The sequence below is a fragment of the Mesocricetus auratus genome, unplaced genomic scaffold (assembly GCF_017639785.1).
Source record: "Mesocricetus auratus isolate SY011 unplaced genomic scaffold, BCM_Maur_2.0 Super-Scaffold_100022, whole genome shotgun sequence".
Classification (NCBI taxonomy): Eukaryota; Metazoa; Chordata; class Mammalia; order Rodentia; family Cricetidae; genus Mesocricetus; species Mesocricetus auratus.
The window spans coordinates 22,027,510-22,171,688 of record NW_024429203.1 but is presented as its reverse complement, the minus strand read 5'-3'; the positions used below and the strand labels follow the sequence as shown (position 1 = coordinate 22,171,688).

The 144,179-nt window shown below is 47.4% G+C and overlaps 5 long non-coding RNA genes across 13 annotated transcripts; 2 read left to right on the top strand and 3 right to left on the bottom strand.

Annotated features, from left to right (window-relative positions):
- Positions 1-71,007: 71,007 nt before the first annotated feature.
- On the bottom strand, positions 71,008-74,851 carry LOC110339727. The gene is made up of 4 exons (XR_002381738.2): positions 74,536-74,851; positions 73,921-74,012; positions 72,594-72,664; positions 71,008-71,590 (listed from the first exon to the last, which is right to left on the bottom strand). It is a non-coding gene; the product is annotated as an uncharacterized LOC110339727 (long non-coding RNA).
- A 9,178-nt stretch (positions 74,852-84,029) lies between these two features.
- On the top strand, positions 84,030-85,415 carry LOC121133552. Its single transcript, XR_005870428.1, has 3 exons — positions 84,030-84,134; positions 84,523-84,740; positions 85,095-85,415. It is a non-coding gene; the product is annotated as an uncharacterized LOC121133552 (long non-coding RNA).
- A 6,163-nt stretch (positions 85,416-91,578) lies between these two features.
- On the bottom strand, positions 91,579-100,740 carry LOC110340756. Its single transcript, XR_002382561.2, has 3 exons — positions 100,374-100,740; positions 92,160-92,266; positions 91,579-91,815 (listed from the first exon to the last, which is right to left on the bottom strand). It is a non-coding gene; the product is annotated as an uncharacterized LOC110340756 (long non-coding RNA).
- An 8,989-nt stretch (positions 100,741-109,729) lies between these two features.
- Positions 109,730-120,028, bottom strand: LOC121133525. Of its 9 annotated transcripts, none has more exons than XR_005870392.1 (6): positions 119,552-120,028; positions 117,608-117,738; positions 116,911-116,962; positions 113,225-114,909; positions 112,011-112,612; positions 109,730-110,438 (listed from the first exon to the last, which is right to left on the bottom strand). It is a non-coding gene; the product is annotated as an uncharacterized LOC121133525 (long non-coding RNA). The 9 variants fall into 9 exon arrangements; XR_005870391.1 differs by having other exon boundaries at positions 109,732-112,190; positions 112,293-112,612; XR_005870390.1 differs by having other exon boundaries at positions 109,733-112,373; positions 112,522-112,612; positions 119,552-120,027.
- Positions 112,647-121,125, top strand: LOC121133526. The gene is made up of 3 exons (XR_005870395.1): positions 112,647-112,881; positions 114,822-114,978; positions 121,037-121,125. It is a non-coding gene; the product is annotated as an uncharacterized LOC121133526 (long non-coding RNA).
- The last annotated feature ends 23,054 nt before the right edge of the window (positions 121,126-144,179 follow it).

The window sequence follows — 144,179 nt, the reverse complement described above, 5'->3', positions numbered from 1 at the left end:
AGGGCACCAACCCTCAAGCCTAAGCCTGACAGACCTGCTGACGGTTTCCAGTGACTCCACAGTCCACAGTGAGCTGGGAATTGTGGGGGTAATGAAGAGGGCACACTCAAGACGATGCAAACAAGGGGGGAGGTGACCCCATCGTCGAGGGTGAGCATGGGGAACCCCATCGTCGAGGGTGAGCGTGGCAAGGGTGAGAAAGGCTCAAGGAAATCAAGAGTCTCCTTTGTTTGCTTCCTGGCAATGAAAACACTCTCAAGTCTGCAGGAAGCGGAAGAAGACAGGGCTAAAACCTAGAGCCCATTTAAGACAAGACTGGGGTGGTGCACACGGCTGTACTTGGGCATTTTCATTCCCCAGCCAAAGCCTCTTTCATCTCCAAGCTCCACACAAGGACACAGTGGGCATGCTGTTACTCACAGCAATGACATTCTTCTTAGGAGTGTCCATCTGCCTGCATCAAGATCCCCCAGAAATGTTTGGCAAGAGCACAGATTCCTGCCCACAGCCTCCCTAACTCCCCACCCATCTGATAATGTAAGGCTCTGAGACTGGGGGTGAAATAGAACATATTTAGCAAACACGTTGACACTGTCTCCTTTCATCTCCATGACAATCTTCTGTGTTGAACATCCCTGATCTGGAATTTTTGGGACCAGAGTACTTCCAGTTTGGGTTTTGAAGATTTGGAACTGTCTGTGAGTGCATTAGGGCACCTCTAATCTGAAATCCCTAAATTGGAAGAGTAACGTTCACGAGACTTCAGAGTCTGGAGCATCTCAGCTCTTCGGGAACTGGTGATGTTGAAGCGGTACTGTGATGTAAAAGACAAGAAAGCTGATGCCCGGAGTGCTTAGCTGAGGGAAACCCATACAACTGGGACGTGAATATGAACGTCTCATCTAGTTAGGCCCCGTGCCTGTCAACTAGGCTCCAGTGACACTTGTCCATCATGAACAAGTCCCACAGGCTTAGCCCTGCATGCTTACATTTGCAAACAGCCGTTCTCAAGAATTCTGGTAGTGGGTAGGGTGGGTGCTGTTGCTAGCTTCAAAACTGGAGAAATAAAATAAGACCCTAGATTCTGTAATCCTTGAGTTAGCCACACAACAGGTAAATGGCTACGGTCACTGGACTGACTGGTTTTGTGTCAACTTGATACAAGCTAGAGTCATCAGAGAGGAAGGAGCCTCAGCTGAGGAAATGCCTCCATGAGATCCAGCTGTAAGGCATTTTCTCATTTAGTAATCAATGGAGGAGGGCCCAGCCCATGGTGGCTGGTGCCATCCTGGGAAGGTGGTCCTAGATTCTGTAAGAAGGCAGGCTGAACAAGCTGTGGGAAGCAAACCAGTAAACAGCTCTCCTCCATGGTCTCTGCATCAGCTCTTGCCTCTAGGTTCCAGCCCTGCTTAAGTTCCTGTCCTGACTTCCTCCAATGATAGACTATGATCTGGAAGTGTAAGCCAAATAAGCCCTTCCATCCCCAACTTGCTTTTTGGTCATGGTGTTTCATCACAGCAATAGAATCCCTAGCTAAGACAGTCCCTAAGAGAAACGATGAGTTACAGGAGGCAGCATGACTTCACTGGGCATGCATCAAGTCTTACTGAGAGCAAGGTTGGACCAGTGCATTTCCCTACATCCACTTCACTTACTGCACCCTAATGACTGGCTCAGTTTGGGGGACAGGCTGAGTGAACTGAACCAATGAAATAGGGAGACGCATTCCATCTCCTCAAATAGGAACAAAGAAGTGTATTGTCACAATTGGTAAATGCCTGATGACCCAGAGGGACTCAGACTTAAGATTATGCCACTGTTAAAGATGGTAGAAAAGAGTTGTGTAGAGCCGAGTCTTTGATGACATTGTTGAACTACTGTGTGGACCAACTTTGAAGCTGCATCCTTCTCTGGGAGTCTTGTTATGTGAGACCCTCAGCTTCCTTGTTATTTCAACAAATTGACTTAGGACTTTTCTGACCTACAGAAAGTGTCTCATCCACTTCCAGGATGCAGAGACCATGGAGGAGAGCTGCTTACTGCCTTAGACACACAATGCACTCCAACTTTGAAAAGCTGGCTACAAACGTAAAGATATTCTTATGAACAAATGAAGAACCTGGGATTGAATAATGTCACTAGACATGATCACAGTAGGAGGTCCCAAGGTGACCAGAAGCCAGGATACTCAGACAGCAGGTACCCAATCCAAAAGGTTGCGTGCTTATACTTTTAACAAGAATCTCATAGTAGTCTCCTGGAATTGACACCTTATATGTCTGTGTTTCCCTTAGCCTCAGCCCACACTTGGCACGTGCCCCCTTTGACTGCTGATGGTGCGGACCCACTGCCAACACAACTGCACTTTTGCCTGGTCAGTGGGCCAAAGGTTCTCAACTCTGGCATCTCTCCTATCACGTTCCCCTTTCCTGCTGGGTGAGAAATGAGTTTCACCCTCTAATGCTTCAGAACGGACCCCTGCCACGACTTTGGGCTCAGTCCAATTGCACAGTTGTGGCTGGCATTTGGGGTCAATGTCACTAGATAGGTGGTGTCTCTAGTCGATGGGACAGAGTTGGTCCCTGAAGCTTGGCCTGACTTTGATCACTAGTTGGCAGAGAAAGGCTGCTCAGCCAATTTGCAAATGTCTCAAAGCTGTCAGGCTGGCTAGTGTACTGGCTGACAGGTTAGAGCTTCACACGCTCTTCTGAGAAGCTGGAGTAATAAGCCAAGCACATACTTTTTTCATCCCAACTACAGAAGTAGCTGATAGCAGTTTATATTGGGAAAAAATGGACTAACTAAAGTCAAATGAAAATCCCCAGCTTCCTTAAAACAGTAAAAGAGGTCCAAAAAGCCAATGGCATCTTAGGAAACAAATTCAAAGTTTAGCGCCCAAGTAATGGTGGGGGGTGGACAGAGTCCCTTGGGAATTCTTTTGGGCATCCATATTTGGAAGGGGCTTCCAAGGCATCATAGGAGAGGGTGGGGAGGGAAAACACCTCTTCAAAGCTCCAGAACTCCAACCTGGGGTCAGCCAGTGAGACTGCCGTGCAGAGCATGGACTTATCCAAAGTCCTATGCAAAATGACCATCCATGACTCCCCCAGCCTCAACCCCAGCTCTGGCCCGTGCTGAAGTGTACCACAGAGGAGCGTCAGTACCAGAGCCTCGGTTTGAGTTTTGATTAAATGGAGAGAAGAATACTCAGCTTGTTATTGGAAATAGTCTGTCTCAGGGGCTTAGCACAGTGCCGGGCACATGGTTGGGGTTGGCACCACTGGCCTATGGTGATTAGCAGTAACCAGAGTGACCAAGTGCCTTCCCAGTAGGGGAGTGGGCTCCCCATGTGGGGGGTGTTAAAGCAGAGGCTTCAGATCAACACATAGGAATGTTTGAGAGCTCTAGGCTGGAGGTTGAAATAACTGATTCCTGGCCAGCTTGGGGACAGTAATCTATTATGGGAACCGAAATTCCCTGCTGACTGGAGGGCCCAGAAGTCTCACTGTTTGAATTACTGTTTGTGTTTGCTCAATGTGTACCCACAGGCCTCTCCCTCCCTCCCTCCCTCCTCTCTCTCTCTCTCTCTCTCTCTCTCTCTCTCTCTCTCTCTCTCTCTCTCTCTCTCTCTCTCTCTCTCTCTCTCTCTGTGTGTGTGTGTGTGAGAGAGAGAGAGACAGAGAGACAGAGACAGAGAGACAGAGAATGACACAGAGAGAGACTAAGACAGAGACAAGGAGAGGCAGAGAGAGGCAGAGACAGGAGGACACAACAAAGAACTCTAGCTGTGTGTGAGCGATGTAGAAAACTCTAGTTGTATATGTGCATATGTCTGAGGGGGAGAGAGAGACATAGACAGACACAGAGAGAGAGAGAGAGAGAGAGAGAGAGAGAGAAAGAGAGAGAGAGAGCTGTGTGTGTATGAAAGAGAGAAAACAGCTCTATCTATGTCTCTGTATGTGTGTGTGTTTCCCTGTATGCACAGGGAACTGTACCCCACTCTGTGAGACATCAGATACTATGCGTGGAAACACTCCATTTAACAGCAATGATTCTAGGTGACCAGGTTCATCTTCACTTCAGCTCCCTTGCCAGGTCTTCCAGCCGCATCTCCCTTGACTGAACGAGCACTGTCAGCTTTGGACTAGAGAGAGAGCTTACCAGTAAGGTCCTTAGGCCTGTTGATTCTTCTCAACAGTGGAGGGTCAGGCTTGGGGGCTGGGTTTGATAGCATGTGCCCAGCAGCCTGCCCAGGGCGCTCCTTCCAAAACAATTCTCCATCTACAATTTGGCCTCAGCCCCACTAGGCTCCCTTTCTGGGATTTTTTGAGTCTCTTTTCTTTCAAAAACAAAAAACAAAAAACAAAAAACTAGACGTGTTTGTTTTGTTTTGTTTTTTAATCTCTAAGGGTGTGTGTCTAGGGTGTATGTCTATATGACTCTGTCACGTGTTTGAGGGTGTCTGAGGAGACCAGAAGAGGGAGTCAGACCCCTAGAGCCATAGTTGTGAGCAGCCTGGGAACTGAACTCAGATCCTCTACAAGAGCAGCCAGTGCTCTTAACTGCTGGGCCATCTCTCTGGACCATTTTGTGCCTTTTAAATGGCCTTTTTCTTACCCCATCAGAAGTCTCTTTCTGTTTCTTTTGCCAAATTGTCTCAGCAGTCCCTCTCTCTGGGAGAAAAAGCACCATACCACCAGATCAGATCTCAGTAGCAAGTTCCTGGTAGGGCTGTGTCCATGATGTGCCTGTTGCCAACCAGCAGGGCTTATAACACTGCAGGAAAACCAGAGGCAAAACACCTCAGAGTAGGAGAAGCACAGCAGTGCCCATGCCAAGCAAGGATGGGAAGTAAGAGATCAGTTTCATCTCTCTGAGGGTGTGGTCTCCAGACTTAGTCCCGCCCTACTAAAGATTAGTGAAGGGAATCTGATTCTACGGTCACTGGAAGATGGTAAAGCTATTTTGGGATACTTCCCATCAGCCGTGCGGGGGCTATCTGGTAAGACCCATAACACCGGGATGTAGAGATGGCTTAGCGGTTGAGAGCACTTCCTCCTCTTCCAGAGGACCTGAGTTTGGATCCCAGCACCCAAACCTGTGGTTCCCAGTCACCCATGACTCCAGCTCTAGGAGATCCAGGAGATTCTTCTGGATTCTGAGAACACCTACACTCAGGTGTGCACAGACTCTCACAGAGACATATACACATAATTTAAGACTAAAGATAGAGCTGGAGAGAGGCTCAGCAGTAAAAGCACTGGCTGCTTTGGCTGAGCACGTGTGGTGGTGGCTCACAACTCTCTGCAACTCCAGTTCCAGGAGATCTGGTGCCCTCTTCTGCCCTCTCTGGGCGCCAGGCCCACATAGGATACACATACATGCAGTCAAAGCACTGATGTACATAAAATAAAATAAACAAAATCCTTTTTAAATACCTTGGAAAACTTCACAGGAAGCTTCCAGGTCCTCTTACAGCTGCTGTCCCCCCCACAGAGACTGAATAGAGGTCTAGCCTTGACTCCAACTGCCAATAAGAAGCCCAAAGCCCTGGGAGGTTATGACGCATCACCAGTGGGCATGTGCCAGGAGCCAATGCTTCAAATAAGGACTTCACATTTCAGACCTGTGCCTTCCCTGCACATCTGCTCTTTATCAGAAGCAGCAGAGATGTGTGCTGGCACAGCTGGTCCACCCTTCCAAGGCTGAGTTCTTCTCTAACCTTCTCTCTGGCTGCACTAGCATCTAGACATCTTCTCAATGGTGTGTCACTGGGCTACCTCTTCTGGAGCAGCACTGTGCACAATCCCTGGGGACTTCTTGGCTTGCCCTATTCCCTCATTTCCAGTCCCACCTCCTGCACAGCTGGGTCCCCTCCCCATTTGCAATAGTCAGGGCCTCTAGGCTGTCTGGCCAGAGAGCTGGGTGGCTTGGCCAACTCAGCATGGTGACTGGGTTGCCGCGGGCCGGCAGGAAGTCTCTTTCTATTTCCTAGCTATCTTAGTCCTGCTGCCACGGGGCCCTTTATAAACTCCCTCCTGAGTTATACACTACTTATTGTTGTTATTGCTATTGATCCATCCTCTGAACAGCAGAGGTCCCAGGGCTCAATTTAAAGCATCAGTTACATCGATAATTCCTTTATTTGTAAGGTTGTTACTTCTGACACTCTTTGGATGCCTCTCAAGACCCAAAAGAAATGTCAAAACTATTCTCATAGGAAAACTGAGGCACATAGAGCTGTGGAGGTCGGCCAAAGGCCCCAGAGTGCAACTGGTGTCAGGCTCCTGATACATCACTGGGTTATTCAACTCCTGGCCTGCTGACTCCCCTCCACTAAGCCAAAGGATGCTCGGAGTTCTGCTGAGATCCTCAGGCTGGTCATGGGCTTACCACACCCCCAAAGCAGGGTTCCCTCTGCAAGGCCTTCTATTTGCCTCCCCCAGGCGCAGGCGGTCCGGTCCTCAGTCCTGCCTTCCGCCCTGTGTGCCCCAGCCTCAAAGCTGGGAAGACAGTGAGGAGCTTTCCCTTTCTCCTCCATTCCCCACCCCCAGGTGCAGGGATCTGTTTTGCAAGAACCGAAAGACTCTTTTCTGTAAGTGGAGGGGTGGGGGCTGGGGGTGGATGTAACATCACAGATGCTCGCCTTTTCCATTCTGAGGATATTGGCAGGAGAAGGAGAGTTAAGGTGGTACGTGGGTACCCGAGTTTCCTTATACGCACAGAACAACATGTCTTCCGGTGGGGGCACTGTAACCTCTTGTGGAAACCAGTGGGAAACAGGCTCTCTTTTCCCCCCAGGCCCACAGGCCGGCAGCAGTGGTACCATCCGGGCCCTTCTGTTGCGGTGTAAAGCGGATGGCAAATGTGGGCAGTGTTCGTGCTGTTGTTCAGCTCCAAAAGTGTTTATAGTAGCGAGATTCAGGATGCCCTCCACAGGGGATGACAGTCGCCGAGTACATACCTTTTCCTCAGAATTCTACTCCCTTCTTCCTGGACCATGTGTGTTTGGGGCTCTGATACCCCTTTCTGTGCCTCACCTTTGAACGTCACGGTAGGACTCACCTGTGGTAGAAGTGGGCATGAATCAAGCCATCTTTGTAATCCTCCAGCCTCATAAACTTGCCACCTTTGCAAGAGTGGGGGTGGGGTGGGCCCTGTTTCATCTTGAGGGCTGAGGGGTGGGACGGGAACGGAGACAGCTGATGGATGGGAAGTTTAGAAAACGAAGTCTTGCAGATCGATACAGGAATATACAAGTGATGTATCATGTGAGCACCTCATGTCTGTGCCACAGTAAATCAAAAGTTACGAATGGTAGGTTTTTACAGCACAGGACCCAGGCTGCTCCCGGAGGCCAAGGGCTGGCCTTATGATCCCGTTTTCACAGTCCGAGCACTTATTTTCTACTTCAGTAGACCTAAAAATAAACCTGGATACTGAACTTTTTTTAAAAAAATATCTCTGCCAACTCTTTCCCTCTTTAATTTCCATCCTGTGGGCACTTGGCGTCCATGCGTCCCTTGTAAGGAGCCACGTATTGCAAGATAAGCTGCCTCGGTGGCTCAGCCTCTGCAAGGCCCCTCCCGTGGGCTGTGTTACTGTGATATTAACAAGTTCAGATCTGCTGCCGTGTGAACACCTCAGCGCCTCTGAAATGATTATCTCTGAGCTTCCCTCTGCCTAAGCCAAAACGCTGCTCAGGGAAGTGGCTAGAACGTGGGGCTTGATGGAATTGGCCTCATGGCTGGACCTCTGTTCAGCAGCCTCTGTGTCACCCCGCCACCACACAGCACCCCCTAACTCTAACTGGAATTCCTCTGTCCTGCTCCTCCGCAGCCCTCTTACATGGAGGCTGCGTTCTCTCCATGGTCCCTGTGCCTGGAGGTGGAGTAGGAGTCCTCCTGGCTCCCGTTGCTCAGCTTCTTGCCCACGTCCACTCCTCCTCTTGAAAACCACCCCAAACTGAAACGCTCTAGTTTCAAGCTCCTGGCTGCAGTTATCTGTCTACCCCAGGCTCCTCTCCTCTTCCCTTGAGCATGTTGGCCCTGGATCGTGGGGACTCTATCTAATTTGATCCTGGATTGCTAGCAAGGAGTTCCCAAACCCTTGGCCACCTTGCAATTTTAGTTCCTTGCCTGTGATGGGCTGGTCTCCATTTCTCCTCTAACCGCTAGTCTACGGTCTTGCCCCAGACCTTGCCATCACTAGCAATTTCTATCATTCTATAACCCTGTCTCAAGACTCCATACCCCATCTCAAGGTGCCACGCCCTGCCCTTAAGACACCCCCTCCCCTTCTCAAGACCCCACATCCCATTTCAAAACCTCACATCCTATCTCAAGACCCTATACCCTATCTTAAGACTCTCCACTTTGTCTCAAGCCTCCATACCTCATCTAAAGACCCTATAACCTGTCTCAAGACCATACATCCCATTTCAAGAACTCACACCCTGTCTCAAGAACCCCCACCTTGTCTCAAGATACCACATCCCTAGTCTCAAAACTATGCACTGTGTCTCAAGACTCCACACCTCATCTACAAGCCCCAAACCCCACCCTAGGACCCATTTTGAGAACCTACATCTTACACACCACACCTCATCTCAAGTCTTCATATCCTGCCTCAATATGCCATATTCTGTCTCAAAGCTCCATGTCCCTTCTCAAGATCCCATTCCATCTCAGGACCCTACACCTTATCTTGAAACTCCACATCCTATCTCAGATCCCATACGTTACCTTGAGGACCTTCATTCTATCTCAAGGCTCCACACTCCATCTCAAGACTTCATACTCTGTCTCAAGACCCCACAATCACATCTATAGACTCCCACATCATATCTCATGGCCTGCCTCAAGACCCCCAAATCTATTTTAAGATTTCATTCCCCATCTCAAGACACCACATCTAGGGGCTTTAGTTTGCTACCTCAAGTATCACCTCCCAGGCACACTGAAACTGTAATTTGCCAACAGGACCACCCTTCGCTATCCCTTACCCTTCCTCAACCCAGCCCTCCTCATAACCCAGTTACTGTTCCCTGATGAGTTATTGCAATCTACTCAGAAAACACTTCCAACTCCTGTGCCTCTGTCACCTCAGCCAAACCTCCAACAGTTAAATCCACCCTTGCCCCTCTGTGGTGGCTGTACCTTGGCCAGCATAACACAGCTGCGCGAGACTTCTCAGAGTGTACTGGTCATCTCACTTTGAATTTATGATCCCTGAACTCAGGTGGGTGTTGCTGGCTGCTGCATCATCCATCATTTGTGTGGTCCAGTCACTCTCCCCTCTCATAGATGAGGGATCACACCTTCCCCTCTCTCCTCCAGCCTCCACATCCTCCCTCCTCTGTCCTTGTATTCCCTGATAACCTTGCTTTCTAGTCGGTGAACAAATGGGGACAAAGATAACTTCCACAAACCCCCACTGCTGCCCTCCTGCCTGTGTCTATTTCTAACTCTTCCATCTCCCTGGTTCTGTGGACAAACTGTATCTGCTTCTATCCAAGATCAGCCCCCTTGTGTGAGCCCCCACCGAGTCCCGCACCAGTACCACCTCTTCCCCCACTCAAGGACATTGATGGTACCCTCCTGGTTATGCCTGTATCGTCCTGGTTTATGCCTTCCTGGTTCGCACTTATCAGCATCTAAGCCTACTGTTGCTCCTATCTTTAAAGAGAGGACTAGGAACTTCTAGGCCCATTTCTCCCTCCTGCTATTTATAACAATCCTCTTTGTAAGAGTTGCCTCCTATTCTTGTACTCTTCTTCTCTTCTGGGTCACTTAGATTCCCATCTCACTCTCTGGTCTAGGACACCACTGTTCTCTATTGTGCTAGCTCAATAGTGACTTCAGTGACCATCTTAGTTGACCTAGCATTAGCACACGGCACTATTGATCATTCCTTTCCTTCACAAAAGTCCAAGATCCTCTGGCTCCTAGGCATCCTTCTTCCTCCTTGGTATTGCATGCCTTCTGAATTGCTTCCCCTCCATCTTACCAGCACCTTGACCTTGCAGGCATCAGAGCTCAGGCTGTGAGTTTGTGATGCCATATCCTCTGAATGGAAACATTCTCTCCTAAGGAGGCTCCTTAAGACTCCACAGTTACATAAATCTTATAAGGCTCAGGAAGAAAACAAACCTCACAAGTCTCAAAAAATACTCCTGAAATTTACAAGACTCATACCCCTCACCCCAAGTTATATAAGCAGTAGCAATTAATTGTTGAGGAGAGGAGCCCCTGACCAGCTGAGATGCCTGCAGAGTAGGCCGGGGATGCTAATGATACAGCTTTGTTGAGCTGTTGCTAGCGCTAGGCTTAGCTTTCCCACGATGCAGTTGACTTTTGAGTCGCCCTTCTGTAAGTAACCCCCCACCAAAAAAGATGCTCGCTAGAGTGGAATCAGCCCTTTAATCTGTCACTGGTGCCCTGTCTAGGGTGAGATGCTTGCTTACATTTCCTCAGTAAAAGTCTGTGTGGTTCCCTCTCCACACAGAGCCCCTTGGTCATCTCATCCAGATACATAACTACACTGGCTCTCTACACAGTGTGTGTGGTGACAACTCCAAGTGCGTAACTACTGTGACCTCTAAACCCTTGTCTCACAACTCTCATGCCGAAGTGCTTCAGTGACGTCCTCTGCCTGAGGGGTAAAGTCCCAAGTCTTCAGTGGACATAAAAGCTCCTTGATATTCAGCGCCATCTCATTACGGTTCATAAGTGACACTGACTCTCATACTACCTGTCTCCTCAGGACCCTCTGCTGTTCACCTCAGCCCTCTGCACAGTGCTTCCCGCCCCCCCCCATTCTGTTCCTCCTCAGCTGTCGAGGCCTTCTTTGGGAGACTGTGCCAGTCAAGCTTCCTTGCGGGGAAGAGGGCCATGCAGCCAGTCCTGGCCAATGCACTGCAGGCTGGTAGTCCTGGGGCAGCTTTCTCTTCCAAGTTGACCACTGCTGCTTCCATTTTCCATCCCCTGCTGCGGGGCCATAGGAGAAACAGCAATTTTTAACCCTGAAGAGTAAGCTATGTGTTAAATGACAAGAGTGGGGACATCAATGACATCATGAAGTCTATAGCCCCAGCGTCTGGGTTTTGGTGATGTGAAACCAAACAGAGACAGCCCTTCCTCAGTGTTCCTGTGATCCACCACTGGCTACTGTCCCAATGGAAATGCCCATGGTGAAGGCCACTAGAGACAGCTCAGTGTGCTGAACAACGGGGCAGACTGTGTTTTCCTGGCCCTGCCTGGACCACTCACTTCTGCCCATCTTCACCTGCTGATGGGAAGTTTCTCTTTCACACCCCACTGTGAATGATGCCACTTAAGCTGCCCTGGCTCCTTCCATCCTGCATGTGCCTGGGTTTACGAATGCTTGTTTACTTCTTGAGCCTGGTGTGACAGCTGGACTGTGGGTCAGTGAGTTGACTCACCTCCTCCCTACATACTCCATAGCCATACACCCAGAGCCTGGCACATCCCAAGGAATCATAAATCTCTGGTTATCATACTTTGGTTGAAACCTGATCCTGTCCAATAGCCCACTTTTCTCTGGTAAATTTCTCCTGACCATGTCTCCCTACATTTTGGTCTACTCTTGGTAACAGAACATCTTGCCTCCTCCTTGGTTTTGCTGCCTATAAATACAATGAAAGTTCAGGTTAGACACAGTTCCCATCTAGGTCTGTTTCTGCTCTTTCTTCCCCATTCCTAAGATACCAGGGGAAAGCATATGTGCTGGTCAAATGCCTGACATGGGCCATGTTGCTGGTAGCTGCCACTGCTGGGGTACACTCCCTCCCTTTGAAGGAGTTCAGTGGCCACCCTGCCTGCCTCTCTGAAAGCTGTCCAAACACAGCATTGCTTTCCCAACCTGGATCCCAGACCCCATGGAGAGACTCCAGAAATGCTCCGGAGGCCTGGCTCTTCTCCCTCGATGCAGATTTCTCAGAACTCGTCCAAGTTCTTGGAGGCAGAAGCTCTGCAAAGCTACAGACACTCCCCCCAACTCCTCTCCATAGCTCTTCAATTTCATCTGCTCTCTTCTTCTTCTTTTTTTCAGAACACCTATAGCTACAGACAAGCTTTGCCTTTGGGAGACAAACCAATTCTAGGAGTCCCTATAGAGGCCTCCCTAAAAATGGAACTCAAGACCAACTGAAATCCTAGGGCTTCATCCTGCAGAAAACAAGGCAAGAGATGGTCTCCAGCAAACAGAAGCATTTGACCAATGAACTTGGCGGGAGGGGGTAGGGAGGAAAATCTTCACCCTTGATTCATAGAAACAAAAGCCTGTGGATTGAGCAGAGGTGCTCAGTTCTTTCCAGTGTCTAATCTCAGATGACACAAAGACTAGGAAGCTCTGTGGTGATAAGTAGATGACAAGAGATATTCACCTTGAAGGCTGAGAACTGTCTTCACCATGATTCTTCAGAACGCAGAGTCTCTGCTGTGTCAGGGATGCTAGAGTTATGGGTACAGGCTGAGGCAGGAAGGACGAGAGACAAGACTGTCTTCGTCACTCTAGCCACCTGTGTGGACAACCCCTCACCCAAGAAGTGGTAAAACCTCTTTGGGGGGGGGGAGGCAGACAGACTCCAATACCCTCCTTCTGGACTGTACACTTGAAAGCCAATATATGTCCCTTGGCACTCCTTGCCATATAGCCACGTTGCAGGAGGAGAGAAACATGTGTCAGGCCACACAGATGTGTGCCTGGCCTCCTGGCAGAGCTGCTCCCTCTGGCTAAACAGGAGGTAGGCAGGATCGGTGCCCTTTGGAAGCACTTAAGAGATGTCCACACCTGACACCATTGCCACCCTCCGACTTCCCATCAGGGCTAGCACTCCGATGGGTTTCTTGATGGGAAACAATGTTGGGGGATACTATACTAGGAAATCAAGTATTTTATACACTCAGTTACTGGCACTGCTTGGCCTTCATGGGCAGCCTTCATGTAGACAGACCTACATCCACATTAGCATCCACCCTGGTGAGGAGGAATTGCTGCCCTGGCAGGGCTCTGGGGTCAGATGCAAGCATTGTGCTAGCAGGTGCCAGCGCACCTCCCTAAGGATCCATGCTGCATTAAGAGATCAGCATCACTCTCTGCTGATGACACATTCAGCTAGGGCAGTTGAAAGGCCCATCTAGGATAGGAGAGCCACACGGTCGGCTCATGTATTGCCTCTATCCTGCCATCATCATCACTATGTACCTGCACAGTGGTGACCGATGGAGATGCTGGGAGGTGTCATCCTTCTCATCTGACTTGTTAGCTCCTTATCTGCTATAGATGCTTTCGGTGGCTTTAATAGGAGACAAGAGCTCTGTGTGCTTTGTGTCCACTCCACAGACAAGGCTTTCTGTCCGTGACTTTCCAGTGGCTTCCATGGGTATTTTTATCTACCACACAGGGTCCTGGTGATATACTGGGATGCACACCTTTAGTGCAGCTAATCCCCCTACAGAACTCTCTGTCATTTGGATCCTACTGAAAACAGGTAGCTTGGGCTGACAAGGTGGCTCATTAGCATAGGGTACCTGCCTCCTGAGATCTCCAGATGGTAGGAGAACTGGCTCCAGCAAGATGTTCTTTCACCTCTACATGTATGCCATAGTGTGTGCATGCTTGAGTGAGCACACACACTCACGCATGCATGCACACACACACACACACACACGTTAAACAAAGATGAAAAGGGTAGCTAACTTTTCCAGTCACCACACAGTAGTCTTTCTCGCCTGAACTGTATTAGACACTACCTCAAAAGGTCATTGCCCTGAAAAACACTGTACCTCTTCCTAGACACAAAAAGTAAGTAATATGACAATTTGTATTTTACCTTAGAGGGTATGTCCTAGAACTCCAGACCACAAGATCTTTCTTAAGCACCCCAATATGGCCAGCCCTTGGCTCTCCTTGTGGCCGCTTGGGCTACACTATGATGGAGAGCAAGAAGATATCTCTATTCCTAAAGTGGGACAGCAAATACGATCCTTCCATATGATGGTGAGGAATAATATATTTGCGTAAGCTATAGCCCCACCCAGGTGCCAGAGGCAGTTCGACCTGCTCCAGTAAAATGCCGACCTCTGGCATGGAAACTGCAATCGGTGTTGCCACCCAGGTCAATGGATGCTCATCCAAGGTCATTCTTAAGATTACTTTCATGTTAGCATGGGGCAGGGTCACTCTCCATCCTGTAAGTTGTTAATGTGACACTAATCTTTGCAGTTTTGTCTAGAATGTGCCAATAATTCCTCCAATTTATTATCCTGTCCGAGCTGGAGGGTAGTTGCTGGGTCTCCCACTTGGCCCATGCAACCATAATGGGCTTTAATTCACCGTTTGTGAGACCACATGGAAGGGCTCTCGGGCATTGTGTTGTTTCTATCCCAGTTACATACTCGAGGACCAGCGAGATAACTCCGGGCAGCAATGGACCCCATAGGACCCTCCCTGGTCCATTGCTGGTGCCAGGCCAGACCCTGTATCGAAGAGTCTAGGTCCCTGTGGAAGGATGGGGAGTATGTATCACGCACCTATGCTGGCATTGTGAGGCCCTTTCTCCAGGGACCCTCTTCCCTTCCCCAGTGGCCATTGACTCTGGAAAATGACACATCTGGAAGTCAGGGAAAGTGTGATGCTTCCCTTTACTTACTTTCTCTTGAGATTTTTAACTGGTATTTTATTGCTTTATTTTTATTAATAAAATATATACTTTATAGTAAACTTAATATTCTACCCTCCTAAGTTTGTCAAGTTAGGAGTGAGAAGCCATCTGTCAGTCATAGTCAACTTTCTGGATGTCTCATAATAGAAGAACCAAGGTCAGACTATTGAATCTGCTCATCTTTCCTCCTCCTCTCTGCAGCCAGGTCACCAATAGGTCGTAAGATGCCATTTTGTGCACTGACAAAAATGAGTTCGCACCTTTTGGGATTTTTAAATGGCATGTTCAGCAACATCCCTGGCAGCTGAAATCCTGGATAACTGGTCAAGGCCTTAGGTGCTACCCCAGCCTTGCTGTCCACTCTGCCTCTGAGGTAGGAGTGCGACCCTTGACTAATAGTCTTCCTGAATCCTCTTATACCCAGGGCCGCCATCATCCCCAGTTAACTGAGAGAAGCTACTATGAAATTTCTCTCCAACTTGTTCTTCCCTAACCAATGGCTGGAATCTCGCTTGGTTGGGTCTCCCAAATCTCTATTTCCACAGAAGTCAATTTACAAATACCAGGTGTTAGATTTTAGTGCATCCTTGGGGAGGGGGTCACCAATGTAACCCACAGCCACACACTCTCCTCTAGATTGCTGCCTACCTGAGCCTCAGAGCCCTCTCTGGAACTGTGCTGAGGAAGCTGATTTGCACTGTCATGACCAAGGTCTGTTTGGACCAGTTACACGCAAGAGCCTATGTGGAGAATAAGTGTCCCTGTATCAACACACTTGATCCCATGGAGACCTCTCAACACTCCCCTCTTCTATCCATCTGTGGCACAACCCAGGTGCCGAATTCACCGTAGATCCCAGTGCCTCATCTTCAACCAGCATCTCTTGCCCATGTGCTACAGGTGAGTGCTTTGACCATTGTGATGCCATTGCCTGTCCAAGTTATTACCACTCAACTAATCACCAACAGAGGTTCTAATTGCTAGAACCCCAGGGCCATATCCAGCTGGCAGGTCCACTCCTAAGGGCTGATTTCTAGGGTGGCTCCCTAATAAAGCACTACCTTCTCCTCTGTTCCCCCAAAGCAGAGCCTGAGGCAATGGCAGTGCTGACGTCCTCTTCCTGTCTGAGGAAGCATGGCTTGGGTCAGGAGGGGGTAGGGAACCACTCCAAGGATGCATTATGGAGCTGGCTGCTGCTGAGTACGACTGATTGCTCAATCTTGCAAGACCATTTCAAAAAGCTGTATGCCTCGTGAACATCTGCTGGGAGGGAGCAAGAGGGAAGGATTTTCCACTAGCTCCCATTTTCCATTGATCAAAGTTTTGCCTCGCTGGCCATTAACTCCCTGGCACTTTCGGGTTGTGCACAGTGGGTACTGAGCGGAGCTCTGCAGCTTCTGCTTCTCAGAAGGGAACCCAGAGCTTTGAGGCACAGGGCCTGAGGCACCTGGGGTGGGCAGCAGGCAAGAAATGTCTATTTTTACCTGCATGCAGTCAGTGGGGCCACAAGGAGACGGGAGGTGCTGATGTTATCAAAGCTGGAGGCAGAAGATGCTGCGAGGGACAGGAACAGGAGGCCAAAAGGGCTTGCTGGAGAGATGAGGGGATGGGGGGCTTGACGGCCTGTGTGTTTTGTTGGTGCATTCTGTTTTGTTTCTTTCAAGGCAACTAATTTTCCAAGTTTCCTTTTCAAGTTCACACCATGCACATTCAAAGAATGCAGGTCCACATATTGTCCCTGGATGTCCACTGACTCGTGACATCTGTGAAACTGCTCCAGGAGGAGAGAAGGGCCAAGAACTAAGAGCCTGGTACCCAGTTTCCTGCACCTCAGGCCAGTGCTCTTTCCCTTACTTCTAGAAGCCGAGTCTTAACATTCATGACTTCTACTGAGCTCAGTGTTCTGTCCAGAGATCAAAGATTGTCCCACCCAGGGCCCTAGCTGGCTCTGAGCCTCACTTTGGGGGTTCTGTCCTTTGGTCCCACTGATTCTCAGCCTCGCTGGCCTGGATATACCCACTTGGCAGATCCCCGCCATAGCACCAGCCTGAGACCCATCAATCCTGCTTCCCCATTGCAGAGGACACCTCCTGTGAGGGATGAAAGGCCCCAGCCACGAATCATCTCCCTTACCTTTCTCCATCTCTCAGCCAGCTTCTCAGAGCCAGAAGATGAATGTCTGCAGACTCTCATCCGCTTTTCCTGAATAATTCCCCTTTAAAAGAGACCACTTATCAGTAATTCATTACTTACCTTTGTTAGCACAAAAACGACCTGTGAAGTGGGATGGGGAGGTGGGGCTTCCTGCTCCTCCCAGCATCCCTTAGGCCAGGGTGGGTCCCCAGCCTCAGCTGGCCTTCCTGCTGTGGAGCAAGGCAAACTGGGACTCAGTGGGGCTGCTCCAGCTGATGGTACCCACCCCAGCAGATGGCATGCAGCTGTTTCCGGTGACATCTGGATGAGCACAATCAGATCCAGTTGACAGTTTCCTTTAATCTTGAATTAAATGTCACATGTTGACTCTTTCTTTTATGGCCTCCCTACACGTCTGTCTGAGTTGTCTGTAACTACAGAGTAACACATTCCTGACTAGGGACCATTTCTTGGAGAGCCAGTCTTGCCCCCATTCCTTGTCTGGTTGTTGGAGCATAAAATTATCCCTATAGTGGGCACGAGGGACCTGGAACGGCTCAACATCAGAATGACAAGGCAAGGATCATTGATCTGAGCCCATCCTGCTCCATTCTGCTACCACACAGCCTTAGATGGCTGGGGGAATGTGGAACCAGCCTGGGTAACAGGTGGTGATGGTTTCAGCTGTGTGTGGTTTCCAAGAAGGTGACCCTTGGGGGGCGGTGAGAACTAGCTCCACCCTGCACAGAGAAAGGAAGCTTAGAGGACAGTGAGTTCTAGCTTAAACTGAGACTTAAGGCTATAAACCGAGGCTTGGTTTTGTATGTCACTAATAGGGGACCAGGAAGAAGAGGTTCTTCTCTGTGCCTCATCCCACAGGGACCATAGCAGCATGGCACACGGCATTCAGGGACAGTTTATCTGGCTCTTTTCTCTCAGATCCATTCTTCATCTTTTAGAGGGGAATCTTTGAAAATCATAAAACCGATCAGTTCCTGCCTTGGATTCAAATGACTTGACTGTCTTCTGATGGAGTCAGTGTCAGGTCCCAGGTCTTGAACGTGACCTGTGTATGCACCCTGGCTTCCTACCGCTCCTGACTCATCATGCTCCACCCCCATCATGCACGTGACCATTCATTCCAACAGGGAGCTATGTGCCTTTTTCTACCGCAGAGTCTTTGCACACATCCGTCTTTCTTTGGGGAATAGTCTCTCTACCACACCTCCAACCCCAGCCTCCCATTTAGTTAGCCCCTGCTCATTTGCAGATCTCCAAATTAGAATCTGGTCCTCATGAAAGTTCTCCTGCTGTATCAGACCAAACCAGGCACATCGTGTTCCCCCCACCCTACCCTTGGTAATTCAGTGAGCTTCAAATCCTTCTTCCCACCAGACTTCACATCTGTGAGATGGGGTCTGAGTCTATTTGCTACTGCTGGTCCTGCACTGAGTGCGGGGCCTGCCCAGAGGGACCTCTGTGGAATGAACACATAAGGCCCAACCATGACCTTCACAGTAGGCACCATTGCAGGTTCCTTGTTCCCAGCCTCTGGCTTTTTCTCTACCATTAAAGACCTTTGTCTTTGAAGACTCCACAGCCTTGGTCATCTCTCCTAGTCTTTTCTGGTGTCTGGTAATGCACAGTCCCTTCTGGGACCTCACACTCACCTCTGTTTTGCTTCAGAGTGAATTGAGTTGTATTAGGACTCAGGACTCCAGCTCCACAGACTCCTTCTGCCAGGGAAGGTTTATGACAGTCCTGAGCTTCATGTCTTCCACCCTTGGCGGCTTCAGGTCTCCCCAGCCACAGCTCCCACCCATCCCCAGGCAAAATCCCAGAGCTCATCAGCAGCTCCCCAGACCCCAGCCCAGGGTCACAATCTCATCCAGACAACACAGCATCGATCAGTACAGATTCTGCATTTGCAATTCAGTTTCTGCTCTTCCTCCTGTCACCAGCAGACCTGAAGGGGACCAGAATCCAGCATGACTTTAAGGAGGTCTGTTTATTTGGCTGTTTGCCACAGGATGGTGGTGTGGTGACTGGAATCCTAGCTGCAGGAGGCCAGATGTCCAGTGACATCCATTAATATTCTTTTCTGGGAAGCCCGAATGAGGTTGTGCCATCATTTGCATAGATTAGCATATCCTGTGCTGCCATCTATCCCAGGGTCTGCAACCTCTGTCCAGGAAACACACTGGTAGCGGGCTGGTTTTCTTTGGCAGATAGCCATGCCCTCCCCTCAGCTCTTGGCTAGGGTGAATACAGTGGCTGTGTCACCACCCTTTAAATCCCCCAAGAATGGCTCCTCAGCTTCCAAGTTTTAAGTAATGATAGCACAAATGTATCTTACAGTCCCGCATCCCTGAGACAGGGTTAGGGAGCCTTCTAGCCCTCTCTATGCCAAATGGAGAAGGTGTTTGAGCATTCATTCAGTAGTAATTTATTGAGCACTTACTGTCAGGTGCTGCTCTGAGGAGTGGGAGGAAAACAAAGTAGACAGATCGCCCTGGCACCAGCTCAGTCACTGCCTGTCAGACCCGTATCCTAGACCTAGCGTCTCCCATGTCAGCCCTCAGTAGACTTGGCCACCTTGTGGCTCCATCTTCAACTTCACCTCTATCCACCAGGAGTCCTTGGGCTACCTGATGTCAGTGGCATCTGGACAGCAGTAAGGTAAAAGCCCTTTGGCACAGATGTGGACCACACCCAAAGACCACTTGGAGTCTGGAAAATGTTTAGTTGAGGCCTGACAGTTATTTTCCTTTCTTAAGCTTCTTCTCCAAAGACATTTGTAGGCAGGGAAGCACAGAGTCAAGAACGACAGTGGGGCCAGGAAGGGGGCGCACAGGTTAACTGTAGGAAGCACACTTTCAACTCCCCCTCCTTGGGGGCAGCAAACAGTCTCTGCCCTTGTGTCTTGGCCTCTCTCATCTGCATTGTCTTGGTCAGTTTCCAAGAGGTTATGGGGAGCGCCCTTTTCCAGTTCTGCGCAAATGGAGGCTGCATGGCATAAGCCTCTGGCAGCCTCTGTTCCCAATTTCTTTTGGCCTTGTGTCATCTCATTGCTCTGGGATAGAAGCCACACTCTTTTGGGGTGCTACTCTCCTGGAGTAACCCCTAGTGCAGTGTGCTCTCACACACTCCTGCTGTGTCTTTGCAGCTGTCTGTCTACTCCACCCTCCATGGCTGCTGATGTTGGCACACACATCCCTCCCCCTGGCCGTTGCCCACCGTGTTACTGCAGTCTCTCAGTTTTGATCCAACTTCCAAGAGAGCAAGCCCACTTCTCGCTCTGCACCGTCTCTTCCATCAACACTTGAATGGTGCCGCTGACAGTGACCACAGCCACAGGTGGCATCTCCCCATTCCTCACCAGGCGCCCAACTCTGACTTAAGCAATTGTTCTATCTCATTTAAGTCACTATGCACTCCTAGAAGAAAACCACTGCTTTTGAATTTTACAACGACGGCACAACATGATAAAGAATCCCGCCCAAAGCCAAACAGATAGCAAATAGCAAAGTTGGCATTTGAAACCATGGAGTGAGAGCTCAGAGCTCACACTTTCGGGAGCCATGCAGAAATACACTCCTAGAGGCATAATTAGTATCTGTCATGTAAATCAGTACATGTTCCCCCCTAAAAAGAAGCCAAAGGAATGGATAAAAGAGTAAAGTTACTCCACAATCCAGGTCACCAGGTGAAGGCACTAGTGTCTTCTGGAATGGTTATCCAGCCTTCTAAATAGAGGAAGGACAGCATAATAGTTAGATGTAGGCTACAAGGTCATAGATCTGGGTTTGAATCCTGCTGTCACTATTGGCATGGAACTCTGGAAAAAAGTATTTAAGCCCCGTGGCGTTTGCTTCTACTTCTGAAAATGCAGCTAAAACTCACCATGACTGTAGGTAAAATGAAGCTAAGTACATATGGTATTTGGGAATGGCTCAAGCCAAAGCCACAATCATTTCAGTAGGAGGTTTGAGTATATAAGAAGGCAGTTGTTCTCTGTCAGCTAAGACAAGGGTAGAAAAAGAGGAAAGGAGTGCATTCTGGGTAGATAGAGGGACCCTGGAAAGGAGGTGACCCAAGATCCAGGACAGGGTCCCCACATGGTTGTGGAGACAGCTGAAAGGGAACCCCCTTGCCTTCTGCAGTCCTCTCATGAGTCTTTGCCAAGGCAGCCTTACTTCCCTCCCCTGTTCGCTGACATGAAACACAGCACATGGTGAGAATTGATGAAGTCATTTTTTAAGCCATAAAACACTGCAAACACATTTGTATTATTTTTCCTCCATGCCCATGATAGGTTGCCTCCCCCCCCCACACACACCCACATCCTGATTCTCAGATGTTTAGCAAACACAGGCTATCTTCTCCAAAATGCAATTTTGTGGATGGATACATTTTAAAACATTATGCTCTGGTCAAACCTTCAAACGACTATTTTTCTTTACTGACTTCTCGATTCAGTGGGTCAAGGCTGAGAAAACCTACCTGGAAGCCAGGACCGTCTGCAACAACACGTGTATGACTCACACTCCAGCTGTCTGCTCTCTGGGGGTGAGGACCAGGCCTGCCTTCACCTTTAGCTTAGGAGCGCCTGGCCCTGTCCACAGGCATGCTAGACACTTGGTCCCTGCAGAGTAGGTTCAGGTGCCTCTGAGTGTGGCTATATGAACTGGGGGAGGCCTTTGAGATGGGGCTATGTCATCTGTAAAGTGGGAATATCCTATGGGATGACATTATTATGAAAATTTTTTCCCTTTCTTCTTCTCCCAACTTTGCATATTTGGTTGACAATATGACGTGGAGGTGGGGCTCAGTCTAACGTCAGGACAAGCTGAGGGCGTGCCTTGCGTCACTGCCAGTGCATTGTCTCCAGAGACGTCCAGAAGAGATGACTCTGCTGGGGATGGCTCTGTGTCAAGAGGAGCAGGAAGTGAGCACCTCCCCTCTGCTCAATGGTGCCCTTAGGAGCAGAGTGACCACAGCTGTAGGTGGTTAGTCGGGGTGAGGCAGTGTCTGGCTGTGTAGCCCAGGGCAGGTTTGAATTCACAATCTTCCCGCCTCTGCCTTCCCTCTCCAGTGCCGGGGTTATAGCCTCAGCCACCATGCCTCTCTAGATTATCCCTGTTTTTAGGATAGGCAGGGAGAGGGCCACAAGGGAGGGCCATGAATGAGAATAAAGTATCACATACACACACTATGAAGACGCTATGGAGAGATCCAGTGCTTTTTATATTTATCTAAAACATTAAAGAAAAGAAAAGATGGATACACCAAGACTTGAAGTGTTCAGGGTCACATAGATAGTAAACACCAGACTGAACCACCCAGAAGTCCACAAAGCCACAAAGGTGACCGAAGAGCAGAGGGAGGTCGGTGGCTTTCAAGGTTACCATGGGGGAAGTGAGGTAAGAGCAGGCGCGGAGCAAAGCATTAGTTTGGAGACCCAAACACATGGTCTATTGACGTAATGAGGCAAAGGTGCCCTCCTTCTCCTCCTCCCTCCTCCTCTCCCTCCCTCCTCCTTCTCTCCCTCCCTCCTCCTTCTCTCCCTCCCTCCTCCTCCTCTCCCTCCCTCCCTCTCTCCCTTCCTTCCTTCCTTCCTTCCTTCCTTTTTATTACAATCTTTATGTTTACCCCAAGCTTGCTTCAAACTCCCCATGCTCCTAACTCTGCCTTTGGAATACTGTGATGACTGTTATATGCCATGTGAATATCATGTCTATGTATTTCTTCGTGTGTATGTGAGGTGGTGTGAATGGGTGTGTGGTTACTCAAACATGGTTGTGCAAGTGTGTGTACATGTGTGTGCACCTGCGGGGGGGCAGAGCAGGACATCCTCGATGTCATCACTGTTAAGATGTGGTCTTAAGATGGACCAGAGAGTCTGTTGAATTTGATGCTTGTGGACCAGCTGGTCAGGAAACTCTCTGGATCTACACATCTCTGCCCACTCACCACCAAAGCTGAGCTTACAGGCATTCAAGCCATGCCTGCCCTTTTTTACACATGTGCTGGGGACTCAAAAGCAGGTCCTCAAGCCTTCAAAGTAAGTGCTCTCACTCACTGGTCCATTTCCTCAGCCCTTCTGTGTATTTTTCAGGAGTCTCCAGCCATGCTTCCCCTACTCTGTCCTTGTACAGAACCCTTCTTGTGAACTGAGCCAACTCCATCGCTTGAGTTTGGCCAGTGGGTTGCGCTAGATGTGACATGGTGTGACATCTCAAGAAGCTAAGCCATGTTTTCTTGGAGCCTCACTATGTCAGAAGATGGCCATCATGTAAGCATTCTATCAGAGCCTGACCCTAAGATAATGTTCTTAAGAAAGTGGGGCCAGCTTCATACAGACAATGCATGGAGCAAGGGAGGAGACTGACTGGGCCTCTCAGCCACCTAACCAAGGCATTCACTGTGAGGGAATAAAACATTTCAGATGACACCAGGCCTCCATCAGACTGTCACTGTACGAGTTACTCCAAACAAACAAACAAACAAAACACCCAATAGCCAGATACCATGGCACATACCTGTCACCCCAGCACTTAGAAGGTACAGCCAGAAGCATTGTGAGTTCAAGGCTAACCTAGACTACATAAAAAGACATTGTCTCAAGGAGATTTAATCCCAGCACTCAGGAGGCCAAAGCAGGAGGATCATTGTACATTTGAGACCAGTCTGGTATCCATTGTGAGTTATAGACCAGGCAGGGTTGCAGAGCAAGAAGACCCTGTCTCTAGAAAAGAAAGAAAAGTAATTGGCCAAAACCATCTCTCTGAGCCCAGTGAATACACAGAGCTGTGTGGACAATAATAGTTTCGAGTCTCTGAATTGACTCAGGAAAGCATTATGCAATGGCTGAAAACCCAGAATAGTCACCAGGGCTATTGGCAAAGGGATCTTGTTTGTTTTCACACACTGGGTATCTTTATAGCCCCGGAGAAACTAAAAAATCCCCAATCTCTGGCCAGTATTCCTGGCTGTCATCCGTCCTTCAGCCAGAAGCGATGTTTAGTACCTTGAGAGCTGCCCTGACCGGAGAGACCCTTGTTTGTTTCCTGGTCCTTCCATCCCTAGCTGTGTGAACTCACCCAATCAATGCTCTCTGCACCTATTACCTACCTACAAAGGTAGGTAGTGGGGGTCAAGAGGGTTTCTGTTTCTGTGACTGACAAGATTCACTCTGTTGCTTGGAAAACCAGGACGCTATAAGGAGCTTGCCACACCACAGGGCCCTTTTTTGCCTTGCTCTTGAGAATGGACAAAAGGCACAAGGAAAAACTGGTCCTGCTGGACTCTTGGGTCTCTAGTTGACCAGTGAGACCCAGGGAGGACCAAACAGGCAAGCAAGTACCAGGGTTCGTACCAGTACCTCAGCCTCCCTAGAGGTTTTCAGTGCTGAAGAGGATATACCTATTCCCAGACCTAGGCGTCTCTGGAATCCTACCCACCTGAAAAGAGGATGCTCCCTTCTGGCTAGGAATGGGGCGGGGGCTCCTGGAGGAGCAGCTTCTAGGGAGTCTGGTGACAATACTTGTCTCTAAAAATACAGCAGCTGAGAACTAGCAAATCACAGCCTCTGGAGTCACTCATTACTTGGCATTTCTCGTCATGCTTACTTTTCTCCCCATGTCCCTCAGCCACAGAGAAGGCCATCCTCAGGTGGACACCCAGAAAGGCAAGTGGGAGGCTCCGCCTACAGACCATGGATCATTCTTCCATGCTACCCTGGTCTGAGGCTGGTGCAAAAGCTGGATTCCGCAATTCACAAGTCCTCCCTGTCTCACCCATGCACACACAGGCCCTGGCCACTGGCCCATCAGGGTCCACGCAGATCTGTGGGTCTCCCCATAGCAGTCCCAGGTACAACCTCGCAATGTGTGTTAATTCACAGCAAATGCTCAGAGTCCAGACACCATGGGGAGGACCTATGACTGACTGCTGCCTGCGCCCTCACGGTCATGTTCTGGGCTCACTTTTCTCTCCAGGACTTCTCAGAGGATCTGAGTCTCCTCCATAAGGAGAAAAGTCTTGGACTCAAGGACATGGAGAGGGGTTGGCTATCTGAGGATACAAATCCTGGTTTCTGCTATTCTTTGGTCTCTGTCTAACAGTGGTGAGGTCATTGTAAAAGTCAGGAAAGGGACCCTGTGTGGGAGCATGTGCTTTACCACTGGCTCAGCAGGGGAGCATTTTGAGAATAGAAAGTTTAGTTACCGTTTATCTACTATTTTTCACCAGGCAGATATCTAGTTACCACACTCCTAGTGCTGTGTGGTCCCCAAACCACTGGACGGGACAGATGTTATTTTACTATTGTACACACTTGATAGATAATTAAACTGAGATTTGGAAATACTGAGCTGTCTCTCAAAGTTATCCAAGTCACCACTAGCTTCAAGCGTAAGACTTCTGTCCATGGACCCCGCTGAGTCTCGGGTACAGCCCCCGTTCCCTAGCCCATATTTGAAGCTCCACCATCAGCCCCATGGGATCCTCAGCCGCAGAAGATTCATACTTGTGATTTCCCCCACCCAACTCTGAATCCAACCCAAGTCCAACCTTCTTGTGCCTCTCTGGCTTCTGACACGGCTGTGGATCCCATGAATTGGAGAATCCTTTGGCCTATGATCTGCAGGAAATGAGACAGAGAGTAAGAGAAAGCACACATTTGAAGAACACAGGAGAGAAGGAAACAGTGTGTTTTGGGGGCAGGGTTCCATCTGCTCGGGTCAGCACTCCAGCAGGCAGATGGGGTTCTGAGGGGTCAGGAAAGAGCAACCCTGACCCCTGGTTGGAAAAGGCCAAGCCTATGGACGATCTGTCCAGACATCATCAGCCCTGCACTGGGATAGCATCTGTGCAGGTATTGGCTGTCCCCACTCCCTTCTCCCTAATCACTGTGGGGCAGATAGAACTGATGTCTTTATACTCTAGAAAATTCATCTCAGCGGTGACTCCAGGCTCTGCATGAGGAATGAGGCTGGCTTTGAATTCCGGAGTCACAGAAATTAAAGATGAAAAAGGGACGCTGAGGTCAGAGGCAGCTGTCCCCAGGGGCCATGAGCAGTTTCTTACTCCTAATAAACTTCTGCCCCTCATCCGTCCACATCACTGCCTGCCTTCCTGAAGACTGCTCTCCAGTGCTTCTCAGAGTCCACGCTGTAGGTAGAAAGGAGAGGCCCTCACCGATCCCTGCGTGATTTGCTTTGAAATGTATTAATCATCAGAAAGAGGGTGAGGAAGGCAATACTGAGGCAGTGAACCCATCTCATAGCCAGTGTGTGAGAACACTCATTTTTCCAGCTTCCTGACCTGACAGCAGGGGCTGGGGGCAGCCTGATCAACTACTTTGTATGTAACCCCTGGGAACATTTTAACTTCCCTTAGCCTCAGTTTCCTCATCTGTCAATGGAAGCCGGTGATACTTAGGATGTCACTGGGCAATTAAGAGAGTAGAGACTGACAGCTCTTCACGCTGTATCTGCTCTGTGAGAATCACTGACCAGTCACTATGATCATGGCCACTAGTCCATACGTGGTGTCTGCCTTAGATGGGGTTTCTGTTGCTGTGAAGAGACACTATGACCATGGCAACTCTTATAAAGGAAAATATTTAATTGGGGTGGGTTACAGTTCAGAGGTTCAGTCCAGTTATCATCATGGTGGGACATGCAATATTCTGATAGACATGGTGCTGGTTACATCTTGATCAGAAGGCAACAGGAAGTGGACTGAGACACTAGGCATGGCTTGAGCATGTATGATACCTCAAAGCCCACCTCTACAGTGACACTCTTCCTTCAAAAGGCCACACCCACTCCAACAAAGCCACACCTCCTAATAGTGCCATTCCCTCTGAGCTTATGGTGGCCAATCACATTCAAACTACCACAGTATCTACAAAGGGAAACCTCGTTATCTTTAAAATATAGTCATGTATCAGTCTTCTCTCTCTAGGTCCATCCTCCCATCTGTGAAAGAAGGCTGAGTCCTAGGCTTTCACACACCACATTCTGTCTGCACAGGCAGAGTTACTGCCATGTGTTCTCAATCTTTGAGACACAGAGGTCACCTAAGACCATCTGCACATCAAATATTTACATTACTATTCATAATAGTAGCAAAATCATGGTTATAAAGCAACAGCAGACATAGTTTTGTGATGGGGGTCATCAGAACATGAGGAACTGTATTAAAGGTTGAGAACCACTGCTCTAGACCCACCAAACTCACCATCCCTGTTAGTGACTCTCCTCCTTGATGAAACAATATACCGGGCAAAGTGACTTAAGGAAGGACTTCTTCTGGTTCATAGTCTGAGGTGAGCAAGTCATGGAGAAATGAGCATGGGGCAGCTGGTCAGTGTGACGCAGATCACACCCACAGTCAAGAAAGAGAGATGGATGCGGTACTTGGTTTGCTTTCTTCTTCTTACTCAGTCTAGGACCTCAGTCCACGGGCTAGTGTTGTCTGTATTTAGAGTGGATTTGCCTGCCTCGGTTAACCCAATCTAGAAACTCCATTACCGATATGCTCACAGGTTTGTCTCCTGGGTGGTTGTAGATCCCATTGAGTTGACAATATTAACCATTACACCATCTTTATAAGTTTCCAGCCAGTCACTAAATGCCAACAGGGATATCTATTATCTATTGCAATAGTCTTCCCACACAGGTGTGACCCTCTGACTCACTGGGGATTGTCACAGAAACAAAGATAAGCTTGCAAAGATGATGAGGAGTGTGGTTGTCTTGGTTCCCAGCATCAACTCCTACAGTGGTGTGGCTTCAACACCGTCTTCTCTCACAAGGAGTCTCCTTCCTTCTGCTCTGCCACCTGGAAGGTGATTTTACACACACACACCCTTCAGATAGTACCTAGATCACACATAAGTGACTAGGGTTGTGCAACAGTATGTCTTACCCATGATGCAGCTGGGCTCCGTTGTGCCCAAATTAGGGCATGGCATGGGAGATATCATTCAAACTATTTATGTTTCCTCAAGTTCTAAATAGTGGCTGTCAGAGGAAAAAGGCACTGAATTCTGCTCTTCTTTTTTATTTTTCTGTTTCTTTCTTTTTTTAGTGTAGTGTATGAATGTTTACACATGTGTGGACACACAGGTATGTAAGCAAATGTACATGCATATGTAGGCCCAATGCTGATGTGAAGAGTCACCAACCTGCACAGTTACACCTTATTCATTTAGGCAGGGTTCTTTCAAACCCAGAGCCCACAGCATGGTTCATCTTGCTAGCCAACTTGTTTCTAGGAATCCCCCAGAGTCGGGAGTTACAGGTGGACCACCTCACCCACCCATCATCTTATGTGGGTTTTGGGCAAGCACCTTAACCACTGAGCCATCTCCCCAGTATGTTTTGCTTGTTTGTTTGTTTGTTGGGATGGGTGTGTTTCACTTAATGGTCCAAGTTGGACTCAAAACAATGATCTTCCTGCTTCTGCCTCTGGAGGGCTGGGGTTACATATGAGGACCACAGTGACTAGTTTCATGGTCTTTTTGACAGTACCAAATAGCCTCAGTTTCCCTCTTTGGGAACTGAGGGTAATAATGCCTCTTAACCAGGCTATGGTGGAAGTGGAAAGATTCTGGGAAGACTTCACAAAGCCACCAGGTGACAGCTGATCCTGTGACCGTAAGGCAGGGATTCCCCAGGGAGGAGTTGGTGATCAAAACCCTGTCCTTGGGGACCAGCTTGAAGAGCATACAGAACCCGCTAAATGGCCACCCCAGCTGACCCCCAGATCCTTCACTTCCTCCCTGCTCTCCTCCACCAATGGTAGGACCACTTTCTCTAAATACTGTGCTTCTAATTCTTTCTACATAATAAATATTTGTCATCTGCAGCCTCAATCAATGACAGTGAGAGCCTTATCTGTGAACTGTATAGCCAGAGTCCTTTGAAGATCCCTGAAGGGAAGTTGGAGAGAAAGTACTGGCCTAAGGCCAAAGGCGGCCAAGACTGAAAAGAGGCCAGGGACAGCGAACGTATAGAGTGGCATCTGGCTTGGCACCTGCACCAGACCTTATTGCAAGAGGAGGCAGAGCCAGTGTGAAAGTGGTCCCCCCTCACCTGGTTCATGACCTATATTGGAAGTGACACATGAGGGCTCCAAAATGCTTGCAAGGCAACATGCCTGCAAGTGCCAAGTGGTGAGTCAGGTTGAGAAAGCGAGTGAGGAAAACAAAGTCGGGTGAGAAGCAGAGCTGGGGGGGGGCGTTAGGGAGGGCCCGAGATACAGAGTGGAAGAGGAGGTTGTGCCCGCCCCGTTAGTGGGGAGAGAATGTGGGAAGGTAAGGCTTCCTGAATGTATTGGGGAATTGTTTCATGAAAACTTGTTTCAAGAGTGTGTGTGTGTGTGTGTGTGTGTGTGTGTGTGTGCTGTGCCCGGATAGAATAAAGTCTCTCTCTTACTATGAATCAGGATCTTAAAAAGCGGGCATAGATTACTATGACTGTCAGTGTTAACCACCAATTTGGCATAAACTAGAATTGCTGGGAAAGGGAGTCTCAATGAGGGATCATCTTGATCAGATCTGTAGGGGATTCTCTTGATTATATTAATTGTCATGGGGAAGACCTGACCACTGTGGGTCGCTCCCTAGGTGGGGGGTCCTAGATTGCACACGAGTAGACACTTTTCTGCGACCTTCACTTTCCTGTGGTGACGGATACTAACCCGATATCACGAGACAAATAAACCCATTCTCCCTTAGGCTGCATTTGTTATGGTATTCTATCACAGCAACAAGAAACAAAACTGAGACTAGTCACTAACCAAGTCCCACAAAAGCGTGTGCCAAATCTTTGGAGTTCAGAAATACTTCACTATCAAAACATAGGACTGCTACTCCCTACCCTCCTGGTCACCTTTCTGGATTGACTATGGAGCTGCCACGAGTTGTGTGAAAGCACTTCATAGACTAAAGACTCCAAGGGAGAAGGTAACAGAGTTCTATTCAAAAGAGGGAATCCAAGAAAGAAAAGGAGCAGTCATGGCGAGACAGTAATCCTTGGGTGGCGTTTGCTATGGCTGACGGAGACACTGTTCTGTGATGGCACAGGACACAGTTGGTGGGAAAAGGAGAGGCCACTCTCAGGGCAGCAACTAAAAAACCAGCAAGGCACATCAAACCAAGAGGGTAAGGCTGGGTGCTGGGGGTCCTTCAGCACAGGGACGGAGGAAGAATTGGTTATAGCTGGAGGTCTCAAAGTCCCCTAACAGAGGAGTGCTGAAACTTGCCATCCAGTGTCCTTCCAGAAGGACAGAGCAGATAGTCATGGCCTCCCTCTGAACGGTGTGAGTCCTTCCACCAGCACAGAGGCTCTGCGGGATCTCAGGGACTGTCCTCAGTCCCAAGCACGTGCTTAGCTGTATCAGCGTCTCTGGGCCTCAGGAAAACTGGAGTCCTTGTTCTGGGTCAGGTGGACCCGCTCTTGTCTCAGATGGCCAGATTTCCTCCTGGCTAGAGGCTCCTGTCCACTTAGACTGCGGCAGGGGAGTTAGGATAGTGGGAAGTTGTGATCAGGAGCAGCTGAAGACCTGTGACAGGAAATTGGAGCTGCCAATCTCTTAACAATTGTTTTTTTTTCCTACACTGCATTTCAGGAAGTGATGGTAAGTGCCTAGGAACCACAGAGGTCCTGTACACGCTCAGTATTACCAGTCAGATCCTGCTAATGCAAGGACCTCGGCAGTGAAACTTTCCATATGACAAAAGCAATTTCCCTGGCCTAGCAGATGGCCCACTTATTTCAACAATGTTCAATGTGCCCACGGTGATAGCTCTCTTCTCCCAGCACTCAGCTCGCTCATTGTCCGTCCTGATCACGCTGTAAGTACTTGTCATCTTATGCCAGTCCCTGGTGTTTGACACTTATTCTTCCTGCCTCCCCGTCTGCATGAAGACATCCTCAAGGCTGCACAAAGCTGGTCTCTGCCACAGAGACAGGGACATAGAACGGCCAGGCCTTCATCACTTCCCACTCTGAATGCTCTCTGCTCACCCATAAGTGCCAGTCACCTGGGAGATGCTGATCCCCTCTCTGGGGGTTCAGAGGGCGGTGCCAGAAGTAGACAAGTAGGCTGCTATTGAGATTCAAGATGAAAGGCCTTTCCTACAAGAGGACTCAGAGCAGGGACCCATGGAGTCAGCATCTAACACAAGCAGCCAGAGTCCAGGAAGACATCCTAGAGGAACTGACATTCTACGTCAGACGTGAACGGTAGATGGGAGTGATCCAAGCTCAGGAGGGGAAAGATCAAGGCAAGGTGAAAACGTGATTGGACTTTTGGCTGTGGGGTGTTGCATAGTGGAATAGTAGCTCAGGCTTACCTTTTTCAGGAACACGATAGAAATTTTGTATGTGTGCTATCATCTAAGCCATTGTCCCCTTTCCATGTGTCAAGGAGCTTAAAAAGACTGGGAGGCACATTGGGTGGCACTGAGTAGCATGAAGGTCATGCTTGTGGTTTTGGAAAGACTGCCCCGGCTTCATTGTGAGTGACAGACTCACGCAAGTGCAGTTGGGAGCAGGGAGGGGCATGGAAGAGGCCACATTCTAATCTAAACGAAAGACAGGAAGCTTAGCGTGGCTTGAGAGGAAGAGATGTGGACTTGAACCTGATGGGGCCTCACTCATACACAGTGGGGAAGAGGAAGGAACTCGTCACAGAGGCTGGTTCCAGGATCCGAGGGAGCCTCTGATGGCCCCACTGCCCATGTCCACCAGAGAGGAATGAAGGGCTCCGTGGGTGGCCAGGCTGCCGTGTAGAGGATGTTTGGGTGGCAGGTGGCAGCTGGAATCTCATCAGGCAATGCCTTGGTGTCTGGAGAAGCGGTCCCTCTCTCCAGGGACTGAGAGATGCCATGCACCTGGTGCATCCAGGCAGACGCGCTTTCGACAGAGACCTAAGGGGAATGTGTGGACCTGCAAACAAGGGCACCATAGATCAGCATGGACAAGACGGTATAGGAAGTATCAGGGTTACAATTCCAGGACTCCCCCAGTTCATTCTTTTGCAGGCTACCTGTGGAATTCTATGCTGTGGCAGGATACCACAGACTTGGGTATATTTGATATTTTTGCCCAGGTGACTAAAAACCTGATGGAAACAGCTAAAGGGAGGAGCGGTCTGTTTGGGTTCACAGTTTCAGAGGGAACAGCATGGGTGGGGGGGGCTAGGGCAGTTCCGCCTGTGTCTGTGGCAGCTGTGGCACGTTCATATCTGGAGAGGTCAGGGAGGGGAAAGCTCAGGTTAGGAGCAGGAGGGGATGTCACCTTCAAGACTCATTCCCAAGGACCTATTTCTGCCAGCTAGTCCCTGAGTCTCAAAGGTTCCCTAATCTCCTCAAACAGCGCCCAGCTAGGACCAGGTATCCAAGCACACGAGCCTGTGGGAGGCCTTTCACATGCAAGCCACAATACTGGGTAGTTCATGAACAGCAGGGAGGACTTGTGGTCCGTAAGTCTTGGAGGCTGGAGAGCTCAGTGCTAAGGAACTGACTGTTAAGGTTCGGTGAGGTCCTTTATCTTGCATCATGCCATGGAGGAAGACAGATGGGCAACAGCCTGAGGAGGATGGACTTGTGTGAGACTGGAAGGCTAAGGAAAGTCATCCTTTTGCCTAGAATCAATTCTCACAATAACCAATCCATTTCCATGATAACAGAGTTCATCATTATCCTATGAGGAGTTAGCCTCATGGTCTCCTCAGCCCTTGAAAGTCCCTTTTCTCAACCCTGTCACACTGGGGATTAAGTTTTCAACACACAGACTTTAGGGAACACATTTAAGCCCCAGTATTGGAAGTACCTGGCAGGGTTCAGGACTAACTGAAGAATTCACCTTATCCTTCATGGGGACCAGGGCATCAGGGGCTCTGTCTAGGATGAGCTAAGGCAGGAGTGAGGTTTCGTCTCTCCAGGGCCTGGCTTGGAACGAGGCCCATGGAGGATTTGGGGAACTTATAACTGAAATCCGCATCCAGCGTCACGCTCCCGTGCACGCTCTACTTTTGAAGTCTGGGGTATTGACAGAGTGTACTTTGGAAGTTCTGCCAGGGGGAGACATAGCACTCGAGGGGCTGGTTCTAAAATAGGCTCTGGTGCTCCCCAGCCAATATGTTGTCTGTTGCTAGAAGAGAAATATTTCCAGAGAGTGCAGCATCAGAGCTCCGCAGTGAAGCCCTGGAGAATTTAGTGCCTCTGCGCCTCTTCTCCCTCTCATTAGGAGAGAGCAGTGGTGTTTAAAATGCTTTAAAGTGGCTCTTCAGTCAAGGAGGAGTTTATAAAAATAATTTCTGTGCAGGGAGGACAGAGGGTGACAGGCAGCAGCCGGGTGAAGGTTGAGAGGACTGGGAAGGGAGACTACGGAGGCTGCGAGCAGGGGCTGCTGGGTAAACTGGGCAGGCAGGCCTCTTAGCCCCCAAGTCAAGTGGAAGATGCTTCACCACACTTAGCCTTGGCCACAAATAAGCATGTAGCAGAGAGGAGCGCAGGAAGTCAAAGATCCAGCTGACGGCTGGTCTTCTACCGGTGGATTCTGGAGCTCAATTAGGCTGGCACCAGGCATGGCAAGGGCAGGGGACCCTTCTAGGAGATGTAGTTCTACCTCAAGGAGCGCAGTCAACCCAGGCCCCAAGTTCCCTCTTGTCCTGATACCCTGGAGTAGAAAGAATCTGCATTCCGGCTCTCAGCAGTCCCAGGGGAGAGGCTGAGGCCTGTGGCAGTAACAGTCTGGCAAACAGGGCTAAAAAGAAGTCTGGAGATCATGGTGGTCAAAAGGCAGCCCTTTAAATGAAAAGGGAGGAGGAGGAAGATAAGGAAGAGGAGGAAGGTGAGGTGGTGGTCCAGGAGAAGTTCTGATTAGTCAGAGCAAAGAAAGGAGGCAGGGAGTGGAGAGGGTGGGTCTCTTAACAACCCTTCATCTGCAAAGTGCTTGGTCATGTCTGAGCTCACTAATCTGGCACTTATGGGAAGTAGAATGGAGTGAGTATCGACAGCCACACTGTCTACCAAGGTAGGCATCATACCCTCCCCCATATCTGTACACAGGTGCCTCTCTCGCTATCAAAAAGGGACTATATTTCCATTCCCTGTAAATCTGGCTTGGCATTGTAACTTGCTTTGAGTATCAGAATGTAGATGTGGTACCACTGGAGGTTTGGGCTTTGACCTAAGAAGCCTGATAGCTTCCCTTTTGAGTTAGATGCCATGGTGCTGTGGTTTGAACATGTCTTGTCCCCTAATAAAGCTAACTCTTCATTGTGTGGTATTAAAAGGATGAAGACTTAATCTGACTGTGAGCAGGTGATGGGTTTAGATGATCATTGTAAAGTGTCTTTGTAAAAAGAGGAAGACAGACCAAAAGACACCAGCATGCAATTTGCTTTTGGGTCATGGTGTTTCATCATAGCAATAGAAACCGTAACTAAGACAAATTGGTACCAGGATTGTGGCGTATTGCTGTGACAGATCTTATCATGTTGTTTTGGGAAGGATTGTGGAAGGACTTTGGAACTTTGTGCAAGAAAAGTCACTGAGTGTATTCGATGCTTGGTGAGCTGTTCTGTAGGAACATGGAAAAATAAGGATGTTGAGGGTGATGCAGAAGACAGAGGCCTGGCTTGTGAAGTCTCAGAGGGAAGTCTAAAGACTCTATCAGGGCCACTTTCTATTTTGAATTAAGATTCTGTGATTCTGGTTAGCTGGGGCTGAAGAATCAGTTGCGGTTAAGAAGATACCAAAACCACTAAAGTGAAACGTTTGCTTTGCTGGGATATTTGATGCTGGTCAGCTGGAGCTGAGAAACTAGTGGTGATTAAGCAGAGACAAGCATCACTGAAGCAAAATCTTCTGGGAAGTGTTTCCTCAGAGTCAACACACAGAAGCTGTGTTCCAGGGGCAACCAACGTTGTACTTTGTGCCGGTAGAAGGGCTTAGGAGTGTAGGAGTCACCCAGGTGGTACTGGTTTTGAAGGCACGAAGGGGTCATGGAGAGCAGCTGAGGCTTGGCACTGTGAGAGGCCGGGAGAGGTCATTGGTGGAAGTGCAACCTCAGTGGCAGTTGAAGGCACAGGATTGAAGGGATCAATGGGGAGAATTTGAGGCTTGGCACTATGAAGAGAGTGCAGCCCAGGTGCAGCAGAAGACCCCAGCATTTTGGAGATGTCATGGAACAACAACAGCCAAGAGCAGTAGCAGCAGTGGAGTGGAGCCAGCCCGAGCCTAGAAGACAAGCTGTGTGTGTCGCAGAGGGCAGAGCCAGAGAAGTCACCCAGGCCCCTTCCTTGGAGGAGTCCAGAAGATCATGAGTGAACCCCAGGCTTTGGGCATTTGGTTATTTACACTTTGGAGATCGGTTTTGCTTTGACTTGATTGTGACTGTGCCCTGGTTCTTCCCTTTTGAGTAAGAAAGTCTTTCTTTCTTTCTTTCTTTCTTTCTTTCTTTCTTTCTTTCTTTCTTTCTTTCTTATTTTGTCCTTGCTCGAGAGGATTTGAATTTGAAGAGACTTTGGATTTTAAAAGATATCGCCAAATTTTAGAGGTTGAACTTTTAATGTGTTTGGATTTTTAAAGACTGTGGGAATTTTTAAGCTATTTCTAATTTTAATGTGGGATCTTGGGACTGAATGAGAAAAGAGAGGTTGTAGCTTAACAGTGATGTGTTTGTATGTTATGTTGACAAGGGATCAATTGTGCTGACATAGTTTTATGTCAATGTGACACAAGCTAAAGCCATCTGAAAGGATGGAACCTCAATTAAGAAAATGCCTCCATAAGATTGTAGGCAAGCCTGTAAGGCATTTTCTTATTTAATGATTGATAGGGAAGGGCCCTCTCCATTGTAGGTGGTACCATCCCTGAACTAGTGGTCCTGGGTTCTATCAGAAAGCAGGCTGAGCAAGCCATGAGGAGCAGTCCAGTAAGCAGCACCCCTTCATGGCCTCTGCGTCAGCTCTTGCCTCCAGGTTCCTGTCCTGATTTCCTTCAGTAACAAACAGTGATATGAAAGTATAAGCCTAATATGCCCTGCCTCCCCAACTTGCTTTTTGGTCATGGTGTTTCAGTGAAACAATGGAAACCCCAGCTAAGACAGCATGCATGCTTACTGTCTGCTCTTACCAAAGAATGATATGTGTCACCTCTGGGTGCTGCCATCATAAAGGACATCACTAGATTCAGGCCTTTATCAGCCTTAGACCTCCAGTACCACAAACCCAAATAAAACTGTTTTCCACAGAGCCTTCCCAGTATGTGGGATTGCACTGTTGGTAATGAAAAACTGATTGATAGGCATTGTGATAAGCATGGGGAGATGATGATCTTGTAAAACAGTGGGTACATAGATCTGGGGGTCCCGTGAAAAGGAAGAAGTCTGGCCATCCCGCCAGCTACTCCAGATGCCAGATGTGCCAGCAAAGCTGTATGGATGTTCCAGTGCTCAGATAAACATGGTATCAAGGATGATCCAACCTGATACCACATCCCAGCCACCCCAAAGAATCATGGAAGATAAGAACCACAGTTGCTGCTTCTGTGGTATTGGATACTGAAACAGCTCATTAGCACAGACTTCCTTCCTGGCACTGGAAAGACTCACCCAGCCTGGCTCTCTGGTTCTGTTGATAGAACAACACTCATCAGGGCTGGTCTACAGACCTGGCTGCCATTTACTATGCCTTCCTCCCGCAGTCCTGCTATATACCTGAGGCTGAGTTCCCGGCCCTTCTCCAGCTATGTTCCCCTCCTCACCCCAGATGGAGATCCCTGAGTGAAGTATATGTTTGCTTTGCTTCCTCTCCAGACTTAGGGATAATTCTCTATACATGAAACATCCTTGGTTTTGATGTCATTTGTCAGTTGGTCTAGCTATTAGGTTAAATGGCCAAATCAGACCCGATTGCTAATTCATTGCAAGTGGCACTTCAATGAGTGGCTTTTATCAGTGGGATAATTCAATTTCCTTTTTTATATTTTGCTGCTAGCCAGGAGATCTTGGTCCAGCTGGGCAGAGCAGGCTTTTCCTGCTGCCACTGTACTGGTGCTTGCACCACAGAGGCCACTGAGCAATGGGCAACCCAGAGACTTCAGAGTATTCCCTACCCCCATGCCACCCTCTTCCAAACCGGCTGTACCTTGTCACGCCTCAGCTAATAATGTGCCGCCATATAAATTAATTACAAAATGATTAATGTCAATTTTCCTTTCCTCGCAGATGGTAGAAGGACTGAGGACGTAGGGAGAAGAGGAGGAGAGTGGAGGGTGGGGAGAGCCCCCCCCACCTTCCCATGAAGAGAGAAATGCCACAGTATCTGGGCACTCCCTGCGTCTCTCCACCTTCAGATACCCTGTGAGCCTCTGCAGGGAGATTTTTCTGAATAATGGACCATTTTCTTGTTTTAATCAGATGCAATTTTGCAAGCAGTTTTTATGATTTAGCAAGTCCATTAAAACTGGCATTTGTTCTGCTCTGACACGAGAAAGGGGCTCCGCAGAGCATAAACATTGGAAATTACTTATAGGGAGAGACAATATTAAAATTCCCCAGCCCAAGCCTGTTGTCTGAGAAATTCTGCTATCAAGCATCATGCCAGCCACCATCAGAGGCGCTGGAGATGTATACTGCCTCCTCTTTACATGCTGGCTGGGGGCTCAAGAGCTCAGGCAGCAATGAAGAGGCTGCTGCTCTCCCTTCAACACTTTAGGCATCGGGAGCGGAAAGGTTCTTAAAGAGAACTCGGCAGAAGAGCAGGTCACAAGTGCAGGGTCTCGGGGAAGAGGGTGAGTGAGCATGCCTTTAAGAGCCAGTGTGGAAACCCCCTTCCTGCCCACAGGGAACAATAGGGTCTATTGGTACATAATTAAGGAGGTTGTTTTCGTCAATTTCACTTGTAGTCGATTCTCAATTATCCATGTACTAACAGATGACCTGTTCAAATAAAAACTCCCATTTCCGGCTCTCTGCTTTCCATTAGGGCTTCCTGTCTCCATAGAACCAACTAGAAGCTGCCGCCAGAGAGGCGTTGGGGAATGTCATGGTTTGGATCAGAAATGTGCTCCAAAGGCCGTGGGTGGGAAGTCTGGCCTCCAGCCCATGTTACTACTGGGAAATGTTACCTTTAAGAAGGAGAGCCTGGTGGGAGGAGGTTGTCTTAACACCCTTGATGGGGGTGTTAGGACTCTAGTCCCTCCACCTCCCTCCCATCCTATCATCATGAAGTCAGTAGCTTGGCTTGTCATTCCCTTCCCACCATGATTTTCTGGCTCCTGCTGGTCCCAATGCAATGGAGCCATTTCAGCACAGCTCCATCGGAATCTCTTAAACTGTGAACCAGAATACGTCTTTGTTCTTTGAAGCTGTTTACCTCGAGTGTTTTGTGTCAGGGGCAGAAAGCTGACCAGCGTTGTGCTTATGCCCTCTCTGGGCCGCTGCTGAGATTCCAAAAGGGCGAACAAACAGCCTATCAAACTCCATGGAAGTCAACACACAGAGGAACAGCTTTTGTGAAGAGCAAGCACTAAAGAGAGTACTGACTTTCAGTATTTCAAGGCGCTAATGCCTTAAGAATAAACAATTAATACGTAAATAGACTGGAGCATTCTAGAAGCCAGTATGAAGTGGGGGTGGAGAGAGAACAAGAGAAACAGGCGAAAGATGTACATAATGATTTTTATGAAACAAGAAGACTTGAAAAATGAACATATGTTCAAGAGGGCAAACTCATTCACAATGCAAGAAACATAAAGACAAAACAACATATAAACATGAGAAATGGGACACTTGTGTGCTTATTTTCTCTCCTTCCTGAATTTCTTTTTTTTTAAACATACTATTTTTAAAATTATTTTGCGAATTTCACATAATGCTCTCTGATCAGACACACTTCCCAATTCTCCCTGGTCCACCCCCAACTCTTGTGGTGTCACCTCCCTCCCCCCAAAAGAAGAAGGAAGAAGAAGAAAGAAAAATTAAAAAGTACAATTGTGTTGTCCATATGCTTATTGGAGCAAAGTCCCAGTGCCCAGACCCTTAAGGAAAACCGAGTCCTTTCCCACCCAAACTTCTGCCAGAAGCATCAGCTATAGAGGGCTACATTTCTGCATCCTCATCACAGTTTGTTGTTGCTGGAATTGTTTTTGTTTGGTTGGTTGCTTGTTTTGAGACAGGGTTTCTCTGTGTAACTGTCCTGACCGTCCTGGAGCTCTCTCTATAGAACAGGCTGGCCTTGAACTCACAGAGATCTATCTACCTCTGCCTGGGATTAAAGGTGTGCTGGGATTAAAGACCTGTGCCACCACCACCCAACTCTAGTATTTAAGAGCTCTCTTCTATGGCTTTCTGTCTAGGCTGGGGGATGGGGGGGCAGGGGCATAGGAGTTGTCACAGAAGCCTTCAACTGTGATTCTGCAGTCATCAATATCACTGAAAAAGTAGCTTCCTTGACCTTTACAGTCAGCAGGAGCATGAATCATGGACTTCGATGTAATTTCTGACTACAGCATTGACCATGGACATCCACATGGCCTCCTGCATTAGCACATGCCACAGTATCTCAGCATGGTTTCCAGTGATAGTACAGACCATGGACATCACTCTGCTGCAGCATGGGCCACAGACACCATCATGGCCCTCCCTCAGTGGCAGCACAGGCCACTGGTATCAATGTGGTCTCTGGGAAGCAATGTGGCCTCCAGGAGAACATGGGTCACGGACACCAACATGGTCTTTGGTGGTAGCACAGCCCCTGGTTGCAGCTGAACCACAGACCTCCAATGTGGCCCTTGACGGCAGTGCAGGCTATGGGCAACAACATGGCCACAGGTGGTCACACAGACCACTGAATTTTTGTTGAAATGAAAGCAAAATACAAAAGAAAACTCTAAACTCATGAGAATCAAAGGGGGAGAAAAGGAGACAGACCATAGTAATCAAAGATGTGAATGCCTCAAGAAGACAGAGACAGCTGGAGGAATTGGTGATGAGGAAGTATGTGAAGATACAGGCTGATGGGAGCCAGCTGGTCCTTCCATAGAACTCCACAGGTGCTGACCCAGAGGGCTCTTAGTCTCAGGAACAGCCAGGATATCCCTCAAGGCAGATCAGCAGGCTTCATTCGCCAGTGAGAAAGACACGGTACAGGGTAGTGGTGGGATTCAAAACTGAGGGAAAAGGACAAGATTGTTGGTTTCAGCAATGCAATGGCCCAGATATCCACAATGTCACAGCAGAATGTCCATGACAATGACCTAAATAGCCAAGCATCCTTTAAATGCATAAGTGACCTTTATGAAGATACAACTTACCCATGAACCAGACACAAAAGAATCTGGAACAGGAAACACATGTGTTGACACTGTCACCCCTGTATCATCTTGCCAGCTCTGGGACCAAACATATGGAGGTAAGGCTCACTCACATGGGACCCAGGGACCGGGTAGAGGCGTTTGGTTTTCTGAAGTGGAGTGTTGGAACTGAAGAGTGTTTGATAGATCCTTCACCTACAAATGACTACAGCCCCATGAAAGAACAAGATAGAAGCATGTCTGCTGCTGGCTGAGGGGGATGATGGAAAGTGAACCTGCCTTGATTTCTTCAAGTTCCCATAGGGTAGCTCATGACTACTGAACCAATTCTCCTTGTCTAAGCGTCTCCAGGATTCCAGAGACCCTGCAGAAGACAAGTTTATAATCTAAAAGCCAAGACAACCTGGAAAACATAGGTGTCTAGGCTGAGAATTAGCTCTGTGATGGGCACTTGCCTAGCATGTGCAAGGGTCTATGTTTGCTACCCAGTACTGAAAACACAAAGTGAAATAAAAAATCATTTTCATTGGAAGAGAATGAGTTGCGACTAAAAAGAGAAAGAAGGAGATTCTGGGTAATAGTAATATTCCATTCCTTCAATAGAGGAAGGTATAAAAGAGAATTAAAGATATGAAAGTCACTGAGAAGGCCCAACAAGAAGTTTGGACCCACAAAAGTCTATAAATAAAAGACATAGTTAACTGAAGTTTAAAAACTTAAGTGGTGTATTAAGCAGGGTGTGACGGTGCAAACCTGTGCTGTACATGTGATTCCAACGCTTAGGAGGTTGTGGCAGGGGTGGTAGGGGTTCAAAGCTAGCCTCTGATACATCATGTGTGAGGCTAGAGGAGACTGTGTCCTGGGAAACAAAAAGAAAAGTACATTCAAGTATGGCTGAAAAATTCATGAAGGAAGCCAGGTGTGACAGCCAGGTGTGGTGATACACGCCTGTGAGTCTAGCATTTGGGAAACAGAGACAGGAGGATCACCACAAGTTCAGAGCCAGCCTGGTCTATACAGAAAGTTCCAAGACTATATAACAAGATCCCATTTAACAATCAGAAAAACAAACACAAGCAAACAACAACAAAACCCCAACAAATCAATAAAACAAATGAAAGAATTGGAGAACTATGAAATAAACCATATGAAACTGCCCAGAATATAAAGAGATTGTTTTTTAAACTCTTAGTAGTTAAGAGACAGAGACACAGCACTAAGGTTCAACACATAAGGCATAGATGAAGGCAGGAAAATAGCACGTTGATGGAAGAGGTGGCATTCTTATGATAATGATCAGGAACTTTCCAGAACTGGAAATTCCCGGACTTGAGAATATGAAGGATCCCAAGTGGGATCGTAACACTAAACACTTGCCTGGTAACATTGCTGTGAAGCTGGCGAGCAATGAAGGCAGAGGAGATCTCTGAAACAAGCGGAGATGAAAGGTGTGTGTTTCCTACAAAGACCGCTACCTGCAGACTCCCAGAGGGCAGCAGGCTCCAGAAGGCTCCAGCTAAAGTTCTGAGAGAGAAGAACCAGCAGCCTTCATTTTAGGCATGGCTAAAGCATTTTTAAGAGTGAAAGTAAAGACCCCCCCTCTCTCTCCTCTCTCTCTCTCTCTCTCATCTATCTATCTATCTATCTATCTATCTATCTATCTATCTATCTATCTATGAGAAAATTGCTATAATGGAGTAAGTGCCAGAAAGCCTGGAAAAAGAGCACAGTGCAGAGCAGGGCTCATGTCAGTACACTGAAACAGGCTATGCTATTAAAAACAAAACAGATTGTGTGATAATTATTGGGGTCACACACTGAAGTGGGATTAATCTTCCAACAACCTAACACATAAATTGAGGAAGGGGTGGGCTTCACTGAGTCCTGGCACCCTTCTTTAGTTGGGGATAAAGACAGAGGGTGATTCACTTTGTATTTTGTGTGAAATATAAATATAAGCATTTTAAAGGTGTTCGTTTAAAAAAATAAAAGACTCCATAACTCTGAGAACAGTAGGCGGAATGTGCGGGGATAATTTTTACAAGCCTCAGTCATTCCAGTAGAATGGTAAAGGGAAAATGAAGCAAATAAAAATAGATTTAACTTTATGAAAAATGACCCAACAATGTGTCAGATCTCATAGGCTTTTCTAGAACCTAACACTGCCATTCAGAAGGTGGAACCCCTTGCTCTTGCCTTTGAACCTGGGAACCACATTCCTTCCCTCCCTCTCTCCCTCCCCCCTCCCTCCCTCTCTCCCTCACTCCCTCCCTTCCTCCCTCTCACTCCCTCCCTTCCTCCCTTCCTCCCTCCATGTTCCAATGGTCTGGGCATAGGGGCTGGTTTTACAGGCAGAGAAGGGCTGAAGAAAACAAAAACAAAGGACAAAGGTCTATCAGTTGTTTGAAAGTTCCTTTCTTTTTAAGACAGGCATAGAGAGACAGAACAGTGGGAAATAACTGTCAACATCAGGTTACTCAGGTTACTTTTTGCAAGAGTTAAAAGGGCACAAGGATTTAAACAGAAAGGATGTCCTCGTGCCTGCTGTTGGGGATATTTGGGTGGCCTTCATTCTCCCAAGCCTTCTGATGGTCAGAAAATGACTTCATTTTTGGCTTGGTAACTTGAAACTTCTCAATATGGGGTGATCCCTTATTAATAAGATGCGGTCTTATTTTTAACCGATAAGCAGCAATTGCTCGTATTCCTGGAACATCACATCTTGGCACTTGTACACAGTGGATAATGATCAGATTAGGGTAACTGTTATATCTATCATGTCAATGACCATTTCTTTGATTTTTAGTCTGGTCTATGGCTTCCTGTAATTCTTATTTAACACATAGAAGTAAATAAGTCCTGGGATGCTATCAGCCTTTGAGACTCCATATGGGGCCCCAAATATGTAGAGAACTTGTGAGCTTGTCAAATGATGCCTTAGACCAAGAAGATTGGGGAGCTTGGTAAATAGCACAGTAAAGGAAATACAGAGTGACTAAAAGATACAAAATAAAATAATGATATTAAGCCTGATAAAACACTGATTATTTCCTGGTGGTCACAAAAAAATGGAAGAGGCCTAAAGTCACGAGCTATAAACTGGGCGTAGTGATGCAAGCTTACACGCAGTCTTGGCGGTCAGAGGATAGAGGCCGGGAGATCCTAAATTCAGAATCATCTTCGTTTATATGGCAGGTTCTAGGCCAGCCTGGGATACAAGAAACACTGTCTAAATATAAGTAGGAGTTGGAGAGGTGACTCAACTGCTAGATTGCTTTCCAAGAATAAACAAATCAGTTCAATACCCAGTACCACATAAACTGGGCATGGGGGGTACATGCCTGTAAGCCCAGCTCTTGTGAAGTTGAATGAAGAGGATCAGAAGTTCAAGGCCACTCTTGGTTATACGGCAGATCTGAGGCCAACCTGAGATAGATGAGATTTTGTAAATATCATAAATGTTACTTGGTGGATGGCTATCAAATCAGTTTCTGAAAACTTATGTGATACTTAATAGTAAGAACATGGGAAAATGGAAAACAACAAATTAGAAAGGGCTATCCCAGTATTATTCCAATCTAAAAAAAGACACTGAGACACAATTATTTTGTTGTATGTTATTAAAAAGAAATGGACATCACATAATTAAAGGGAACTGTTGCTGTGAATATATAGCAATATGAAATTTACATGAAGCTAATAATGTAGCCTTTGTGTTTGATTGGTTGGGATTCGAGATAGTATCTGACTATATATCCCAGGCTGACCTGAAACACAGGGTCTTCTTGCCTCAGCACAGCTTTGTATTAGAATACATACATAAAACAGCTAGGCATGGGGTACCTGTATCACTGAGGCAGGAGAATTACAAGTCTGAAACCAGCCTAGGATAAAAAAATGTGTGTGTGTGTGTGTGTGTGTGTGTGTGTGTGTGTTCAAAACTACTCAGTTACAAGGAAAAATTTACCTGTCTGAAACCATAATGATAATTACAACACAGCACTCAGCAACTGATAAGTTAAGTCAATTAAGAAGAGCTAGGACAAAAGGTTAGAAAAATACAGCCAACAGGGTGGACTGCACCAAGAGGTGAACACACATTCTTTTCAAGTATTCACAACATGTCTGCAATAGGGCATGAGCAGGATCCTGGAATACCAGTCTCAACAAATACCAAAGAACTGATATCATCCAGGTCATGTACTCGATCCATGGGGTAATTAAATTAGAAATATACTTTAGAAGTATTTTTAGAATATCCTACGTGATCATACCTTTAAAGATGTTCACATAACTCACAGGTCAAAAAGAAATAAACATGGAAAATTAGAAGACATTTGGCAATAAAGGGCAATCAAAACATAACCCATAAGATGCCACTACAATAGCTATTAGTCAGAAATATTCAGCCTTAAATGCCAAAGTCATTAAAAAAGGAAAGATTAAAAAGCTAGAGGTTCCACTTCCAGAGTTGGAAAGGAATCAGCAAGTTGAAGTAAGAAGATAAGATAAAGGCAGAAATTAATGGCTACTTTCATTTATTTAGTTATTAACGAGAAGGAGTAGGTCAGGAAGGCGGAGGAAGAGAGGAGAGAGAGGGAGGGGGAGGAAGCTGAGGGAGGCGGTGGGAAGAGGAAGTAAGCTCAGAAAGTAGAGACAGAGCAGAGACAGTTTAAACCTTAATGTTAATATGAATATCTTCATAAGATATACTAGGAAATTATAAATAGGAAATACAATTTTCTAGACAAATGAACCAATAACCCTTACTCAGAAGATACTTAAAAAGATCAGAATGGATTTATTTCAATTCCATCATTAAAGAAATTGACTAAGCAACTGAAGTTTTGCCTGTATCCAGTGACAGCCGCTACAGCTGGCAAACAGGAGTTTCTGGTAGTTGTACAGAAAATCATACCAAATATTCAGGAGACAGAATCCTTGTCTTTTATACAATGCTTTCAGTTGTGTTTCTCAGACTAAACCGTACAGTCTAATCACTTGGCCCTCACTCAGTAAATATTGTGGTCCTGTGGCTCTTGGGTAGAGCTTGAGATCCAGCATTTCTGACAAGCTCCCAGGTTGTGCCAGATACACAGGCTTCCATAAATCAATGAAGTAAGTAAACAACTCAATAGGAACAGGGTGGAAGTTATGTGCATTGCATCCACAGAAGAGGAAACTTTGAAGGCCAGAGAAGACATGCTTCACTTGCCTGTTATTAACAAGTGTCGACTAAAAGCGACATTCTGTTTTCCATGGATCCAATTAGCAAATGCGAAAATGAGCAAAGTTACCAACATGTAAGTAAACATACTGAACAAGAAAGCCCTCTGGAAGGAGGAGTGGGGGTGGTTTAGCATGCACAAGGCCTTGAGATTGATCCTGACACTAACAGGGGGTGGAGGGGGGGATGGCTTAAGGAAGCTGAAGAAGCCCATGCTGTGGATAGACACAGCAGTGATACCCAGATTTTCATAAGTGCTCAGGGGAAAAGAGTGTGTTCAGACAATACACTGAATGTGGTGGTGAGCCATTGAAAATAATCTAAGCCTCCATGGCCAGGAGGACGGTTGACTGATTAAACACTAGATAGCAGTGAAGGGACATGTGGGACATTAACAGACCCAAGCAATTTTTGAAGGAAACAATTTGAAGATTAGTAGGTACAACTTCAGACCTTTAAATGAAAATGCAAAACATGCAATATAATAGCATCATGTATCTGTAACAAAAGTATAAACACATTCGGAATTGGAAAAATAGCTAAGTTGTAAGAGTGGTTTGTAATCAAGGAATGAAAGAAATAGAATAAGGTTTAAAAAATTGTTTTTTGCAGTAAACTCTAAAAAGATTCTAATCAGATCATCAAGAAAATTAAGAGGCTGGTATATATATATATATATATATATATATATATATATATATATATGAAACCAGAGCAGGATGCAATTTAAAAAGAAACAATATAAAGAGTATGTATTTAATAATATAATATATATGATCAATATTTTGTGATTTAAAAGTCAGTGGAAAGCTAAGATGATGTGGCCAAAGGAATCTTTTAGAAAGAGAAGAAAGGAAACAGAAGAGGAATATGAATGCAAAAAAGACAGAGGATTGATTCAGGGCATCTATGATCTGGTTAAGATTATCTCAAAAAGCAAAACTGAGGAAGAGCAACTTCGAAAACACACTACAAAAGAACTTTCGGAGCTGAGCAGACCATTCAGATGGAACAGTCTGTGCTCAATACGTGAACAAAGATTGAGAACAGCAGTGCTAAGAAAAGGTGGAGTGTGGAGGAGGGAGCCCTGGTGGGAAGAGGGGGATCATCTCCAAAGCACAGAATCAGGCCGGCACACGCTCTTATCCGTGACATCAGGTGACCGTACAACAAGCCCTCAACGTTCTGAATGAAAACAGCTTCCAACCCAGAAATTCAGCAAGACTCCTGCATCCAACAAGAGCAGAACAAATACACTTTTGGGCTCCTAAGGACTCAGATCATCTATGTTCATGTACTCCTTCCTAGCATTTACTTAAAGAGTACTCTGCAAGCTAAATCTAGAGGGAGGAATGGATGGACTGAAGAAAACATCTGCTCCAACCCAAGCAAGAAGTCATGGCAATATGCTGGCCAGTGGTGGTCCATGCTTTTAATCCCAACACTCAGGAGGCGAAGCAGTTGGAGCTCTGTGAGTTCTAGGCCAGCTTGATCTACCAAAGGAACCTTGTCTTGAAAAAAAAAAAACAAACAAAAATAGGAAGGTCAGGGTGATATCAGGATGGACTGTTTCTCCTGGTCACCATAGGAACAAGAACAAGGGAGCTTTAGGGAAATTAAAGGAGAGGCTTCAAGAGTGCCTCAGGTCAAAGTTTAAGTCCAAGTAAAGTGTGTGATGTGAAGAAGGGGGGGGGGCGGAATACAATGCCTGATGTGGGACTGGCAATTGATTCAGTTTGGGGAGTGTTTGCCCAACCTATACAAAGACCTGGGTGTGATCTCCAGCATTGCATAAACAGATATGGCACCACATATCTTGGGATGTGGTAACAGGAGGATGGGACATTCAGAGTCATCCTTGACCCACCTCCAAAAAAAAGAATTACAGATGTGAGGAAATATTTAAAGATAAAAGAACCAAGAGGAAGTCTATAAAAGTCCAGAGAAAAAGATTGGGAGCTAGAAGTTGTGCAGACTGTACAAACAGATGTAGAACTAACTTGATGAGTCAGTAACCATTATTCCATAGGCAAAGCAGTAGAGTAATTAAAACAAAAAGCAGTATTCAAAGGAAATAGGGTGGAGTTGGGTAATAAGAAAATTCAGCACTTGACCAGATGATCAATAGATCAATAGATAATGTGTAAAGCACATACAGTAAGATATACCAGTTAAAATACATAGATACTGTCAAAATGGTAACTGCTAGGGGACAGTGCTGAGGTCTCTGAGAGCAATAGAACTGGGAACAGCCACATTTCATTAGAAGCCTTTCAGTGCTTTTGTGTTTTAAAACATTTGTCTAATTTTGATTTTTATGAATCAGATTTTGGGGGTGGTCAGGTAAGCTTTAAATGTTTCTGGACTAAAGAAATTGTACCCTATTCTGTTTGCACAGAAGAGGCTCAGGAGAAGGGAGTTGGGAGCTTACTCAGAGATGTAGACTATGATACAGCAAGTCCCCTCTCCAAATGAGTCTTCCCAAGCGAATGTGCTCCATCCACATGGCATTGACCACTGACATCTAGTGAATGCTTGAATCAAATGCCCCAGGCTATAGTCAAATGGAGAAGGAGGAAGAGAAGGAGACCCTTAAATTTTTGAGCTTTTAGACCTCTAACATAAGCAAAAGCATTTCCCTGGGGAAAGGCAGGCAGGATCTCCTGGATTTATTTACCCTTATTTTCTGGCTTTACATTGATTTATTTTGTATTATGTAAATGAGCTGGACATGGCTGCTCTTTTACAGCTTTTTTGGTGTTTATGGGGATCTTTAAAGTTCATGGTTTAACCTTAACTCAAGATGAGTCTAAATCATCCTGGCCTGGTCCAGGTCCTACGTAAAGTTCAAGTTATATTGGACTCAAATGGGCTCCTGGTCTAGTTGGTGCTCTACTTCCTTGATGAACTGCTGGCAAATCATTGCTACCATCAAACTGTTCTTGTGCAAATTCATTCACAGACTCAAGTGTGGTATTATCAATTACTCTATCATAACTCCTTAGCATCCATCCCAAAATACAAATAGGTCATATGTTGATAAATGTTGACCCAATCTTTTCCTTCCAGACTTCAAGTCATCTAGAAATTGGACATATTACTTTATTACTGGGTTTGGATCCCAACTCATGTGGCGTGGGATCATGTGGGGTAGTCCCTTAATACAAGAAATTTCCCTAAGTGTCCAGTCTTGGACAGATGGCTAATGAGTTTTAAATCGAGAAACCTAATTAATGGTCAATGCTGGTCTGCTTGGAGCCCCAACCAGAGGATTGTAGAGCCCAATGGGGTCAAAAGAAAAGAGTGATGGGTTGGATTAGGTATGCCTGCAGGTGGTATCTGGTCACAGACCATACTCCCTGCTCCAGAACAATCCAGAAAGCACTGAATTTCATTTGTATATGCACTTACAATCTCTTTCTATGCACTGAATGGTTCTGCTCTCCGGCCCACATTTCTCCACCTTGTTCACAGCGATGGAGAGTCTGTCAAATCTACTGCTGAATCAATACCCATTAAGCCCATAACATCCTCCTTATCTACCAGCCTCAGAGCCCCATCGAAGAGGAAAATGAGGTGAGGGAGGGATGTTTCATTTTCCAAGGCAGAGCTCCTAATGACTGTCACCGTGTTTTCTAAAGCTGGGCACCTGCTTCTTTCAAGTCTCTGTTGTCATGAGTTCTCCACATATTAGATGGTGGCCCTGAGGCCCAATCCATTTTCAGAACCCAAAAAGTCAGCCTCCCGAACCTGGACATGTGACTTGGGAGAGAAACTAAGACTTCCCTTAATATCCTTGATATCTGTCATGTGCTCTTCATAGAACAAAATGCATATTTATATCTGTGTCAATGTACTTTATATGGCGTGATCATAATCTGTGCATGATTTTATAGTCTGAATTTTGTTGCTGCTGGTAGTGGTGATAGTGGTTTTTAAAACAGAACCTCTCTGCATAGCCCGGGCTGGCCTGAAACACACTGTCATGCAGACTAGCCTCAAACATGTGGCAATCCTCCTGCCTCAGTCTCCCAAGTACTGAGATCACTGTAATGTCCTGGTTGTGATTTGCGTTTTCACAGAACAGTACCCTATGACTTTTTCACATTGACACTAATTGCTCAGTATCATGGTTTTTAACAGCTGCTTGATATTCCACGTACAAGATGTAGCATGGTTTCCTTAACCATTCTGCAGCTGTTGGCCAGTCAGAATGTTTCCATCATATCTCTACTCTGAATGCCTGTTCTTTACTAAATACAGATTATGTGCTAGGCCAAGGACCGAGAGTTGGACTCCAAGAAAGCAGGCAGTCAGGAGCAACAGAAAGCAAGCTGTGGGAACCTCTGGGGCTAGGGCAGTGTCTCTGGGGCTAGGGCAATGGGTGCAGGTGCAGAGAACTTTCTGTGCTGTGCAGGGAGCTGAGATTGAGACTCCAGTACTCAGAAGCAGTAGGATCATCTTCAAAAGCATTCAGAACTTCCTGGTGAGTTTCTCCCCCTGCCCTAGCAAGCCCGATGACCCCAGACAAATGGTTTAACACCTGACTCTCACTTTCTTTTTCTCAAAATTAAGAATGCTGATTGATCTGCTGCCTACCTTTCAGGGACACCATGAAAATCAAAGGGAGCTAATCAGAACTAGTTTTGTCACCATGTGGTGTGAAACACTGGACCACAAGCAAGTCCTTGTGGAATTAAAGTAAATCCCTCTCTCCTCGGAAACCTGTCTTGGAGGAAAGGGACCATACAGGGTGGAGGTAGGGAGTGCTTCCCTCTCCTGGGCACACTCAAAACAACAACAGCAAAAAGAGGGAAGAAAGGCAGTGAGACAAAGGGATTTAGCGTGAGGCTTCTGGAACCAGCTCTCACTCTTGGAGCATCGTATATGATCCACACATTTATAGACACACACTACTTGAGAACTCTCCGCATCACCCTGTGTAGCTTCGAATGAGGATGATCTCATCTGATCCTTGCTCCCTCCACGAGAGGAAGCAATGCTGTCTTATTAGCATGCCCACTTCAAGAATGTGGGACAAGCTTGGACTGTTAGAGCAGAAGTTGGTTTTTGAGAGGATGCCCTAAGCTTTTCTTCATAACCCTCCAGATATAAACTCCTGGACAGGCAGGAGTTCAAAAAGGCACCTCTAGCTGGGAGAAAAGGACACTGGGAGACAACCCAGCATCCCCCTTCAGTTCCCAGCATGTCCCCAAACATGGGGATGCAGGAGGGTCCCCTGGTCATGGGATCTTGCCTGTGGAAGTCTCCATAAATGTGCAGTGACCCCAGAAACCTAGGAAGGGCAGGCCTCCTACTTTTTCCTAAGTGGATGTAGCATCCCCAGAGGCCAGCAGATGAAAGGAAACCTTAGGACGCTTGCAAGGCTGTACCAGATCTCAAACTGTCTTGGCAAGATCAAACCCCAAGGCTAGGAAGGTAATTCCATCCTGAGGAATGCCTCTTGTTGCTTTGTTCTGGTCTTCACTTCTAATTTAAGACAACAGGATAAATAAGCAAACAAAAGTGTTTATGCAAATATCACAGTCTTAGAGAAGAGGAAGCCTTGGGCACTGACATTCCCGGAGTTTTTTGGCCCTGAGCCTTTGGAAGTCACAATTGCCTATTGAGGAAACTCAGCAGAGCCGCTTTGTCTTTATCCAAAACAAACCCATCCCTTTGGAGGTCTAAATTCTCCACAGAAGTATTGGGTAGGACAGTGGAACAATCAACCTCAGCCCTGCCAGCACTCCCTGATGGATTTTCTTAAGGATCAAGAAGGCTTGGTGCGGACCACTCAGTTGGTAAAGTGTTTGCTGTGCATGCTTGAAGACCCGAGTTTGATCCCCAGACCCACATAAAAAGCCAGGTGGTACAGGCTTGAAGTTCCAGTGCAGGGGTGGCGGGAAGTGAGGACTGGGGCTCACTGGCTAGCCACCCTAGCTTATTTGGTGACCTTGTCTCAAAATAAAGAGAGCACCTGAGTTACAACACCCAAGCTTGTCCTCAGACCGCCACATGCATGTACTCACACATGTCCCGTACATGTATGTATACACTATGTGTATATACACACACATGCGCACGCGCGCGCGCGCGCGCGCGCGCACACACACACACACACACACACACACACGATCACGTGAGATCTTGAATCCCTGAGTTGTTCCATTGCCCACAGGTGCTTGGGAAGACCCCTATACAGACCACCAGGGTCTCTAATCCTCTCTCTGCTCCCATCAAGCAGTGACATTAGAAAAATTGCTGCACCTTTCTCGATGCAGCATCTGCAAACAGTCCTTTGAATCCATCTTCTTGAGAGTACTGTTTTTGCTATTGTTAACGTTAACCAGTAGGGGGCTCCTGTCAGAAAGTGGCATCGCATAGGAAGAGGTGGATTGTAACACAGTTGAAAAGGAGGGTCTTCACCTAGAGGCTAGCTTCAGCTTATGAAATGGGCAAAGATACTGAGGGCTACAGTGGACCTTTCTAGGTTCTGTGAGGTGATGGCTGCCCCAGGAAGGGAAATGTGGAAAGCTGAAACTCATAGGAACAACGGGACAAAATAGGTTTTTCAGTCCTGGTAAGTTAGCCACAGTTGGCAAACCAGATGACCGTGCTACATCACATCCTCTGTTTGTTTTTGTGCTATCCCGGTGTTCCTCATACAGTATCACTGGAAGCAACATTGTCCTCCCTGTGCGATGGGGAAAAAAAGGTTTTACATCACTCCCTAGAGGCAGTGGGCTTGTGTTATGAGGAGTCATACGGAAGCTGACTCAAGTACAGTGATGAGATGTGTGGGCCAGCCAGCCCACCACGCTGAGAAAAATCCTTTCCAATAGCCACTTTGGGGGTTCTCATCTTATTTTTATTAAGAAAGGATGGCATTTTTATGGTAAGATATATTAAAAAGTTCATTCTGAATTATTTTCTCCTCCTTGAGCAAAGGGACAGCGGGAGGCAGAGGCCCTGGGGATGAGAGACCTTGAGAGTGCACCAATTTCAACTTTTCTGTTAGCTGCAGGAGTCTCTTTTTACTAGAAGCATCTATAGGATATCAAAATATAAATCTGACCAGGGTGAAGGTGCTGTGGGAAAGTGGCAGTGGGGTGGGGAAAGTCTTCCCCAGCTAGACCCCTCCTATTCTATCCCAGTCTCCATGGAATCCATGGAAATTTTTTTGACAATTTCTTTTTAATCAACTTTCCTATTCAAAAATATGGAAACCTGAGTTCTGAATAGAAAGTTGCCCCACCCAAGGACTCATAATTGGTCAGCGGACTCCAGTCCTAGCGAGCCATAGGTCAGCCCTCTGAGTGATGTGCCTTGGCACACTGGAGTGTGACCCCTAGATCTCAAAGTTTCCCACATGGGCAGGAGGGAGCTGAGGCTACTGGAAATTGCATTCTGAGGATGAAGAACAGGATGTAATGGCAGCTTCATAGTCACCATCAGGAGACCCTGAATAACTCAATCATATCCTGATGTCACCTCATGCTGCACATTGTTTGGGAGATTTTCTGCCACCTGGATGTTTCCATGATTTGACGACAAGCTGCTCTCCCTTAGGGTACGAGGCCCTGTGGAGATCAGAGGACTTCTAGAGTGACATCATGTGATGTGTGTTTTGTTTCGAGCAGAAGCATGGCCCAGACCCCAAGAAGTTGCTAGTGAGCAGAGGGAGGGAGGGAGGCTGGGGTGACTAAAAACATTGCCGCTTCCTTTGCCATTAATGACATCTAAGCCAGCTGCGGGATGTCTGCTCCAACAATGCACCCACCTGTTCCAGGTTGGAGCATCAGCACTATTGTGAAATGCCTAGTTTGAAAAAGTTCAATAGCATTCAAATCCATTAGCATTATCGCTGGATATTTCAACATTATGTCTGCCAATGAAAGAAAGGGAAGCTCGGAGAGTCTTTAAATATAATTTCAACTGCTGCAAATTTTTGAATGTGCTGCTGGCTTCTGCACGCAAAGCTTCTTGTCAATGGAGATTATCAAGAGCTTGAAGAGAACTTATTGAAAACCTGGAGTCACAATCACATGAAGCCATGGCAGGCACAAAGCCAGTTTGAAGATGCTGTGCTTATGGGGGCAGTGCTTATTGTTTAAGACTTAGAAACTATGGCCTACTGGTTAGTATCTACCTTTTAGGCAAATTTGCATTGTATCCTCCCTAATGCTTTGTATTTTCTTCATTCTTTCGAAAAAAGGCTCTGAATTGAGAGCTGTGCAATATTCTAGCTCCAGAGAACATGCTACTGGACAGGCAAAGCCTCTGAACTTGGAGTTGACAAGCGATAAAACTAATAAATGCCACATGTCAGGTGATGAGTACTGTGGGAAAAGTAGGACAGGAGAAAGGGGGGGGGTCAGGGCAGGCCTCCTTAGAAGACAGCACTGAGCAAAGGGGCAGGAGAAGGAAGCAGTGTAGGTGTGTGGAGAAGGGTGTTCCATCGGGGAAAAGAGCGCATGAGTGCCATGTTCCAGAACAGGAAAGGCACTTTGTGCCTGGAGAGGAGTAAGCGTGGCAGGGAGGAGCAGATGATGTCAGAGGTGGCGGAGTCTAGATGGGGAGGAGGTATGGAAGACACCTTGAGAATACTGCTCCTCCTGTGAGGGAACTGGAAGCTATCTGGCGTTTGATGCCACAGAGTGACATCGTGTGATGTGTGTTTTATATCTCGTGTATTCCAAGCTGGCCTCAAGTTTTTCTGTAGCTGAGAATGACATCGAGCCTCTGATGACCCTGCTTCCACGTCCTGAGTGCAGGATTTGCAGGCATGTGCTACCACACTCAATTAGGCAGGCTAGGCAAGCACTCTAACAACGGAGTTATATTCAAGCCAATGATGTAGGCTTTTTAAGGAAGACTCTGGTCATTGTGCTAAGAGAAGCCTTGAAGAACAGAACTAGTCCGGAGAGTTGTCATAAGAATCCAAGGAGGAGGTGATAGTAGTTGGAACAAAATGGTCGCTATGATTGTGGCAAGTTTGCAAATATGGGCTAAAGGTAGTGGGAGATTTTTGTGACCTACCTTATATAGGACGTGTACAGATAGTACATGGCACATACATAGAGAAGGCATGGATGGAGAACACGAAAGAGTTAAAGATGGCTCTGAAGGGCTGGGCCTGAGCAAACAGCAGGTTAAGCAAGACCTCAGCTGAGCAGGGAAGATGCAGGTAGCCAAGGCTGGCGGTGATGGTGAGGAGAACACGTGTGGACACACTGGCATGCGGTTGCTGGGACAGCCAGTGTGTATGCAAGCAGAGACAGCAGGCAGGCAATTGGATACAAAAAGCCTGAAGTTCAAGGGATTTTGTTTTATTTTTGTCATAATAATATAATGTAAAAATATGTAATGGTTTCTCCCCACACCACATACCTTTTCATGCTAATTTAATTTGATCTAATCTGTTTGTCTACTATTTATCATCTATCAGCTTCTTATTAGTGTATCTATTGTCAATCAATCATCTAATCTCTCTACCATCTAATTGCCCTGTTACCTATATCTGTCTTCTTATCTGTCTGTCTGTCTGTCTGTCTGTACATCTAACCATCTCACCTGCCATCCACTTACACTCTATTATCTATGTCTATCCTCTCTAATCTGCCATCTACCTGTCCTCTGTCAACTCGGTCTATCATGTCTCTATCTACTTTACTAAGTCAGTGACATTTAAGTTCACTCCAGTATGTCATCAAGGATTGTCACTTTTTATGGAAAAAGTTGAGGAAACATTGTCTTAACAGCAAGGACTCTGGCCCAGGCAGTCCGGAGTCCTGAGTTTGAATTTGGCTTTGTTGATGTAGAAGTGACTGTTGGCTGATGGCATGGCACAATCATGGCCAAACAGTGTTTGCTGGTCTTGATTTTGATTGGCTGCAACCTCATTATTTGGGACTTTGTAATACTGAGAGTGCCTGACTGGAAGCCAGGGCAACCTAACCAGCTGGAAGCATTTACCTGGTTTGCAGGTTCATTGATGTTGGCTGCTCATCTTGAGACCCTGCTTTTGCATTTGCGACTTCACAAATGAATCCCCATCAAAGGCAGGACTGAGTCAAAGTGCCCTGTCCCTAGGCACTGAGGTGTGATGTGTGGCTGGTGAGCTTCAGTTATCAGGGCAGACACAGAGGGAGAGTACAAAATGTGTTTGGCAGTGGCTGTGGTGGCACCCAGCATCCAGGGCTCTGGCCTCCTCGCAGACTCCTCCTAGACTCTAGGACCTAGAGTGACAGTGACCTTGGCTCTGACTCTTATGCCTTGGGCTCACAAATTTCTGTTAAGTTCTTGCGTGGTCTGTGAGCTTCCTGCATCTTCCTCCCAAATGTTTTTTCTGGTTACATTAGCTAGAGGTGATTTTGTTGTTTGTGGTCATCAGTGACAACTGGTACTTACAGCAAGGGTGATTCCTGGACCTATGATTGACTCTGTCCTCTGCAGCCCAGTTTTCTCAGCTCCGTATGGAGGTAGTAACTATTACACAAAATAAAATGAGATAATGCATCTAGCAGCTAACCCAGTGCTTGGCAATCAGCAGTATAAAATTTAAACAATGTTATTGTTTCTTGGCTGGCCTTTGTCACTTTGTCTCAGAAGTAGAGATGGTAGGGAATCCTAATGCTACTCTCTCTCTCTCACCTCAGTTAGAGGACCACTGACTGATATACAAGGTCATAGAACCTGGTCCTGCTTAAAAGGCTGGAGGGTGAGAAGAGGCTACAATTGGGGAATTCGTGGGCCTACTGGTGTCAGGAGTGTCATTAGCTGGTTCATCACTCAGCACATCACAGCATCAGTGACTGATTCCTGAGCTTCTACAGTGTGGGGTACCACTCATCCATCAGCTCTAGTGCAGGCATGCAGACAGGGGCCACCACGTGTGTCTGAGTTAGCTAGAGAGTAGTCAGCTCAGGCAGGGACACCAAGGCAATAAGGTGTCAGTTTCACCAACACCTGGCATCTCCAAGGCTGTATTAGCAGGGTGCTGTCAATCTCCAGACAGGAAAACAAGAGACAGAAAAGAGAAGAAACAATCAGGAATGAGACAGTAACAAGGGAGGGGAAGCAAGAGACTGGGGGACTATTTTAAGTAATGCTTGATAAATTACCTGCCTGTCCTGGCCTCCTCATAAAGGAGATACTAGGAGCTGATGTTTACATTTGACAACTCACCAAAACAGCTTGCTGCAGGCATGACAGACCAAGGCTGAAGCAGACAGCTGTGTGCTTTCAGAGCAGGGCTCTGGAAAGGAGGGGAGGTATCCACATCTGATCATGGGTTCACATGTGACCACATGTGTAGTGCTGTGCACATATATGGAAATGTTCATGCACATGGGGAATGCAATGGTTGGGCTCTCATTGACTCATTGTTATGTAGGCACACAGCTCAAAGACCTGACCATGTCACACTCCCACACACTGCAAGTGAGTCCTTTCCCCTTCCAGGTCAAGGGCCATGCAAGATGCATGTGTTGGCTAAGTTGTCTTCAGTGGGTATAGGAGAGCACCCACTTGGGAAGGGGAGATGGGGCATTGCAGTCTTCCAGAAGTTAGCATCATTGGCTAGATCTTTGGGCTGCCCTGGGGGCTGCCCCCAAGACCCATTTAACAAGTATAATTAATTTAATTAACAGCCTTCTGTGAGAGTAGTGAGAACACTGTAGCTAAGATGCCTCTAAATAGGTATCAAGGCCTGGCTGGACCACAGTTGCCCTTTTCTCCAGTTCCTGGTATTGAACCCATGTCCTGCTTGCCAGAATAGAAGTGTCTGGATTCAGGTGGATCCCATCAGACTGCTTTCTCCCTGCAAACTATGGATGGCATATGTCATCCTCTGTATCTTCAGGTCCCACAATCAAGGGTTCAGCCAATTTCAAGTTGAAAATCCCCGTGAAAAAGTGGGCATGGTAAGCTTGAGGCTAGCCTAGAGTATATGGAGAGACCTATCTGCAAACAAACTATTACACGTGCACACATATAATATACATGGAAATAAGTATACTCCTATACTAACATGTACAGACTTTTCTTGTCATTATTCTTAGAGTTATATAGTATCACATTGATTTGAGTATGATAAGGAATCCAAAGATGATTTAAAGTATGGAAAGGTATGTGTAGGTTTTCTATAAGAGACTTGAGTACTCATGGATGTTGGTGTCTGTAGCGGAGAAGGAACCCTGGAGCCACTCCCCTGCAGATACCGAGGGAGGTCTCTGTATCTACTTTCAAGCTGCAGGGTGGCACTAAGAGAAGCTGTGGTTTCCATGAAAATGTGAAGACCTCAGTTGGTATGACAGCCTTGCCATCTTGGCACACCCTATGGAAACAGAATCACAATGAGGGATTGTCTGCATTGAGTTAGCTTGTGGGCATGTCTGTGGGATAGTGTCTTAATTAAGTTAACTGATGTGGTTCTAGCCCACTGTAGGTGGATCATTCCCTAGGCAGGGGTCCTGAACTTTACAGGTGTGGAGAATTCAAGCTGAGCACAAGCAGACCACTCCCATGTGCATTCATTTCTCTTTGTACTTGACTACGGATGCGATGTGACTGATTGCTTAAAATTCCTGCCTTGACTGCCCCTTAATGATGGACAGGAACTGGAAGTTAAAAAAAACTATTTTTCCAAAAAGTTACTTCTGTCCCAGTATTTTATCACAGCAACAGAAATGGTACTAGGTCAGCTGGAGCCCCCATGTGACTTTGAGCAGAATGCCTACCTTCGTTCCTTGGTATTCTTGTACTGTGTGGGCTTGGTGTTTATGTGCCTCAAAAATTCAAGTACTATTGCGACTGGAAAGATGGCTTAGTGGTTAAGAGCACTGGTTTGTTTTCCAGATGACCCGGGTTCCAGTCCCAACGTTTTTGTGCAGTTGGCAACTGTCTGTAACTCCTGTTCCAGGGGTCCCAGTGCCTTCCTCTGGCCTCTGTGTGCATGCATAGGGTGCACATACATGCATACAGGCAACACACCCATACACATAAAACAGAAAAATAATTAATTCAGGTACTGTAATCCTACTCCACAAGATGATGGTATTAGGAGACCTTCAGGAATCTCCGTAATGGCTTCAGTACCATTAGAAAAGAGACCCAAGAGAAACCCTTTACCATTTCCACTGTGTGAAGACACAACAAGAAGTGTCATTGTCATCTATGAGTCAGATATTATGCCTTCAGCCATGGGACACTGAATCTGCCAGTTCTTGTTCTACCTACACTTCCCAACGTGCAGAACTATGAGAATGAAGTTTATGATTTCTGAGGACCCCGGACGGTGGTACTTTGTCATTACAGCCCCAGTAGACAAATACAAACACTAACCATGCTCTACAGGCCCAGTGATTGAAACAACACATGTCAGGGTGCTTTGGAACCAGACTGCCACACTGGCTTGTTACACTGATGGTAGAGTCTGGGAAACTTGCCTTTCCAGGGCGGTACTGAAGCTAACTGGGAATTGGACCAGCAAGCTGGTGTGAGCTAGCAGTCTGAGATTACATGGGCAGAAATGGACAGACTGATGTCTTTCCTGGAAACCACACCATTGTTATAGACTTTACAGTAAATCCAGTCTCCCTCTAACCTTCCTTTGCCCCTGCTCAAGGTACAGGGCAGCCTGAACGTCATGAGGAGCGATGGTCCCGAAGTTTCCTTAAATCTTACTTGAGCTGTACTCCTGAGTCCTCTATACAGCAGAGTCATCTGGCTCCAGTGAAGAAGGGACATTCATCCAGAAGGGCCCAGGCTTCCTGAGAGGAGCGCACTGCTGCTGAGCTGCCCCATAACACCTGGGCTTTGTCTTCCTGACTCAGCAAAATGACGGGGCCAGGCCACATGGGGAAGACCTTCGGAAACACACATAAATAGCTGACATGGAAATGTGTGATCCAGGAGGACCCTTTGAAATTCTTTCATGACACATGTGGTGAAGTCTGCATGGGAACCCGAGACTATGGCTCACACAGGGTTCAACTCCAAATGCATCACTGGATCTGCAGCCCAGCCCAGATCTCCACCATGCTCCGGGCTGTCTTCTGGGCCTCCCTCTGCTTTCCTGCCTACAGGACTGACATCTGTAACATTAGCAGGGATGCCCTGGAAGGGTAGACCTTGTTTGAGGATCCAGGGCACTCAGCAAGTCCCTCCCAGGCTTTGTCCAGTCCTGAGGAGCTGAAGCAACATGTAGCCAGCTGGACTAGTAATAGGGGAGGGCTGTGCTGAACCGTTTTGGCCTCTTCAGAGCTGTGACTGCCAGATGTGAGGCTTAGCTAGGACTCATCCATGAACCTCTGATGGCCAAGGCTGGGGACAGGGAACAGACTCCTGAGCCACAGAAAAGACACCAGCAGCAGTACTTTTCATCTCTGAGCTGGTCACTTCCTTCCATGGGGGGAAATGGCCCAAGCATTTACTCTTCTCTGAATGCTTGTTGAGCTCAACATGCAGGCCCAGTGGGAAACCATGTAATAGAACATTGTCTTCCAAGTTCCAAGCTGTCTCCTAGGACTCCAGAAGGCCAGTGTGGCTGCCTGCCCAGCACGAGCCCCACACAGATTTCTGCAGTATTGTTACATTCTCACCACTTAGGATCCGCTTGCTTTTCCGCCAGTGGACAAACAGATTTGACTCAAGGGAAGAAATGTTTTGTTGTGGCAGGATGCTGAACCTGGATTAAGGATTCCAGGTTATAGTCTACTTAGTGTAGTGTTTCAGTGATTTCTGATTTGCAAAAAGAGATGAGTAATGTCTGTTTCTCTTGCTATGGGCACAAATGAAATGGAAGGTACAACATCGGTTTGAACCAGGGACAAAATGTCGCTATGGAACAGCTACGGTGTCAGGTGTCCTCTGGAGTCTGTGGGTAGCTACTATGTTCATTCCCATAGTACAGCGGAGCATTGGGTCACCATCCAGGACCTACCTCATCTGTATAACTTAGAAGGACAATGTTGAGGACAATTGTTGTTTTGCTGGGGTTTATGTATGTGCTCAAATATAAGTCCCAATATATGCTGCCTAGAATAGTCCAAGAGCTATTCTCAGGGTACTCTCCTTCCTGGAGAAGCCTTGTTCTGTCTGAGGATCAAATCTTACCCTCTATTTCAGAAGCCTTGGGTCTCAGATTTTGCAATAAGGACAGCTTAGACTCCCCCTCCTTTCCCAGAGAGGAGGCTGAAGCTAGCCTACCTTGTTTGTTGAGAGATCAGTTCTGAACTTGCTCCCTGGTGACTATTTCCAGCTGGGGCGACAGCTCTGACGTCTCTGGTTCTGTCCCCACATGGGGTATAATTGGCTACAGCTCCTCCTCGCTTGAGCATCCGCACCCCTCCTATGGGATGTATCCTGTAAGTGACTTGGTCTCAGGGCTGGCACATGGTCAAGCTGTCACAGCTGTAGTTGCCTGGGCCATGCACCCACACACCCCAATTAGGAGCTTTCCAGTCACTTAACTCCACCATGGGCTTGGAGCCAAAACCAACAGTCTCTTGTGGGTCCTTAGAGCTCTCCTCCTACGGCAACGCTCCAGTTGACTGTCACTCAGTAGAGAAGTGGGGACAAGATGACAGGCCTAGACGCTTCCTCCCTACCCACTCTACCTCCCTCATCCCAAGAGCAGCATGTCCCTCCAGGAAGAAGCACCCTGGGCTCTAGGTGACAGACCTTCTCATTGCTGTCTATGTGGGGTTACCAAGCATAGAGGGGTGACAGCCACAGGACGCTGCAGACAGCGAGACTCAGCTAAGAGCCAGAGTACACCCAAGTCTACTCCTCAACCAGGCTGGCTCCTGGGTGAGGCTATGTCATGTAGGCCAATCCAGGGGATGACCAGTGGCAGTCTAGTCCAGTGGTTAAATGCCCAAGTCTTGGAGTAGAACACCAAGTAATTATCTGGCTCCCAGCAAGGTAGTTACTACCTTCTCTAAGCCTTGGTATCACAGTCTGTAAAATTATAAAATAATGCACAGTACCAGCCACCCCAGAGGCTTGATCCAGGCTGCTGGAACAAGACCTCCAGAGCTGTGGGGGAGCAGAACTACTGTCCTGCTATGGGAGTGTGGCTTGGGCTCAGTCACTCCAACTCCTCAGGAGAGCAGAGCTGTGACAGGCAAATTCATGCTAGCAAAAGCCTCCCTGAGGTCAAGGGTTGGTTACACATTCTATAAAAGAGCCGCAAGGTGAAGGCGGTGGGATGGCGGATGGACCTCTTGCCCTCTAACTTCTCCCTGTAAGGATAAACAGCTTGTGTGGGTTCAGAACACCTGCCCATCTGACAGTGCTACGCTACACTTCAGTCCCCAGCCTTCAAGCAGAGGACTTTGGCCTAACAGTTCAAGGAGTGCCCCGTCCTTCAGGAGTTCCTGGATTTCCTATTCCCAGGAGACAGCAGGGATGAGAGACTGGCCCTTCCTCCAGGTTGGTGACTGCAAACGCACCCTTCAAGGTAGGCTGTGCGGCTTCAGACTGTGGCCCGAGCCATTGTTTCACTACCAGGAGCCAGCATATGACTTCCACACCCCCTGGGACCAGGCACGTGGCTGCGAACAGAAAAACAGCTTGTGTGGTCCAGCAGTGGACCAGAGGGCTGGCGACAAGAAGAAGAATGACCCCCAATAAGCTAGAGTGAACTGCCAGGCAGAAGGGAACCAAGTTGTTGTCCCCTTTCCTCTCCTACCCTCCAGATCACTGGCCCCTTTTGGTTTCAGAGAGCATTCCAGGCATACAGTTCCAAAGTGGAGTCCCAGCAAGCCAGGGTGTGCCAACTCTTCCTCGTAAACATTGATGTTCTGACAGAAGCTATGGGATGGCCTCCTTTGAAGTGAAACTGAAAGCAGAAACCCTACTTGACACAACAAACTCTTGTTCATTTGTTCATTCATTCTTCATTCATTCATTGTATTCTTAGTGCCCACACACGCCTGGCTCTGGGTTAGCCTCTGGATACAGCACACAGTTGCATCCTTATCTTCAGGAAGCCTACAGGAAGGGTCACTGTGTGCTGGCTAGAGTCTGTCTCAGAGCTGGGCAGCAGGGAGGCCCAGCTTGTTGTAAGCTTCTGCTTTCAGGATCTCACATGCCAGGATAGACAGGCTGGCCCTGGTGATATGTGATCTGCCTGTTCCCATAGGTCCCCCAAGACAGTACCAGTGACCCTTGGAAGCCTCTATATCCTGAGAAGTGGGTGTCCCCTTATTCTCCCTGAAAACCTTCTCTTTTTCTAGTACCCTTTGTACCAAGATTACTGTCCTGGTGTCTAACCTGACCCTCTTTAGCAGCAACATTTTAAATTTTATCTGTCTGTCTATCTATCTATCTATCTATCTATCTATCTATCTGTCTGTCTACCTACCTCCTATTTATTTACTGATTTTACGTGGGTGTGCACATGCCCCAATTCGTGAGTTGAAGTCAGAGGACCACTTGCAGAAGCCTGTTCTGCCCTTCTACCATGTAGGTCTTAGGGACTGAACTCAGGTTATCAGACTCGGCATTAAGTACCTTTACTTGCTAAGCCATCTCTCTGACCCTCAACTGCAGTTTATTTTTAATGCGTGTGAGTGTTTTGTCTGCATGTGTGTATGTGCACATGTGCATGCCTGGTGCCCATGGAGGTTAGGAAAAGGGCGTTGAGTCCCCAGGAACTGGATTTACAGTTGTTAGCCAACACCTGGGTGCTAGGAACTGAACAGTGGTCCTCTTTTGAGCAGCAAGTGCTCTTAACCTGTGAGCCATCTCTCCAGTCCCCCACAGCTGCATTTTAGTTGCCATGGCCATTTTCTCTAGAAACAGGTGGAGGCTGGATGGGGTACTGGGGCTGTGACCCCATGGATTCAACCAATGGGGCCATACATTCACTTACCCAGCTTTCATTTTTCCACAGGGGACAATGACATCTACTATATGCAATAAGGTGTTTTGAAACCTCTTAATAGGTACAAAGTCACAGTAATAACCATCGTGTCTGTCTTTTATTATGCACTTGCTGCATACCATGCTCTGGGCAAAGGGTTTTATACCTGTTATTTCTCCGCTGAGCCTGGAAAGACTGACAGCTTGCCCAAGGCTACATGGATAGAAAATAACAAGTCCAGATTTGAACCCAAGCTAAGTCCAAGGACTGCTCATCACTGGCTGCCCCCAAAGCATCTCACAGATTTATGAGGGGAAGTGACCACAGCAGTACCCAGGAATGGCTCTTCTCCAAATGCAGTCCTGCGTGGAAAGTACTTCAAGCCATGAGCCCCAAAGTTTGTGTCCTTCCTTCTGATGAGGGCCCCTTCCTCCCCTTCCAGCTACTTTAAAAAGTGGGGCACACGGGAAAGCCACACTGTTGTTGCAAGATTCGTTTATTTTAATAAAAGTTAAATGTCTTCGGCACCGTTTCCATCCACAAGCCATCAATATTTCAGGACTATTGCTCAGCCCAGGGTGGCAGAGATGGCCCCCTCCATGCCTGAATGGCAGCTTCTAGTTAAAAGTTCACCACAGAAAATTTGATGCCTAATAAATTGGAGCCTTCCCTACTTTAAATCATTTTTAAACCACGATTGCCGCACAAAATATAATTATTACAAACTGGTCATTTGTAACAGAGAAATCTCATTAAAACGATTCCATGCTGGAAAGGCAAATGGGAGGGGGAAGCGAGGAGGAGGCGGCAGCAGGATGGAGAGGAGTGGGGGGCTGTGGGAGGGTGGGAGAGGGATGGGGGTGCTCTTAATTACAGATTGATTATTTCTGGTGATTGAGCATGGAGTATAATCAACTCAGCATCTCCAGGCTAGAGCAGAAGTGGGGACAGGCAGAGGGGCGATGACTGGCAGATGTGGATTACTTTCTAGTCTCAGCCCAGAGACGAGCTAAGGAGTAGTTTGGATGAGACACAGCTCAGCCTCCTGCCACTCCCCCACTCAGATTTCTGGCAGGTCCCTGGCCTGGGGAGGTGACTGCCATTGATCAGGGACTGTAGAGCTGCCCCTAGTCCTGCTTAGTCCCCAACGGAGGAAAGACACTGAAGGCATTACATTGTTGCTGGAAGTGTTAGGTTCCTTAACAGGGTGGTAGGAGCAGGGGTTCAGATCCTCCCTTTCATCCTCTTCAGCTGGTACCTGGGGATTGCTTTGCCTAAAGTATACAGCTTAGGGTTCCTGATGACAGGAAAGAGCTGAGTTCTACACACACACACACACACACACACACACACACACACACACACACACACGCACGCACACACACACGCGCACACACACACACGCGCACATGAGAGAGAGAGAGAGAGAGAGAGAGAGAGAGAGAGAGAGAGAGAGAGAGAGAGAGAGAGAGAGAGAGAGAGAGAGTTTGTAAACAGTGGAACACTCACCAAATACAAGGTGTGCGTATACCATGCCCCCTAGTCCTGGGAAAACTGCAGGATTAAAATCCCCTGGCAAAGTAAGAGGCGCAGAAAGCAGCTGCAGCAACACATGGGAAATCCTCTTCCAGAGAGGACATTTACCACAAAGCACATTTTTCTCCTCAGGGAGTGTCAGGTTCTGTGGTGGGGTGGGGTCCTTCTTCCAGGTAAGAGAAGGAGGCTGTTAAGCTTCCGGAGAGCAACCAGTGCTGGCTGTCTGGCCACTGCTGAAGAACAAATGGGCTCCGGGTGTGCATATGAAGTAAGTGAACATGCTGGGCTTGTTGGTTTGTCCTTTCTCAGCATGGAACCCAAGGCCTCACACACGCTAGACAAGCGTCGCACTGCTGAGCAATCCTCACCTCCTATATCAGGATTTTCACTCTCTTCCACTGACCATTCCAGAACTTCAAGCAAATACCAGGAATGTCATCCTGGACAATCCTTCATCCTTCAAGGGAGGCTGCAGAGTAAATCTGCCTGCAAAGGTACTAAGAGAACCTCAAGCTTGCCTGGGCATAGTGGTGCACACCTTTAATCCCTACACTCAGGAGACAGAAGCAGGCAGATCTCTGAGTTCAAGGCCAGAGTGGTCTACTTAGAGAGTTCCAGGACAGCCAGGGCTACACAGAGAGAACTTGTCTCAGACAAAACACAGCTCTAGGCCTGTGGAGGTAAGTACTAAAACTCCGCTGACACACCTCCTCCCAGGGCTCTGCCCTCCAGCTTCCTTGCTTCTGCAGCCGACACACCCTACACCACAGTGCTGCTCTGCTCACTTTCTCCTCCTTCTCCCCTCACTCAGCGCAGTCTCTGAAGTTCTGGCTCCCCGCCAGCTCTGAGGAATGCCTTGTGGGAATAGCTCCTGGCCTTCAGGACAGTGCTGGAAACCAGTTAATACAGGTGGCCTTTGCCTTCCTTGAAGGACTCTTGGGAACCAGGGAAAGCTATCCCCAAGGGCATCTATCTCTGCAGCTTCAGGTCCCAGATGCAGACCATCAATCAACCCACGGAACAAGTACAGGCAACGTAGATGTCTCCTGAAGGTAAGGACACAGTTCCCTTGGTTTCTCCTGTTTCTGTCCTACACACAGCAAAACCAGCACCCAAGGGACAAAGATCTCCCTTCAGACACCCTCAAACCAGCCATAGCACCACACACTGGGCATGGCACATCATTTCTAACCGTGGTCTTGAATAGGGTACTCTGTCTGATATTCAGCTTCCTCTTCCATAACTTGGACACGACAACAAGAACCGTTCTGTCTATTTCTAGAAGACACTTTTGCATGACAGGATCGTCAGGATTACAGTATCATGACTCTTAGTCATGCTGGCCGGAGTCATGCTTGAGGGGAGAGGACATCTTCTTTGTTAGTGCTTTCTTCTAACTTCTTCAGTTTTCCCTTACAGACAAGAGGAGGCATCCAGGCTGTGCCTACAGGAGTCTTCATCCCACACTTGAAGCATATCTCTGTGATTGGCTAACTCGCTCAGTCCCCCGCAGGTTAGGCTAGTTCAGAGTGGGTGCCATGGGTGGGTGGACACCCGAAGCCCACAGAGGGACACCTGTGTACATGTTCACAGGACTGTGGGTGGCTGGGAAGTGCCACCCCCTCTCTCCTCCCAAATAGCTGTGCAGCAGTGGGGGGGGGCAGTAGGGCCAGGCCAGTCATGTGGCTGGAGGTGGGAGAGCCTGAGGGTTGCCAGGGAAACCATGGCTGCGGGAGCCCCCATCCATTCGCCTCTTTGCCATGGAGACAGTGAGCTGTAGGCAGCAAGGGTAACAGAACAGGTGGCCCCCACCATGGGCTCCAGGAAACCACAGTGCAGCCTCGGCCTTTCTCTATGGGAGGGAGCAGTCTTGGGATCAATTTTCCGATTACAAAACCATGTTCAAATGTCAATTTCTTCCCTCCTCCTTATGAGTTTTCCCTCCATTTCATCAATCCTTTCCCCTCCTCTCTTGTTTCCAGGCTTGCATTTCACGTCAGCACAACACTGGTCTTTGAAGAATGAAATTTGGCAGCAATCGAGGGCCTGCTATGACCTCGCAGTGTCTGGCATTTTCAGAAAAGATGTGTTCTAGATTGAGGGAGGGAGGCTTAGGGTGAGAGAGCTGGGAATAGGAGCCAGGGTGTCTAGATGCAAAATGGGCATGCTGCCCAGTGGGGCGTCTGGGTCCTCCTGGTTCAACCCCTGGCTCATTCTGTCTGACCATCACCCTGAGCCAACCGGCAGTTTTCTGAAAGCTCCTCAGACTCATCCCATGGCCCACTCCTCTGCTTCCAGCCCCTCCGCTGGTACAGAAAAGGGGCTGGTTTTTAAATGATTGACATGGGCTTCATGTGTAGGGCTGTTCCCTCACAGTTTCACAGTGCCCTGGACAAATACTGCTTCGACCTTCTCCATAACTCACACTCTGGACACCCAGGCTCATGGAGTGGGGTGGCACTTGGGCTGCTCAGAATGCTTGCCAGGGCGGAAGCTTATGGAATCGCCCTTCCCTGCCCTCCCCTTCTTGTCCTTGACTCTGACCTCACACTTACTTTCCAGGCTCTATGAGGAAGCTAATGCATAAATGTTGGATTTTGTCTCTTTGATGACTTGAAAGTAGAAGAGAGACTCTGAGGTGAGGAGGAAGGTGCCTAAAGGGAGATGGACATCAGGTGTGGTGGCATGTACCTTTAGAGGTGCACTTAAGAGGCAGAAGTCAGTGATTTCTGTGAGTTCAAGGCCAGCCTGGTCTACATAGTGAATTCCAGGCCAGTCAGGCTACATTGAGAGACCTTGTCTCGATAGATAGATGGATGATGATAGATAGATAGATGATAGATAGATAGATAGACCAATAATAGAGTAGAGTTGAGAATGAGAGAGAGAGAGAGAGAGAGAGAGAGAGAGAAAAGAGAGACAAAATGCTATGTGTTTTTTCTCGTGGTAACTCTGAATTTAACTCTATACATGAGGTGTGTGTGTGTGTGTGTGTGTGTGTGTGTGTGTGTATGTGTGTGTGTGTGTGTGTGTGTATGTATGTAAACAGATGGAAGAAAGGAAACCATCAAGGCTGAGGATAGAGACAGGAGAAAGTGATGGGGAGGGGCAACTATGAATAAAGTAACACACACACACACATGTCATGACAAGACACAGTATTTTGTGCACTGACTAGAAAAAGAATGGCAAAACCAAAGAGTCCTTGGCTATTCCAGCAGATAAGCAGGGGAGTAAGAGCTAGAGACCCACAGAACCTCAGGTTCACAGGATCTAGTCTTGGGTGCTGCCATGTCCACTCACACCCCCTCTGTCACTGAGAGGTACCACACCTGGCCCCTCATCCCACTGACACAGGCCCTTCCTCCTACTCTGGGCTCCAGGTTGTCATCTAACACAACCATCCCATTCACCAGGCCATCTGTCCATCTGCCTGGTTGTCTGGCTTGTCTCCTGCCTGTTGGATGTTCAAGCCCTGGGCTGTGACAATCATATCTGATCATTAATAATGCAATAATGGAATAGTGACTGGAGAGACACTTGGCTAATCAGCTAGCACAGGCTCATTAGTGGCACAGAACAATCACAGCGATGTAATAACAGATCCCAGGAAATTTCAATTAAACCTGGAACTTTGTTAGGGTTTCATTTCATTTTCGGCACGGTGCAGGACAGAGTAATTGCAATCAGCTAAAGCCACTGCAAATCTCTTCCAAAAGAGCCCCTTCCCCTGGGTGTGCACGGGAATTAAGCCTCACTCTTCCTTAGCGCCTGCCCATCTGAATCCCGAGCTGGTTAATGAACTCCTCTGCCGTGAGGAATAGTCCACCCGGCTCTCTGGCTTCCCTAAGCACAGGATCACCCTGGCTTCTGGCTGCATGGTAGATGATGCTATGAATCTGCCCTTTCTAGAAGCTTGAGGTGAGCTAGCTAATTGTACTAACTTCTTTATAGGAATTACTACATTAAACCTCACTACAAAGCATTGAGATTCTGGTTCATAGCATCAGTTTATGTGACTCATCCAGTCTCAAAGAAGGTACAAAACTGCTTTGGGTTACACATATCTAATATTACCAGTGCAGTCAGAACACAAAACCAGACCTGCCTAAGTCCAAAGCCCATGAATACTAGCTTTTCCATCTGGCTTCTTTTCTTCCATTCTCTTTATCTCATTCACTTTTTTTCATTCTCTCATTCATTCATTCACTCACTCTCTCATTCATTCATTATCTCATTCTCTAATCCTTCCCTTCCCTCTCCTTCTCTCCGTTCCTCTCTCTAAATTGAGCACTGAATGTGCTTCATAGATGCTACAGGAAGCTGGGGAACCTCATGTTAGGTCCTTGGCATTCAGTTATGGTAGACAACTAAAGAACGTTTTAAAAGAGCACTGTGACTGGAGGTAGGGGAGTAGATCAGTTGGCCAAGCACTTGCTGCACAATCAGGAGGGCCCAAGTTCGATCCCCAGAATGCACACTTAAAAACCAGTTGTGATGGTATGCTTTTGTCATCTCAGTGATCAGGGAGGCTGGAGCAGGGAGGCCGGAAAGGCTTGTTGCCACTCAACCCAGCTTTCTGGGCAAGCTCTAGACCAATGTGAGACACTGTCTCAAAAACCAAGATGGGTGCCTCCAGAGGAACAATATCCGATGCTGACCTCTGGTCACCACATGTGTGCACATATGCAGGTGCCCACATGTAAACAAATGGATCAACTAGCCCAAGTCTGACTTGCACATCAATACCCCTCCCAGAATCCCTGGGGATGGAAATTAAGGTTTTTCAAAAGTCCACTGCCCCAGTAGTTTGGGTATCCATGTGGAATAGGAAGTGGCCCACCGGTTAAAAGCATAGGCGTTGGGGCTGGCCCTGGCTTGAGATTTATGTCACTCATGGTAAAGTATGAACCTATCTCAACTTCGGTTTCTTATCTCCAAGCCAGGGAAAGATTGTGAGGGGTCAAAGTGTTCAGCAGAGTGTAGGAGAAAGCTCCGAAAGCATGACCTATAGTTGTTTGGGTTTTCAGTAAAAATTCTAGGATTGAGACAGACCTTGATCTGTACCTACCAACCTTGGCTTACTGGAGCTTAGTATTTCCACTGATACGAGGGTGATAATTGTGGCCAGCCAGGCAAAGGTTCCAAAGTAAGATCCCTAAATCATGTTCATCTGCTGTCTGTGTCTGAGCTACTGGGCCACACACCCAGCTATCACTCAAGGACCCAGTTCCATGGCGCCCCCACTTCCGTTGACTCTGCCCAGCTCAGGACGACCCTGGTGAGATGCTCCTGTATTTTGGTGATCACTCTTACCATCCTGAGTCCAATATCTTTGAAAAAACAGGACCCATCCCCCTGATGCTAGATCAAGGCTGGCCACACCCTAAGGACAATTGTCTCTGGCCATGACATGGGCATATGCAGTCTGGAGAGGTGTCAGCAGCTTCCCGAGTTGAGAGCAGAGTGGAGGGAGAGTGGTGAAGGGAGGGAGGGGGAAGAGGGAAGAAAAGCCCCTCCCTCCTCCTTTTCACCCTCCCAGCTTGTCTGCGCCTTGTATCGCTCTGCGCCACTCTTCAAGGAGCAGTGTGGCACTGAGACCAGAGCTTCTCCTAGAAGGTGTGCATTAGAATTCTGCTTCTGCCATTTCCAAGTGAACTTGGACCTACAGCCTCGGCGCTCATCAGTGAAGGAGGCTGTGGTGAGCCTGCAGAAAGAAGTTCTGTCTCTGTTCTTCCTGCCTTCCTCCTCCTTGTCTCCGCAGTCTCTCAGAAGCTGCGGAACCTCTCTCCTCCCTGCCACCTGTGCCCCCCCAACCCCCGCCTCTCAAGTTTTGGACACCCTCACCATCACCCGCCTGAGCTATGTAGAAAGCGCATAATTTCAGCTACCACAAACACCCAGCCATAACAATGCCTGTTTTGGGTTCCAGTTAGAGCACCTATGATAACCCTTCCCTCCATGATTAGGCAAAAAGGCCATAATTCCAATCCTAAAAAGACTCCAGTTAGAGTCTGGGCTCTAGAGCCCAGAAGATGCCTGTCTCCTGTCCCCCAAGAGGGCAGTTCCTCTCCCACCAGAATTTCCAGCCAGAGTCGCCTGTGCTCAATCCCCTCCACAGTGCCCTAAGCTTGATACACCTAAGAGCCTGTTTGAAGTGAAAAATTCCGCTGCAATTACCTGTAGAAACAGAACAGAGAGAGAGCTGTGAACAGAAAGAGGAATTTATTTATTTGTTCTCTGGGCTTTGCGTTAGTTTCTAAATTGTCCTTCTGTAGATAAAGGCGTTGCTCTAGCCACTCAGCCCCAGATCTCAGCGGCTGATCTGCATCCGGTAGATCAAAATAGCCCCCGAACCAGATGGAGACCCAGTGCGGGCTAGGAGGACGACGCGGTTCCGTGCGCTCCAGCGGGGGTTTAAATAGAGTTGCGAAGCTCTCTTGGGATTTTTCTGGGGCAATGTGGGTGGGTGGGTAGGTACAACAGGGATTTCCAGGAACAGATACAAACTGGAGGGAGGAAGGAAGCAGGGAAGGAAACAGGGTTTGCTCTTGGATCTCCATGATTCCTCCTCCTCCCAGCCTGAGAGGGAGTCAGGGTGTCAGAGAGTCTGTAGTGCTCCAGGGCAGGGGTGTGGGGGTAGGAGATTAAAATTTCCATTGAGAATGTGTTTCTGAGCGAGAACCCAAGCTGGAGCAAGTGTAGGCTGTGAGACCAGGTTCTGGTGAGATCATTGGCTTCCTGGAAGCCCAGCTTCCGGGTCTGTAATGGGGCTCATGCCCTTGACAACTGAGATAAAGAACAGGAAGACCTGTGTATGGTATAGGACAGTGATTTCATTAGGCTTCCCTCACCATCCTCGAAGCCAGGGCCCTGTACCTGCTGGGCAAGCACCCTGTCACTGAGCTACATCCCTAGCTCTCTGTGCAATCTTGACACAGACTTTAATCTCCTAACTATCCAGACCCTTCTGTCCCTATCCCAGGGCGGTGGTGACTTCGAGCTGACAAAAGACAGGTTCTGTAGCAAGAAGAATGTGTCGATTTTGCCCAGCTCTGCATCCCTAGAGCCAACATGATGCCTTTGCACTTAGCAATCAACTCCTGATTGGAGGACTGACTGAATGAATGATGTCATCTACCCAACCCTGTGACTGGAGGAGAGGGACAGTTGTGAGCATGATCTCTGACTCCACTGCTGCTGGCAACAGCTTTGGAACAAGGGAGGAGCCTATTTGGTTGCATCACTAGAACTTTGGGGGGGGAACAAACCTGCGCCCATCTGGCAGCTCCATCAGCCCCAGACTTGTCTGTCTCTGGCGTATGCTTCACTCAGAAAAGAGCCCCAGACAGCCTGGCCTGTCTCAGGCAGTTTCCTGTCAATTCATCTGCTCTCATCATGAAGCCACAGGCCCTGCATGGTCCAGGGCATCTACCACATACAGTGCAGGCTGGGGGTGGGCGAGCTCTCCTCCCCACAGAGTCTTTGTTATTGTCAGGTACCATCGTCCCCTAGCCTCTGGCGGGCCCTTGGGAGTGCTGAGCCTTCAAATTCCCTTGGTCTTCATGAAGGCATAACAGGCCTCCAGACCCTTTTCCCCCAAGAATGCCCTCCTATCGATACAAGTGCTCCCGTTTCATGTGAGCGAGGGACCATGGGAAAGGACCGACGGGATGGAAGGTGGGTGGGATCTCAGAAGGAGGCTGTGTCGTCTGAGGAGTGGGGACCAGGAGAACATTGCCCTTTCCCCCATCTTTCCTCCCTCCTGCCATTGCCATCACACATCGCTTACCATGAGCGATGCTTCTGTCTGCAGTTGCCAGGACTGACCCATCCAGGTGTTCTCTTCCCTAGGCCAACGGCCTGATGGGGCAAAGAGAAAGGAAACGGAAAATCAACAGGACCAACAGCTGCGAACCTCATCTTCTACTTTGTACTTCGGAGACCAAATCCATCTAAAATTTTGTCCAGGGAGTCACTTGAGAAACAAGAGCAAAGACTTGGGGCAAACCTTGAGATGACCTCTAGCTCAGTAATAGTTTCCATAGCCCCGGCCCCACTGCCCTGCTTCAGGTGGGGCACAGTCTTTGGGCGTCTGGCCTTGTGTGCGCAATACAGAGCCCAGCGGGTGTCTGATGGGAGAGGTACTGGAACGGTGGTGGGGAGGCTGTGCAGGAACAGGGACTGTATCCTGTTGGTCATGACATGGCAGCTGATCCTAGATGTGGCTGCTGCAGCCATGCAAACGTGACCCTGGCATGGCCTGCCTGCATTTTGCCCTTCCCAGCCACCTAGTCCTGATCCAACGCAATGCCAGGTACTCTGTGCAGTGGGCTGCACCCCCTGTAGTGGGCTGTCCCCCAGGCCCTGGCCTGGCCTGCAGTGCACATGTGTATCCTCTGGCCAGTCCCCTGGGGAAGCCGGGACTTAATGAACTGCCGAGTTGCCCAGGCAGTCTTTGATCCTAGCAGTTCAGCAGAGGAAATCAATACCATAACGGAGAAAATCTGGGTTGTGATGTGAAGACTGAGGACAGGCCTTTTGGCCATGTGACTGCCACCTGCTGCTGATGACACTGAGAGGGCATGGCAGGAGTCTAGGCCTGTCTCCAGGGGCTGAGCCCTGGTCCTGGAGCTGAGAAAGGTGATCGGGACCTCAGGCCATTCCCAGGCTAGGATTAGGCCAAGGTTTGAGGAGCTGAGAGCAGCCTGGGTAGGCAGGATGAAGTAGGGGAGGAGACAGATGGGGAGATGGGAGGATGGCAGGGGCAGCCGGAAAAGCAGGGGGAGCTGCAGCAAGGGCCAGAGGCAGGATCTAACCTGGGGCAGGAGCACCAGATGGCACAGGAACCAGGGAGGGGAAGCTGCTTGGTGTCACTTGGTGTCAGCAGACAGGCCAGTCTAGAAGGCCAGCTCCAGTGAAACCCAAGAGATATGAAGAAGGAAGAGATGGAGAAAGGAGCAGGCTGGGGTCCACTTGGCCATCCTGTGCACCCCACAATTCTGTCATGCTTAGGCTCACCCTGTGTCTGACTCATTCCCTCTTGAATGATGCATTCTGTCCCATCAAGGGCACCCACCCACCTCCAGGACCAGGGCAGCAACTCAGCCAATATTTACCTTAAGTACAAGCTGCTTGTGTTACTTGGCTCTGCACTCTTGTCTTCAGGCTCAGTGTCTCTGTTTCCTTCTCAGCATGAGGGCAATGAGACCTGCAAATAGTTGCACACTTCCACTTTATATTGAGAGACAGACTGGATGCAGTCCCTCTCCACCTGGCCTCTCCACTGGACACCACTGTTTTGAAGTCCTGGCTAGTCTACACAGCAACAGGCTCCTCCATTCTGGAAACCTCCTGTGGTCCAAGCACCTGCAGATCCACAGTCCCAGGTCTCCTAGTCCCAAGTTGGCCCCAGAGCTCACACTGAGAAGGAGGGAGCCTGTGACTGCCCACTGTAGAGTGGTCTGTGCTCGCTGCCTCACCCACACCATGGTCAGTCAGTCACTTGCCTTCTAGCTCTAGTTTCTGGGTTTCCCATCAACGAGGTATACGAGGATCACATCTCATGTACAGCGCTGGCATCAAGGTACACGTGTGGAAACAGCACTGAGGGTCCAGATACACACAGTTGCTTCTTTTCTACTGGCATAAATGGCACGCTACCGGACCCCCTTCTCAGGCCTGAGCTGACCCCGATGCTTTGGAGCAAACCCTCTGACACCGGGGTCACTTACAGAACACAACCGGGACAGAATGAAGTCACAGGAAGAAACATCGCAAGCACCAAGAAATATGTGAAACTTCAGAGGGTAGGGTTTCACGGCCATGATTTGGAAAGCGCATTCTGGGACTGCAAACACCCTTGTCTGGAGGCCGGTATCCCAGCCAGCAGCAATGAGGTGTAAAGACAGAAGCAGAGTCCCTTTGTCCTTCTTCAGGCCCTAGATAACTCTCATCTAGGAACACCTAGGAGGAGCCCATCTGGTGCACGCAGTAGGCCAGCCTTCCTGCCTGGCAGAGGCAAGGAAGTGCTCAGGCGTGCCTCACCTCCACCACCACTTGAGCAAGGAGGCTGGGTCTACTAGTGATGTCCGTCTTTATCATCCCCAGCTGGGCCCCTCACTAACAAGCAGGAAGCCCTGAGCCCTGCTGGGGAGGGACGAGGCAGGTGTTTCTGACGCCTGTAGTCAGAGAGCTGTCACTGAAGGGGTAGAGCAGGGATCTGGCATCAGGAAATGATGCCAGCCAAGAGGGTGCATGCCAGTGGGACTTGGTAGAAGCAAGTCCCAGCAGAACAACTTGCTCAGCCGACTGAAACAAACACCGTGGCCTCCTCCCTGGCTCTGACCTAGAAAGATGCTTCCCCCAGGGTTTCGACCAGGCTCCTACCCCTGACCCTGCTGAGACCCAGAGCCAAGCAATGTCCAAGAACAGCTCACACAGCACACACATCAGGTGTCCTCACAATGCAAAAGTGCCTTCACGCCCCCTGGCTGGAAGCTGGAGGACATTCTAATGGGGGGACTTTGGTCTTCTGCTGAGGCTGTATGTGGGGAGCCTGTTTGACAGATCTTACAGAATCCAGATCTTTCAGTGAGAAGGCAGACGATTCCAAAGATGCCAGTTTCCACATTTCACCACCTGAGTCAGGATGAAGAGGGACCGCACCACTGGGATGATGGTCACACCAAAGCTAGAAGGATCCTGACAGCCATTCATGGCTCATCAGAGTGTAAGGTTGGTGTGACCTAGAGGTGAGCCCCTCGTGTCTCTAGCTTCTTCCTTGCTCCAAATGTCTCATCTTTTGTCCCTCAGACTCCCAGGATGGGATCTGAAAGGACAAAAGGGTTGGAGGCTAAGATGGATTCTACATGACATTTCCAGGAAATGAGATTCCCAGAGGACTGTGAGAGGCCTCTGGGAATCAAGGGCTGTGACAAGACTAGAAGAGAAAGCAGCTAGAGCCGGCACAGCCTTGCCCAGGACTGCCCAAGACAAGCTGCTCTGTGTGACGTCAGATCCGGAGGCCAGATCTGCTGCTTATCTCCTGTGGCCCACTCAGCCATGGACTCTCCCAAGCCTCAGCTTCCTCGTTTGGAAAATGTGTCAGCTACATTCACTTCCAGATTTGCTGTGAGAATGAGCCCGAGGGTGGCAGGGCATGTGCTCTCTTCTCCGTTGTCTTTCTCCCTTCTCTTTCTGTACTTGAATTTAGTGAACTGAAAAAGTCAGGCAAGCTTTCGTGGATTTCCTCATATTCATGATCACCATTTCCAACTGCAAAGTCACTTTCATAATCTCTACTAGAGCAAGAGCATACATTCTGCAAAATATTCCATCATACACACATGTATACACATGTACACACATACCACACTCCACACACATACATATACACACAAGTATTCACACACACATATATATCACATCATATCACAAACACATGCAGACAACATACCACATACCATACACATATTTACACACATAGCATACACTGCTCATACCCACTATCCACATGCATATACACATATCATACACACAAACATACACATACTACAATCACAGCACTCATACATGCAACATATCACCACACCATACACACACACACACACACACACACCACAGACCTACCAGGTATGCCGACTTAGCTTCACAAAACAGTCTCAGCCTGTATGATGCACGTCCTGTGAATACAGCATTCATAGGTTTTTAGAAATGGTTCTGATTTACACCTGTTTGTCAGCTCAACTCTGACATTTTCAGAATGAAAGTGTTGCCAGGACAACAGGCATAAACCTGGAGTGTCCTGGGAATCCAACAAATCCTCAGTCTCAGGTAAAGGAGCTTCTGCTGCGTGTTCCTGCGAGGGACGCCCACAGTTCCTGGGCGGTCAGTCTGGGGAGACCCCTGAGCCCACAGGCCAGGCTCTGGCTCTAACCACTCGTGTGTTGCAGTGCTTGCTCCCCCAGCATCACCCCCTGCATACACACACTCATCATCCTTGACACTACCTGGCACATAGCAGATGCTCAACAAACATGCATGGAAAGAAAGAGCCCACGAATACCCTACCCAGAGACCACTGGACAGAGAGTAAGGGTTAATGCAGCTCCTGCGGGAAGCTAAAGAAGCCCGCTTAGTAATACAAAGAAGAACTGTTGTTTCCTGCCAGGCAAGCCTGAGCAGGCATCCTTACCATCACCCTCCCTGAACATTTCTTTGCAAATGGCACCTGGTGGTTGGCCAGGGAGCTGACATCTTCTTGCCTACAGGTGACAAGCCCAGAGGACAGTGACTTCTTTGTTTCAAGACTTTCAGGATTGGAGAGTCCATACCCAAAAAAGGGAAGGCAGTTCAGGCCCCTGCTGGAAGTGCTCCCCTCCTTTCTTACCCAGCTGCCACCCTCCCTTGGCAAGGCACACCCCAGCCACAGCATCCAGAGTGGATCCCCTGTGCACTCTCGCCGGCAACCTGGGTGCCATCGCTTGTCACTTGACAATGGAGAAGGATGTTTCTCTATTTTCCAGTTCAGATGAGCTTTCGAAGATGCTATCTGGCTGTGATATAAATCCATTGAGAGAGCCCTGGAGGGAGCCCCTGCAAAGCCCTAAATTGGACACTAAAAACAGATAAAAGCCGGTGGTTTAAAGGCTTTACGTGAGTTCCATTTGGGGGGAAGGAGTGAAAACAGGGATTTAGCTTGTCCTCTCCCACCAACATATTCTGGGCAGCTGTGGCTAGAGATTTTAAGTCCTTTGTATCCCAGCTGCATGGATTGGAGTGGCCTATTAGCCAGTGCTATAGGGGAGGGCCTTACATAACAGACATTCTCAAGGGGCCCTGGCTCCACTGGCACTGAGCTGTCACCCTCACTCTGATGGCCAAACGAAGGGATCAGCCCTGCAAGACTGCCCGCCCAACAGCTGTCTCTAGGATGCTCAGGTAAATGGCCTTTCCTTGCTGTGAGTAGCTCACACCCTCATCCTATTGTGTCTGCAACCCCAGGACCCTAGTTTCCCTAGACCTGGCTAGTAGGTGTCATATTGCCCACCAAACTGTCACCTTCCTTTTTACCTATCTTTCTTAGCTACCCCATAGCCACAGAAAGCTTGGCGTTTGGGAAGAGAGACAAACATGAATATTCCAGGAGACAAAGTGTTTGCTGGGTAAATAAGGAGCTCTGAGACCCCCAGAACCCACATACAAGCCAAGCTCAGGCAGTGTGTGTGTGTGTAACCTCGGCACAGAGGCAGACACAAGAAGATCTGCTGGAGCTTGCTGGCCAGCCAGTCTGGCCAACTCATTGAGCTCCAGATATAATAAAGGCCCTGCCTCCTCAGTTGGTAAAGGTACTTGCTGACAAGCCTGATGATCTGAGTTCAATTGCTAGGATCTATCATGATGGAAGGAGGGAAGCAACTTCTGCAGGTAGTCCTCTGATCTCCACAAACATGCTGTGGTTTACACACACACACACACACACACACACACACACACACACACACACACACGCACGCATGCACGCATGCACGCACATGCGTGCGTGTACACATTTAGACATACACGCTTTTTTTTTAAAGAACCATGCAGTTTGGAAGGACCTCACTACTCTTCTTCAAAAATGCCAATGCCCAGGGCAATTAATCAGCATCTTAGTAGGTAGACTTGGTCATCAGCATTTTTTCAAATCAAGCTCGTATTTTCCAGGTATAGCCATAGTTGAGTCTAATGGGCTGTACCTAGTAATAGAGGTGGGGTGAAGGGTGCCCGTCTTTCTCAAGTTCCTTACCCAGCTATCTTCACTCCCTTTCTTTGTTTTAGATGTGAAGTGGGAAGCTGCAGGGATGGTCAATGAAGGGTGTCAGGTGAAGGACTGACCCTTCACCCCCTACTAGGCAGGGTGAGTCAGACTCAGCTCTTGTCTGATCAGGATTGGTAGGGTTTGGAAGCAGCCCACAGGGGCTTTGGGGAATGCCAGATCTGGGAAGGGTGTTGAAAATAATACAACCGAACGTCTCTTCCATTCTATACACAGAGGAGAATGAGCATGTGGGTTGCATGGTGGAATCTTTGGCTTCTTTGTCATGGGTCTTCTCACTCATCCACTAATGCTGGCCTAGCAAAGCCTTTAGCCTCTGACAACTCTTCATTGCATGCACATCCAGAGAGGACTCATGAAGCCCTATGTTGGATAGAGCCATCTACAACATTAGCTTTGCCATGTGGAAGCTCGGTGCTCTTGAAGGCTGTCTTGGCCCTTCTGGGCTTCTGTTCTCATTTGTAAGAAAGGGAGGGATTAACTGTCACAAGGTAGTTAAGTCATGCTTAAATGAGAGGAGTGAGTTGAAGCCCCAGTGCCACACCATCAGTTTAGGAAGAGAGAGCTACTTTCCTCTCTTCTCTCTCTTCTTAGTCTTCTAGGATCTAGGTGGTACTTCCTACCCACAGGCCCATGACCCACAGCCCCAGGAGATACGCTGACCTGCACTGTGTGCCCCCAAAGGGGGACAGGTTTTGGACTTTGCTCTTTTCCCTTAGGCAATCCCTTGAATTACAGCAGACAGAATAGAGCAAGGTCCTTCAACTTTCATCTGTGTGTTCCTAGGAAGTCACATCCTAGGAGGTCACATAGATGTAGAAGGTTCAGGGTTCCAGTGATGACATCTTCCACAGTCTCCACCCCAACTGGATTGGAATTAAATGAAAGACGAGTGTGGCCCTTGCTTGATTCCAGGTGAAGAGAGAGTCCAGTGGTATTTGACCTGATTTTGTGTCCACCACAGGGCTCATGTGTCAAAACTCTGCCCCCAAGTGATGGTCTTAGGAAAATGGTCCTTTGGCCGGGCAGTGGTGGCACATGCCATTAATCCCAGCAGAGGCAGGCAGATCTCTGTGAGTTCGAGACCATCTTGGTCTACAAGAGCTAGCTCCAGGACAGTCTCCAAAGCCACAGAGAAACCCTGTCTCAAAAACACCAAAAAAGAAAGAAAGAAAGAAAGGAAGGAAGGAAGGAAGGAAGGAAGGAAGGAAGAAAGAAAGAAAGAAAGAAAGAAAGAAAGAAAGAAAGAAAGAAAGAAAGAAAGGAGAAAAGAAAATGGTCCTTTGGGAGGTAACTGTTGCACCAGAATGGGATTAGCATCCTTTTGAATGAAAGAGGCCATGGAGTGCTCCCTTTTGCTTTCCATTGGGGGCGGGGGTGGTGACAAATGAGAAAAAATAACTCAGAAGCAGGCAGCAACTACCACCAGACACTGGATTTCCCAGCATCTTGTCTTAGGCTTCCCAATCTACACGATGACAAGCAATGCAATAGTAATACGTTCATGTTGTTTAAAAGTCACCCAAATCTGTGGCATTTGGGATAGCAGCCTCTGTAGACTAGAACAAAACAAACAAACAAACAAAAGTGGGTACCTAGCAGTGGGATTGATGTTGTATTGAATACCTAATGCTGTAGAAGCATCTTGGGGATTTGGTAGTAGGTAGAAAAAAGAAGGGTTTTGAGGCACTTGTCAGTCAAAGCCCACATTGCCATGGAAATATCATAAAGCCCAATCATGAAGAGGGCTCAGAGAAGAGGCGAGCTATAGAGGAAATGTCAGTGTTCCCAGAGAACAGCTAAGTGGTCACGTAGAGAGTGTTTGGAGAAACATGGACAGTAAGGGCCATTCTGGTAAAGTCTTAGAAATAAGAAATGTGACTGTGGGTAATAGAGGAAATGTGATTCTTGTAAAAAGATGGTAAAGAGCTTGCCTGAATTGTGTTCCTGCCCTCGTGTCTTGTAGAAGGTAGAACTTATGAGCTATAAAATAGCATATTGGCTGAAGAAATTTCTAAGCCAAGTCTTGAAGGCACAGCTTGAATTCTCTTGAATGGCTATGATAGAATGTGAGATGAGAAAAATGGTTTAAAGATGGAATTTCTAATCAAAAGGGAAGCAGGACTTGGGGGATTCAGTCTGTGTTGTAAAAAATAAAGTAAGAAAGCAGGTCAAAAGAAACACCCAGGGTGTGACCGAGTGTTCACTCCGTGAGGATAGTGGACACTATACAGCTGTTGCTTGTGATGAAAGACCATTTTGGAGGTCATTGGAGCTGTGCTGTTTCTCCTATCACAGGCCCAGAGAATCAGACCTGTAAGCAAAATGGCTTCAAAGGAGGGGCCGTAGATATCCAAGGGGGCCAAATGCATACTGCCCAGGACCACCACCTTCCAAATCCCTTGGCTGTCCGAAGGCTGGCTCCAGCAGGCCTGGGAGTGGTGGAGTGGTATAGATCAGTGGCTACCCCTCTGGCAAGCACCGGTGCAGTGCCATCTCTGCCAGTGCACAGAGGATGTGAACCCCGGGCCTAAATCCACTAGCAAGGCCACAGAGTAAGAGAGCAAGACCACCCAGAGTCTGCAGGACCCAGTCTGTGGAAGACAGGGCATCAAGCCAGAGGGAGCTTTAAGATTTACTTTTGTTTACCCTGCATGGGGTTCAGACTTACTTGGGACCTGTGACCTCTTTCTTTTCTATTTATCCCTCTTGGAATGAAAACAGCCATCCTATGCCTGCCTCACCATAGAATTTTGGAAGCAAGTAATGTTTGATTTCACAAGTTCACAGCTGGAGAGCAATTTGCCTCAGGATGAATCATACCTTGAGTCTCATCCATATCTGATTTAGATGGTATTTAGATGTGACTCTGGGTTTCAGACTTTGGAGTCAAAGCTGGGATGAGTTAAGATCTATGGGATGGAATAAATGGCATTGCACATGAGAGGGATGTGAATTGGAGCAGGGGTCGGAATAGAGTGCTGAGGCTGGTTGCTTCCTTCCAATCCCAAACCTAACCCCCCCAAACCATGGTTTTACAGGAGGTGACTAGGCAATGGGGACAAAGATAGCACGCTGAGGGATTTTGATAGCACTGTGATACTCTGAGACTGTTAAATAAAGTTTACCTGGAATCAGGTAGCAGCTGGCAGACTGGAATTGGCCATAGAGAAAGAAGCCAGCAATTTGGACAGACAAGATGCACGGGAAGGAAAGGGAGGGACTTGAGTTTGGCTTATACTTTTGGTTTGGGATGAGAGAAGAGACACATCTCAAGACAGGTCAGCTGATTGCTTCTCAACTTCACATCTGACTTCGAAATCTTTGTCGGTAAATAGAACAACTGAGACCTGGTTTAAACTTTCACATCTCATCCTCAGCAGAGCCAGACCCGAGGGACCAGAAGACCATTCAGGCTGAGGCCTGAGTGGCCAGTGGAGTGTTAGCTGCGGAGCTGTGGGGTCGCAGATGATAATTAAAGTATCCATAGACTCATGTGCAGCCGACAGAAAAACATCAATAGTGGGTCATTTTCATGAGGAAAAAGAGAGGATACCAAAGCACTAAGTGAAGGGACTGGGGAGAGGCTCAGTTGGTAAAGTGCTTGCTACACAAGCAAGATGACCCAAGTCAATTCCCAGAACCCACATAAAAAAAGACAGGTGTGGTGGCTTGTACTTGCAATCCCAGTACTGGGGAGGCAGAGACAAGTAGATCCCTGAAACTCACTGGCCAGCCAGCCTAGGCTAGCCAGTGAGCTCCAAGCCAAGGAAAGATCTGTCTCAAAAATCAAGGTGGATGATACCGGAGCAACAACACCTCTCCTGAGGTTTTCCTGTGGCCTCCATACTCATGCATACACACCACGTGCATCTGTGTACCTGAATACACACATGTACACATAGACTTGCATGTACACATGCATGCATCTGCATGTACACACACGTGCATCTGCATGCACACAAACAGACACATAAACAAATGAATAGATCACTGAGTGCAGAGAACTTGCATAGACTTAGGAATGGGGTTCAAAACAAACTCCCTGGAGGAGGTGACTACTAACCAGAAAACAAGAATAAGTAGGACTTATCCATAAGAACTTTTGGGAAGGAACAGTGTTCTAGGCAAAGGGAGCAACACAGCTGGCAAAGACCTCAAGTGACAAAGAACCTCAGGTTTTTGAAGATCTGACGAACCACTGTTGAGAGACAGAGCAAGAGCAAGATTGGGCAGATCTAGTCTGGAGGTCTCACATTGAGATGAGCATTAGCTACCAAGAAGGTCAGGACACCCCTCACCTCCAGAATGTCTGATGCTCTACTGGTGCCAAACCTGAGAATGTATATTTCTAGTGGCTTCCTGGTGATGCCCATCACCAGTTAAAAGCCAAATTGCTCTCAGTCACAGAGAGTGGCGAAGACCTTTTCCTAAGATAGGGGCAGTTGGTGATGGTGGTGGTGGTGGTGGTGGTGGTGGTGGTGGTGTGTGTGTGTGTGTGTGCGCGTGTGTGTGCACATCACCTGTGGCTCCCAGCTAAAGTCACAAAGAGGTTCTGAAAGCTTTCTGCCCTACTTCTAGAGATGGCCTTCCCTTGGGAAGGAATTTTCCCTAGGCCTTTTGCATTTGTGCAGCCTGCTAATTAATTGTTGGGAACTGTCTCCTCAAGGATGTTTGTACAGCCAACAGCCTTGGGAGACAGAGATGGCGTCTCTCCAAAGCAAAGGCGAAGAAGCTAAAAGCCTAGTATTAAAAACAACATCTCTTTCTGGGGCAAGGGGCAAACGTCAGGCCAGGATTCTGACCCTCAGAAAGCATTTTAGGTTCCCCGATGTTTTCTCCAGGAGCACACCCCACCACCTGGGCACGTGTAAAGACCTGTCACCTAACCATCTTGCAGTCCCACTGTTGGAAGTGGTGCAGGGGAGCCATTTTAACCTTAACCCTCCCGCTGCTTCCTTTGCTGCGTAATAGCGTGCTTTGTCTCTGACCCAGGAGGCCCATGCATTCTGCCAGCGTGCCTGAAACTATGGCAGGCTACTATGTCAGCTTGCAAGTCAGGTAAGACACAAAACTCATAACAGCTGCTCTCAGACTTTCGCTCTTGTTACGTTATTCTGTTTCCCTGAGCGGCCAGTCCTCAGAGCTCCTTTATTCACGAGATGACATCACCGCAACTGCAGCAGGCTCTCCTGTGGTACTCCGCATTACTGTTATCGCATTCAGGTCCCACACGCACCTGCAGGATTCTCTCGCCCCTATTCCCTAGTCCCAGGGGTCAGTATCAGAAGGAAGCAGCATGTTCTTGTGACCCCACTTGACCTTGGGCTTCTTGTCATATTGGCTCTTCCTTACCCCCACTTTCCTTTCTCTTGCCAATAGGGAAACTGAGGCACACAGACATTGGCTCATCAGCAGAGCAGAATCAACCCCCGAGGTCTGTGCCCTTTCCACAGTGGCACAGTTGCTACTTAAGGCCGCGTCTTAACGTCAGCCTGAGCCGAGCGTGGTTAGGTAGGTAAGGCTGGATGAAAGATGAAAAGAGGAGCCTGGAAAGCTAAAGACAAATGGGAGAGGGCTACATTAGCATTCGTTCTCCAGTGCAGCCCATACGTTTAAAGCTTCCCGGACTCAGCTCTCCGGAAGGCAAGGAGAAAAGAGGGTCATCACTCACCCTTAAGTGGGGGTGGGGTTTCAGGCAGCAGGTTTTCTCTTTTAACTGTCTAGGTAGGGAAAAGGCTACCCAGGTGGTGGAAGCAGGGGGGGTGGGGTGGGGCTGCAGGCTCGCTCCAGGCAGCCCGGTTTGTTTTTGAATTGTAGATTGCTGGGTTTGATTGGAAAGTCAGAAGTCTAGCCAGGCCCCCTGCAGACCTATTTATGTGGAACTGGTCTCTTCTCACAGACCAAACAAACATCAGAGGCTACCCAGCCGGCCTGACAAGCCCTCGGTGTTATCAAAGCAGGTGCCAATGTCAAGCTGAACCAGAGCAGTTGGAGAGCGTGAGACCCTGAAGAGCAGTCCTCCCACCAGCCCCACCAGCCCAGCACGCGCTCACAATTCCTCTTCCCGCTCCCAGCACCATGAAACTTTTAGCATCTGCCTCTTCCCCTCAGCGCCCCGTAAGTTCCATCCCTTCTTTCTCCTCTACCACTTCCGTTTCATCTCTAACTGATCTAATATTAATGTCCTCGTCATTACAGCGTTCGCAGGCAAAGAACCCGTTTTGTCCACAGAGAGAGAGTTGAGAAATTAATATAATATTTGTTCAGGATTGATTTCAAGCTGTAATCCTTGCTGCCAGAGAGACCCATCTGTTTAAAACTATCAGACACTAATTACCCAGCTCGTGAACACAATAGCAGGATTGAGGAGCTGGGTCCTGATGCTCACACACACACACACACACACACACACACACACACACACACACACACACACACACGCTTGCAATTTAGTATTGTTATTTATTGCAGAAGGAAAAAAAATCTCTCAGTGAAGAAGACGAATCTCCCTTCCTCTTGACTGGCAGGGGCTCCCAGAGGACTCAGCACAGCAGGAAAGAGGTCTCTGAATTTCTTGATCAAAGAACACGGGAATTGCATTCATGTGGCTATAAAGGTTGAACTCATTCCAAATGCTTTCACTCTCCCCTCTTTGACTCAGTCCAGACTCCCTACCAAATCTGCTCTTTGGTGATACTTAATAAAGATACAGTCATCCTTGGGGGGAAACGGTTGAAAGCGCTGACTCATTCTCCCATGGTGTCTTTCCTTCATCTTCCCTGACTAATCAGATGTCGGGCCTGGGCTGTGCGTCTCTATTCCACCTTGGCTCTCACAACGGACTCTCCTGTTTTCTATTCAACCCTGATACCCAAATGTTTGGACAATGACCCAAGCTATGGATGTCCACTTCCGGTCTCTATTCCTTTCCAATGTCTGTTGTTTATCATGATCCTTGAGGTAGGAAGGAAGGAAGGAAGGAAGGAAGGAAGGAAGGAAGGAAGGGACAAAAGGAGAAAGGGAGGGAAGAGAATGGGGATGGGAGGAATCAGCAGGAGGAGCTTAGCTGATTATGTAGTTCACCTGCTCAAAAATCTTCAATGACTCCCCTTGGCCACCAACTAATTGGATATTTCACACCCTCCAAGTTCTAGCCTCCAGGCATTTCCCCTGCTGTCCCGTCTTTCCATTCAGTACACCAATCAGCTGGGTAAAGGGAGCTGCTCTGGTCTCTACACTGGCTGTACACTTTCTTGCTCTCCTCAGTTCATTGTCACCACATAAAAGGCCTGGCCCTGCTCCTATGTGCCTTCCCTCTTGGAAGCCTTCCTCCCACAAGATCCCTCTCTTCCTCCCTTGCACTGTGGTGTTGTATTTGGGGGTACCTCTGACTTGCTTAATGTTTTCACATTGGTCCTAGCAATCCTGAAACTGATGACCAGTATTTCTGTTAACCAAACAGACCTGGGTTCCTTCTTTGTAGAGAATGTGGCCTGGTGGGCAAACAGAAGACCATAAGGTAATGATTGTAGCTTTCATGAGAATACAGAGACTAGAGATGTTTCAGGGGCTATGAGACAGAAGAGAGCCCCCTGTAGGCAGTAAGAGACACAGCCTGTGGTGGATCATGAGCTCATCCTGTAGCACATGTGACCCATCCCCTAACCTGACAAGCGGTGCTCTCTGGTCGGGCTCAGGGAGTGTGCATAAATCATGTGGCTTTCTCACCAGCTCAGCCTATGATGAGCTCAAAAATGATCAGTTCCAATGAAGATGACCTCAGTCTCTATCCAGTTCCCTCCACAAGATCCATGAAAGCCCACCAGGCAGAGCAGCACGGAGGTCTTCCTTCCTGAGAGCCCCTCCCACACTCCATCTGCTCACTCCTTATCCTTCTTGGGTATGAGACAAGACACTCATAAGGTCACTGACTCAGGAGGGAGGAGAAGGGAGGGAGGGAAGGAGGAGTGGAGGGAGGGAGGGAGAGAGGGGGGGAGGGAAGAAATGGGGTAGAATAGTAAGACCAGAGATCAGCAAATCAGAGAGCTGCTATGGTTTGGATGTGGTTTGTCTCCCAAGGTTCCCTTTGGTGCAGGCTGGATTCCTATGCAAGGTTGGGAGATGGAACCCTTAAGGGGTGCAGTCTGGTGAGACATCTTCAAGTCAGTTGGGAATGTGTCTTCAAAAGGAACTGGGAACTCCACCTCCCTGGTTCTCTGTAGCCCAGTGCAATCTCTTGCTTTCACACATGCACTCTCCATGGCTGTCTGCCATGATGAGATGTAGCCACCAGGGTCCTCACCAGAATTAATCCAATGCCAGGTACCACACCCTGGAACCAGTGAAACTGTGAGCAAAATAATTCCCTTTTCCTATGAGCAGCTTGCCTCTGGTGTTTCAGGACAGTAACAAAAGCTAAGAAAGAGTTTAGAGGTGAGAGAATGACCACCTTAACTAGTCTGGAGAGTAGCACTTAGGGTTAAGAAGCGGTAAAGAAATAATGACTAGAATTTCATTTCCATTTGACTCTTCGTGGGCAGGGGAAACAAAGAGTGACTCTGGGTCCTGGGTGATTGTAACCAGCACAACAGGAATGAGCAGGAGGCAGGTCAGAAGAGGAGTTCCCACTTGGTTAGGTCTGTGCCACCAATGAGACACCAGAGCAAGAGTTCTAGCCCTGTTATAGATGCTACCATGTTATCTGTAAGAGCTTTATAGAGATGTGATCTGCGTATGAAAAACTATATACAATTTGATAGGTTTTGACTATAATGAAAATAGTGAGCACAACCATCAGCCAAAGGCCATCAAAATGGCTCAGTGGGTCAAAGTGCTTTGATCCCCAGAAATGTGTGAAAGTGGAAGGAGATAACAGACTCCCCAGTTGTCCCCAGATCACCACACCCACATCAAACACATGCACAATAATAAAAAGTACATTGACTATTTTTATTAATTCTTTGAGAGTTTCATACATCTGTATAATCTCTATTTACCCCTATTCCTTTCCCTAACTCCTCCTAGATTCATCCTCCGCTCTAACTTCATGTCCTGTTTAGTTTATTTTTTAATGACCTACTTTCCTAGTCAGGGTTAGTTACTACTGTTGTCATGAAATACTATGGCCAAAAGCAACTTAGGGAAGAAAGGGTTATTTGGCTTGCACAGTCCATTGGAGGGGAAACCAAGTTAGGAATTCAAACCCAGCAGGAACCTGGAGGCAGGAGCTGATGCAGAGGCCACAGAGGAGTGTTGCTTACTGGCTTGCTCAGCCTGCTGTCTCATAGAACCCAGGACCACCAGTCCAGGGTTTGAGTCACCCACAATGGGCTTGGCCCTCCCATCCATAACTAATGAAGAAAAAGGCCTATAGGTCTGCCTACAGCCTGATCTTACAAAGGAATTTTCTCAATTGAAGTTTCTTCCTCTCAGATGACTCTAGCTTGTGTCAAGAGTAGTCAACACACTCATCAACTCCAATTTGTGTTGCACATATACTCATGGATATGGGGTCATCCACTGGAACATGGCTGACCTACTAGGAGCCATGCCCGTGAAGAAAACTGCCTGTCCTTCCCCCAGAAGTCATCAACAGCTTCTTACTCAGCTAGAGATTGGGGCTCATGAACTAAAAATTTTAAGTAAAAGATTTTATAACTCTTCGCCAAAAATTTCCCTCTGCCCATAATCCATCCCTGCATCTACCCCAGGTGTGTTTTCTGTTCTTATAGATTACATAGTATTTCCTAAAGTTTTATAAAAATGAAAGCACACAGTATAGATTTTTGTTTGTTTTTTTTGTTGGTTTTTTTCCTTTTTTTTTCTTGACAGGGTTTCTCTGTGTAACAGCCATAACTGTTCAGGAACTCACTTCATAGACCAGGCTGGTCTTGAACTCACAGAGATCCGCCTGCCTCTGCCTCCCGAGTGCTGGGATTAATGGTGTGTACCACCACACCTGGCTTAGATGTATTTTCTATAGTCTTCTTTTTTATGTGCAGCTTTTCATTTGCCATAATTATTTTAGAATTCATCCATGTTGCATATTTCTTCATTTATTCATTCTTGTTAATGGTAGTATAATTCCAGAGTGCCTATAGTACTATTCATCTATCTAGCCACCTACCAATTGGTTGTTTCTGACTCAGGACTATTAATAACAAAGCTGCTATAAGCATCTTTATATAAATCTCTTATTTGTTGAAAAGCCATACCTTTTTTCTCTCATACATATATATATGGTAGGATGACAGGATCACATGTGCCATTGTCACAGCACTACAATAATACTCTGACTTGACACTAGACTCCACAGATCAAGAGCATCATTTCCAACAAGATTGTTCCCACTTCAGATGGCACCTGCACTTTTGATCAACTGACTACTAATGCCAGAGTTCCCACAACCTCATCGGGTTTTATGATTCTCTAGACTGATTTACAGACTTGCCAAAGTGTTGTGCATATGGCCTTAGGATAAGGAATACAAATTGGGACCAGCCAAATGAAGGGATACTGGGTTAGTACAAGCTGTCCCTAACCTCTTTTCTTTGAACTGGGACATATCAGCCTCCAGGTACATCAATATAGTTGTCACAAGAAGCTGTGCTGGGCTCTGATAACCCAGAATTCTTCCTGGAGTCTTTTGTTTGGTTTTGGTTATTTGGGGGGGGGGCACAGAGGGTGAGACAGGGTTTCTCCGTGTTCCTCTGGCCATCCTGAAACTCAGTCTGTAGATCAGGCTGGCCTTGAACTTGAGATCCTCCTGCCTCTGCCTCCAGAGTTCTGGGATTAAAGATGTGCACCACCACCACCCAGCATAGTCTTATATAGGCATGATTGACTGAATCATTGACCATGGACCTGACATCAATCTCCAGCCCCTGTCCTCCCTGGAGGAGGTCAAGTTGGTGGTGTCTGGCTTGAAGTCACATTCTCTAAACAACTGGCTGGCCAATCCTCAGCATAAGCAGCCCCCTCCTGAGTCATCTTCTCTGTAGAAACTCAGATGTGACCTAGGGTACCCGTCAATAGCAAAGGGACTTCCATCATGGGAAAATTCCAAGGGCTTGGACGCTCTCTCCCAGGAAGCTGAGCCGAATCCTTTATTTCATAGCAGTTCTGTTTATGTTCAAAAAGCCTTGTTTGAATATATCAGAGGCTAAATTAATGAACACATGACCAAGAATAACTTGTTGATTGGCTATGACTGAAAGCAGACTCTAAGCAAAATATGGGTTTACATGTTAAAGAAGACAACTGTAGTGTCAAAGGCTGAAGGAAGAGCTCTGGGTACCCTGCCGTCAGGGCTTGAAAGCTGTGTCTTCTTTCTGTTTGTCTCTATTTCATCTGCAGAAAGTCCATTTTTTGTTTTGTTCTTCCTTCTTGACAGGAAACTATGATTGAACTACTCATAGCCTGTCCCCACCCCACCCCACCACCATCTTTAGCACAAACAGAATTCTTAAGAAAGAACCCTAGGGGAGTGCAGGAGGAGGGGAGGGAGAGGGAACTGGGATTGACATGTAAAACAAGCTATTTAAAATTAAAATAAAAAATGATATAAAAAAAGAAAGAACCCTAATTACCCCTTTTAGGATCCTGTGATCAGTTCTTGGAGCAGTCACTGTCCCAAGTGAAGGGACAGTTGTCCGGGCCTCAAGCACATAGCTATTTCTGTGGTCTTCCATTCTGATTAACACATGAAAGGGAACAATGTACACTAGATGAGGACTAAGCATGACAAATCTTCCACGCTTCATGTCTACTTAGTGTGTTAGTTTAGGGAGCAGAGCCTGTAAGTATCGTCTTGCATAATAATTATTCACAGCAGCCCTCAAGGCAGGAGTGTATTTCATAGATGAGGACCTGAGGCTTGGTAAGAATAAATTGTCAGGTAAAAAAATGTTTAAAATGACTAGGATGGAATTTTTGAACTGTGGATCTAGGAAAATACATGTCTAGTTTGTACTTTAGAGCCCAGGAATAACTTTTTTCTAGTTTTTTTGTTTTTAATTTAATTTTCTTTGTATTACTTTCTTATTGGCATGGTAATAGGTTTCATTATGGCATTTCTTCGTTTCAGTGTGTGTGTGTGTGTGTGTGTGTGTGTGTGTGTGTGTGTGTGTGTGTGTGTATGTGTGTGTGTATACCTAGAGAAGCAAGAAGAGAGTGCTGGATAACCTGGAGCTGGAATTACAGGGGACTGTAAGCCACCTGATGTAGGTACTGGGAACTGAACTGACGTCCTGTAGACGAGCAGCAATTGTTCTTAACTGCTAGGCCAATTCTCCAATCCTCATTATGCCTTTTTCATAATACTTCATTTTTGTCAATTCTCCTCCTGCACTTCCCTCTCCTCCCCCTTCTTCCTGATTGTCCCTTTCTCCTCTGTCTCTCTGTCTCTCTGTCTCTCTGTCTCTCTGTCTCTCTGTCTCTCTCTCTCTCTCTCACACACACACACACACACACACACACATTTTCTTTACCCAGTCATCTGTTGATGGTCATATGAGTTGGTTCTGTTTCTTACATAGTGTAAGAATGCATCAATGAATACATATGAGCAAATATCTCTGGGGTAGGACCCAGAGTGCTTGGTGGATACGCCCAGAAGTAGTATAGCAAGGACTATGGCAGTTCTATTTTGAGTTTTTAGAGAACCTCCTACACTGATTTCCATAATGACTGTATCAGTTTACACTCCTACCAGCAGTGAATAAGGGTTCTTTTGCCCCACATCCTCTCCATTGTTGGCTGTCTTTTCTTCTTTTCTTTTTTCTTCATGGTAGCCATTCTGCCTAGAGTTGTATGGAATCTCAAATAGTTTTAATTTACAGACTTCTGACTAGTAAGGATGTTGAACACTGGCACATATTTATTGGCCATGTGTGTTCCATCTCTTGAGAACTGTTAGTATCTATTCTGTTCATCAACACACATATTGATTGGAAGATTTGGGGAACGTGTTTAATTTTTGTGGTTCTTTATACATTCTAGATATTTGCCCTTCACACCCTCTCTGAAGCATAAACTATCCGTTCACGTATCGATTCTACACCACTGATGCAGCAGAGGGTTTGGTGATGCAGAAGGCCCTGTCGCTGATCTTGCAGAGCTGACACTCCAGTGGTGGAAACAGAGAATGACTTTAGTAGTGGTGGAATGAAGACAAGAGCTGCAGGGTGGAGCCCTGTTAGAGAAGAGGACATCATGAGAGCTGACCGGACACCACCAGCCCATCCCTTGCCTCAGCTCAGTCTGAGTTGGCACTGGCTTATGCACTCTTCACCATCAGTGCCAATGTCCCACCACCAGCCCTCCGGGGACATCCAGGACCTCTAGGGCTCTCCAGTTTCTCCATGGTGAGCATGCTAGGTCTAAACGGTGGGGGAAATAAGGAGAATAAATGAAGTACAATACAAACAGTAGCTTGAATGACTTCAATACAACTAAGGGTGCAATCTGAGGCTCCTCTGATATGAAAAACCTCGTTCTTCTTGGACAAAGTATTTTCACCCAGAGAGGATGGTTTACCAGGACTCTGTGTGGTCTTTCCGGGGGCAGAGAATCTGAACTAACTGGGATCTGTTCCAACTCTGAATCTTTGAAGCTGTGATGCAAACCAAGCCCCTTCCTGGATCCTGAAACAAAGAAAACATAAAGACAGCAACATTCCCATTCCATTGGGAAGCTGGCCCAGTCTCCCTGGTAGCCAGGAAAGCATGTAATACATCCATGTCAAAAGCAATGACTCCTTGGGGAGATTATCAAATTAAGATCCATCCATCGAAAAACCTAATACTATTGATTAAAGAGCAAACACCAACATCCACCCTCCTCTGGCCCAGAGCCGGATGGATTTATGTTCTCCTTGTCTCTAAATCTTGAATTAGGACACATTTGGGGCGCCTGGGAACTCAAGCTCAGACATAAGCAGCTCTCTCTGTTCTTTTCCAGGAAGATTTCTGCATTGGCTCAGTGAGGCATGGAGGACAGTCCTGGCTCCAGAGTCATACCTGTTGAGTTCTCTAGGTGGTTGGATGTCCCTGACCTTTATGAACAGCATTCAGTACCACATGGAAAGTGCCCCAGCACTCATAGTTGATTTATTAGCTGGGTTTCCTGTCCCTGTGTAAAGACCATGACCAAAAGTGACTTGGGAAGGGAAAGGTTTATTTGACTTGCATGACCCTACTTCAGTCTGTCATTGAGGGGAGCTAAGCTAGGAAGTCAAGCAGGGCAGGACCCAGAGGCCATGGAGGAGTGCTGCTTAAGGCTTGCTCCTTATGGATCACTCAGCTTATTAAAAAAAATACAGCACCATCTACCCACAGTGTGCTAGGCCTTCCCACATCAATCACTAATCAAGAAAAGCCCCACATACTTGGCTACAGGCCAATCTGATGGAGGCATTTTCTCAGCTGAAGTTCCCTCTTTTCAGATGACTCCAGTTTGTGTCAAGTTGGCAAAAGACTCACCATCACAGTTGGCCACACTAATCACACATATCACTTGATTGAAATAACTGATGATGCATTTTATAACTTCATATTCTGTCATTTGGTGCATAGAGACAAACCCCATGGAAAGTGACTGTCATGAACAGGGTAGTATACACCACATCAAAATGAGCAGCTGGTCCATACTCTGACATCCAGTGGACTGGTTGTTCATATTAAAACATCAAACAGACAAGCTAGTCCATGCTATAATATCAGAGGAAACTGGCTGGCTTACATTATAACAGAACACAGATCAGCAGAAAAAAAAAGAATATATAGACTTAATCTATAACCTGTGATATATCTGACATAGATATTTCTGAAAGAAAATAAAAGCCTAGCAAATTAGTTAATCCAGCTGTGCATCTCAGCAGGGCTGTTGACAAGCGCACAGCCATGGAGAAACAGGACAGGGCAGAGTCTAAGATGAGCATGGTGAGCTGGGGGAGCTCTGCAAGGCTTGCCCATCCCAAATCCTGTGTTTCTTCATCATGAGGAAGTGGGTGCATCTTTCCTTGTAGGTATAGGAGGGGCACCTCTCACATGTTGTTATATTGCCTTCTTTGGGGAGGAACAACAGGGGAAGGACAGAGTGACTTATTTTTCTGCTTCTGTCAACTTCTCATACTCCTTCAGCAGATGATACTCAATATGTGAAGGCACCATATTTGGGGGATAATATGTCCTGAACCCATTATTCACACTATTCTTCCTCCTCCCTAATTAAATTGTGTGTGTGTGTGTGTGTGTGTGTGTGTATGTGTGTGTGTGTGTGTGTGCATGCATGCATGTGCACGCGTCCAAAAAGGCCAGAAGAGAGTGTCAGATCCCTGAATCCCCTGGAAGTGGAATTACAGGTGGTTGTGAGCTGTCAGACATGGGTGTTGGGAACCTGAATGCAGACCCTCTGGATGAGCAGCAAGTGATCTTAATCACTGAGTCATCTCTCAAGCCTCACCCTGTCCCCCAACTTTCCCTCCTCGACAGCTGTAGAACTCCTCCAGAGGCCTGGTTACAATGTCATCTCTGTCTGATGCCTTCACTGAAGCCCCAGGCATGGTCACTGTTCTTTGTCACATATGGGTTATCATGTAGCATTGCAAAACGCGCCTGTAGGTACTTCTCTATCCAGACTCAAGTGTTTTGGGAATGAGCCCCATGCTTTCATCACTCCAGTTTTCCCTGTGCTCTGCACAATGACTGACTGAGGCTAGAAAGTCAGAAAGCATTTTCAAATGAATAATTCAGTGAATGGGAGAATACGCAGACCAGCACCTTCCCTTGCTCTGAAATCTCTCTGGCAATAGAGCCCAGATCAGAATCTTCAGTTGATATCATGGTCTCATCACCCGGGAAACAGTCCCCAGTGCTCTGCTCTCTCTGAGATACTGTTGTCGTTGCATTACTCCTGGGGATTGTGTGAGATGAACAAGCAGGAGCTGGGGAAACAGCTCAGTCAGCTGATACAAACATGAACACCTGAATGTGATTCCCCAGAACCCACGTAAAAACGCTGGATGCAAGCACACACCTGTAATCCCAACACTGTGGAGGGGAAGACAGGCAGATCCTTCGGGCTTGCTGGTCAGCCAGTCTAAGCAAATCTGAGAGCTGTAGGCCAAGGAGAGGACTTGTCTCAAGAAATAAATAAATAAATAAATAAATAAATAAATAAATAAGATGAAGACTGAAGAAAATCTGACATCAATCTCTGGTTTCCATTTGTACATGTGCATCTGAACTTACCCATAAAAACACACACACATACTCACACTCACAGAGACAGAGGAGGGAGGGAGAGAGAGAGAGAGAGAGAGAGAGAGAGAGAGAGAGAGAGAGAGAGAGAGAGAGAGAGATGAAAATGACTGTAAGACCTGAACCAAATTCCTGAGTCAGATGGATACAATAATGAAACACATAGGAATACCTTCAGGTGATCAGTCAGACTCAGTGGCCCAAGAGAACACATCCAGATCACCCAGATCTCTTTTTTCTAAGATAAGTTCATCTAAAATGACAGGGGAAAAGATTTAAGCCAGACCAATTCATTCCCCCAGAGAACATTCCAGAACTGGAGAAGACGGAAGATAGATGCTAGGACTTCTCTCTCTCTGTATTTCTTCAGGGAGCTGACTTCTTCCACACCACCACCCCTCCTCAATCTGTGCAGACTGGCTGTGAGCCAGTCCAGCCTGAGGCAATAGGATAGAGGCTGGGGTCTCCACCAGCCAGGGATTTGTGGGAATATCATAGCTTGTGGGTTGCCAGGATACTGGGCAGACCACCAGGGATGATGTGAAGGCTTCTCCAAGCTCCCATCCCATACACAGAAGTACCCTGTTTTTCTGATGATAGCAGCACTGAGCCAACCCGTTGGAGCAGAGCCCTTGGGTACCAGCCTTTCCTCCCCAGCCTAGAGACACAGCCAGGAGCAAGAGGTAGTCGATTTAACAATGTTGTGGGGCAGGAGAAAAGGATGGTTGAGATACAGAGACAATGCTCATTCCAACAGAGAAAACTAAAATCCCAGATGATTCTCTGGGGAGAAAAGGTGAGTGTGAAGGAAATGAAATGGAAAATACCGACAAATTGGAAACCTGGCCCAGAGGTGAAGGAAAAGAATTGGAAGGCTCTGGAGCAGGGAGATGTGTCCCTGAAGGGTTAGTCCAGAGAGACCCAGAGCTTCTGTCATTCCGAACCACATTGTCAGGGAGAAAGGGCAGGTCCAGAGTGCTGCTGCTGCTGCCTCGGGCCATGGAGGCTGAACTGAGACCCAACTGGAATTGTAAAGTCAAGATGCAGACCACTGGTCTCAGTAGACAAGGGCAAAGGGCAGTTTCTTGATGAGGCAAAGGACTGCCTGGCCACCCTTAATAACACCTCCTACCTTGACTTCAGTGAAGGTGCTGGTGGCCAGACATACCTATGCACACTAAACAAGATGTCTGTCCTGCAGGCATTGGTCTCCTGAAGTTCTACCACAATGGCTCTCTATCCATTGAGAGTCCCCTAAGGATTCAGCCTTGTCTTTATTTGAAAGACAAGAGGAGCAGCTATGCCAAGCATTGGGATCCTATGCTGAATCTCTAACCTCTCCAACTTCCTGTTTTACACACACACACACACACACACACACACACACCACCACCACCACCACACCACCACCACCACCACCACCACCATCACATGATTCACTATTTGATTTCTGCTTGATCATCATTCTGCCTTGTTCCCTCCACCTCCTTCCTCTTAGTTTTATCCTGTCCACTGACCCACCTTCTCCTAGAAGCATCTGCCCACTGCTTGGGTGTAGTACTACCATTTTCTCTGGCTTCCTTGTCTCCTCAGTCACTGAGTCTTCTTTACATTTCTTGGAGTGCCAAGGGAACTAGCTGAGCTGTCTTCTCCCTTAGCCTTTCCCTAAGTTCGGGGCTTTGTGCAGTCAGTGATCTGCCAGTCTACTGACTACTAGAAGTCTGAATTTTACCTACTAGACAGGGTTTTCAGGATAAATGATCACCTTCATAAACCAGCATGCTGGACCCTGAGATGTTCATGTTTCCTGTCCAATTCTCAAGGAAGAAGTTTGACATGAAGTGGGTCCCAAAAGTTCACATTCAACCCAAGGCACTTCCAAATCTGTACATGAAGGAACTAGGCCTACCTATCCTTCGGGAAGAGAGATGCATCCGTGTACATGCCAGCCACCTTCCGGCATAATCCAGGCTATGGTAGAAGAGGGATGATGTAGCAGGCTTTCTTTCGGGTTACCAACCAGCTCCCAAATCATGACAGGAAGACTTATTATTTGTTATGAATACTCTGCCTTAGCTTAGGCTCCTTTCTTGCTGGCTCTTACAACTTAATTTAACCTGTTTCTCTTCATCCACATTTTGCCTCAGGGATTTTTACCTTTCTTTCATTCTGTACATCCTGCTCCCTGACTGGCTGATGGGCAGATTCCTGGCTGGCCTCAGGCATCTCTCTCTCTCTCTCTCTCTCTCTCTCTCTCTCTCTCTCTCTCTCTCTCTCTCTCTGTCTCTCTCTCCCCCTCTCTCTCCCTCTCTCTCTCTGTCTCTCTCTGCCTCTCTGTCTCTCTCCCTCCCTCCCTCCCTCCTTCCCTCCCTCTCTCCCTTTCTCTCTCTTCTCACTTGTTCCCTCTCTCAAGCCTAGAGTCCTCCTCCTATTTATTCTCTCTGCCCACCCTCCCTGCCTATCCATCTACTGCCTAGCTATTGGCTGTTCTGCTTTTTATTAGATCAATCAGGTACCTTAGGCAGGCAAAGCAACATATCTTTACATCATTAAACAAATGCAGCATAAGCAAATGTAACACACCTTTGCATAGTTAAAGTAATATTCCAACAGGAAAAGATTTCACTTCATGCTTCACCTGGCACAAAGCATGAGCCCATAAAAATTAAGCCAACGTGCAGAGCTCTGTCCCAGAGGAAATCTGAGGACCAATGCAGACAGCCCTCAGCCTTGCAACACACTGAGAATCCCCTTACAAGAAGACCACAACTGGAATAAAGATGATCTCCATTTCTTTTCCTGTTGCTATGAAAAGAACAAAACCTGGACAAAAACAACTTATTGGGAAAAGTTTAATTGAGCTCACAGTTCAAGGGCACAGTCCATCATAGCTGGGGGATCAGGGGAGTGCGGGCTTGAAGCAGCTGGTCATCTGGCATCCGCAGTCAAGAAGGGTGATGAATGCAGTTTCTCAGTTTCCTTTCTCCACTTACAAAGTCCAGGCTCCCAGCCAGGGAGTGACATCCCCAATGGCCTGCAGGTCTGCCCACCTCAATTAACATGTTCTAGATAATGCCCCACAGATATGCCCAGAGGCCAGCCTACCAGGTGATTTTTAGATTTGGTCAAGTTGACAATTAACACTGATCATTGCAAGGACCATGTTTCAGAAATTTCATCTCAGAATAGGCAGAGAAGACAGCGGGGCATGGGAGGAAAGTGAGAGTGGTCCAGATGGCCTTTAAAGCCTTTTCATCTCCACAGATTCTGGCATTACCATGGAAGGGCAAGGCTTAAACAGCAAGTGACATCAAACCTCCAGCAATTGCTATCTAATCATGGCATCAGAAAGTCTGGAGAGGGTCCCATCCCTTATCTCCTTAAACATCCCATCCCTTGGTAGCCCTGCCCATGTTCATCAACTATGGTTAGTCCAGATGTTTCTACTAGAGTTAACTGGAGCTTTTATAAAGCTATAACCAGAGATGGTGGTGGGCTGTGGGGTATGGATGGCGGTGAAGAGGGAGAGAACTTTCTGGGGTGGGCACCACATTGTGAAAACATCATAGAAGGCCCCACATGTGCCTCAGGATCTCTCCAGTGCTGTCTGCATTGAAGGAAGAGCGCTTGGAGCTGCTGTGGGAGCCCTGCTCAGCTGGAAGCCTAGGAACAAGCCCATCACTGTTAGCCCCTCGCCAGCTGCTGCTGAGGAAGGGCCTTACAGACAGATGGAACCTATGGAAGGCTGAAAGTGGCTCAGTGACAAACACGCTCACAGAGTTTCTTGAGCTCAAGCTGTGTGGAAGGTCTCGTCATGTGTGCCTTGAGCAAAGAGAAAGGGGGTGAGCAGAGTGACAACTGCAAGGGAGGCTAGGCGTGATTTCCCAGTGTTGCTGCTGCTACTCTGCAATTCTCCTTCATTAAGGAAGCTTCCTTTCAAAACAACTGGGGAGTGGCATGACGCAGACTGCGGTGTCTTCGCTTCCCAGGAGCAAGGAGCCAGTGGGCTCGCAGTAAGGCAGCTGTGGGACTCACAGCCTAAGCCAGGCATGTTTCCAGATCCCCCTCTGGGTCTAGCTGACCCTGGCCAGTACCTGCCTCTGCCGTGCCAGCCTCTGATCTTCGGAAGGATCTGGTGAGCTTTTCACTCAGCTCAGGTGGTTGGCATGCTGCAGGCATAGCCACAGGGTTGCAGGGTGGAGAGAGCTAAATTGTCCTCCTGGTGATGGAACTAGAAGAGAACCTGGGCAGGGATCCCATCACAGGGATGTTTGTGTTGCTGATTAACTTTTGCTATGAGGCCCTCCATCTCAGCTGGTCCCTCCAATTTTTGAGTCAGATGTCCCCCCTGGTCCTTGTCATTGTGGGTTTATCTCCCCCTCTGATTTCTATACTGCACAGGGATATCTGTCTACTCACCTGGTAGATTCCAAGACACCCGCCCCCCCCCACACACACACAAAGGATCCTCCAAAGTGTTATTTAACCTTCAAATCTGTGCTGGAGTTTACAAATCGCTCATGGGCAGAGCAGGCCTGGGACCAAGGTAATCCAGAGAGGCCTCAGTGTGCAAAATTTAAGGAGGGGCCATTCTCTTGAGCTCCTGTGGTGAGCCGCTGAGATACACGCCTCAGGAACATGCTTTAAACAGACCAGCTGGCTCGTCCCAGTACTGATCCTCGGGGACAAAAAAGGAAAGAATATTAATTATTGAGGACCAACCAGGTAGAGGCACTCTGATATTTCATTTGTCCTCGTGGTAATCCAACAGAATGGGAAGTGACACCCTCATTTATAAGCAGGAAGGAACCAAGCCTGTGCCGTGTGGATGGTCCCAGAACCCACATCTTCCTGATATGAGTCCTGCTCACTATGACATCTGATGGCCCCAACAAACAGTACTGCTGCCATGTCCGCTAGACAAGGGGACATGGGTAGCACTCTGCAGGGACAGGAGCTCACCACTCCGGACAGGAAAGGGGCAAGCTGTGTTCTTTGCATCACAAGCCCTGCCCCCACTTCAGCTGGACCACTGGGACCAGGGCTGCAAGCTGTTTCTATCAAGCTTTTCTAGTTAGTTCCCAGGCATCACCTGGCAGGGAAGGTGCACCTTGCGGAATCCCTCGGATCTGCCCTGATCCCTAGGTCTATTATTGCAAACCCCCCACCCCATCTCATACCTCAGCTTTGATAAAGACTGTAAGACCATCCTGCCCTGGGCAGACAAGCTGCCAAGTTGCACTGATGATACTGCTTCTCAGAAGGGACTCCAGGCAGCAGAAACCACCCCTGAGGGTGTGTGTTTAGCCAGTTGCCCCAGGTGGCAGGAGTGGCCCTGGGAGTGACCTGGTACGACCTAGATGTCCTGCACATATTCACTGATAGCGGCCGCATGGTGGGCAAGGATGGAGGTCTTTGCCAGCAGCCCTCTGAGGCCCAGATGGTTCTGCGAGCCTGGAACCCTCCCCAGCACCCACATACACATTCCTACCTGCATCATTACCAAGAGGACAGGCCAGCTGGTCCAGGGACCACCCAGGGAACAACAGGATACCGAAGGATGGCAACTAGGGAGAACAGGGGCCTGGACCAGGCTGAGGGGAGCCTCTGCCCTCCCAAGAGCAGCAGCGGAGCCAGTGGCAGCCAGGCCACCCAGCCACGTGCCAGCTTTCCAAAGTGGGGAGGAAAGGATCCAGCCTGGGATGGCTTCCAGGGATGAGGTCAGCAGGTGGCCCAGCTTGGAGCCAACCTGTCTTGTCTGTGAGAGACCAGAGGCACACCCAGGAAGTGAGATTTAGGGAGGATCTGGCACCTCCCCCAGGTGCCACCGATCTCATTAACTCAGCTTTGACCTGAGTCCTCAAGCCATAGTCCTCAGCTGACCCCCCCCCCGCCACGGTCTCCATATCGCCTGCAGCTACTTCATCTTCCCAGATACACCTCTACCTACATGAGCCAAGGACCAAACCCCACCTGCTATTCTGTTCCCAGGGCCCTGATTGATTCCAGACTCCAGAGCACACCCTGCCACTCCTCCCCCTCCACACCCCCCATCCCAGGCCCACCCACCTTCCCATCTTCTCATGACTCTGTTGTTTATCTTCCAGCTGCTGATGGAGCCACTAAACCCACTTCAAACACTGCCCATCCTCCCTGGCACCCCTGATAGTTGACGTCTGGGGAGCCTTCTCCTAAGGCTCGCCTGTAGTATTAGCCTCACTCCTCATATGCCCCCCCCCAACTAATCTGTAAGTGCTATAAGACAGAGGCCATGCGGGCCTCCATACCCACAGCTCCTCCAACACACGGATGTCATAATAAATAATGTTCATCCTGAGATCAGATATGAAACTGTCCTTAGTTTTCTGACACTGCAGAAGGCCTTCTCTCCTAGTAGTCTTCATAGACACTTCTGTTCCATTTCTAGCCACATTCCGCCCTTGTGGGAGTTCATTTTCATTCCCCAGTGGAGATGGAAAGAGATGGGTTGACTTCCCTGAGATCATAGTCCTTCCAAGGCTTTAACACCATTATTAAATCACCTTTGAGCCACCTTTATTCTTCAGGCTAAATCACCTCAGGTCTTTTCGTGTGCTTCAGAATTGTAACTCCCTGCCCTGTAATTAGCTTGACAACACTTCTGAATTCTCTCCAGATTCTCCACACCCAGAACAGAGAAGGGACTTGTGGGAGAAACAGAGAGAACTTCACTGTGGACCTACTGTGTGCAGGGACTAATCTACCCCACACATGCCTTTGCTCCTGGCTACTTCTTACCCCACTGGAGAGATGGCAAGGCAGTCTCGGTAGGACTGAAAGATTCCCCATCCCTCGTGACATTGAGGACTGTCACTCTTTCATCTGGGGGAGGCCAGCACTGTCCTAGCTATCCCATATGGAAAGTCCAGTAGCAGCTCTGGGCTCTGGGACCTTATGTAGCAGAAAGCTTTTTCCCTCCTGATGATTTTAGCAACAGAAGCAACAACAAAAAGGTATCCAGATATTATTGAATGTCCTGAGGGGGGGCAATTAACAGAAAACTGCTTTGTTAAAGGAATTTTCCAGAAATCAGTCAACTTACAAGTAACAGAGACTGAACTCAGATCTGTCAGCATCTAAGAATTTTCTTTCTCCTGCCCCCATACAACTGCCTGAGATGGTCTCATCAGGGAATAACAGGAGGATGTCATGTTTTCCACTGTTATCATTCCGCACCCCAACATTTAATCCTCCATATGTGTTTCTGAGATAGGCCAATAGATTGCTCCGCTCCAGGCTAACCCACTCTCTGTCTACCTACCCTGAAGCTGAAAGCTTTACCTTGAACCCAAAGAAATTCTCTCATCCTCCCAAGCCAGTGGTTCAGTATCACTGACTTCAATGCACAGGGAGCAGATACCTCCTGTTGTAGAACACTGCCCTCCCAACCTAACAGTCACTGCCATCTTCACCCGAGCAGCTGTGACTGCCAACAAGACACCCTCCAGATCCAGCCTATCGATGTCCTGTCATAGGAGGGAATAGGAGGGAATCAGACTCTTACCCGAGACTCCTGCCACTCCTTATACCTCCCTCCAGTTGTCTGCACTTGGGTCCGGGGTCTTAGGTGATAGGGTATTCACAGTATGAAAGATTAGCTGAAAGGGAGGCTCCATTTATTACAGCCCTGGAGAAGTCATGCTGGGGTGAGATTTTTTGGTGCTGTGGTTGTTCGGGGGTCACGTTCCTATGACCTCTTACTCACACTCTGTAAGTAAGCCCAATAAATGTGTTGGCTTGTAAGCCTGAGTAGCATGTTTTTTCTGGCTCGTCATTGGTCCCTATCTGGGAGGAAGAGACTTTATTTTCTTAATATCACCCCAGGAAAAGGCAATGCAGAATCCCCACCCCACTCCCGAGCAAAGGTCTAGCCAGAGCACGGCATCTGCACACGAGCAGTTCAGTACTCACACTGGATGTGGGACACATAGAACTGTCCCTAAACAGCTGCAGGAAAGCGGGAACACGGAATCCACTGAGCAGTTGCCAAGCAGTGCCTTGGAGTCGGCAGAGACTGCCTTTGGCAACTGTGAAGATGCCGCATTAAGCCAAGCAGATGAGTGTCATGCTCTGCGGGTTATGATGGTGACTTGTGCGCTAATGGGACTCGGGGTGATAGAACCAGGTGTCTGTGTGCCGTGTCTGCTTTCTTCACACAGGCTGCCCCGGAGCCACGCTTCTCCAGGGAAGGCTTCTGCTCCTGTTTCCCCTCATCTGTTCCAGGTGTCAAGGGTGAGAAACAATGCCAGGTTGGCACAAGGTGAGCTTTTCCACTTGTTCTCCGGGCATATATTCAAAGCCTCGTGCTCCATCATCTCTCCCCGCCTATGAAAACCTGACTTGGTCTTTACGTTCCATGTAAACCCTGCCTCGGTGTGCTCTCCCTTACCACCTACTTCCTACTGGCCAGTTGATCTGTAGACCTCACCCAGACATCCCCAACATCCGTCCATGATCTCTTTTCTCATGCATTCTTTTAACCCACCTGTGCTGACACTCTACTCTAAAGCTAGCCCTGTCTTGGCATTGAAGATGCAGCAGACACAAAGCAGACCTTCCTCTATCCCCTGTTCTTGGGGGAAGACATTGGTATCCTGGTTACTATTCCCACCTGAATGCTTTGCTCTCGTGCATTCCATCTTGAACTTTAAAAAAAATCTCAGGCCCCTCCTCAGCCTTAGGTCACATCTCAACTCATTCAGGAAGCCTTCCATCTTCAACCCAAGCAGGCTAGGTCCTCATTCTAGACTTGGGCTGCCTTTCCTGTGTGAGCCCTTGTGGGCGGCAGCTTCTGCCTTTTATTTCTAATGGCGAGTCCCGGAGAATCTGGGAGGGACTCATCTCTTTAATCCAGAAGCACCCAGCACTGTATCTAACACAGAGAGACAGTAACAGTACACAAGAAGAAACACATACGACACCTCATAAGGGTTACATGCCTCCAAAGGCCAGCCATTGTTCTACCTACTTATTGCTAAGTGTCCGCTCATTTGATCCTGCCAACGGACCTGTGGGGTTGACCGGAGCTTGTACAGAAAAAGGATGGAGTGGAAGTAATGGGGGAGAAGGTGCTGACGGTGAAGGTGGTGCTGGCAGGGTGGTGGCAGTGGTGGCAGCAGCTCTGATCGTTTCAGGTGCCAGGGGAACAGAGCAGGTGGTGTTCCAGAGATGGCTTTGGAGTAGGACCTGTGCTGGAGTCCTGGCTCCATTACTAGGCAGCTGGGCAACCTTGGGCTATTGGCTTCTTCTCCCTGTTTTTACTCACTTTACTGTGAAGCGGGGACAATTACTGCAGGCGCATTCTCAAGAGATGGGTGACACCGTGAGCTAACTCAACATACCTGACACAATATGACACGGTTGTTACTAGTGGGTTTTCGTTTTGTTTTAAATATATTACATCTGTCTGTCTATCTACCTACCTATCTATCCTCTATCTGTCATCTATTCTGTGCGTGTGCATGCGTGCGCACGCGTGTGTGTGTGTGTGTGTGTGTGTGTGTGTATGTATGTATGAATATGCCTTTACACTGAGCCATATCACTGGCCATTATTCTTGATAGTTTCCTGATGATATGCCCCTCCCAAGACTACCCACACTCACTTCCACAGCAACACCTGCTTCTTTCAAGCGAAAGACAATCTCAGTGCATGTATCGAGGAAGCTTTCCAATTTCTATGTTTGCTTCTCCTCCAGCAAATGAACCCTGAAACAAATAGACCCCAGATATCAAAACTCACTTGGGTATCATGCAGGACAGGGAGCTCTCCTTGGATGTTGACAGCATACTGATGACTCAAAGACCAAATACAAGAGGACAGGCCAAGAAGGCAAGGCTGGTAACCATCTCTTCTCCCAGATGGTGGAGATCAGCCGAGCCCTTTCATGAGAATATGGTGCTGCTGTAAACAAGCTTCAAACTGTGGGCATCCAAAGATTTCCTAGGAGCAGCGTGTGTGTGTGTGTGTGTGTGTGTGTGTGTGTGTGTGCGCGCGCGCGCGCGCGCGCGCTAAGAGCTCGTCCTATACTTCTTTGTGTTGCTTGGTTCTCAGCTCATGACCTTTATTCAACACATGCATTGCGGGGGAGCCTACAGTGCCAACCCCTCCACGTTTCTCCCACTTTTCCAGTCACTGGGACCCATGGCTACCTCCTTTTCCTGTGCTTTCATCTCTACAGCCCTCATTTCTGCCTGCAGCAGTGAAGCATCAATTATACACTCCAATTATGCGATTATACATATTTTCACTAATTAATAATAATTCTTGCTACTCATTCTGTCAGCTCCCACTGGAAGACTTTGGAGGGCATTTGAGAGGATAACCACACCTTTGTTCTACCGTAGAACTCCTGAGATTAAAGGGAAACTGAGGCACCGTGGGGTACAGCCTCTAAGTCTGTGAAAGAGAAAGCCACTGAACTGAAGACTTGGCTTGGACTCTGTAGAGCACTTGTTTAAGTGTATGGACCCATTGAATAGGGATGTGGTGTAAAGGATGAGGTAGGTTAGCCCAGGGCCGTCAAGTTGGCTGTCATTAAGGTTCAGAGGTCCCCTTATTTATAGAGTTTGAAATTTTTGGGTTTGTTTTGTTACGTTTTGTTTGTCACACAGCATACTGTTGCCTTTTGTCTTCAGACTTTGCTTAATATGCTGAGAGGAAAGGTTCCTTTGTGATCTAAATAGAAGAACCTCTCTATTCCCTAGCCAGGCACCAGAGGCAGTGTTCTGTGTGGTCTAGACGATGATCTCCAGGAGCCAGGTGTTTTGCTTTGAATGAGTAAGTTCATTAAGTCTATAGCAAACAAAAGTAAAAGAATAAGCAGTGATAGAGATATCAAGAAACAGCGCATAAGTAGAAAACATCATCAAACCAGGAGCTTGTGAACGGCCCACAGAACCCGAGGAAGCGGAGACAACCAGCGGGGTTCCTGGTTGACAGAGTCCCAGGGAGAGGGTCCTCTCTGGCCTCTGTCTCCACTAAGTTTCCTATGGCTGAAATTCTGACTTCCAGTTCCTACTGCAGGTGTTTTTATCATGAGATACATGCTAGTAACCTCTGCTGGAAATAGTTTGCCTCCTCGCTGTTCTCAAGGGCACAATGTTTTCAATACCCTTAGCGGATTGTTATTTTCCTTCTCCTTGGCACAGAGCTAGGGAGCCAGCTTGCCCAAGGAAGACATTTTAGAGAACACTTGAAATAAACATCCTGAGTCTGAGACAGGAGGTGCCTCCTCAACTCCAGAGATCACTTTCAACAAGCTTAAAAAACACGCCATTTACCAATATAATGTACGTTACAGGTGCATACAAGCAGTCTCTCCCACTCAGCTTTTACAGGTAGAGACTTGAAGCCCACAGCCCTAGAAAACGATAAGTAGACCTGAACATCAGGTCCATTGTCAGCACTAATCCTCAGAACACTGGAGGTAACTCTCCCTGCTCCTGTTAGAGAAGAGGACCACGATCTTGAGTGATTCGTTCAAGGTCTTAGTGACTATAAGTAACACAGCTTTGACTAAGCCCAGATTCTAGTGCATTCCAGAACCAATAGCTCCTCCATTGTATCATGCTGATAACACAGCCTGCTGGTGGCACAGAAAACTCTAGCACTTTGATGCATGTGCCAAATCTGTGAGCCCTTGCAATCAGAGATAAGCAAGGTGGACACAGACACTAAGATACTCTACGTAGCAGAGACTTTGCAAAGCCAGATTTCATTTTGATCGGGGCCAGCAGACAGCAGTCCTAGTCAAGGAGAAAAAAAAATCAATCAAAGCAGTTTTCCAACTGATCACACTGGTCAGTCGATGCACTCAACCAGTTTAAGTCAATCATTCATCCAGGTCAAGGGAAAGGCCTGATGCTGGCTGCTGAGTGATGTCTGGATTGTGTCTTCACACACAGCTACAGTTGTAGCTTGTGGAATTTAAGCCAGCCATCAGAGTGCACACCACTAGAGCAGCCCGTCTCACTGTGTGAGACATAGCAAGCTCAGATAGGAGCTTGCTACGAGCTCAGTGAGGAGGCAGGATCAGAGCCCATCCTATATTGACTCTGCAGCCAAGGGCAGAGCTAGCTTCCGAGACTGGGGAAGACCAGGCTGGCTCACACCTTATGCCCGGAACAAGGAAACCGAATCAAAGGAGGTGAAGCTCTCTCCGGGTGTAACCTGCTGTTCTATCTCTCAGCGCTCCACCCACAGTGACCTGCCCAGCAGGGTTGCCCACCAGAGCAGCAGCCACGCTCCATATCATCCCCATCACAGAATCAGGACAGCCTGCCTGTCCCTTGCCCTAGCTATTTAGTTTTGGGGAAATTACAGAATCCCAGCATTCTAGCTACAGCTCAGAGATCAAGTGTGAGCTCTCTCTCCCCATGGCTGATCAGTTCTTTTCATAGAACTGATTTACTATACTGTGCACTAATTATCTGCATAATCTTCTATTGCCTCGATTAGAGGTTGAAAGAGTTGGCATTAACATGCTATTATGCTCTGAAAGACACACAAATGGTCCATAAGTACATGAAAAGATGTTTGGTGTTGGTAGTCATCAGGGAAAATGCAAATTGAAACCACAATAAGATGCCACTACACGCTCATTAGAGTGGCTACAGTTTAAAAAGAATGAAATTGTAAGTGTTGGGAGGGCATAGAGCCTGTGCTCACCCCACAGACCTGTGTGGTAGACCAAAGAAGACTCCTACAAGTTGTCCTCTGAACTCCCTATTTGCACTGTGGCACTGGCGTGCGGGCACACACACACACGCACGCACATTCATGCACGCACACACCCACACACACGCGCACGCACATGCAAGTAATAATTATATAAATGGTTTTTAGAAGAATTAAACTTTGACTATTTAGTGCTGCCAAATATGGAGCACTTCAAACTGTTTAAGAGTTAACTGATATTTTTGATTTTATAAATGCTAATGGTGAAAATCCTACTCTGTATAAACACAACATGGCAGAAATACATTTATGGGCCCTTCAGAAATTATTGGAAATTCTGTCTTAACCTCAAGCCAGTGTTCACTTAGTGGTTTGTCTTTTTTATAAAACTCATGTCAGCCGATAGCCTCCAAAACAATACAGAGAAACCCTGTCTCGTAAAACCCAAAAACAAAAAAAAAAAAAAAAAACTCATGTCAGCAACTTAAACAGCTTTTAAAACCAAATACAGTCCCATCCAAAGTTGTACTGATTGGACACATGCTGAGGGACAAAGGTAGGAAGACATGTAAAGCCACTTCATTTCTGAACGAGCAGAAGGATTTGCATGTTCAGTGAAAACACTGCAATTCACAGCATACAGTAACCTCAAGTTGCTGAGGGGCATCGGGCGGTGTTCTGTGGGGCCCCTTGACTTGGGGGCTTAGGCAGTACAAAGAGCACATCGCGAGTCTAGAACCAAGGCCGCAGTGAAGTCATAGGACACAAGACGGGCGAGCTCTGCCAAGAACACCTCAGATTCATCTCACACTGATTCTGAATTAATTTTCAGTTGTCGCACATTCAAAACTCTTTCACTGCTGCCCAGTTCATTTTTTAACTTCCCTTGTATTTATTCCTGTGTCTTTCACATCATGATTTCTCAATCCCATTCATTTCCCTGTCCCCTTGTATCCGCCCCCTGCCCTTGCAATCCCCCCCCCCAAAGTAAAATAAAATAAAATTTAAGAGGAAAAAAGGGGAGAAAGATCATTCTGGTTGTGGAAGCTATAGGGTGACACAGTGGGTCATGCAGTAAACTCTTTTGTCTGTATATCTTGACTTGTGTTCATTGCAAAGAGGCATTGGTCTGATTCAAGGCCTCTCGTCTCTGATACACTATTGCTGCTGGGCCCTCACTAGGACTCCTCTTGGAAATCCTGTTGTTGCCTTGTGTCCTGAGGATCATGCAGCCTTGGGTCTGCAGGACTGGCCCCTTCATGTGCTCCAGCAGACCATAGACAGAGTAGATAGATGCTGGGGTGGGCAGCAGACCATAGACAGAGTAGATAGATGCTGGGGTGGGCAGCAGACCATAGACAGAGTGGATAGATGCTGGGGTGGGCAGCAGACCATAGACAGAGTAGATAGATGCTGGGGTGGGCAGCAGACCATAGACAGAGTGGATAGATGCTGGGGTGGGCAGCAGACCATAGACAGAGTGGATAGATGCTGGGGTGGGCAGCAGACCATAGACAGAGTGGATAGATGCTGGGGTGGGCCAACCCATAACCCTCGTTCTGGGCTGTGGTTGTTGCAGGGTTGGTCAGCTTGCCAGCTCTCCCTTGTCCTCATCACTAGAGTGAGTTTTCCCACATTTCCCTGGCTAGTTCACCCCTTGCAGTGATGAGCAGGGGGTGGGGCCAGTTTTCCTGTTTCACACCCTCAGGGCTGGCTCATCCACACCCCATCAGTAGGCTCAGTTCTACTGTGCTGCCCAGGTGAGGTATAGGGCCTGCTCTCCCAAGTTTTGTAGCTGGTGAGGGACAGGAACGGCTCTCCTGCTCTTAACGACCTTAGCTATGGATGGGTTTGACGGTGGGAGGTGGGGGGTGAGAGGCATCTCTCCACCCCATCCATGCCACCATATGGCAGGTGAGGGGTGGTGTTCCTCAGTTTTTCACAGCCTTCACGTTCGGTTACATTTACAGACTGTAAATGGATAGCATTCCATAGATAAGGAAACCGTGAGCAGACACAGTGGTGCATGCCATTAATCCCAGCACTCAGGAGGCAGGGGCAGGTGGATGTCTATGAGTTCCAGTTAGCCTGGTCTACATAGCCAATTCCAGGTCAGCCAGAGATACACAATGAAACGTTGTAGATAGATAGATAGATAGACAGACAGACAGACAGACAGATAGATAATAAAATCATAGTACTCTAGAAGGAGCTGAAGATCTTGTTTCAAAAAAAAGAAGGAACAAAGGAAGGACAGAAGGAATCTGTGAGTTATATGAAGACTAGTAAAAACATATTTGTACTTACTTAATTTCTAACACCTCAAACTGGAAACAACCCAAACATACACCCTCAGCAGATGAACGGATTAACAAACCCCACTGTAGCTATGTAACCAGTGGAATATTGTTCTGAAAAATAAAAAGGACTGATATTAAATGCAACAAAATGGATAGATCCTAAAAATACAGAAAGTGAAAGGAGACAGACACAAAGGAGTATGCACTGTATGATTCCATTTATCTGAGCCTCTAGAAAAGAGAAATCTAATCTCTCATGGCGAGAAGGCAGATGGGTGATTGCCTGGGACCGGGAGCTATGGGGAGATTGAGGAGGAAAGAGAAACAGGAACACTCGGGGGTGATGGGAAAGTTGGTATCTTGATTGTGGCGCTGGTTTTGTGAGGGCTTCATTCATCAAAACTCACTGAGCTCTCCATGCTTCAAATAGGCCCATAAATTACACCTCGGCAAAGATGGGGAGAGGCCATGGGTGAGATCATCACAAACAGACTTAAGCAGGGGATTTTACCTTAATAACACTTAAATCCAGCCCACATCTAAAACAGAAAGAACAAGTGTCAAATAAATGTTCAAAGAGGAGTATACACACTATACTCATTCATGTCTCCAATGCACACCTACATGTATTCACATGTACACACACATACACATATGCTCACATGTACATACAAAGAAGCCATTATAATGGACTCTTTCCTGGTAATCTAGAAACACAAGAATGACACTTCTAAGGAGTCCCTTAAAAAGATGAGCTATATTTGGGAGTCAGAGACAGGTTGATCCCTGTGAGTTCAAGGCCAGCCTGGTCTACATAGTAAGTTCCAGGACAGGCAGAGCTGCATAGTGAGACCCTATTTCAAAAACAAAACAAAACAAATAAATGAGTAAAAAAGGATAGGCCATACTGGGCATGGCTGCCCATGCCTATAATTTATAGAATTGGGACCTGAGATGTGGTGAGGATTCTCGTGAGTTCAAGGTCAGCCTGGGCTACATGACAAGACTGACTTTGGCAAGACAAAACATGACAGATTGCAAATCATGAAGAGAAAACAAGTTGAGAAGTGGACTTTTGTCTCTACCAGCTACATGTGTCCCCAAACTCATTCAGAGTTCCAGCTACCTAGACTGGGCTCTGTGAACAGTTCCATTTGCTAAATTGGGAGCCTTGAGGGGTATAAACTGAAAAGGCCCTCATCCTTACTCCTGCTCCTAGTGCCCAAACTTAAGTCCTGGCACCTGCCCTCTCCTCCCAAGGCACACCACTCTCCCCCAGCTCAGAAGAAGCAGAAAGGGCCGCTGGCTCCCACAGGCTCATTTGATAGGCTGCCAGCCAGAGGCCCTCACAGCCTAATCCAGATCTGTTGAGTCCTTGCTGTAGAGCAGGGCTCACAAGCTACTGTTCCTTCCTGTCTGGTGAGGGGTTGTAAAGACCTGGGTGAGGTGAGCCACTGTGGGACCAGAAGAAACGATGAGACCTGGAGAGGGCTCAGAATCATGAGAGTCCTGTGTCAGAGACTACTGGGTTTCAGAGCCAGTCCACTGCTGGCCTGGGGGAATGTAGGGCAAGTACTAGTAGACTTGAGTTGTGTGTGCGTGTTTTTTTTTTTTAAGAAGACCCCAATTTAGACTTTCATGTGAGCCTTTTCAGTTTTGGATTATAGTAACAATAAAAGAAACAACAACAATGACAAATGCACTTTGAAATGCAGCATGAGCCAAACAAAGCATGTGCCCAGCCAAAGCGATGAGAAACCATCAGGTTGTGACAGTGTTTTAGAGAGTAATAACCCTGGTGCACAGTAGCCCCGGTGGTGTCTAGGGCTGTACTCCCTGCTTTAACAATTTGGTTTAGTCTTCCAGCCAAGCATAGACCCTGTATTCTACATCCTCAGAAAGTTATACCATTTATCCTTAAAATCCCTGGCGAGAGGGAGACCAGCCATCCCTTCAGGACTGGCTAATTTTTCTCTCCCTGCTGCAGTTGGTCTCAGGCTCGTCCAGGACTCGGCTAAGATGTTCTATAACCCAGGAAGCTTACCTCCCCCAACAATACCGCCATATTATCCTGGATACCCGCTGCCTCCTCCACCTCAGACTCCTCTTACCTCAGTTCTCTCTCCACTGCACAACTCTATGCGTTCTCCCAGCAGATGGAGGGCTTCTGAGAGCCAAGCTGTAGATCCAGTGGTTAGCACATGCAGTAGGCATATCAGCTGGCAGGTACTGATTGAACGTGACTGGGGACGGTCCTTTCAGTTCCCTTCAGTATACAGCACATGTATTTTCTGTTAAGTGACCGGGAGCCACAGGCTGGGTTTAGGTGTGAGCCTAGAACCCACACAAGGTCAGGCATGCTTGATATCACCCCTTCTTTGCCCCGTGCTTACTTCCTTGTGGTACCCAAGTGATAGCAAGAGGACAGCCAAAGAGAGATGATCCAGAGTGCATATACACCACAAGGTTAATCCCTTTTACAAAGAGGAAACAGGCAGGAAGGTGAGAAGTAACTTGCTTGGATACCCAACCGTGAAGCTAAGGATGGGGTATAAATTAAATGCTGCCACTCTGGGCCTCATGCTGTACCTTTTTTCCTCCCCCACCTCAAGCTTCTCCTACCTCGGTCCTCTCTCCACTTCTCAGCTTGGGATGTGACCTCTTAGAGTTGGATGACTTATGTCTATGATACAGCTAGTACCCCCTCCACCACCTGTGATGTGGCAGAGAGGCCAGGGTAGTGTCAACAAAGGAGAGCACTGCCACCACCACCCACCTCCCACCCCACCACCCACCCCACCCCCGTTCACTGCACACACCATTCCCAAAGGCATTTAGTGGACAGCAAGGGTCTTTTTCCTTGCAGTGACTTCTAAGAGACCTCCCTTGTCTGCTGTCTTTGAAGTTAATGTGTGAAATAGTCCTCTACGCGGTAGTGGAGACCCGTGGGCCACTGTGAGCCTTATGAGATGAGTGTCTGGGGTAGGTGGTGGATCAGATGTGCCTTTTTTTCCTGTAGAATTCTCTCAGATCTCCAGTAAGGTATGTTGTCTGCTTCTGTCTGCTCCTTGGGTTAATACTAAACCCCATCTCCCAGTAAGCCGTAGGCTTTTTTAAGCACACATCCTGGTCAGTACTCAGCCATACTCAGAATTCTCTCAGATCTCCAGTAAGGTATGCTGTCTACTTCTGTCTGCTCCTGGGGTTAATACTAAACCCCATCTCCCAGTAAGCTATAGGCTTTTTAAGCTCACATCCTGGTTAGTACTCAGCCATACTCCCAAGCAGTAGATCACTCCATTCCACCCTACCTACCCAAAGATACCTGGAATGATGACCCAGATGATGGGAGGAGATGACTAAGCTCTCTGACCCCATGAGCATCCTTTTTCCTGAAGAAGGAAGCTCACTGTGGGGACCTGGGGAGACCCTGGGGAATCCAAGTATTTCCAGGCAATGTGCCTTCACTCAGCTTTGCACCCCTGCAGGCGTCCTCCTCTCTGATCCACAGCTGTCATAGACTGCAGGTCACAGGCATGAAGTGATTCTCGAAGCAAAGCCTAAAGTAAATGTCATGTGTTTGTGAGTGAGCCTATTTCAACTTGTGCTTACTACTTCCATGAGAAACTTACAGAAGGTCACTTCTGTTTAAGAAGGACTCCAGCTTTTCATCCCAAAGTCTGTGGGTCCTCAATACCCATCACCACCAATCACCACTCACCACCAAGGATCACCCATTTACCACCCATCATCACAGACCATCCATTCATCACAACACACATCGCCACTACTGTGGATTTCATACCCGGCTCCCTCAAAAGAAACAGACTTTCCCCTAAGAGGAAAGAAATGCATATGCCCAGAGACCAGAGATCTTTGTGCCAAAATCCGCCTCCAGGCTCAGCTGGATCCAGGAGTTCAAGCGAGATCACCTCATCATCACTTACCTCTAGCTCTGGGGTCTGCTGTCGTCCATGTTTTGGTCCCCCCTTCCAGCCCAGGTGCCCTGAAGTTACCCACAATCCCAAATACGTATTGTAAAATTACAGTTCTGAGGGAAAAGGTATCCTGACAGTCGGGATCCAAGGAATACCACAAAGTCACACTGAACAACAAACCTCGTACAGAAAGTGACTGCCTCTGCTAAGGAAAGACACAGTGAGAAAGGGGAAAGCTTTTCATAGAGGTAGGGGTTTGTGTGTGTGTGTGTGTGTGTGTGTGTGTGTGTGTGTGTGTGTGTAGATTTCCAGGGTGGCCTGGGATTGGTGGGGGTTTGTGGCCTGATCTTGGGGCAAGCTCAGGGATTGGTATGATTTTGTGACCTGATATTGAGCTTTATTTATTTATTTATTTATTTATTTATTTATTTTAAGTTAAAAAAATTTTTTAGTCTGTAGGGCAAAGCTTGGCCGTCTGCATCTTGAGGGGTTAGAAACACTGTTAACACCAGTACAGTTGTCTGCTTAGCCATTCACATATCTCAAGATGCTTACACACAACCTCATATCTAGCAGGTTACAATTAGCATTCTTCTGTGATGACAAAACAGAAATCCCCCAGAATCCCCTCCCAGTGATCCAAATTTGCCACATACCCATCCTTCAATGAAATGCAGCTTGCCCAAGTCACCATGGCTCGGCTGACAATCTTTGTACCTCACAACAATGTGAATGTGCTGACGATGATACGCATTTGGTACAAAACATACTTTGAGTCTTGGACACTGATTAGTTCCTGGTCTCACAAAAAGCAATGCTGGCCTGTGGCAGCGAGCCAAAGCAGCCAAGACTGACGGGAGAAACCACCAATGCGCTGCCGTATGCTGTGCTGCTAAGGAGGGCCTTTTGATGTTAGGTACACTGGATGCATTTTTTACTTACAGTATCTTCAGCTAACAGTGAATTTATCATGACTTATCCCAGGTCAAGGAATATCTGTATAGCGCTATGGAGATGCGGTGCTCTCATTGGCCAGGCCTGATCACGTGTCCATCTGGAGGCGGAGTCCACACTAAAAGTAACCAAGTAAAGAAAGGAGCTTTTTTTCAGAGAGAAACTGGGCGCTGGCTGCGTTATGCAGGTGAGTGGAGGGTAGCAACCAAACAACAGGAGTCTGCACTTGGATGCCCAGCAAGTAAGATTTATTGTGTGACGGAACAAGTGAGCTGTTCTCCGTCTCAGGCGTTCTGGAAAGAGGAAAGACGTGTCTTTTCACTCCTCCAAGAAGTCTGAGGCAGCTAACAATACTTCGTCCTGAGAAACCAAACTGCATCTAAAACGAATTCTTAACTGGCTGTATGTGGTGAATTCTCTCTCAATTAGCCATATCAGGTATTTAACTTGAGGATGCAGCCCCCTGTTCCTTCCGCAGAGGATACTATTCTGAGAGTCCCTTCATTCCCCCAGCATGGCCCATAGTCTGCCTGGCCAGTGCTTGCCAGGGAACACTAGCTCACTTGATAACTGAGTGTAGCACACAAAGAACGCAAAACCAGCAAGGGCTGGGTCGGGGGTGGGGGGTTGGGGGGGAGCATTAAATCCTCCAGGGAAAGATGGAGCTGGGACAAAAGAGTTAACAGCCACAGGTGCACAGGCGAGTGACTTCCGGTGTTCTGTAGCCCAGTGGAGTAGCTAAGGCTGGCGGCAATTAATTGAATGTTTCAAATCAGTTAGCAGAGAGGATTCTGAATGTTCCCATCACAGAGAACGAATAAACGTTTGAGGTGATGGGTCTGTCAATTGCCCGTCCTGATTATGACACATGAGCCGACATGTCACCCTGCACCCTGAAGGATGTACAATTACTGTGTGTTGTGAAATCGTCTTTAAGCCTCCCAGAACCAGGTTTGGGACTCTCTTCCCAATGTCCCTAGTCATAGAACAGACAGAACCGGAGCTTGCCACACTCTATTATCTGACATAAACTAAAACTGTCACTGGCCATGGCCCTTTTCTGTGTTTAGCAGACCCTAGGAGGAAATTGGATGAGTACCACCTGAGGTGGCCAGCCAGGTAGCAGCAGTTAGCAGGGAGAGGCAGCCCCAAAATACTGAGATTTCCAGGAGTCCCTGCCCTAGCCTGGTCTTGTTCAGAGCTATGAATGGCAAATATCATGTATGGCTTGCTATTTTCCCTCCTACTTTTAAACAAAAGGGCATTTTACCCCCTCCCAGAAGTGATGGGTGCAGATGAAGGATCATAACTCACTATGTAGACCCCACAGAGGAAAACAAAGTGTTTGATCTCTCCCTTGACTGTCACACAACGGGCCACACAGAAGACCTCTGCACCAAGCCAACCCAGTGGGTGTAGGGTGGGTTGTTCCCAGAATACCAGTCAGCTCTAATAATACCTACCTTGCGTCTACTCAGATTCCCCAGATGGGGTTCAGTTCCCCAAGATACCCCTGAACCTTCCTCAGGTTGTTTTTGTCTGTGCTTATGACGGACCTGCCAAAAAACTGGGTTCTAGAATCCCCTCCACCGTTTCCATTGTTTGTTAAAGTGCTTGAAAGGCTCAGGGAACCTGACTTAGAGGTTCACACTACAGAGGACATAGCAAGAGACAAGTAAGGTGAAGTGTGGAGGATGGATGTAAGCTTCCATGCTCTGCTCCCTAGACTCAGCACCTTCCAGGAACCCAGCCAACCAGGGGCTCCCCTAAACCCTATTCTTTTGCATTTATACAGATCTTGTATCTGCATAAATGCCTGCAGACTGTGTGACCCCTCTGTGTAGCCCCTACTGGAGAAGAGCAGATTGGGGGTTTTCTTTTTTCTTTCTTTTTCTTTAAGCAGTTGGTTGCCTTGAATCTTAGCTACTTCATTTTTTAAATTTTATTTATTTTATGTATATGAGTGTTTTACTTGCAAGTACACCAAGTAATGCCTGTTGAGCACAGAGATCAGAAGAGGACATCTGGTCCCCTAGAAACAGAGTTATGGACAGTTGTGAGCTACTATGTGGGTACTGGGAATGTTACCCATGTCCTCTGTAAGAGTAAGTGCACTTACCCACAAAGGTCTCTCCAATCCCTGGGGAATTTCTTTGTGGCTGACTCCAGCACTGAAAGACAGGAAAGATCAAAGTTTCTGTGTGCCACCTTCAGCATGGGATGTTCTAGTTCCTACAGGTCACCTTGGAAAGGAAGTTATGTGCCAGGAACTGTGGCCAAAAACCATGATCTATAGTAACGTTCCAGGTGTCTAGCCGCAGGGTTTTGGGTGTCCGGGAGCAATATGCCAAGGGCTGTAGGTGGAGCCATAAGGCCAGGGCATGAAGAAGCATGCTCCAACCCCACAGGGAGGCTAATGGCCTGTCCTAAGCCCCACAGGAGCACCACAGAGGGAAGAAGCAGTGCTCCTGACTTCCAGACAGTTCCTTCCAGTTCTCCTCTTCACCCCTGTGGTCTCCCTTTGGATCTCCAGCCTGCCCCAGACTAGACACTGAGGGTAAACCTTGCTGAAATCCACTCTCCCACTCCCCGCCCCAAGTCCATGACACCAGCAAGCAGCATCCTGATTTCCCCTGGAACCTGATACTCTGCAACCATTGCCTGCTCAACAGATGGATTATAGTGAGTTTGAGTTCCTTATCAGTCATGGCACAAGCCATTAAGCTTATTGACACCAGCGGACAGCCTTTGTGCATGCAAAAGGACTGCATATTTTTCTGCTGTTCAGAATGAAGGTGCCACCTGGGGTGTCTCACCTAGTCCAAGGGCCAGAAGTCAGCAGCCTGTCCCTCCTCCTTAGGCCTACAGGGTGGTACAGAGGCAATGGGGATTCGTCCTTGGCAGGATCCTTCTCCAGGCAGCAGCTCTGACAGCCTATCCCCATGAGCTAGAGACAAGAGGAGAATTCAGTTCTGGACTGTGAGACACTTTTGGGCATCACAGGGTCTAAGGCAGAGTCACTCATGCTGAGAGACGTCTTGAGTAGATATGGTTTACAGAACTTACATACCACACAGTTATCTTGCTGAAAATGCACCTGAAGTCAACAACAGCAAAGGCTGGTTGACTGTATAGGGAATGCCTCCCTGTGTAAGGCATAGACACTCTCCCAGGAAGCCCACAGGTGGGACTGGAAAGACAGCTCAATGGTAAAGACTTTTGCCACATACGCTTGGTGACCTCGTAAAAGTGGATGGAGAGAACTAACTCCACAAAGTTGTCCCTTGACCTCCACACACTGGATGTTGCATGCATGCCTATATTCATATACACATACAATATTAACAATAAATGATTCTAAACTTTAAAAGAAAGAGCTCTCAACTACTCCAAAGCCATTTCTCCAACCTAACGGCCAGGCCTCTTCACAGTTTCTCACATTATCTCATGAAGCCTCATGACAAATGTTTGTTACCATTTCAGGGAGACCCGAAGGAGCCCAGTGGCTTACCCGAAGTCACACGGCTAAAATTCAACCCGAGGCTGTCTGGCTTTGTGGTCAGCCTCATTCCCACCTCACTGGCTCTGCGCGTCAGCAGAGGCTCTCCCTCCCAGTCCAGAGTGCTTTCTGATATCTGAATCTGTCTCCTCTAATATAACAACCCCAGGGCCTCTGATCTCTTCATTCGCTCCTGGACAGATGTTTGCTTGGCACACTGTCTTTGCTTTTCCAGTTCCGGTTTCTGTGTTTGCTTTTAACACACACAGAGGGAGAGGAACGTACAGAGGAGGGGGTGGTCATGAGGTAGATGAAGTTCATGCCCACCCCCAATCGGACAGCATGGAACACTGCCAGCCGGAGCGGGGGCGGTGGTGGCACACGCCTTTAATCCCAGCACTCGGGAGGCAGAGGCAGGCGGATCTCTGTGAGTTCGAGGCCGGGCTGGACCGACAGCCTCCAAAACAATACAGAGAAACCCTGACTCGTAAAAACAAAACAAAACAAAAAAAAAGAATATTCCAAAAAAAGAACACTGCCAGTCCTGGGCTAACAAAGCCCCATATGCAGACCTCTTAGTCCATGACTGTGTAGCCTCACTGTGCGCGCGCGCACACACACACACACACACACACACACACATATGCACAGACCTCTTAGTCCATGACTGTGTAGCCTCACTGTGCGCGCACACACACACACACACACACACACACACACACATATGCACAGACCTCTTAGTCCATGACTGTGTAGCCTCACTGTGTGCGCGCGCACACACACACACACACACACACACACACACACTCCTGTGCTTGGGCACATGCAGAAGGTGTGCAAACAAGTCCCTGACACCTGCCACTGTGGACAGCTGCCCCAGCCCCCCCTTTTTCACAAACCATCCTGACATCCAGAGAGTCGTCCTCATATTTGTGTGACACCCCTGTCCTGCCCACTCTCTCATTAGCTTCCCCCGAGTGGGTCCAAGAGCAGACCCCCTCTGTTCCTGAGAAGCACCATGGAAGAATAACTGTGCTGTGATTTTCAAAGGAAATTGAAATCTCCACTTTACTGCTTCCTAAATGAACCTTATCATTTTCCCCTGTCTACCAGATTCCAGCACAGTGTACACTCCCTGGCGTGCTCTCTCTCTTTTTCTGGCCCCCTCTCTCTCTTTCTCCTCTCCCCCCTCTCTCCTCCTCTCCCTCCCTTCCTGAAGGAGAACATGGAAGATCCGCAGGCTACTAGGATGTGTACATACCTTTGGCAGGAAGGGATTGGCCACCCCAGTGGGGCCCAGAATGAACTCGAGAGCCAGGAGCCACAATCACCAGGCAGACTGTCTCTCCCATGCGTGGTTCCATGGATTGGAGCTTCAGAAATGGGACAGTTATACAGCAGTGGAGCAGCTCCACTAAGACTGAGGTCATCAGGGATTGTCCCAGATTAGACCTGCTTGTCTGACAGAAGCAGCCAGAACACGAGGGTGAAGAGCAGCCAGAGAGTGGCACAGAAACTTGGAGGCAATGGAGGTGTGCACACAGAAACTTGGAGGCAATGGAGGTGTGCACTGAAGGGTAGGAGGGACACTGCGGGAGGCCAAGAACCAATGGCAGCTTTCATGGAAAAGTCACAGGAGGATCCATAAGGAAGTCATAGAGCCCAGACAGAGACGAGAAGGAGCCAGATGGAGGATGGTGTGGGTCATGGGATCTTAGAGATGCTCGTGGGGCATAGTGGGAGGTCTTCCTGCAGCAGAGGCATTAAGTCCAGTCAATGATGAGTCAGGATCATCCCTGAGTCATGTCCCCAAAATGTCCAGCTTCCCTGGAGCAGTAGTCTTAGATACTTGAGCTGTAAGTCTACCTTCTTCTGCTACCCCAGAGCAGGCAACTGAGGCCCAAAGATGAATACCAGAGCATCAAGGATCTCATGTCTTCAAATAAGTGGGTGTATATTGCTCCTTGGAGCTACCAGGAAGCTGTCCTGTCTCCTGACTCCTGGCTCTGGTGTGCTGTCAAGATGGAAGTATCAACGATGGGGTAGTGCAAGGATTGACCCTCTCCTCCCGTGGGAGAAGGTATAACAAAGGGGCCATATTTGACTCACCTGATGTCTTGTTTGTGATGGGGGCTGCAGCCCTCAGAGACACAGAGATGGATGGAGCTCCAGGAAGGAAATTGGGAACCGCATCTGGGCAGAAGAACACGTGCTTAGGCAGGGTTCCTGCTGAGTTTCTTATCCACATAAGAGACAAGATTATAAGTATAGGATGGAATGGCTGGCCACACCATTGACGTGATAAGGACAGATGAGTATTCCTTGAGTTGGGGAACACAGCATAAGGTAATGGCTGATAGTCACTAGTGTGGTAGCCAATCCAGGAAGGCAACCTGTGAGGTGAAGGGTCCTGTCCCTAAGGAAGAGGGACCAGGAATTTACAGGGTTAGAGAACACTGAGCTGGTCTGGAACTCCTTCTTTGGAGAGCTTGATAACATGAGCTTGAGACTCAAAAGCACCCACCGCCTGTCCGCATAAGTGTGACATACCTGTCCCCCTCCCTCTCTAACGTTCAAGGGACCTCTGATGGCGAAGTAACTAAGGGTCCTTCCAGACAGAGGCTGGCCCCAGCTCCTCATTCCTAGGGAAGGCTGGCCCCCATGGCCTAGACTGTTCAGCCTGAAGAAGAATGAGCTACAATCCTTCATAATTCTAGAATCTGAAACTTGATTTATTTATTAACAGAGAAGAAGTTATCAAATCCACTCTGTGTTGTCAAAGAGACAGAAAACCATCTGACTTCAACAGCCTACAGCTGAAAATGGTGACATGAGAGAAACATTTTAAATAAATATTTGATATTGATGCCCCACTGATTCTAGTATGAATGACAGATCAATTACACAGGGGACAGGCTCAAACATGTTTAAGAAGGAGTATGAAAGGGGTGGGTGGGGTAAGAGAGACAGAAACCCAAGGAGAGCCTAACCCCAAGTTCAGCCTCCAGATCCCAGTACATGAGGGATGTTGGGGAGGCAGCATCGGGAGAGTAGAACTTTGTTGTTGGGGTTCTTGTCCTGGTTCTATATGGACCTGGGAGAGCCATTAAACCCTCTGTTGCTGTGTCTCTTTCCTTATCTGTAAAACAGGTGAGTAGCCCCTACTTACAACATAGGCATAAGGATCAAATGAGTTGACTTGGCCTAAAGTGGTACATGCCCCGGTCAAGTTCTCTGCTTCTGGCGTCCTAACCACTTAGTTATTTGTTTTCCAAGCCCCTGCATCGTCCCTGATTCTTTCTGCTTCCTGCTCATGTCCTTCCTTCTCTGCTGGGCCTTTTCTATTCTTCCCAGCATCTCTTTCTCATCTGAGGTGGCTTATGGTGCAGCCCAAGCCCCATGTCACCGGAAAGGGAAGATATTCTAGAGGCACAGACAAGATGGAAGGTCATGGAAATTCAAGGGGAGTAGATGGGGTACATGGACCCAGCAAGAAGGAAATGGGTGCTCGGACAGAACAATGGGAGTCTGGTCCTCTTTGACTGTGACACAACATCTGTCATGAACGACTTAGAAGTAGGTAAGACTTATTTCAACAGGTTCAGAGGTTTCCAACTCTGGTTGGCTGAAGCCGTTGCCCAGTAGCCCTGTGGTGAAGCAAAAATGACAGCTTTTCTCTGATTCCCTGTCCGCATCCCTCCCCACCCCAAAGTCCTCTCATAGGCAGCTGTCCTGATCCTCGCCTGAAATCCTACCCTGATTAAGCCGGTCTGCCACAGGGTGGATGCTGGGAGATTCCCCCCTCGGGGAGCATGACCTCTTAAGAACAGAGGCAGGCTGGGACTGAAGGGCCATCTTCGTCAAGACCCTGACAGACCCTGGGGATTCACCCACCGAGAGTCTCCTTTACCCCAGACAGGTGATCCAGTGTTGACACTGGTCTTGAATTAAACATTACCTAGAGACCTCAGAAAGGGCTCTGTAATCTTCCCCTCCCATCCCCTCCTGGAAGACACTGGAAGGTGGTTTGCCGTATTCCTATGATGATCCTCCTCCTGCCCAGCCATTCAGCTAGGGAAGCACTGAAGCAAGGAAGATGCATATTTACTGAGCTCAGTGTAAATGTTCCACACTCGGTAGCATTATCTCATTTAATCCATCAGTAGGAGGTTCTGAATTCCCTCCGGGGACTCCTTTGGATTCTTACAAAGAAGTCCTGGGATTTCAAAGCTTTGACTGCATCTACTTCCCCCTCGTCCCCTACAAACTTTCCTGGATGCTGAACCTCAGGTCTCAAGCCCACCTCAGCCAAGTCACCTGGGGAGATGCTTAGGAAATGGACAGGGAGACCCCAGCCCTCTTGACAGGGCTTAGATAAATCTGGGCTGACCAAACAACCCCAAAAGAAGCTGATGCCCCCAAAACTGCAAGCGGAAGGTTGTTGCAGCAGGTCCACGAAAGCCACCTCAGCAGCCTCTTGGTTTCACTGAACTGATCAAGGATCAAAGAGAAGTGACTTGCCCAGAGTCACACAGGGGTGCAGGGTAGCTGATGCCATCCTTAGGCCCTCCCTAACATTTGCAAGTCAAGTCTCCTCACCAGCCTGTTCCTGGCAGACTTTTGGGGGGGGTAGTTCAAACAACAAAGATGATGGTCAGGTCTCCCAAGTGCTCTATCCTGTCTCCTTTTTTCTCCCAACATTCCAATCCTTCCACCTCCCCACCAGCACCATGTCCCCTCTGGGCTTTAGCCTCAGCCTGCTGCAGAAGAGAACAGAGCCAGGCTATGGCATCAGCATCTCAACTGCTTGTTTGCCTACTGGGCTAGCAATGGCAGAGAAAGGAGCTATAGCTCACTCTGGGGTACCCTCAGAGCCTGGCATTGGTCTGGTTGAACTGGGGAGCTGGGAAACTTTTGTTGCCTGAGCCTATGGAGAGCCTGAGTTAATGACTTCATTCCCTACTTCTCAAGGCATGTGTTGATTTTTAGGGAGATGCTTAGCCCAAAGGCAGACCTTGTTAATGGAATTTTAGGCACTGTGGCCCCAGGACTCTTCCTGACATTTCTCAAGTCATCTGTGCTAATGACCTAAAGGCTCTAAGAAGGCTTTTTCCTAGTCTTGCCTCTTGGTCATTCAGAAGAGCTTTGAGACCCTTCTATGGCTCTGTGATAGATGTTGGGTCTCCTTGCTTCTCTCCATGTTCAGATAGGCTCCCTGATGCCTGAACTTCCCATGTCCTCCTGTCAGCTAAACACCAAGCCCCAGGCTGCACTCATTTGAATTCCTGTTTGTGGGTTTTTAGATTTAGGATGACGAGAAGGAACCTGACAGCTCTTTACCCATGTATTCCCTGCCTTCACCCAGTTGGGACTTCTCCATCCGCCCCGCATCCAGGAAGCAAATGCACTTAACATATGAGCTGAGGGGTCTGTTGGTACCTCTCCCCAGCTCCCTCCTTATGCTGGCTATTACTCCCCATCACTGGAGGTGGACTTAGGGGTACAGAGGGACTGTGCTGTGACTATCACAGAGAGGGGCAGGCACAAGAGAGAATGTATACTGTGATCCCAGGCTGGGTGAAAAGAACTGGGAAACATTCCCTACGGGAAGTTTCTGGACTGGTGTTCTACCATGTGAGGGACTCACACAACCTACAGGGTCCAGAGCTCCGTGGTACCTGCAGAAGTACCTATTGCACCCTTCCCAGCACCCTCTGTGTCCCTCAGGCCGCTGTTTTTCAGGGAGTCTTCAGAGCCTTTGTTCCCTGCCTGGCGTCTAACCAGAATATCAGATACCTCCAAATGTAAACAATGCCCAATGAGTGTACCCCAGAGCCACAGCCATCGTGGCTTTCACCCGTCCCTCAACTATCGGGGACTGTGTTCTCTTAGACACAGAACTCATGATACTCAGAACAATTGAGGCATTTGATCTAGATCAGACAAGCAGCAGAGCCAGGAATCAAAACCGAGCTCGTCTACCTGTTCATCTGCCTCAGGCAACCAGAAATCTGTGCGAGGCCAGCCCTGGAAGGGACCTCAGTAGCTATGGGGCTGATCTGTCCTCTCCAGGCTCTGGTTCCCCGGAACAAGCCACAGCAGAACAGGGCAGGAGTCCCCCTAAATCTCTTCTAGAACAAGACTGAGCAGGAAATAAGACACTCCATGATAAATTGGGGACATTTTCCATAAGTTTGAGAAATGTATTAGAGTTCTGCTCTGAGGCTTAAATGGTTCTTGTCTGAAATCTGACTTTTGGTTTCCTCTCAGCTTTTTACCACAAAAGTGTATTTCAGGACCAGCAAAATGGCTCAGAGGATATAGGTGCCTGCCTCCAAACCTGACTGACATGGTGAAGAAGACAACTAACCCCGCAAGCAGTCTACTGATCTCCATACACTCATATTCACGCACATACACATGTAACACACAAATAAACAGATTACTTTTTATTGCATTTCAGGCTGGAGAAATGGCTCGGTGGCTAAGAGCATCTGTTGCTCTAGCAGAGGACTTAGGTTCGGTTCCCAGCACACTTATGGCAGCTCACAGTCACATGTCACCCCAGTTCCAGAAGGTCCAACAGCTTCTCATTTCCACAGACACTGCATACACATATATATGCATAGACATATGCAAAGACAAAACACCCATACACATAAAACAAAAATAAGTAGATCATTTTCTTTTCAAGTATATTTCTGCTAGCCAGAGCGTGGTGGTACACACCTATAGTTCCAGAACTTTTGGGAGGCAGAGGCAGGCAGATCTATGTGTTTGAGACAAGGTTGATCTACACAGCAAGTTTCAGACCAGTTGGAGAGAAGGATATATAGTGAGACCCTACCAAAAAAGGAAAAAAAAAAACAAAGGAAGGAGAAACAAAGAAGGAAAAAGAAACAAAGAAAATTCAAATCAGATATAGGGGACACATTACCTATAAACCCAAGAAACTGAGACAGGTGGACCAAGACTATCAGGCTAGCCTGGGCTACAAAGTAAGACCTGTCTCAATTTTTTTCCCAAAAATTCAGGGAAGCTCTAGGAATAGCCCACATGAGCACTGTGCAATAATTGCTCAGCTGTTGTTTTTCTAGGCCTTTGAGGATAAGTCGCAGCCATCAAATCAATGTACTACTAAATATTTCTGCCTACTTCTTTTAAAAAATAAGAACATGCTACTAACTCCAAACACCATTAATACACCTAAGAAATCATTTCCAAGGGTCTCCAAACATCTGGCTTCTCTGAACAAAAAAAATTGTCTTGTGTTACATCGTAGAGGTGACCAAGCTCCCAGGTTTCAAGGGTGTACCTATGTTTATTCCATAAAACTATGCAATGCAACCATTTGTGCTGAACTGAATGCACCCCACAGGCCATGGACTGGACACCTCTAAGCCCATCTTCAGATGTCTGTAGTCATCTCAGAAGTATCCATTCAAGCTGGGTTTTGTTTTTTTTTTGGGGGGGGGTTGGTTGGTTGGTTGGGTTTTTTGTTTGTTTGTGTTTTCCTGATTTACAATTTAATGGATGTTCAGGCCTGGGCCCCTCATTTATGCCATTCTTGTCTATTGCTCTGATGTCAGTTTTCTGCTCAAAGGCATAGATGGGGCAGATGCGGGGGTGGGAGTTGAGGGGATGGGGGCGTGGCTCTTAAGCTAAGCACTCACTACCATCTTTGGAGCAGTGGCTTTCCCTTGACACTGCCAGATTGGTTGAGAGTCCTGTCCTCCAACTCCACATGCCCTGCCTCCAGGTCCCTGTTGCAACTTCTCTCCGAGGTAGTTGGTGCTGAGTTTCGTGGCCATAGCCAGGCAAGGCTACAGGCCAGCATTCAAGCTGTTTTTTTTTTTTTTTTTATCAGATGCCCGTCTGAAGTGCAGTTCATCTGATTGTGAGTCCATTGAACGTCTTCTGTCTGAAATGATCACCATCTCTTTGGTCGTGATACTGGCTTTTTTTTTTTTTTTGAAGAATTCCTGGTGATCCTGCAGGAAGTCCTACCTTCTAGCATTGCCTGGCTATTCCCCTGCAATGCTGTTTAACTCGTCACTTCCTCCTGCATTTCTGTAAATTAAGATGTTCCAACCTGAGCTTGGTCAGATTCAAATCAAAGATTGTTGGCTTGAGTACTTACACAGCAGGTGGCCTCTGAGCTTCTCTGGGCTCTGTGGAGGTTCTCCCCTTGAGTGAAGGCTACAATTTGAGAAGAGAATGTGGCCCAAGAAATTAGATGCCCGTTTGGAGATTGTTTAAAACTGGCTGCTGTCTTGTGTTTCTCTCCCCCTACCCATCTTGGCTTTTGCCCTGGGGGAAGCCAGCTGCGTGTACAGAAGCCCGACTAGCAAGGGCTGAGCCTGCCAACAGCCTTGTGAGTCAGCCTGGAAACAGGTCTCCTACCTACCCGGTCAACTTTGAGATGTGGCCCAAGCCCAGCCAACCATCTGACTACAACCTCATGAGACACCTTGAACCAACGCATCTAGCCTGCTTCTTGACTCCCAGAAACACTGCAATCATAAATGGCTATTCTTTTAGGCTGCTTAGTATTTGCTGTGTAAACTATAGGCTGCATTGTGTCCTCCCCACAAGCCCCTCCCACCACCAAACTCATATGATGAAGTCTTTGGTTTGGTTTGGTTTTCTGAGACAGGGTCTTTCTGTGTAGCCCTGGTTGTCCTGAAACTCACTCTGTAGACCAGGCTGGCCTTGAACTCACAGAGATCCAACTGCCTCTGCCTCCCGAGTGCTGGTATTAGAGGCTGACCCCACCACTGCCCAGTTTTATGGTGAAGCCTTAAGCCCCAGTGCAGCCATGTTTGGAGTCTTGGATCTCGTGGAGGTAATATAACTAAATAAGATTTAAAGGAAAAAGTGGCTTTGGTGTTTTAGGATGCTGGCCTAACAGAGGAGGAACATGCTTCCTCCATCCCTGTGTGAGAATGCAGCCTTAAACCGACTGTCACAGCCCACCCAGAAGGGAGGAATTGAGTTGACAGGCATCTTGATCTACGCCTTCCCAGTCTAGGGAATTATGACAGCCTGTCTTTGTAGTTTGTTGTGCCAGCCTAAGTAAGCAATGCAACTTCATAGGCGATGCTATGAAATGCATATTACAGACATCAGAAAGAGCATATAGCATCAAGTTGGCCCACTAATTTTCATCCATGGATTAAAGTGCCTCCTGACAGAGTCGGCCAGTGAAAAGGCTAATCTATGCTCTGACAAAGCACTGGGGGCAATGCCTTTCTTCTTAAAAGATCTTGTTTTTCAACCAATTTTACCCGATGCCTTGGTTTCTGATGGTGTTTTCCTGAATAGATTATTTCTTTGAATATTGAAGATGATGATTTTTCTAATTCTACCATTCTTTACATATTTATTGGCTAGTGTTTTTCACAAAAAAAGAATATTCCCTCATCAACAGGAATTAACTACAATTCCTCTTACAAAGGATGGATAAATGCTAATTCTTCCTTTTCAATTACTAATTTTCTGAATAAGGAATTGGTTCAATAGTCACCTCCACTGGTGGTAAATGAGTTTCTCTCTCTCTCTTTCTCTCTCCTTCTCCTCCCCACCTCCAACTCATGCAGTTATTATCTATCTGTCTCTATCCATCTACCATTTATCTATTGCCCTGGTTTGATGGAGATTTATTGTTTAGTGTTTTATAATAGTTCCATCCATTAGTCTTTTCAATGCCCACCTCCCCAAGCTAGAACTACCCTATTTTAATTCCAGGATCCCAGGGACAGACTTACAAATAATATGCTCAAGATGCATTTCTCTGTCTTTCTTAAAAATCCCTGTTAGATGTCATGGATGGTGGGATGAGATGAAGAAGAGAATATTGAGAAGATTGTAACAAAATGTACAAGAGTTACTTGACTGTTTCTTTTTTTCTCTTTTTTCTTTTTTCTTTTTCTTTTATTTTTTTAATTGTTTCTTATTTAGGGAATGAAAAACACAGGCGAAGAAACCAAGCACCCAGATTCCTGGCTTCTGGTCCGTCCATCCTTACCAACTTGCCTGTTGTAAAGACTTACAGCCTTTCCACATATCACCTCAGGTTTGCTAGTAGCCTGAGGAAAGGGTACATGCAGTGCAAGGTTGAGAATTATGTAGTCACAGTCAGTATTCCACTCCCCCAAACCCAAGCATGAAGAAGACAAGGAGATATAGAAGGGTCCAAGCATCCGAAGTGGCCTCCTACACCTGTCAAGCGTCCTCACAGTGGCCCGCCTGTGTGGAAAAACAGTGACTCAGAGAAAGCTCTCATCTCCTCTGAGAAGACAGAGGATGGGGACCTCAGCATTTGGGACTCCAACTTCCCAACACCTCCACAGCCCAGAGTGGGTAACAGTAACAACCCCCTCTGAACTCATCGGATAGAAAGAGGCTTTGACGTCCACACAAGCACTGCTGCCTGTCTGCTCTGCTCTTGGGAAGGACTGAATGGACTACAACTTCACATCCATTTCCCCCAGCTCTCCCTCCTGCCTGACGCTGTTCCTGCTCCTGCCCTGACGTTCCTACACACAGTGAGCCAGAGTGCTAACCACTGAGCCCCTGACAGCCTCACAGTGACCAGCGATGCTGTCTAAGCTTCCTCCCAGCATCAGGACACACCTAGGCATGCTTTGCGGGTCCTTGTGGCTCCTGATGCAAGCCCATCTTACCTTGTCTTCCTCTGCCCAAGTCCAGTCTACCTCAGCCTTACTCTTCCCTAAATCCCCCATCACCAGGCCTTGTGAAAACTGCCCATCTCCACAGTAAGGAGGCTGAAGCAATCTCTCAGGGAGGTGCTGCTCAGGGCCCTGCTTCGAGACCATTCCAAACAGAATGGACAGTGCAGAGGGCTCAGGAGAACAGAGAGACGTTGGGTTCCTTCTACCACCAGCTCTTGCTCACCTGGGAGTTTGCCTTCTCCAGGCCTGGCACCTGCCCCATCCATGCCCACAGCAAATATCCAACAGTAACAAGAAGCCATCACTGCAGGGAAAGCGGTGGCCACTAGACCCTCAGTATCCTCTGGTACAACGGAGCAGGGTTCGCTGTCCACAGTCCACAAGTGTATGCACCCCCTCCACAGAGGACTCTTCTCAGGTCAACTTCTCCATCTCACAGTTATCACAACTATCACTCACCCCCAGCACACTCATGGCCCTAGTGTCTCGTCCCTCCGCCCGGGTCCTCACTTGATCTGAGGAGGTCAAGGTAATTTCTCTGTAGGCTTGTTCCTACCGGGGATGCTCTGATGAGTTGTGTGCAGCTGACAGCTTCATCTTTGCTTTCCATGTCTCACTGGTGCCACTCAGGGGTTCCTGCTTGTTTTCTGTCCAAGAGCTTTCACCTAGGATTATGAACTGAGTGCTATGTTGGAGTCCTAGACCCCAGAGTGATTTTTTGGAGACAGGACCTTGACTGAGCACTAAAATGAGGCACAAAGGGTAGGGTCCTAATTCAGTGGGATGGACAATCTTCTAAGAAGAGCCACCAAGGGTACACATGTGGAGAGGAAAGGGCCTGTGAGGACACCAGGACAAGGCAGCCATTAGACAAGGAGAGGGCCCACATGACACTTGAGTCTTGGACATCCTTCTGGTCATCAGAATTGGGAGAAGAATTTCAGCTGCCCAGTCTGCCGCATTTTGTAGAATCTGCCCTGGCAGACTGAAATCCCAGCATTTCCCTACATGTGCCCAAACCCCAACAGAGGCCAGGAATGTGAAGGCCGGGCTGCTGTCTACAGGAGCTTAACATGTAATAAGAACATACAGATCAATGGAATTGAATTGAGAATCCATAAATTGGACCTCACATTTAAGGTCAATTGATTTTCCACACTATGGCGAGCCACTCAATGGTGAATGAACAGCCTCTCCAACAGATGCGGCTGGACAGCCGCACGCACTGTGGTGACACCAGATCAATTCCTCACACCGAATACAAAAATCAATTCAAACTGGAGTGAATAAATATAAGAGATAAAACTACAAAACTCTTCGAAGAAAATATTCTTTTCTCTCTCTCTCCTCTCTTCAGTGTTAGCACTAATTTTTATGGCCTTTATTAAAGAGTGTCTTTTAGCCCAAGCAAAAAAGGAAAAATAGGTACACTGGATATCACCAATTAGAGACTCTGTGCAGCTGGTGAGATGGCTCAGAGGGTAGAGCCACTTGTCACCAAGCACTCTGCCCAAGACGTCCTCTGATCTTCACACACATGCTGTGGTACACATGTGAGCAGCACGAGTGTGCTCACACACACACACACACACACACACACACACACAGAGAGAAAGAGAGAGAGGGGGAGAGAGAATAGTAATAAATAACTAAATGTAACAGAATTTCAAAAACTTTGTGTTTCAAAGAATACTTTCTATCAAGAAAGTACAAAGACAAATCAGGCAGAGTGCCGTATATCCAGAAGGCCAGTACTCAGGAAGCAGAGACAGGAGGAGCATGTGTTCAAGGCCAGCCTGGGCTATCCAGTGCATTCCAGGTTCGTCTCAGGAAACAACAAAAACCCCAAACAATGAAAAAATTGAAAACAAAACAGAAAAAACACCAGAATATTAAAAAGACAGATAACCCAATTCAAAAATGCATAGACGTGCTAAATAGACAGTTCTCTGAAGAAGACAAACACGTGGTTGTAAGCACAGGAAAAGAGGTGCAACATCATTAGTCATCAAGGAAATGCAGATCAAAACCACAATGAGATTCTGCTTCACACCCACTAGGATGGCTGTAATCAAAAAGACAGATAACAACCAGCGTTGGCAAGGATGTGGAGAATGCTCAGCCCTCATACATTGCTAATGGGGATGCAAAATGATGCAGCCACTGAGGAAAACAGTCTGGCAGTTCATCAAATGGTTAGACATGTCACGACATCATCTGACAACTCTGCTCATTGGCATTTATGCAAGAGAAGTAAAAGCATATGTTTCCCCCTCCCCCCAAAACACCTTTTACAGGAGTGTTCACAGCAGCAGCATTCATTGTAGCCAAAATGTGTGAGCAGTCCAAACATCTCTCCATTCATCAGTTGGTGTGCAGATGAGTGAAATGTGATAGATCCTTGCTATGGAATATTGTTTGGAGAGGAAAAGAAATGAGGTAGGAGCCAGGGCTGGCGATGTGTAAACCAGCTACTCAGAAGAATCGCAAGTTCGAGGCCTGTCTGGGCTACAGGGTGAATTCAAGGGCAATCTAAGCAATTTAGGGAGATCTTGTCTCTAAATTAAAAATAAAAGGAGGCTGGGCATGTAGCTCATCCTTAGAGTACTTGTTTGACAAGTTCTTAAGTTCAGTCTTCAGGACAGAAAGAAAGAATGGAAGAAGTAACCAATATGTGCTATGACAGAGCAAATTATGTGTTGAAAGATTCCACTTAAACGAAATATCCAGGTTCCACAAATTTATAGAAACAGAAAGGAAATTAGTGGCTATCTGGAGTTACAAGCCTCAGTGGAGGGTGGGGTAGAAGGTTACTTCTGGGAGTTTCTAAAATTGGTGGTAGTGGTGGCTACAACTCTAAGAACACACAAAAATCCATTGAATTACACACAGATTATTTGGCAAGAGAACTATACCCCAATTAAGCTGTTAAAAACACAATGGGGGAAACTTTTGCTGCTATAAATTAGAGTAGATGGACTTCCTTCCTATTGTTTCACAAAGAACAACTGAAAAACCCAGAGTTGATCATTAAATAAGTGTATGAAGTCTCTGAAAGATGAAAAGGAGACAGAATCTCGAGGGACCTCAGGGCTTGAGCAATAGCAAGGTGGGGAGTTCCCTGGGTTTTACATTTGCCTCCCAGATTTCAGACTTGACAAAAAGAAAATGGTAACTTGTAAAACAGAAACAGCTACAAGGAAAGAAAAGTTCTAACCAAAGTCTGCTTTCTGCTTTCTCCAGTAAGACAGACAGCACCTCCAATGAAGTCAAACATCATAGAAAAAAACAAAAAAAGTTCATCCTGCCATCTCCCCCGCCCACTGTCACTTGGTCACTTATGGTAGCAAAGGCTAAATGATGAAGCCCAACTTCTAAGCTTGCACCAAGCACCCCAACACCCTGCTGAGGTCGCATCAGAGCAAACAGTAGGGAGAGGACACCTGTCAGCTAGCAGGAAGCCCACCACCACCACCACTGAGTGTGGCCTCCATCTGACAGCGGTGACATGTGTTTCTCTGTCCTCTCTGTGGTGGTGCCAGAGGAGGTTCAGTAGTGACCCAAGACACTGACCTTTGCTTTTTAGCAGCAAGGCCACCCCCCACTGCAGTACCAATAGATGTCTTGTGGACACTTGGAACTTTCTACCTCTGCCCCACCAGTGCAGATTACTCAATGAAGACTGACTGGGAACCTAACATCTACTTCACATGGCCTTAACAACAGGGAAGCAGAGTATTTCGATGGGATCCTGAGTTTTCTAATGTGATATCCAGGTTTTATATTGGACCAAGAACCAGGATAACATTGGACTGAATTACAAAAGGTCATCAGTGGATCCCAACACCAACAGAGAAGTTGAGATTATCTGACAAAGGTTTTCAAGTAGTCATTATTTGTGGCAGGAGTGTGTGTGTGTGTGTGTGTTTGTGTGTGTGTGTAGATATTCACAGGTATGTGTGCAGGCATGTACAGGTGTGTGTTTGGGGGGGTATGTGCAGGTATGTGTGTGAGTATGTGCAGATGTGTGCAGGTGTGTATGAGTATGTGCAGGTATGTGCAGGAGTGTGGAGGATGTGTACAGGTGTGTGTATGGGTGTGCTTGCTTGTACAGATACATGTGGAGGCCAGAAACTAACAACTGGATTCTTTTTTAATCCCTCTCCATCTTATTTTTTGAGACAGAGTCTCTCATTGAACTATTTCAGCCGGATTGGTTGGCCAGTGAACTACCAAGATCCACCTGTCTCTGGAGCTCAGTGCTGGGCTTACAAACATGCATTACTACACTGGACTTTTTATGTGGGTGTTGGAGATCCAATCTCCGGCCTGAACAGTTACGCTGTAGGCAATTTACCAACCAAGTCATTTTTTTTCCAGTGCTATAGCCATGATTTTTTAAATGTTTCAATAAACAAGTATGGATATGCTTAAAACAAACAAAGAAAAAGGAGAAAACTTAGGAAACTTAGACAAAGAGGATGGAGCTGCTAAGAAGAACCAACGGAAATGTTTGAACAGAAACATGGAGCAATTAAATTAAAATCTCATTGGATGGATCCAAGAGCAGAGTGAAGGGGGCAGAGGAAAGAATGAAGGGATAAAATAGAATATAAAAATTACCCACCATGAACAACAGGAGAAAATGGATGGGAATAAAAACTGAACCAAGCCTTGGGGACCATTCATGTACTCAGAGTTACAGAAGGAAAGGAAGAAAATCTAATCACGAATGGCTTAATGATGAAGACACATTCTGAAAAGTGTGTTATTGTGCAATTTTGCCATGGTGTGATCATCATAAAGTGTACTTAGACAAAACAAGACAGTTTTGACACAACTTGCAATATAACCTTACAGAACCACTATCAAAAGGCAGTCCTGTCAGTGACGGAAATGTCCTTAGGTGACATGTAGCTGTGAAGCATATAATTTGTGGAAAGCAGCTAAAGCAACACGGAGAAGAACATTTATAGCACTAATCTCAGAGTGTATGTTAGAAACATAGGGAACTGGGCGTGGCGGTGTACACTGTAAACATAGAACACTACAGGCTGAGGCAGGGGAAATGCAAGTCAGAGTCAGCAAGACCCAGAGTGGGGGTTGGTTTCAACTCAATAATATAAGGACCACCTCAAGAGTCTAGAAAAAGACGGCTGGGTGGGTGTGCTGGTCTGAATGAGAATCGCTGCCACAGCCTCATATATTTGGATGTCTGGTCCCCAGTGTCGTACTATTTAGGAAGGATTAGGAGGTGTGGCCTCATTGGAGGAGGTTTGTCAAAGGGGGGTGGCCTTTGAGATTTCAAAAGCCCAAGCCAGGCCATGTCTTTCTGCTCTCTCTCTGCTTCCATCTTGCAGATAAAGTATAAGTTCTCAGCTATTGCTCCAGCACCCCATGCCTGCCTGTTGGCCACCATGCTCCCCTCCATGATGGTCATAGACTACTCACCCTCTGAAACTGTAATAGGCCCCAATTAAATGCTTTCTTTTCTAGGTTTCCTTGATCATGGTGTCTCTTCCCAGCAATAGAAACAGTAGCAAAGACAGCGGGTCAGTGCACTTACATGTAGGACTAACAACCTGGATTCAGTTCCCAAGTCCCACAAAATGGCAGGAGAAAACCAAATCAGAGAGATTTCCTCCGACCTCTAACCACGTCACGTGCATGTATGCGTGTGCACACATGCTCATTCAACTCATTCATTAAGAATTTTAAGTGATAATAATCTGGAAAAAAAGAAAAACAAAATAAACCTAAAGCAAGAAGAAAAAATAACTAATACCAAGACAACAGAATTAAAATCACTTAAAAAGAAGAATAATTCTGAAAAAAAAATCCATGAAACACACTTCTAGAAAGACTGACAAAGGCACTTTGGGGGGCTGGGGGATAAGGGTTGGGGAAGGAGAGATCTAAATTTCCAGTAACAGGAGTAAAAGAAGGAGACACCAGTAGAGACCCAGTAGACATCATCAAAATGACAGCAAGGGAATGAGGTTGCGGGGTGGGGGAAGACTCTCAGCAACTCTGTGTACTTCAAGTTAGCAACTCAGACAGAATGAACCAATTTCTTGGAAAACACAAGTCACTGCATCTCACCCAATATGAAGTATAATTTCATTTGAATAATTCCTATAACTATTAAGGAAATTGAATTCATAATTTCAAAACTCGCCCCTTCCCTCATAAGAACTCTCTGGGCACAGATGGCTTCACTGGATAATTCTATTAAATGTTTAAATAAGACTTAACACCAGTTCTATACAATCTCTGCCAGAAAACAGATGAGAAAGGAATGCCAATTTATTTCTGAAGCTAGTATTATCCTAATACACAAATCAGACAAAGATAGGACAAAGGATAGCACACTCGAGATCAATATCCCTCATGAATATAGATGTAAGAAATTCTTAACAAAATACCAGCAAATGGAACTCATAAATATATAAAGTAAATTATAGTCTGGGCATGGTGGAACATAGCAGGAATCCAGGTATATGGGAGGTAGAGACAGGAGACTCAGGAGGTCAAAGGTCAGCCTAGGCTACATAAGAAATTGTCTCAAGCTAATAGAAGATGATAGATAGATAGATAGATAGATAGATAGATAGAGTCCTAGTTTATTTTCTGTTGCTGTGATAAATAACATGACAAAAGCAACTTGGAGAATAAAGGGCTTATTTCATGCAGTTCATCATTTATTGTCCATCTCTGAAGGAAGTTAGGGCAGACGCTGAAACAGAGACCGTGGATGAATGCTGTTTACTGGGTTGATCCTCCTGGATTGCTCAAATAGCTTTCTTACCCACCCATGACCACTTGCCCAGGGGTGGCACTGCCTATAATGGGCTGTGGGCCTACCCCATCAATAGGATTAAAGACTTCTGGGTCCTACCCAGTCATTAATCAAGGGTATACTCCACAGGCTTGTCTGCAGCCAGTCTGATAAAAGCAACTCCTCAACTATTGTTCCCTCTTCCCAGATTACTCTAGTTATGTCAAGTTGACAGCTAACACTAACCAACCCAGAATCTATGCATCTCTGCTGGTTGGATTTTTGTCCACTAGACACAATCTAAAATCCCATGGAGAGATAGTGTTAATGAGACATTGTCTGTATAGGCTGGCTTATAGGCATGTTGGAAATTGTCTTTACTGCATTATTGAGGTGAGAACACCTGTCCATTGTGGGTGGCGCCATTCCCTGTGCAGGTGATTCTGAACTGCATGAGCAGTGGAAAGCAAGCCAAGCACAAACATGCATGCATTTCTTCTCTCTCTGCTCTTGACTGTGGACATGACTAGCTGTGTTCAGTTTCTATTACCTGACTTCTCTCCTGTGGTAGCCTGGAATTGTGAACTAGATAAACCTTTCTCCCTCTGCCACTTCTGCCAGAGTATTTTATTATGGCAACAGAAACAAAACTATGACACACACATGCATACTTAGGTAAATTATACATTATAGCAGTGTAATATATTTCAGAGATGCAAAGCTGGTAGACTGTTTCAAAATGGATGAATCTTAACAAGCTGAAGCAGAGTTTCATGATCTTATCAACTGATACAGTGAAAGCATTTGATCACAGGCCAGTGAGATGATGGCTCAGCAGGTAAAACACTGTCCTCACAAACTGGACAGCCTGGGTTCAACCTCTAGAACCCACTTGAAGATGGGAGGAGAAAACTGATTCCTCTAAGTTGTCCTCTGGCCTCCACATACTCACCATGGTGCATGTGCAAGTACCCACACACATACACGAAAATAATAATTTTTAAAAGTGTGTGTATGTGTGTGTGTGTGCACATGTGTGCAAATGCTACCTGAGTGCATGTGTCATGGAGGACAGAAAAGGGCACTGGATTGCTTAGGTGTTACAGGCTGTCGTGATCCACCACACACACGGGCTGGGAACTAAACTTAGTTCCTCTGTGAGAACAGTATGTGCTCCAAGCCATCTCTCCAGCTCCAAATAATTTTTAAAGTAAGTCAATACATATTAATGATTAAAAAGGAAAAACTGCTTGACAAATAGGATCGGGGAACTTCAACTTGAGAAGGGGCATAAGTAGAAGACACATAACTTGTACGCTAATTATGAAAGGCTGGACACACATGAGGACACTCAAAGTAACAGAACAATACCAGGTATGGTTAAACAATGTGTGGTCTATCTATAATGTGAAATACTACTCAGCACAGAAAAAAACCAAACACAATAACAAAACAAAAACAACTCTCAGTGCAGACCCTCCAAACTGACAGAAGCACTTCCTGAAAGGGTCTACACTGCATGATTCTAGTCACATGACACTGTTGAAAAGAAAAACAGGAAGAAGGTAAATGCGATACAAAGGCAATATGAGGATCCTTGTAATCATGGAAAATGTCCTGACTGTCGTAATGCCAATACCCCCTTTGAGATACCATAGTACAGTTTTGCATGGTGTTACCTTCGGGGGCCTTTCTTTGGCTAAAGGGTATCTGTGTTGTTTGCACTTGTGGGTGTTGTGAATGAGATTTTTGTGTGAATGTAAATCTTAACTGTTTTTCTGGGGCCCTGGAGAAAGGGGACATGGAATGAGACATGCCTGTATCATTTCCTACAACTGCTAAGTGAATCTACAATTATCACAAAATAACAAGTGTAACTTCTCAGAAAGCTCATGTGATTTACAACTTCATAGTACAACCTTCTAGGAGATTAGATCAATTAGTGGAATTTTAAGGTGTAAATGTGTGTGTGTGTGTGTGTGTGTGTGTGTGTGTATCCGTGTGCGTTTTACACTTGAGTAAGAGTTCTGGGTTTATTTTGTCAGTGTCCATACAAGGCCCTTTTGGAGTTAAAAAGAGAAAAGATAAAACCCTTTATATAGAAAAAGATTTGAGACATAGGAGTTAATGAGATCACCCCTCGGAGAAGTCTCCAGCTGGGACATCTGTCTGCCAGCCCCAATCATTACCATGTCCCCATTCTTTCTGTTTTCTCAATCTTTCTCCATTGTTTGATGGAGGAAGTCCTTCTGTGTACATGTTGTCTTATTGATTGATAAATAAAGCACTGTTGACCAATAGGGAAGCAAGATAAGTGGGACTATGAGTCGAGGAGGATTCTGGGCAATGTAGTCAAGAGTGGAGACTTGCCATCTGATGCTGGGAGGAGAGAGCACAAATCTGACATTCTTGGTAAGATAAGACCTTATAAAATATATATTAGTAATTATGGGTTAATAATTAAGTCAGAGCTTGCCATTAAGAAACCATAGCAAATGGCCAACAGCTTTATAATTAATATAGTGTCTTGTGTGTTATTTGGGGGCAGAGACGGCAGCAGGACCCAGGCAGTTGGTGGGAAAGAAAACACGTTGTAGTCTTCACTTGAAAAGCTACTAGAAACTAGTAATTAGAGTGAGAATAGTAGCTGCTGTAACAAACATTCCCCAAATCACCATGTCTGTTCACCATGGTCTGGATGTTTCTCCACGTCACTCCAGCATCATCTAGACATCTCTGGAAAGGGGGGATGTAGAGATGGAATGAGATGAGAATGGGTGGGATCTAAAGGGGAACATATCATTTCTTCCCATACCCATGGTTATGACAGAAACTGACATCATCTGTCTAAGAGGCTGGGAGGTGCCTCATACTGTGTACTGTTATAGCCTCCTTCCTGCCACAGGACACTTCATAGGTCACACTCCATGTCCACTTATTGTATAAACTGTTTCTAAGATATAAGCAAACGTCTACTTGCCTCAGACAGGGTATCTAGGGCAGAAACAAAGCAAAGATGAATCAAGTGTGATGAACCAGTGGGTTTGGTTAGTATTATTTACAGGTGCACAGGTGAGGGGTTACTTACGGGAGTGTTGGCAAGGGGTCACTACCAAGGACATGGCAGCATAGAGGAGGCTACCCTATAAAGGAAATGTCTCTCTTGCATATCAACTGTTAACTGTTTATACATCCTGGAGAGGGGTGTGGTCTCTTTAGCAACTGTTAACTGCCTATAAACCTTGGGTGGAGCGTGGCTTTATGAGACCTCTCCTCTAGTAACCATTGATGCCTAGAAATCTTGGAGAGAGGTGGGGGCTCTTGAGACATGTCTCCTAGTAACTTTGTAAATCCTTAAGAAAAATGGGGTCTTAAGCCCCTTCCCTGCTCCAAGATGAAAAGTTAGTAAAATTAATGATCTCAACCATATGATGATGGCTTAGAGTAATTACTTGACAGTTCAAGGGGCAATGGCCATGTCCTGCCCAGGGAACAGCATTTCACAACATCACTCCAAAGAAGTGATGTTTCCTGCTCTGGTCCCAGAGCAGGAAAGCCTCTGCCCCAAAGCAACGGGACAGCCATGGATTGCCAGTTACCCAAGATTGAGATGATTCCATTGGGTTTAGTCTCACTGGACAGCTCCTTCCACAACAATCATCCATTACCCTGGAAAATGCCCCCAAATAGCTCCAGAGATAGTCAGGGGACTTCATTTACTATCCCATGCCCTGCCCCAATGCGTTGGCTAACTCTTTTCATGTGTAAGCATGAAGATTAACACCTAGATGCTAAGCATCTCAGCAGGAGTCTCCAGCAAATGCCCATGGAACTGATACTGCAACCCCAAAGGGAGACAGAAGGGCTAGAGTGAGCTCTGCCTTGGGCATCCTGTGTTTAAGGTACCAGGTGTGGAGACTTCCAGATTCCAGGAGCATATGCAGGGTGGGAGCTTGGAAAGGAAATCTAGACCAAAGCATTTCATGTGTCTCTGGCTGGATACGGACTCAGCTGATATCACAAAAACCTCCAAATTACAGTGGCTTATACAAGACAAGGTTTCCTTCTCAAAGCACAGTCACATAAGCTCATGGGGTAGTGTGGCTTTCTGCAGTTCTAGGGTGTCAGGAGAAAGGAGGTCTGGGGAAGGGGAAGGCAAGCTCTTCCTTTAGGAAGGGAAATAGGCCCACCATCTCTGCTTGCATCCTGGAAGTGGGTCAAGATGGCGCATATAGCAGAAAGTGACATCACCGCAGCAGAGAAGGCTCATTAAGGGAAAACTAGCTCCCACTGGTAAAAGCATGGAACCTCTGGCCTGGGTGGAGACCTAACATTCTAGATGGGCAGAGTCAATGAGCTCACCAAGGAACCACTACCCTTAAGAAAGACAGGACCACCCAAGGAAGGCAGGTCCTCCTTAGGTGAGGTGAGATAGGAGAAATAGCTTCCCCTTTAATGACTTCATGTACTTTTCTTCCTAGAATCCCTGCCTGATAGCACAGTAGCTTACAGGACTTGCAGCTTCAGAAGTCTGTCTGCTTCTCTGAAGTGCTGGGAGAGTGCACTCTCCTTTTCTTCTGAGCATGCTCTAAGCCTGCTTTCTCCAGTGCCTTAGGCTCCTCACCCTTCACCTAACTCCTTATGCACTCTGTCTCCCCTCCTTTCCATGCGGTTTGCCTGTCCTCCATGTTTCTAGCTAACCTCACTGGCTTAACTCAAGCAGCAGCCCCCAATCCCGCCTGGCACCTTGCACCCCACACCCAGCACCCCTTACGCCCCACACTCCCTTCTCATCTTCATTTTCTTCCTCTGAGCAGCTTCTGAGATTTACAGCTTGCCTGCTCTGTAGTTTTTCTTTTAAACTTTTAATAAAATTGTCCAGGAGCTTCCATTTGAGTATGTTCTTAAATTCTCTTGTTAATGAGACTATGAATACCAAGAGAAGAATCCCAGTTTCCCCAGGATCAACTGGTGGCAACTACAAAGGAACTCCCCCTAATTTTGGTAACAAAAAGCAGGCAGGGTAAAATGGCCATTGTCCCAGGCAGTGAGGCACCCTATTTTTTTATAATGAGAGACAAGGGAAGGGAATGGACATTCTAAGACAACCAAGGGACTGTCCCTGTTGGAAAAACATTTTGAGCACATACCCTCCACGATCTCTGTGTTTTCTCATAACTACTGAGGATGGCAACATGTACATTAAATATTTAGGAAGGTGTCTTTTTATTTTTTACTTTTTAGACAAAAATAAATACAGCACTTTATTCTTGGACATCAGAAGATCACCTACACCAGCTCCCAGGGGACCACTGGTCTAGACTAGAGATATAGATTTATTAATCAACAACAAGGAGATCACTCAAAGAGAGGCATGTATATAGGGAGAACAAAGCTCCAAGGACAGGAAACCAGAGACCACTGTGCTGAAGAGCTGGGCAGGAAGAAAAGAGACAGGAGTGATCTGAGGAGCAAAGCAGGTCCCTGAAGGCACAGGAGAATGTCCTAGGAGACAATGTGGCGCTGAGATGGTTTCAGGAACTGTCCTGAAGGATGAGCTCTGAGAGGGGGTGTGGGCTGGCCAGTGTGAAGGTCACTGTTAAGGCATTCAAGGTGACAAAGGAAGACAGGGCATAAGAAGGGGCTCGGTAGCACTCTTGACTCTATGAACTAGGAAGGAGGTGCCATGGAGGCTTTGGGAATAGGAGGAGCTCCTGGTGTTAGGGAGACAGAGAGGACATTTGCATGAGAAGTAGGCCAAAGGAGACCAGATAGACTAGAAACCCAGACAGGCATGGTAGAGTGGAAACAGCCTCAAACACAGACATTGTTTAGAAGAAGTAGAAATGACTCGGTGACCAATTAGATATGGGGATTTGGAGAAGAGGGAGAAGAAATGACTCCAGGAATTTGAATCCTAGACGCAGAGAGGGTGGGGGCAGCACGGAGGTCACAGAGGTTCGGATGTGGCTGTGTACGAATGCACAGCTCCTCTGAGTGCATCCTGGACACCTCACTCCTTGCTCTGTCACTGGTGTAACTGCACAGATTCTCAAATCAGAGCTGACTCCTTGGTCCAGCAGTGCAAAACTGTTCGTGGCTGCATGCTGGTCCACAGACCTCTGAGCAGCTATGCGGACTCTACAGCCTGTGGGGACAGGCTGTCAGTGAGGACAAAGGGAACTGCTTCTTCCCATATAGTCACAACCTCCATGGTATGCCAGCAGCAGGGATGTTAATTGGCATTGAAGCAGGGCACATCAGAGCCACAATGCAATTCATCGCCAAGGCACCCACACACAACACAACACAACACAACACACACACACACACACACACACACACACACACACACACACACACACACAGCACCAGAACTCAGACATGCCGGAGGTCACAGGGTCGGAGTTGCCCTCAGCCATGGAAATTGACTTCATTCTTGCCCATCACTTGTTTCCCATGGTCAGGAAATGAATCATGGGGTGGAGGAGGGAGACTCACTCAGATAGCTTGGCAGATAAAGCTGTTTACTCCCAACCCTGAGCAAGCAGAGTTTCATCCTTGGGACCCACCTGGTAGAAGCAGAGAGCCAATCTCCTCAAGCTGTCCTTTGACCTTCTCGAATGCATCCCTCCCCCACTTAAAAAAATAGTAAATAGAAAATTAGTGGAAAGAGAAAGTGATGATCGCTTTGAGCGAAGAGGATGCCATCTCCACCTCAGCTGAATCCATCCCTCAGAAATGACCCTCCTCTGTCTCAGCATGGAGAGTATAGTCCACTTTAGAATACTGGCTGCCCTACATCAGGAGTGCCGGTGGGAAATCAGCTCCTCGGCCCCTTCTGGGTTGATTGGGAGTCAGATTGCAGCATAAAAGAACTTGAGAATTACTCACTAGCTCCACCTCTTGGACACCCATCTTGTACTGAGCCACCAGCAGCTCCCTGGATCATGTTTGGAAGCTTGATATTCTCCAGGGTTGGGTAGCTTCATCAGGGGTCTGACAGGCTGCTGACTTTAGTCGGTGGCTGTCTCTGAGAAGCTAATGGAAAGAGCCAATCACCTCTTTACTAAGACATCAGGCTACCAGCCCCAACTACTCCTAAGATGATACTTCTTCCATCAAAATATTTTAAAGATAACATAGGAAACTGTGATGCTCACAAAAAGAGATGAGCAAGTTCGGACACACAGCAAAACAGAAATGGAAATGCCAAGGATAAAGCTGTACTATTGTGCCCTGCATGCTTCCATAGGACCCTTTCTAGATGTGTTGGGCATCTCAGAGAATGAGGCTTGATTAACACCCACTGAGCATCCAACAAATACCAGGTCTACCCTCCCAATCTTAAATGAAAGCAAAGGGTGGAAGAAATTGTCCATGCAACAGACTAAGTGACGTGAAGCATTCTGCATGACCAGAATCAGCCACGTGATTAAATTCTAGATCCTTCTAGACATAGCAGAAAGAAGGGAGAAGGGCAATTCTAAGACTGCAGAGGTAAGTCCTAGCCAGATGCTGGTGCCATATGTGGCCTGGAGCCTGGGTTTTCTCCAAAGGACAATAGGGAGCCATGGAAAGATGGTAAGTGGGGAGGAGGCCTGACGGGATTTGTCTTGGAAATGTGGCAGAAGGCTACGTAACAGCACCTTGTAGAGGAACAGCATATGAGGAGAGATTAGCCATGGTTTGCCTCCTTCCTTGTAAGTTTCTGGGAAAGAATGAAAGCTATTTCCACCCTCCTCCTCACTCCTTCCCCAGGAAGGGGGGGGGGCAGTCACAGGCTTTGCTTACCCACAGCAACAGACAATGAATGTCTCTGTGTTCTGGGCCAGAAAGAGAGCTTCCAGGACTTCCTGCCTGCTTTAGAAAGCTTGGGTCCAGCCAAGGCACATTGGGGGTTAGAAATTAAGAAGGAGATTAACAACTCTCAGGGAATTTAGGGGACATGGAAAACCACAGGACAGGGTAAACTCGGGATCATCACCATTGGCTATAAAATGATGGGGCTTGGATGTGAAATGTCCCCCATAGTTTCATGAGTCCAGTAGATGGTGCTATTTGAGAAAGTTTTAGAACTGTGAGGAGGTGGAGCCTCAGTGGAAGAGGTAAGTCACTGGAGGTTTTATGGGTCAGCCCCACTTCCTGTACATGCCCTGCTTCCTGGCTGCAGATGCAATGTGAACAGCTGCCTCCTGAGCTCCTGCTGCCATGCTGTCTCTGTCATGATGGGCAGTCTCCTCTCAAGCTGTGAGCTAAAATCAACTCTGCCTTCCTTAAGTCACTTCTTTCAGGCATTTGGTCACGTAAAAAAAGTACCTGACACAGGTGAAGACAGGACCAGGCTTCCAGGCTTTTAGTGGGAATAATGGCATAAGGTGTTGGGTAAGGAGAGAACTGCACAGGTCCAAGCAGCA